The sequence below is a fragment of the Desmodus rotundus genome, chromosome 4 (genome assembly GCF_022682495.2).
Source record: "Desmodus rotundus isolate HL8 chromosome 4, HLdesRot8A.1, whole genome shotgun sequence".
Lineage (NCBI taxonomy): Eukaryota > Metazoa > Chordata > Mammalia > Chiroptera > Phyllostomidae > Desmodus > Desmodus rotundus.
Window position 1 is genome coordinate 30,776,328 of NC_071390.1, and position 127,887 is coordinate 30,904,214.

Consider the following 127,887-nt stretch of genomic DNA (forward strand, 5'->3'; position numbering starts at 1 on the left):
TTTTACTGCTATTTCAAATTACATGCAGGAGCACAGATAAAGGGACATAAAATGGTTAAGAACTTTCTCTTCATGATTACAGTGGGTATAACATGCCTTAGGAAGGGGAGAAGATATGAACTTGGAGGTTCAGCGATCAAGAACGGGACACTGAATGCAGAATTTTTCCCAGAATAAGTCATTTTATCCACATGAATGAACTCAGTTGTTTTCCAGCTTGTTTTCACTGTTCACATACTGCTGATGTCCGCCATTTTCTGTTAGGGCGCAAGAATTTTTTAAAATGCTTGGTGTTCACAAACCCTTTCTTGGACATTTGTATTTCTGGCTCTGCACCAAGGTACTCTGCCTCCCTTTCTGGATGGGCTCTTGCTTCTGATATTGGATTACTGACTTCTGTTCTCGCTCCCATCTCCCACCCCCCACAACTTTTCAGTCTCAATGTGTCCAGCTTCTTGATGTTGGATGTCCTCTTTTGGTTCAATAATATGACGAACAACTTTATGTTGTAATAAATGACTTTTATTTGTTTGTTTTGGTCAGGTTTGAAGCCATTCCTCTTTGTGTATAGAGCACACAGGAAGATCCCTGGACAAGGCCTGCCTTTAAGTGGGCACGGGAATAGATCCCACAGTGGTTCCAGACCCACCGCAAGTCATCTCCAACCCTGTGTGGACAGCTGTCGGGCCATGTGTCAGGCCATGAATCACGTCCATGAGCTGGCTGTCACATGCTAGCATTTATCTCCAGAGAAAACTGGCTCTATGGGGGTGGTACAATCAATGCAAATTTGTCCTCTTGGAAAAAATAAGTCCTAGCACACACTCTACTGAATATAGGTCAGTTCTCTGAGATTTGGGGTTCTTTTGAATTGTTGTTATAGAAATATTAGAGCAAATTATAAGCTCTAAATTACTTTTATGGGCTAAAAAGTTAAGATGCATATAACAGCTCCTCCCCAATATAAGAAAGTAACCTTGAATTTGGAAGAACAGAAGGTCACCTACCTAGATGCCTTCAATGTACTAACTGCTTAGATGTGACTGTAGTATAACTTCAGCATTTATGACCTTCACATCTGCGATTTTCAGCCAGAGACAGTGACTGCCCTTGACATGTAGCAATTAAAGTTTTGTACAGTATCCTGGAGAATCACTCATCTTAGGAGAGTCTGTCCCATTTGACAATCTGAGCAGTTTACGTGTCTAATAGAAGGTAAATTCCCTCGGGACACAAACTGAGTTCATCTTGCTCACAGCTATATCTCTGACACTCAACACAGTGCTTCACAGGGTGTATTTTTGCTGGAAAATATAAAGTGAATAAATCTGACTTTTCTGCTCACTGCTCATCACTATGTAACTCTTGTCAACTAATAAATAATTTATTGTGAAAATGGCCATGGGGTGAGAAATAAAATTTGATAAAAGCAATTAACTTCTGTTGTGAAATTTCTCAGGAAACTGAGGTTTCTCCATGGAAATTTAACACTGTTGAAAATCTACATTTAAAGACTCTATTGAGATTACATTCATGAGTTTGTCATAATTTGTTCAAGAATATTTTTCTCTGGATGCCTCCTCTGTGATCGGTGTTATGCTAGGAAATGGGGAAACAATGGTGAGAGTATTGATGGTCTGCTATATGCTAAAAATCAGCAAGTGGGGGGTTTCTTCTTAGCTTAAGTTTATACACAAAGGTTGTGTTTGTGTGTGTTGGGGTGGGGCTTGGGGAGTGGGGCATGGTTAGAGCTAACCAATGGGAATATCTAGAGCTAACCAATGGGAATATCTAGCCAAATACTGCAGTTACCTGTTCAGGGCCATTAGGTGCCAGATACACAGTGGTTGCCAACGAGATTTAATTCCTAGAGAATCCTGATGAGTACTGCACTTATAAGGAAGCCTTGTGGGAGTCAGTGGAAGAGCTCCTTCCTTCCTTCAGAAAAAGAAGACAGGACAAAGACAAAGAGGAGAAGAGGAAAGGACAGAGAATAGGAGGGGATGGGAAAGAATAAAGAGAAGAAAGAAGAAAACATCAGGGAAGGGAGAAGGGGGAGGGAAAGGGACAACTACTTTATTTTGATAGGCCAAATTCCCACTTTCCTCATTTTGTCACCAATTTTCAAAACCTTCTTTTTATGCTTAATGAATTAACATTACAGTTAACCATTAATCCAGTGCAAAACCAGAAATTCAAGTGAAATAAGATCATTACATGCATATTTTTTCTCAGAATTACTTCTTGTCCTGATTTTTCCCAGTTGAGTGCTCAATGGAGTTCTCCTCAAACTATTGAAGAGCATCACCCAGCAACCTGCATATCCTCATGAAGAGGCATTATTGCTCTTGGCCCTTGCCTCTTCCCTATGTCTGAGGAACAGCCACCTTCCAAGAGTACCTCCACATGAACCCTCTGGTCTCACCAAGTATCCCCTAACTCCTTAGAGCAAATTGAGCCTCCTTCTCTATGCTTTGAACTAAAGACAGAGTTATTTCCTGCTCTCCTTAATTCTTCCTCTTACTCCAAACAGCCAGAAGCAACCCATATTATTTTTTAAATAAATAACAATCTATATAAACAAGATATAACAGTAACTGAAACATCAGCTTCTTAAAACTTAGAGGGCATGACTTGCCATTTTGAGAAATCCACATGACTGGGTCCCTGGGTAACACCAATACAAAAGCAGGCATGAGATATTTAAACCACTGTTTCTGGGGCAAGAGCAAAGGGTCTGTATTTCTGCCCAATTTTAGGTATGACACAAACTCGAAGTTGTCATTTTAACAAAAAGTTAAGACATATATACAAGTCCACACATAACTACTTTGAAATGTGGGTTATAATGGTGGCCAGTTTCATTTTGCAGAGTATGTAGAGGCAGAGTAAATGTTCCTAATGCTTAGCACTGCCTGGAGCTCTGCAGTAGCCAGAGACCAGCTATACAGATGCTTCAGTTGGCATTTGCATGGCTGTGCCATTTGTGGAGGTGTTGAATTATTATTATATTATAGCTCAGGCAGTTATGCTGTCCTGAGCCTGAATCCTATCATCACCTCGCTATCACAACCCCTCCCCAGGACCTTTCTTAGAACCTCCTCATAATCCAATGTCTAAGGACATCTAGGACTGAGTTTTAGCCCTCATAGCTGTGTCAATCTGTTTGTTGCCTGAGCCAGACTGAATGAAAAGTATATTTGAATGTTATACTTGAAAAGTTATTTCAATGCAGATAGCTTAAACAAGCAAATATATACATATATATATTTGCAGATAGCTTAAACAAATACATATTTGCAAATATATATATACATATATATGTATTGCATATATATATTGCATATATATATGCATATATATGCATGTATTGCATATATATATGCAATATATGCATATATTGCATATATATGTATATATATATTTGCAAATATATCTCTTCATATATATATGTATATATATATATCTCTCTCCAGAAAAAGTCCAGCCATTGAGCCACAGTTAATACAAAGAGAATGATTTGCACAACATAGATATAATCTGGCAGCCAAAGACAGTGGACTGGAATGTGCATGTGTGAACAATGATGACTTCATTGTACTAGCCATTGGGGGGCAGTAGATGACATTAGAGTACACATGCCAGTGGAGTGGGCATGTGTGCTGTGTGGCCGTCATATTCAAAATGACTAAGTGAGTAATTTTATGCAAAATGAATCTGCATCAAATTTTGCATTAAGCTTGAACATTCTTCTGGAGAAATGATTTAGATGATTCAGAAGGCTGAAGCTATGGGCAACTGGTGATTGGCAGCTTCATCACAACAACGTACCCGCTCATGCATCACATCTCGTGCAGAGTATTTTGGCAAAACAGCAAATCACCCAGGTCACTCAGTCCCCCTACAGCCCAGATTGGCACTCTGCCACTTCTGGCAATGTGTCTACTTTGAAGGCAGCTGAGGCGTCATTGTCCTGTGTACAACGTTTCTTATATCTTGTATCTTCTTCAATAAATATCTCTATTTTTCATATTACATGGCTAGACAGACCTCATATATATCAATATATCTCCCTATATATGTCTTCTATATAGAGGATCGGAAGAAAAAGAGAAGTAAAATTATTATAGATGAAAATAGGATCATTTCCCCAAATTGTAGTCCTCACAAATTCCAACTCGTGAGGGAACATGGTGAAGCAACTCCAGGGCCAGACTGCGTATTAATTGGAGCCTTTCTTAAAGTAAATGATAATGCTCTAGATATTACCTCAATTTCTAAAACAATTTCCTAATTTTTCTCACTCCAGGTGAATCTGCGCCAGCTTACCACTCAACGCACAGTGCCTAGCACAGGGTCCGGCATATAACAGACGCTTAACAAGCGTTTGTCGAATGAATGACTGATTTTACGTGCATCATTCCAAAGGATGGTCATTCAGTGCTCTTCCTGTTCTAAGGGAATGAGAAGACATTTTGTAATGCAGATGAGATAAGCATTTATTCCGTGATTTATTTAAGAAGCATTTATTGTTTATTTATTGTAGGGTGAGTGCTGAGACTACAGTAATGTGGGGCAATTTCCATTCACCCATTTGACAGATGACTTGTCCAAATTGATATTTCTCGCAAATGAGAAAATAGATCTGGAACCCCAGTCTTTAGTCTTAAAGCCTCTTTTGCAAAATGTCTGTATTTATTGTTTCAGTTGTGCCATGGCTATGTATGTGTGTTATACTTCATTTGCAAAGCAGAGAAGCACTCTTCACATAAGTAAGTGATAGACTTTGAGTGTTTTTTGTTTGTTTGTTTGACTATGGATATTCATGGCTATAGGCAACAGATGTATTTCTGGTAAATAAAATGAACACGTAAATTTTATACATTGAATTACGTTTTTCTTATTAAGAAAAGATGCCCTTTTGGGGAAGGCATTGTGTTTAGTGTATCTTTTGATGCTAAGCATGTGGGAGAGTGCCTAATGTGAAGGTGCTCAGTAAACTAATTAATTAATTAATAGATACATGTTTTCATGAATCAACCAGGGCTTCAAAAGAACCTTCCTTGGCTCCTTCTGACCCCAGTATTAGCGTAGGATTTGCTCAGGTTGTGAGAAGTGGAGGGTGGAGGCGGACATGCTGCTCTGAGCCTTCACAGCCAACATACTGGGAAGCGTCGTGAATTACCATTCAATAACCAGCATTTGAGATTTCAGTGCCCAGTGTATGTCATCAGTTTGGCTTAGATAAATTCTTACAAAAATTCTCAAAAAAGTATTCATGGTAAGAGCACAGAATACAAAGATGACACCTTAGGCAGAGCACAGAATACAAAGATGACATAGATGGGACTCTTCCTTCAAGGAGTTTATATTTAGGTATTTTATACTGACTCAGGTGGTGAAGTGTGAATTAGTGATATAAAAGTTCTCAAAGAAAATCATAGAACTCCACAGTTTTCAACACCTCTGAGACTGTACTTTTTATAAGAACTTTGACTTAGTGTCTCTTCAGGTACAAAAAGCTTCATCCAAGCTGCTTTGGGATGCAGGAAATTGAATAAATATAACCTGAGGGATCCTGAAAGAGGATTTTCTTGTGCATCTTTCTTCCAAACTAAAACCAATAGTTAGGGAGAGAAGGAAATCCCGTGACTCACACAGCCTACTCCTTGTCCCACTCTCACTTCTGCCGTCAGAAACGTGATCAGGGAAAACTTAGTTTTCCTAGCAGCAAGCTGACCGCCTTCCCTGGTCTCTATTCCCCAACCCAGCACTTCTCAGATAGGCTCCGACCTGCAATGTTCTCTCCAGCTCCAAAACTTTGCAATGCCGTGATTCCCAGTCAACTTCTGAAGAACAGAAACTCTGAAGTTTCAACAGGATCCTTTCTGAAATTAAAGAATACTTAGAAATGCCATATAGTCACCCTCACAATTACTCATTCTTCAATTTAAAATCCACACTGCATTTTTAAAGTGAGTCATACTCTGAAGAATAGAGCCCGCTACATGTCATTCATACTCCTCCACTGTGTATTCTGGCCCAGTGTTGCAGAGAGGTCAAGGAATCAATTTGTTCTCTTTCCTTGAAAAATTCACTGACTCATGTCACTTTCTGTTAAGGGTTTGCTAGCACTCTTGTATGATTATCTGAACACCAGCTGTGGCTTCCTTTCCAACTCTCTGTTTAGATGTAACTAGCAAGCATGAGTCCAAATGAAATTACCTTTATCTGCTGTTTCCTGTCCTCAAACCAAATGTTCTGACCACATGTTTAGCTTAGAAGAGATAGGCTGCCATTTGACTTCCTAATGCCTCATTTTTGCTAAACCCATAACAAGTGTTCCCAAGGCCCTGAGTGGCGGGCCAGTTTGCCAGGTGTCATGTGCAGAGCCACTCTTTCCTTTCCAGGAATGTGATGCAAGCGTGGCTCTTGAGTCATGGGTCGTTTTTTGAAACAGTTATTTTAAAACATAGAGAAACAGATAAAAGGCTATATGTTATTTTGGTAAATGCTCTTTTTTATTTTCAGTAGCCAAAAACAATAACTTAGCCTGGGAGTGCCGGGATAAAAGTTTTCCCTGGAAAAAAAGTCATGATATTCTGGCAAGCGCTTAAGGCCCCACGAATCTTGCCTGGCACCCATGCTTAGGAGGCTGCCCCACATTGTACGACTGTGATGATATCTTCAGCAAGGCTCCTTCCTTTCTGAGTCAGACTCATGCTTTGTAACCTCCAAGATGCTCCCCTGACGGCCCTGATCTCTGGACTTAACCTACAGCAAACGGCTGTGTTTTCTCCTGGATGTGAATTTCAACTTTTTTCTCAGTTTCTTGAGTTGAGCTACCCACCTTCTGGGTTCTGTCTCCCTCCCCTGCTCTTTGAATATTGTACAACACTAGCTGTCCTTGCATTTAATGGCAACGGCTACCATTTACTGAACTCTTCTCCAGGAGGAAGTTTGGCCTGAGGTGAAGACAACGGTCCTGGGGTCAGGCTATCACGTTGCGGAGCCTGTGGATGCTGCACATTAACTGGGGGACTCTCACAGGGTTTCTTAACCTCTTTGCCTTAAGTTTCCTCAACCACTAAATGTGGCTGCTAACTGTACTTGTACCTCCCTCACAGCACTGTGTGAAATAGATTGAATATATAAACATATACATATATGTACATACATGTGTGATGTATGTTACTTTTTCCTGGCAGAGAGTAAACCACATTAAATGCTATTTACGTCATGATCCCCATATTCGGGTATTGTGATAGGCAGCCTCTGAAATGGCCCCACTGGTCCCTGGCTCCTCATACTTCTGCCCTTACGTAGTCTCTTCTTCTTGAGTGAGACAGGACCCAGTAGCTCACTTCTAACAAACAGAATGCAGCTAAAGGGATGGGATGTCACTTTTGGGATTATGCTATAAAATGACTGACATCCTGAGCTTTCTCCCTTGCTGCTGCTTGGATTGCTTCCTCTGCGGGAAGCCAGCAGCCACCTTGTAAGACAGCCTTCAGAGAGGCTCACGTAAAAGCTTGGGAGCGGGTCTTCTGAGGCCTGCCAACAACCACCCGAGTGAGGCTGGAAACGGATCCTCCCCAACAGGAGCCTGCGGATGGCATGACTGTGGCTTTGCCTGACAGCTTGATTGCAGCCTGTGAGAGCCCCAGTTTGGCTACTCCAGGACTCCTGACCCGCAGAACTGGTAAAATTATAAATACCCTTGTTTCTAATTGTTATGGTTAGGGGTAATTTGTTACACAGCAGTAGCTACTAATACAAGTGTTTTGCTAATGAGTTCACATAAAATATCTTTTTTATCTTCACAACCACTGAAAAGGGTAGGAAATATCACCCAACTTATAGATGAGGCAATGGGGCATTAAAGAAGTTAAATAATTTGACCACCATAACTAGTATGAGGCAAAGTCAAAATTTCAATACAGATTTTCTTGTCTGCCAGCTCTCCCACTGTGCTCTATTGCTTCTCCTTAGAGGCAAAGTAGTTCTTTCAGTTTTTCATTCATTTATTTAATCAGCTGATCCATCATTCAACAATAATGTGCTGGGCACTGCTCTGAGGATTACAGCAGGGAACAAGATCGCCTTGGTTACTGTTCTCCCAGAGCTCCCAGACCAGTGCCGAGACCCAAGTGAAAGACGTAAGTAATAATTTCACACGATGGTAAGTGTGATAATTGATATAAACAGGGTAGCAGGACAAAGATCAGTGGGGAGGGAGAGTCCCTTGGATTGGAAGGTCAATGAAAGCCTGACATTGAAGGGTGGGATCAAATCAGCCATGGGAAGCCTTCCAGAAAGAACCATCTAAGAAAATGAGCTACTCTCTCTTTCATGTCTTACTCCTTGGTTTTCCACTATATTTTCACTGCTTCTTTAAAGTATGACCCCCAGGTTCAGAACCTCTTCTATCCAGTGTAACTTGGAGCTGCTCACTGGTAGGAGTCACATTACATCCATCTCTGATGAATGCAAATAATTCACATTTGCTTTAGCCCTTCAAGGCTGTTCCATAGCCTCCCTCATAAATTTAAAAATATTTATCCACTTTAAATAGGCCACGATATCCCTCTAAGCTTTGCTTTCTTTTTATATGCGCCAGCCCCCCCGCAACCTTACTTTGGGGCTGTCCCTCCATCACAAGTGTGGTGTGAATTCACTGGCCCGTAATGTGTTCTAGAAGTACTCGTGAATGTTGGTGAATGTACACATGTTTTTTGTAGAGTCATAATAAATGTGCAGTTGAACGGCATGGGAAATTTCAAATATCCATCAAATAATAAGAAATAACAACTCCTGTTGTCACAGGAGCTTACACGTTGGCCAGAGCCCTGGTTCTCATTCTGACTGTGAAGAATAGATAGCGTACCAACGAAAATACATGTTAGCTAGTAATCCACTTCTGGAACCTTGTCCTTCAGAGTGGACAGTTCATAACATAATGTGTTGTTTGAAATACAGATAGATTTTATTTTAATTGACCTGAAAAATGCTATTAAGAAGGACCCATCCCACATACTGAAGATGAGAAAGGTTATGAGAAGCTGGTAGGGGAGACAGCGGGAGAAAAGGATGAGAAAGGAGAGAAAAGATAAAGGGAGCAGTGATCCAAAGGGGTCTTGCCATGAATAACACACTTGTACAACAGCTGCAAAACATGGGTAATTCAGAACAAATTTTCCTATTGGCTCAATAAAGAACTCTTGGCATTTATTTGCAGCTTTTATAGTATTCATGATTTTCATGGACCCTTGGCTACAAAATGCAAACTTAATTTCCACATTTAACATGGTCACTCCTTATGTAGTGTAATTAAAGACTTTTTAGCCTAAATTTGATCTTTCCCTGCAATGGGTTCTGCAGGCTGTGGCACTAAATAAAATGAATGTTGTCTTTATTAGAAATGGAGACCTTAAGATGGTTTATAACTCGAACTGAAATGAAACCACTCTGGGCTGAAAATAACCGTGGTGGCGGCCCAGCTGTCTAAGCAGCAGCGTTAGATGGTGTGTCTACAGCTGGTCCTGTAATTGCTGGAATAAATAAATTAGGTTACTCAACTTCAAAAGTGCTTTGTTAATCTGTTTAATTGTAGCCCAAAGCAGCCTCATACTGACATGGTGGTATTTTTCAGTCTCATTCCGCAAACTTACTGTTCGTGAGCTTACAAATGATAAATCAAATGATGTATTGTTTCCCAAAACGAGGTCCTATATTTGTGCCTCCTAAGAACTCAGACGTGTTTGAAGGGATTTGCTTTGTGTGTGGGCCTGTTAGGATTAATGCCTGGGTGTATCAGTCAGAATCCCTGTGAAAAACAGAACACTGTGTGTGGGTGTGTAGGGGGTAGATTTTAAGGAATTGGCTCATGGAATTGTAGGGCCTGGCAAGTCTGAAATCTATAGGGCTGGCAGAGAGAAAATGAGGCAAAAGTTGAGGTTGGAGTCTTGAACCTGAAATCCATACAGGAGGCTAGCAGTTTGGAAACTCAGGATTTCTGTGCTGCAGTCTTGACGCAGAAGTTCTTCTCCAGAAACCTCAGTTTTTGCTCTTAGAGTCTTCAGTGGATTAGAGGACGCCCATCACCATTATTGAGGGTAATCTCCTTTGTTTAAAGTCAACTGATTATAAATATTAATCACATATACAAAATACCTTCTCAGCAACATCTAGACTAGTGTTTGGCCAATGAACTGGGCACCAAAACCTAGCCAAGTAGACAAGTAAAATGGAGTTTTATCAATAAATTAAAAATGGATCTGCCTTATAAACTAATGATTCCATTCCTAGGGATTTATCCAAAAAAACCCAAAACACAAACATAAAAGAATATATGTACTCCTATGTTAATTGCAGTGTTATTTACAATAGCCAAGATATGGAAGCAACACAAGTGTCCATCAATAGATAAGTGGATAAAAAAGGTGTGATGCATATATACAAGGGAATGTTACTTGGCCATAAAAAAGCATGAAATCTTATCATTTGCAACAGCATGGATGGACCTGGAGACTATTATGCTAAGTGAAACAAGCCAGTTAGAGAAAGACAAATATCATATAATTTCACTTATATGTGGAATCTAAAGAGCAAAATAAATGAACAAACCAAATAGAAACAGACTCATAGATTCAGAGAAAACTGGTAGTTGTCAGAGGAAAAGGGGGATTGGGGCACTGGGTGAAAGAGGTGAAGGGACTAAGAAGCACAAATTGTCAGTAATAGAATAGTCATGGGGAAATAAGTAAAGAATGGGAAATATAGTCAATAATATTATAATAACTGTGTATGGTGCTAGTTGGGGTCCTGGAAATATTCAGGGGGACACCATGTAGAGTATGATTGTCTAACCACTAAGCATTACATCAGAAACCAATACAAAATAAAATTTAAAAAAAATTAACCATCACAGCTGGCCACAAAGACTAAGACCCTAAATAATCAGGAAACAGTTGCTACCTCTAAACTCCAGAGATTAACTGCCAGATAGGAGGAGACTTACTTCCCACAGTGTGAACTTCTAACTGGAAGCACCTGGGCCACTTCCCACTGCTGAATCCCTCATTCCAGTTGTTTCATCAAAACTTGGAAACTTTCCAATTACCATCCTGCTTTTAGAGGGGTTTCTCTTCCTCTTCTTAACCTTCTTCCATGGGCAGCTTCAAAATGCAGCAAATGTCTTAAGGAGAAAGCCAGCAGGTCTCTAAACCTCCCATCTCAATTCATTCCTCGGCCTCCAAGGCCTCTAATTTTGCCAGTCCAGCCTAATGGGTCTGCCCAAAAGTAACATTTTCCTTCAGCTGAACAACAATGTCTGGCGAGAAACACATCGGTTTGTGTTTGATTGGGAATGGATTTGTGCTAATTCACCAGCTTTCTCTCATCTGGAGACCATCTGGCCAAAGTTGAGCACTTCCAAGTTCCAGGCAGGTGTTGCAGCTCCATTCTCTGACCATTTGAAGGAGTTTCTTCTGGTGCAAATTATTTGTCTCTTCTGAGGCTTACATTCAAAGAAGACTTTAGCTACATTATTTCTATTCAATGTCGAGCGTAACCAGTCCACACAGACTATTAATTTTTTCCCCACCTACACAACCGAAAAATGTGTTGTTATTAATCATTTGTAATATTCGTGTTTAATCCTCACAGGCCAGTGGAGCAGGTTTTATAGCCCTTATTTTACAGGACAGGGGACTAGGTTCATGTTGCTTCTAAATGATCAAACTGGAGCCAATCAAAAGACATGCCACCCGGGGTCAAGGCTCTGATTCACCTGGTCCTAAACGTAGGCGGATATTAGGACAAGGGTCGCCTCCCAGACTTCCCGATCTCCTAAGGGGGATTTTCAAATATGTTTACACTTTTAAACCTATTTATTAATTTATTCTTACTTCCTTATTTTATTTTTTTATTCCTTGAATGTAGTCGATTTTGTATATATACCACCTGCCATGCCAGGTTAGTTGTTTCCTTTGTTTTATTTGTCCTATTTGTCCCAAATTGTTAATAATTATTAAATCTTTAACAGATGTCTAACTCTCTTTTTTGACAAGGTCTTGAGTGATATTTCTAACTATGGGTTCGTTTTATCACTTATATTCTTTCATCAGGCTTCGGTACTCGTATTGCCCACGGCTAGTTCTTTGACGTGCTGTTATCAGTTGTATGTGGAGATTTATTTAGTGAAATAGTTTCTCTTTACATTATTCATTCCCTTCGTGGTTTTCCTAAACCAAAGTCGTATCACTCTTAGGCTACATCTTTTCAAAATAAAAACTTCTTTTTTTTAGACTATTCTTTTAGTAATTGCTTCTGAACTTATTGTCTATAAAATAGAAATAAAAATAGTACTTTACCTTATATGGTTCTTATGGCCATTACATTTAATGAGATGGCTTCCATAAAGTGCTTTGTACAGTGCCTAATATAGTTCCTACTTAACAGTATTAACTAGAATCATGTCTGTTAACAATCAATCGATCAATCAATAAAATATATCTTAAGGATGGGTCATGTGCAAGATGTGGTACTAAGGCCTATGGCTACAGAGAAGATTAAAAGAACACTAACGCCCTTCCGGAGCGTAGAGTTCCGAGGTGCTGTCGTATGGAATGCTCTGCAGGGAAGGAGATCACGTATATTCGCGCTGTCCAATGCAACGGGCACTACATGCCTGTAGCTATCGAACGTACGAAATGTGCCTAGCGTGACTAAAGAAGTGAAATTTTAATCTTACTTAAGTTTACTTAATTTAACTTAAACAGCTTCATAGAGCTAGTAGCTGGACCGAGCAAATGTAAGCCATGCAGATGACCTCAGTAAATCAACGCTATGCCAGAGGCATTACAGTAATTGCTATAAAACACAAACGTTGAAGTAGTTATTTCTCCTTGAAAATGAAAAAAAGATTTTATATAAGTGATGACATTTAAATTGGGTGTTAAAGGGAGGGTTCCAAGCAGAAAGGTGGTGGAGAGGGAGGATACGGGGGGCGGGGGGGACAGGGAGGCATTCTGGACACGCAACTTTCGAGGCGGAGCCTAGAAAGAGTCTGGCATACTCAGGGCAATTTGAGTTACGTTTATTTAACACTAAAAGCCCTTACCCATTTCGAAACAAATCTGTGATTTTTCCACCCATTCTCTATAAAGCAGTCTTTCTACATACAGTTTATTTTCAATATGTATGTTTTGCTACAAGAATAAGTCAGTACGTCAATAATCAACAATTCTCCAATCCTGGTTCTTTCCTCCAAAATATTTTATGACCAGATTAAATAAAACTGACCTCAGGTATGATGCTTGTAAGGTTCCAATTCTTATTCTTCTCTTTACTCTTTGTCTCTACAACATTTCCTTGCCCTTTTATAATGTGATTCCATCTTATCTTCAGTTTCCCACATCCAAATTAATGCTATAACCATCTCTAATCATGCAAATCTCACTTTTGTCCCCACTCACCCCCATATTTATCCCATGCTTCCTGAAACATAGCAGCACTGAGATTTTCGTGTGGTTTACCCTATGCCCAGTTCTATGCCTAGATTATCCAGATCATCTCTACCCTTTTCACCACAGCTCTTACCTCAGAGTCAGTGTTACAGGTTCTGTCATGGTACTGCTGAGGACTTTGGCTTAATGATTGTGGAAGGAGATGCTCTCTCTCTTCGGATGTGAACGAGAAAGCTTGTAGTCATGATTCTGCTGGCAGTGGAGAATGGAGAAGGTCATTGCAACAATAATTTCAGAGGAATGGGGTTAGAGCCTGATCAAAACACACCTGAAGCCTGTTATCTACAGGCACTAAATTTCCCTTTGCCAATGGGCATTTTTGAGTTTGATTTTCCATTATTTTCTATAATACATTCTACCAGATACAATTGCTTAGCTACAGTAATTTTTACTTACTTGATTACTTTACTTGATTAACTTCTGTATAAGTTCCCCTAGGATGGGTCTTTATTTGGTGAGGTGGTCTATTTTATCCATGAAATAAGCAAGACGCTCCAAGATTAAAAAGTCAGCAAGCCCAGATATTAAACCACACCTCTTATTCTAAGACTCAATTTGGCTCCATCTCACAGTTAGAAAGTCTCAGAGTTGCAAGAGATCCCAGAATTCATACTGACCAGTATGCTTGACTCAGTAATTCATGATTCTTAACTTCTCCTCCTTTGCACATGGAAAATCTGCCCACATATGATGACAGACCTTAAAGACTGTTGGAAGGTTATCTTAGGTGATAGAGCATAGTTTCATGATATACTATAAAATAATGACAAATATTTATAATACCAACCATGTGTTAGACATTGTTCTAAGCATTTTATATAACTCATTGAACTCACATTTAAGTGTTGTCTTCATGACAACACTTTTAGTAGGTATTATTATTTCCACATTGTATATATGAGGAAACTGGGATGTAGAGAGGACAAGAAACTTGGGCAAGGTCAGAGAGCTAGTAAGTTTAGACCCAGGAGTCAGACCCTAGCAGCCTGGTTCCAGACTCTATGCTTAACTAGTACCCGAACATAGTAAAAGGGATTTTTATATCAAGTATATAGTGATGAATTTTATAGCAGTACCATTGGAAAACAAAAAACCAAGAAATTGGAGTTTCTCTGTTCTCCCTGATGGCTTTGTGGCGGTCCATCCACCCACGTTATTCCCCAGGCCTTGGGAGTAACCAACCTCTATTTACAAGGTTGCTAGCAAACATTAGGTGTGGCACTCCTCAATCGGAAGAGTTTTACTCTATGGAAAGCTAACCAGCTCACTTGTGGCTTCGATTCATCAAAACCTTGGTCTTAAAATCCCCACACTATGTGTCTGTACTTTGTGAAGAATACATAGGAAGCTCATCTCTGTGGAAGTTTGATTCCTAATCCTAAAAAATTACTCCTCTGATAATATTTATTCAAGGCAAAAATAATATATAATTTTTTCTTTATACAAATAACTTTGTGTCAAAATTTACATTTTTTGTATAATAACACTGCACACTCAGAGGAATGGCTAATATAAAAGAAGACTGACAATACCAAGTGTTGATGAGGGTGTGGATCAGTCAGAATTCTCATATACTGTGGGTATGTTTGGGCACAGTCATTTAAGATAACTGTTAAGCATCGTCTATACTACAGCCAGAGATATGTTCATCTAAAAAATTGTAAATACCGTCTCTAGGTCTATAACCAACAGAAATATATACATATGCTCACCAAAAGACAATATTAGAATGCTTATAGCAGCACTATTTGTAAAGGCCAAAAACTGGAAGAAAAAAGCCCCAAATATTCATCTGCACAACAGGTAAACAAATTGTGGTATATTCACCCAATTAAATACTACACTGATAGACAGATACAAGCAGAAACGTGGACCAGGCTTAGGAACATATGTTGAGCTAGAAGCCAGATGAAAAGAGAATACCTTCTGCATGAGTCACTTTATATAACATGTACAAAATGGCAAAACTCACCCCCTATGTTCTCTAGTTACTCTGGGGTAGACAGTGCTGGGGAGGGGGCACTAGGAGGTTTCTGAGATGCTGGTGTTGCTCTGTTTTTTGATTTGGGTGCTTGTTACAGGGGTGTGATCAGGTTGTAAAATTGATTTGAGCTGTATACTTATGATGTATACACTTTTCTGTAGGAATGTTACATGTCAATACATCTGTTCTGAAATGAAGTACGTGCGTGCAGTTTTTGCTGCAGAGCCTCAATGGCACAAATGTTGATAAGAAGGAATAGTATATACTGTCAGTCTGTCAAGAGACTAGGTGGGTTTGATTTTTATAGAGACCGACCCTTGATTCTGATAAAAAAAAAAAATCTGGCCAGATTCCGTAACCCTTAACCAAATAAATCAAATGGACCAAAGTGAACATTTAAAATATAATCAATCTATTTTTTTAGACTTATAAAATGTTTGGATTAAAAATAAACAGAATTTTCAACTAGAAAAATTGTTCTGTTTTAAATTTTATATTAATTTCCTGGATAGTTGATTTTGGAATTTCAAAACTTTCATGTTTCAAACATGTGTTTGAGTTCTGTCATGGTGTTCCTAGCAGCACAGCTTGGAGCCTGTGTTTATTTTGAAAAAATAACATATGCTTAGTTTAGTAAAATTCCAGAGCATTCAGGCTTTTTAAAACCAAGAAAAAAGATATATTGATAAGTAATTCAGGTTGCCCGTTCTTTTGGAGTTTTGTGAATAATACATAATGTCGTGATCAATATTCAAAATGCCAGTTTTCTTAGAAATTCACATTCAATCTCCATTTATTAGAAACTTTTTTTGGCACAAAGTACCATTCTAGATATTTTATATTCCTTATTTAGTATAATTTTTATTGGCACTATGTGACATGGATATTTATCTCCTTTAAACAGATGAGGAAACTGAAGCTATTGAGATGAACTTGTCCAGCTAGACTTCTGACTCCAAAGTTAGGACTTTTCCATCACACTAGTGACCCTCAGGGACCATCTTCTTCTAGAGAACGTCACTGCTGAGAAATCCAGGGGGCAGGGAGCCTCATGCTGTGCTCACTAAGGCACCACCCATGCCCATAAATCAGCAGATGTTAGGCTGGGAGAAGCAGGTATAAAGAAAGTAATATGGGTGTGGGAAGGTTACAGTAAGACAAGGAGAGTTTGCCAAGCATTTCCATTTCTTTCTATGAGGATGAGGTCTAGGCAAACAAAATCCTGTCCAATATTTTTTTTATGAATTACACATGATTTTTGACTACCTTAATACAGGGAAATTCAGTAATCCTTTTTCATCTGCACAAATGTTGATAAGAAGGAATAAACCACAGGGCCCTTTTGTGCTATGATCTTGACCTTGGAATTGCTAAAGAATGTGTTCATATGTCTTTGTCACAAGCTCTGCTGGAACCAAAAAGAGAAGAAATTAGATTCTGTAAACAAAGTTCAGAAAGACGCACTTTGGTTCCAGGAAAGGATTCACTTTGACCCTGCATTCAATCTGGGTTGAGTTGGCAGCTCCAACGTCTTCTCTGGGAAGCCCCTGAGTAGGAGAACTGCTGTTGCATAAAGGGGTAATTGCTGTCATTGGAAACATTAACGTTTGGGTTCTTTGGGTGATATTGTGAGAAGAAAAATATTTATTTAAGATTGGCTTGTATATATGTCAGGCAAAACTAGACCCCAGAGAAAGTAAGAACAACAAAAAGTAGTGACTTCAACACTCCTCCTATTAGGGGAAAAAAATAAAAGGCTCTTGGAATGGCAGAATTTTATTCTCTGTGCCTTTCCCTTAAAAACACAAACAAACTGAAAGGGTGGAATAGGGGGACCACTTAGGTATACATGGAACTTTGCTCTTGGATCTCGCCTTAACTCTTAGAACCTGAGCCTTCACTGCTATTTCTACTTCCAAATATTGTGTGAATTCATTTATTTAACTGTTTGTGATTAATGAGCCTTTTCTCTACCCTTTGTTTCTTTATCTTATATTAGAGTTGAGCAATGGCAAAACTTTGGTGTGGTTTAGAGGCTTTTAATTTCCTCCTAGACTCCACAACTAACCCCTGAGTAACCACCATAAAAGCTGGTGCCAAACGGTTTTCCCAGAGAGGGGTCACAGTTTCTGAATCTTAAGTCCAGGCTTGTCATTTGACCAAAAGCTTTCTTGGTTGGTGTATTTGCTTACATTTGGTTGCCCAATAGAAAATAAGTAATTCCAACCTAACCAAATTGAAGTACATCTGGAAAGCAGCTGCTCAGTAAATGGTCACTGAGTAAAGAAATAAATGAGTTGGCTTACCCACCTAAATCTGGTGCTGTCTCTGAATCTGATAAAAAGTGGCTGACGTTGATTCTTTCTGGCTTGGTCCAACACTCTGCAGCACGAGGATCTCAAGTAGCCCTCTGAAATTGCTCTAAGGGAGGGATGAATTTAACGAGTATGCAATTAATTCATAGGAGAGGTTACCAACTGATGATCCCTGGGCTACATCCAGCCCCAAACACTTTTTATTTGCCTCTCATGGTCTTTTAAGTTTTTTAATTAAAATTTACCAGGCAGAAGATCTTACCTAAAAGCATAGATTCTCTCTCTCATTGCGCTAGGTCTGTACTTCTCCACAGCTCCACACAGCTGGAACAGAGTGTCAGCTGCCTATCGTAGGCAAGGCATGAGCCTTACACTTCACTACAGTACATGCCGCTCTAAGAGGAATTGCCTTTAATGATTTTATTTACACAGTTCCTCTTCATATGCGTAGTAAACACATACCCTCTGCACCACAAGTTTAGACTGAGAGCTGTATAATTTTATTTTTTAAAAGATCTTAATTATTTTATGTGTTTAGAAAGAAGGGAAGGGAGGGAAATAGGGTTAAATGAACATCGACGTGTGAGAGAGACGTGGATTGGCTGCCTCCCGCATGCACTGCAGCCAGGGACTGACCCCTCAACCCAGGCGTGTGCCCTGACCAGCTATTAAACTGGAGAACTTTCGGTCTGCAGTATGGTGCCCAACCAACTGAGACACACTGGAAAGGGCAGGGAGCTGTGCAATTTTAGAAAGATGAAAAAGAGTATATGCTTTTCTTTTAATAAGAAAACACATTGGCACAAAAGTTTAATCATTTTCATTTGTTTAGACCCTTTGGGCATTTGAGTTCACTGCTCTTGCCTTACTGTCGTTCTTCTGTGATGAAGATTCTTTACTTTTTGTTTTTGGTAGCTTTATAAAAAACAGAACAGAGAGAGACAGAGCTATTGTTGTCTGCAAAATAAAGCTTCTTTTAAAAAGATTTGTATTGAATTTATTGGGGTGACATTGGTTAATAAACCTACACAGGTTTCAGGTGTACAATTCTATAATAGAGCATCTCTATATTGTATTGTGTGTTCACCACCCCAAGTCAAGTCTCCTTCCATCACTATTTAACCCCCCTTTACCCTCCTCTATCTCCCCTCACCCCCCTTCCCTCTGATGCTCACCATATGGTCGTCTGTGATTGTGAGTTTTTTACCTTAATCCCTCCAACTTTTTCACCCAGTCTCCCCCAACCCATCTCCCCTCTGACAGCTGTCAGTCAGTCTGTTTTCTATTACCCATGAGTCTGTTTCTGTTTTGTTTGTTTGTTTATTTTGTTCATTACATTCCACATACAAGTGAAATCATATGGTATTTGTCTTTCTCTGACTGGCTTACTTTGCTCAGCATAATGTTCTCCAGGTCCACCCATGCTGTTGCAAAAGGTAGGATTTCATTCTTTTTATGGCTGAGTAGAATTTCACTGTGTAAATGCACCACATCTTTTTTATCTCCTCATCTACTGATGGACACTTGGGCTGCTTCCAGATCTTGGCTATTGTTAATCATGCTGCTATGAGCATACAGGTGCATATATTCTTTTGAATTAGTGTTTCAGGTTTCTTCAAATATTCCCAGAAGTGGAAATGCTGGGTCATAAAGCAGTTCCATTTTAATTGTTTGAGAAAATTCCATACTATTTTCCACGGTGGCTGCACCATTCTGCATTCCTATCAATAGTGCACAAGGGTTCCCTTTCCTCCGCATCCTCACCAACACTTGTTTTTTGTTGATTTATTGATGACAGCCATTCTGACAGGTGTGAGGTGATAGGTCATTGTGGTTTTAATCTGCATTTCTCAGACAATTAGTGACTTGGAACATCTTTTCATATGTTTATTGGTCATTTGTATGTCCTCTTTGGAGAGATGTTTATGTGGGTCCTTTGCCCATTTTTACATTGGATTGTTTGGTTTTTTGGTGTTGAGTTGTATAGGTTATTTATAAGTTTTGGATATTAACTGCTTATCACATGTATCATTGGTGAATATACTCTCCCATTCAGTAGGTTGTTTTTAAATTTTGTTGATGGGTTCTTTAGCTGTGCAAAACCTTTTTGTTTGATGTAGTCCCATTTGTTTACTTTTTCTTTTGTTTCCCTTGCCTGAGGAGACATATAAGAAAAAATACTGCTGTGAGAACTGATAGAAATTTTGCTGCCTTATTTTCTTCTAGGATTTTTATGGTTTTGAGTCTTACATGTAAGTCTTTAATCCATTTTGAGCTTATCCTTCTGTATGGTGTAAGAAGGTGGTCTAATTTTACTTTCTTGCATGTGTCTTTCCAATTTTTTCAACACCATTTATTGAATAGACTATCTTTACCCCACTGTATGTTCTTGTCTCCTTTGTTGAATATTAATTGACCTTAAAGTTGTGGGTTTTTAAAAATATATATTTTATTGATTATGCTATTACAGTTGTCCCATTTCCCCTCCCTTTACTCCCCTCCACCCTGCATACCCCCTCCCTCCCACATTCTCCCCCCTATATAGTTCATGTCCATAGGTCATACATATAAGTTCTTTGGCTTCTATGTTTCCTATACTATTCTTAACTTCCCCCTGTCTATTTTCTACCTACCATTTATGCTTCTTATTCCCTGTACGTTTTCCTGTTTTCTCCCTCTCCTCCTCCCCTGCTGATAACCCTCCATGTGATTTCCATTTTTGTGATTCTGTTCCTGTTCTAGTTGTTTGTGTAGTTTGCTCTTGTTTATTTTTTAGGTTCAGTTGTTGATAGTTGTGAGTTTCTTGCCATTTTACTGTTCATATTTTTGATCTTCCTTTTCTTAGATAAGTCCCTTTAACATTCATATAGTAAGGGCTTGGTGATGATGATCTCCTTTAACTTGACCTTATCTGGGAACCACTTCATCTGCCCTTCCATTCTAAATGATAACTTTGCTGGATAGAGTAATCTTGGATGTAGGTCCTTGCCTATTATGACTTCAAATACTTCTTTATAGCCCCTTCTTGCCTGTAAGGTTTCTCTTGAGAAATCAGCTGATAGTCTAACGGGAACTTCTTTATAGGTAACTGTCTCCTTTTCTCTTGCTGCTTTTAAGATTCTCTCATTTTTAATCTTGGGTAATGTAATTATGATGTGCCTTTGTGTGTGCTTCCTTGGGTCTAACTTCTTTGGGACTCTCTGAGCTTCCTGGACTTCCTGGAAGTCTATTTCCTTTGCCAGATTGGGGAAGTTCTCCTTCATTATTTGTTCAAATAAGTTTTCAATTTCTTGCTCTTCCTGTTCTTTTTCTGGCACCTCTATAATTCAGATGTTGGAACCTTCAAAGTTGTCCCAGAGCTTCCTAAGCCCCTCCTCATTTTTTTGCATCTTGTTTCTTTATTGTGCTCTGGTTGAAAGTTCATTTCTTCCTTTGCTCCATACTGTTGATTTGAGTCCTGGTTTCCTTCCCTTCACTGTTGGTTCCCTGTGTATTTTCCTTTATTTCACTTTTCATAGCCTTCACCTTTTCCTCTATTTTGCAACCATACTCAACTAGTTCTGTGAACATCCTGATTACCAGGGTTTTGAACTCTGCATCTGATATGTTGGCTATCTCTTCATCGCTTAGTTGTATTTTTTGGGGAGCTTTGATCTTTTCTTTCATTTAGGCCTTTTTTTTTGTCTCCCGGGGCCTTTTACGTAGTAAGGGGCGGAGCCTTAGGTGTTCACCAGGGCGGGGTAACCCACGTCACTGTGCTGTGATGCTGTATGTGGGGGAGGGGTCCAAGAGAGAACAGTGCTGCTTGCTCCACTCTCTGCCGGTTTTCAGTCACTTCCCCCACTACCCACAAGCAAATTGGGCCCTTCTGGTGCTGATTCCAGGTGGGTGGGTTTGTGTACATTCTAGGACCCTGTGGGTCTCTCCAATGAACTCTCCTGTGAGGCTGGGAGTTTCTCCCACTGCTGCCTCAACCCCCACAGGTGTTTTCAGTCAGAGGTTGTGAGGCTTTATTTCCCCGCTGGAACTCTGGGTTGTGCAGTCTGTCTTGCTCCCCAATTGTTCCTCCTGGTTTATCTGCACGCAAATGTGGGACCGCCTGCTTGCCAGCCTCTGCCTCCCTCTGTCTGCCAGTACCGCCTTGCCTGCCCTGGTTCTCCAGCTGCCGCTTTGCTGTGAGTCCTCTTCACCTGGCTGCCTGTCTCCACCCCTCCTACTGGTCTGGATGAGTGTTTCTTCTTTTAACTCCTTGGGTGTTGGACTTCCATACACTTTGATTTTCTGTCAGTTCTGGTGGTTTTTTGTTTTTAAATTTGTTATGTCTTTCCTTTGGTTGTGTGAGGAGGCACAGTGTGTCTACCTATGCCTCCATCTGAGCCAGAAGTCTGTGGGTTTACTTTTGGGCTCTCTATTCAGTTTCCTTGATTTATGTATTTGTTCTTATGCCAGTACCATACTCTTTTGATTACTATGTCCTTGTAGTATGATTTGACAACTGGTAGCACGACTCTTCCAACTTTGTTTTTCTTTTTCAAGATTCCTGTGGCTATTTGAGGGCTTTTGTGGTTTTATATACATTTTCGGAATACTTGTTTTAGTTTTGTGAAATATCCCATTGGTATCTTGATAGGAGTTACATTGAATCTATAGATTGCTTTGTGTAGTATGGACATTTTAATGAACACGGTACATACTTCCACTTATTTGTTTCTTCTTCAAATTCTTCCTTCAGTGTCTTACACTTTTCTGAGTACAGGTCTTTACATCCTTGGTTAAATTAATTCCTAGGTATTTTATTTATTTATACTTTGCTGATTATAAATGGGATTATTTTCTTAGTTTCCCTTTCTGATAGTTTCTTATTGGTGTATAAAAATGCAACTTATTTTTAGGGTGGTTTTTTTTTTTTTTTGGTATCCTGCTACTTTACTGAATTCATTTATCAGTTTTAGTAGGCTTGGTTTTTTTTTTTTTGGTGGAATCTTTAGGGTTCTCTATGTACAATATCATGTCATCTGCAAATAATGACAGTCTTACTTCTTGCTTTCCAATTTGGATGTCTTGTATTTCTTCTTCTTGTTTTGATTGCTATGGCGAGGGTTCCCAGTACTATGTTGAACAAGAGTGGTGAAAGCAGACATCCCTGTCTTGTTCCTGAATTTAAGGGAAACACTTTTAGTTTTTGTACATTGAGTATGGTGTTGGCTATGAGTTTGTCTTATGTGGCCTTTACTACATGGTGGTATGTTCCCTCTATTCCCACTTTGCTGAGAGTTGGGGTTTTTTTTTTTTTTTAATTACAAATGGATGCTGGGTTTTATTAAATGCTTTTTCTGCATCTATTCATATGATCATGTGATTTTTATTCTTTATTTTGTTTATATGATGGATCACATTTATTGATTTGCAGATATTGTACCAACCTTGCATCCCTGGAATAAATCCCACTTAATCATGGTGCATGATCTTTTGAATGTATTGCTGGATTTGGTTTGCTAATATTTTGTTGAGGATTTTGGCATCTATGTTCATCAGTGATATTGACCTGTAACTTTCTTTTTTTGTAGTGTCCTTTTCTGGCTTTGGAACTATGATATTGCTGGCCTGGTAAAATGAGCTTAGGAGTTTTGCCTTCTCTTGAATTTTTTGAAATAGTCTGAGAAGGATAAGTGTTAGTTCTTCTTTGAATGTTTGGTAAAATTCACCTGTGAAGCCATTCAGTCCAGGGCTTTTGTTTGTTGGGAACTTTTTGATTACTGCTTCAATTTCATTGGTTGTTAAACTCCTTTAATAATTTTATGTTTCCTACCAAGGTTTATCTGAATAGTGATTTCATCAGCTCAGACTGTAAGCTAATTAGAGACTGCTGATGTGAAGGCAAAAATCAAGGAGATGAAGCCATAGACTGGACGTGAACTAGCTCTGGGATGGGGACCTGAAATCACACACGAGGCTGAGACAAGCTGGAGTCGGGCAGGAAGCTGAGGGCTGGATCTCCAAGAGGAGCTACCGAGAGGAGCCAAATCAAGAATTTACTGTAAAGACCAAGTCAGAGTTCAGGAAACTCAAAGAGGAAAACACGTTTGGAGCCTCTGTCCTGCCTGGGCTTCAGGACTTCAACACACGTAGAAGCTTGAGGACAATTTGGGTTTGTTTGGTGGGGTTTTTTTTTTGCAACTAAGTTTACTTTTTATTTTTTCACTGCAAATTTTTTAATGAATATGAACTGCATTTGTGGTAAAGGACAGTTGTACTCATTAAAGAATTATTTACTTTTTTTCTGTAAGCTGTCATTTAAACTTTATTCTTACTTCTAGAGAAGTAAAAATGATTTATATTTTTCCATAATTTTCTTGTTTCTTATCACTTTTTAAAAATTAATATCATTTGTGGGGGAGAGAGGGGGGTTCGGCTGGGGTGGGGTGGAGGGATGGGGAAAAAAGGCATGCAACTGTAATTAAATAACAATAAAAATTTTTAAAAATTAATATCATTTTTATTGAGGTATATGTTTATCACTTTTCAAAGATACACAAAAGTAGAGACTAGAAGCTCCAAGTATCACTCAGCTTCAGTAATGATCATTTGTCCAGCAAGTCTGATGACATGATTTCTGACAGAATTATCTCTTAAATTCTTTCTGATATAATTACTGCTTCATTCAGAAAATATTTTGGTGTTTCCACATCATTGGTACAATTATTGCCTTATACTAATTAATCATGGCTGATGTAGGGGACATTTGACATACTATCAAATACTATTGTTGAAGTTAGCCCACTATCATACACAAAGTATTTTTGCTTTAGCTGGGAACATGACTTTTATAAGTTATACATGTGGCTTAACTTGGGTTTGAAGATGTATTTGGTATCTATCGGCCCCCTTGGGTTGGTTCGTGTTTGCCACACTGACCTTCTAATATTCATAATTTTTCCATTAACACAGAAACAGAGAAGAAATTTATCTTCTGCATAGATAATCAGAATAGAAAAATAGAAAATTCAACTGCTTAAATAATGACAGTGTGCACAGCAATGTAATTGACAGCTTTCAGTAGTAGGTCTATTCAGAGGGTTATCTGATGCTCATAATCCTACAGGTTTTTCAAAAGATTTTATTTATTTATTTTAGACAGAGGGGAAGGGAGGGAGAAAGAGAGGAAGAGAAACATCAATGTGTCGTTGCCTCTCACCCACCGTCCCACTGGGGACTTGACCTGGCCCACAACCCAGGCATGTGCCCTGCCTGGGAATCGACAGGTGACCCTTTGGTTCACAGGCTGGTGCTCAGTCCACTGAGCCACACCAGCCAGGACACATCCCTTTCTATGACAGAGCAGTATTTCTTTGTATATATGTACCACTTCTTTATCCACTCATCTGTTATGGGCACATTGTTGCTTCCATGTCTTGGCTATTGTAAAGCCGCAATGAACACATGGATACATATATCTTTTAGAAATATATTTTAGAAATACGTTTAGAAATATGTTTTGGATTTCTTTGGATAAATACACAAGAGTGGGATTTTTTTTTCTCTTGTTATAGCCATTGTTTTAAAGTCTATTTTGCCTGGTATAAGTAATGTTACCCTGACTTTTTTTTCATTTCCATTTTCATTAAATATCTTTTTCCATCCCTTTACTTTCAGTCTGTGTATGTCTTGTGATCTGAAGTGAGTCTCTGGTAGGCAGCATATGTAAGAGTCTTGTTTTCTTATCCATTTGGCCACCCTGTGTCTTTAGATTGGAGCACTTAATCCATTTGCATTTAAAGTAATTATTGATAGATATGTATTTATTGCCATTTTATTATTTATATTTTTGATCTTTTTCTTCTTCTTAAAGAAGACCTTTAACATTTCTTATAATACTGGTTTGGTGATGATGAATTCATTAGCTGTTCCTTCTCTGAGAGGCTCTTTGTCTATCCTTCAATTCTATATGATAGCTTTGCTGGATAGAGTAATCTTTCTTGTAGGATCTTGCTTTTTATCACTTTTAATATACGTGCCAATCCCTTCTTGCCTGAAAAGTTTCTGTTGAGAAATCAGCTAATAATTTTATGGAAACTCCCTTAAAGATAACTAACTGCTTTTTTCTTGCTTCTTTTAGGATTCTCTCTTTGTCTTTAAACTTCTAACATTTTAATTTTGATGTGTCTTGGTGTGGGCCTCTTTGGATTTATCTTGTTTGGAAGTCTCTGAACTTTCTGGGCCTGAGTGTCTATTTTCTTCTCCAGATTAAGGAACTTTTCTGTCATTATTACTTCAAATATGTTTTCAATTCCTTGCTCTCTCTCTTCTCCTTCTGGTACCCCTATGATGTAAACTTTGGTAGGCTGTGTTGTCCCAGAGGTTCCTTAAACTATCTCAGTTTAATTTTTTTTATTTTTGCTGTTCATATTGGGTGATTTATGCTACCTTATCTTCCAATTTGATATTTTGATCCTCTGCTTTATATATTCTCCTGTTTATTTCTTCTAGTGTATTTTTTATTTCAGTTATTGTATCCTTCGTTTCTGATGGCTCCTTTTTATGTTCCCTATCATTCTGTTGAAGTTCTCACTGAATTGATCTACTTTTTCCCTAAGTTAGTTAATCATCCTCATAACCATTGTTTTGAACTCAGCATCCGGTAGATTGCTTGGCTCCATTTTGTTTAGTTCTTTTTTTCTGGAGTTTTGTCCTGTCCTTTCATTTGGGACATGTTTCTTTGACTCCCCATTTTGGCAGCCTCCCTGTGTTTGTTTCTATGTACTAGGTGGAGCTGCTTCATTCTCTAATCTTGGCAGAGTGGCCTCATGTAGTAGGTGTCCTGTGGGATTCAGTGATACAGATCCCAGGGCACCTGAGCAGGGTGCTCCAGGTGCTCCTCTCTGTGTAAGTTAAATGCATCCTCCTGCTGTAGGTGAAACTTGATTACTGTTGGCCTATCAATGGGAGGGATTTACTCCCAAACTGCAAGAACCAGCCGAGATCACAGTGGAGGAGCTCCTGTGCAGGAGTTAACCTCACAGAGCAGGACTTGCTTCAGCAGGGCTCTGGTGCTTGCCAAGTCCGTCCCTTGAGTGTATTGTTTGTGGAGGTTCTTGGGTGGTGCTTCAGTGTGGTCTGAAGCTGCACACTGGGTGTGCTGGCTCTGAGCCTCCCAGGAGATTTGGGCCAAGGTCAGCCACTGCCTGTGCCCTGCCCATAACCACCGGACATGAGCTACAAAGTGACCTGCAAATGGTTGCCATTTGGCCTGGGCTTGGAGGTGTCTGAGGGGGGCCAAGCTTCAAACAGAGGCTGGCGGTCTACCACTAGTGCTGGGCCTAGAGCTGCTTAACAAGAGATACAGGGTACTCTGAGACCAGATACTGCTTATCTGGGTGTTTGAACCTTTGAGAGACTCCTATGGGACTCCTAAGTCCATAGCATGAACCAAGACAGGCTGTTTGTATGGAAAAGCCACCAGCAATGGCTTGGGTGAGCCCACAAGTTGGCTGGGGTGGGCTCAGGGAATCACAGGGTAAGGGAGATGGACACAGTGTTAGCTAGGTTATATGGAGGCTCAGATATAACACCTGTCTGTGCCTGCAGGGGGAAGACTCAGTAAAGGAATAGTGGCTTCTGCTAGTACTTCTGTCTGGGAGAATGATGCCTTTCAAGCCCTCACCCCAAAACCAGATAATGAAGTTCTTCCCTATATGTCTCTGGCACCTTTTGAATTGCTGCCCCAGCTCCAGAGCTCAGAGCAAATAAGTCCCTCAATGAGTAGGTCCTTTAAGAGGAATGCTTGGGATTCCAGCAACCCTACATCTCCCTCAGCTATAGTCCCCACTGGTTTTCACAGCCAGAAGTTATGGGTTCTTCTCTTTCCAGCACTGCAACCCTGAACTAAGAACACTGGTGTGGGGCTGGGACCCCACGCTACTTAGGGGATGCCTCCACAACCAAGACAGCTTTCCAGATTAATTGCTACAAGTGGGCCATCTTGTTTTTGTCTCCACCTTTACTACCAGTCTCCACGTGGATTCTTCTGTATATTTTTTAAAATTTAATATTTATTGTACTTTTTTTCCATTACCATTTAGTCCCCTTACATCTCCCTCTCCCCAGCAATCACCACACTGTTGTCCATATCCATGAGTCCTTTCTCCTTTTTGATCAATCCCTCCACCCCCTCCTGCCCCCCACTAGCTGTCTTCCTGCTCTCCATCTTGAGTCTGTACATTCTTCGTTGTAGGACTTCTGTTCATCTAGGTCTGAGGTAGTTCTCAATGATGGTTGTTCTAGCAGTTTAGTTGTGATTTTGATGTGGTCACGAAAGGAGGTAAGTGTAGCAGTTGCCTACTCCTCCATCTTGACTGGAAGCCTAGGTTTACTTTCAATCTTTCTTTTTAATACTATTCTAACTCACTTTTCCATCAGATATCTTAATAAAACATTTAGAAACATTTCTTTAAGTATGTGTTTTACCAAAATGTAACACATATAAAAGTGTACAGCTTAATGATTTTTTTTTACAAATGAATATACCATGTAACCAGCACCCAAATCAAAAAATAAGACATTACTGACACCTTCATGCCCCTTAACGGGAATTACCCTTTTAAGAATATCTGTGTCCTGATATATAACACAGATTACTCTTCTTGTTGTTTAATTTTACATAAGTGGAATAATACAGCATATACTGGCTTTTTTGTTCAATATTATATTTGTGGAAATCATCCACATTGTTGCATATGATTTACTGCTGTTGTATGAAAACATTATAATATATATTTATTCTACTCTTGATGTACATTTGAGTTGGTATTAGTTTCAGGTTATTATACATAATTCTGCTGTGTACATTTTTGTATATATTTTATGATGATTATCTGTATGGGTATATCTTCTGGGTATATTTTCACAAATGAAACTGCTGAGTCATAGAGGATGCTCATGTTCAGTCTTACCAGATACTGCCAAGCAGTGTGCCAAAGTGCTTGCCCCAGCGTGCCCTCCCGCCATGAGCGGGTAGGAGAATGCACCTTGATCTACAGTATCAACAACACTTGCAGTTGCTTATCTCACTTGAGCTATTCGTGTAAGCATGAAAGGGTGTTTACATTGGTTTTAATTGGCATTTCTGTAAAAACCTATAAAGTTAAGCACCTTTTCCTATATTGATTGGACATTTGAATATCTCCTTTTGTAAAGTGTCTTTTCATGTCTTTTGCTCCTTTTTTTTATTGTGTCATCTGATGTTTCCCATTCATTCCTATGATTTTATATTGCCTACAAATGCTTTTGATCTGTTTCTTTTGCAAATATCTTCTCCGGTTCTGTAGCTTGTCTTTTCACTGGCTTAGTGATGTTTTTTCATTACCTGACATTCTCATTTTTTAAGTTAAAAATGTTTCCTTTATTCCATAAAGCCAATAAAGCTTCTCTTACATTCACTGTTCATGCATCTCTCTGATGTTCAGTGTGCTGTGCCTGTGATGCCGGAGACCGCCTCTTCCAAGTGTCATCAGGTGGCGGCTTTCTGTGGGGGTCGGCATTGCCACACCTGCTCCTCACCTGAACTGATATTTTTAATTATAATGTAGTCCAGTGTATCTTTGTCTTTATGGATAGTACTTCTGAGTGTATTTTATTTATATAATCTTTGCCTACTTCAAGGCCATAAAGAAATTCTGTATTTTAACAGAGACGTTTTAATATTTTATCTGTAATAGCATCTGCCCATGTAGGATTAACTTTGTTTACAGTGAGGAGTAGGGGTAAAAGTTCATTTTTATGTGAGCGCCCACTGGAGCCAGCGTGACTTCTCAGGCCCTTTCTCTCCGTTTCCCCATTGCACTGCAGTAATCAAGTGGCCACCTCAGAGCAGGTCTGTTCTGAGCCCTGCTTTCTGTTTCATTACCTATTTGTTTGTTCTTGAGCTAGTCCCACACTGAAACTGCTTAACTTCTCTATAAAAATTCTGGATATTCATTAGTGTAAGACCTTCAGGTTTGCTTTTCTTCTGCAATATGGTTTTAGTTATTCTTGTATTTTTGCATTTCTCACATAAATTATAGAGGTATCTTATGACTTTACACAAACACACTCACACACACAAATTTGCTTGGAATTTATTACATTTGCATTAAATATAAATCAGTCTGGGGAGAAGTCACATTTTTACAATATTGTGTCTTTTTAGCCACTAACATGATTTTAGTTACAATTTTAATAGGCTTCCACTCAAACTTGCTTGTATTTCCAAAAAGGCCATATATATCATCCTTCACAGGAGATTTAAAAGCACATCATTGCTATTTTAATTTTTAATTATCACTATTTTATGATTTTCCTGGTTGCATAAGTAATAATTATTTGATGTACAATTTTTTAACTATAAAAAGAGAAGAAGAAATGAACAAAAACTCATTCATGATACCACCATTTCATGTAATTACCATACATATTTTGGTGTAAATGTCTCCCATCTCTGCCATAAATAGAGCTCATAGTATATGTTCTTCTGCATCTTTCTTTGTCTCTAACCATGTTTCAGAGGTATTTTCTCACTTGAATAAATTTCCACTTAAACATGATTTTTAAAATAGCACTACTCCAAGTACTGGCATCAAATTAAACTATTGAACAAAACCCCTATTGTTGGTAATTTGGGGTTTTTAAAGATTTTTTTTTCTATTCTGAATAATACAGTAGCAAAAATTCTTGTAAATAAATATTTGTTTTATGCTTAACTATCAGGATTCTCTGAAAAGGTTGGGATCCCTCTCTTCAGGCACCATCTGGAGAATAACATCAGCTTTACACCCTACATGGCACCCCCTGACATAACAGCAGGATGCTCAGGGAAGACAGGCTGAGCCACAAGTCCAACTACTTTCTCAGACCGTCCAACTGCTGAATGATTATGCAAAATGCTTCAATGTGGGGGCAGACAATGTAGGCTCCAAGCAGATGGCAGCAGATCCACACGTCCCTTGGAAGGAAGGCTATGCAAGGCCATCGAGGGCATCTAGGAAACAGCCCAACCCCCCTTTTCTCCCATCCTCCACAACACCAAATGGTGATTAAACCACATTTGGTAGTTTTCTCCAGAGATATGCAATGCATTTTCTCAAGGACCTTACAAATTTTAGAAGTGAGATTTACAGTGCCACAGAGAACATTTAGGAGACTTTTTTTTTTTTTTTTGGTATGCTAGTTATCATTTTATTTATTTTTTATTAAATTTTTTTTTATTGTTGTTCTAGTAGAGTTGTCTCCATTTTCTCCTCACCGCTCCACTACCCTAGCCATCCCGACTTCCCACCCTTGATCCTACCCACCTTTGGTTTTGTCCATGTGTCCTTCATACATATTCCTGAAAACACTTCTCCCTTTCTCCCCTCCCCCCCATTATCCCCTCTCACCTTCCCTCTGGTTACTCAGTTTGTTCTTAATTTCAGTGTCTCTGGTTATATTTTGTTTGCTTGTTTGTTTTGTTGATTAAGTTTCACTTATAGGTGAGATCATATGGTATTTGTCTTTCACTGCCTGGCTTATTATACTCTAAGAACCCTGAAACACCAATCCAAAAGAACCTATGCACCCCAATATTCATAGCAGCACAATTTACAATAGCCAAGTGCTAGAAGCAACCTAAGTGCCCATCAGTAAATGAGTAGATCAAAAAACTATGGTACATTCACATGATGGAATACTACACAGCAAAGAGAGAGAAGGAGCTCCTACCCTTCATGACAGCATGGATGGAACTGGAGAGCACTATGCTAAGTTAAAGGAGACATTCTTTACAGTGAGTTTTCCTCCAATGAGTTTCTCATATTGTAGGAAAATTTCTCCCTCTCAGTCTCTTCTTTGGGTCTCTTCTCTTTTCTCTGTGAGGAAAAAGCAATGGGAGAGAGCACGAGCCAGAGATGTAGGGCTGCTAGTTCAAGAGTGCCTGACTTTGCATATGATTTCACTTACATGTGGAATCTAAAGAACAAAGTAAATGAACAAGTCAAACAGAAACAGACTCATAGATATAGAGAACAGACTGATGGTTGTCAAATGGGAGGGGAATTGGGGGTCTGGGTGAAAAAAGTAAAGGGCTTAAGTACAAATTGGTAGTTACAAAATAGTCACAGGGATGTAAAGCACAGGGTAGGTAATACAGTCAATAATATTGTAACAACTATGTATGGTGCCAGACTTATCAAGGGGACCACATTGTAAATTACATAGTTGTCTCACCTCTATGCTATACTCCTGAAATTAATAGAAAATAATATTGTGTCAACTATAATTTTAAAAATTTAAAAAATAAAGTGGTACAGTTAAGCTCTCAAAAAAAAATTTTTTTAAATGTCTGACTTTGTGTAGAACCTGATGCCGTCTCTGTGGGAGTTTGATTCTGGATCCTAAAGTTACTTATTGGATTGCACTTCTTCAGGACCAGGGTGACTAGGTTGATTAGCTGTTCGGGGCTACTCTTCTGGGGGATTTATCATTTATTTATATCCCATTCCAAAAATTTATTCCAGAGAAATTTGCCTGAGATGCCATATAGACTTAATGCATGTGCCAACCCTTCTTGATCAGTAATGGGTGGCTGGAGAACTCTGTGCAGAAACAGAATCTTGGTTTAGATGAAAAGAATGGGAGGTTAGTTGGTCAATATTCATTAGGGATGTGTGTTGGGAGAAGTCTACTTCTGATTCTGGGTCATGTGTTCTTATTGCTTATGGTGTAAAGTTAAGAAAAGTATGGGAGGTTGATGATAATGACCATTAGGGAAGAGCTAGAGGTAAAAATTAGTTGGGAAATATTAGCAGAGATCTCATTGTCACCTTGGCTAGCTGGACCTAATAATGTTCCATGACTAACCCACTTCTAATCCCCTGAGGGGCCTTTCTTCTAGCCTTAAGTATATGTCCTCTAATTACTGGAGGTTTTTTTTTTAATAACTTCATCCTTACTTTAACTCCTACAGCTCTTCTTTCTTCTAAGAAGTTTCTTTACTTGCAATAAGTACATCTGGAGGGAAGAACTGAAATAGCAATGACGTAATTGAATTCAGCACAACTTACTGATTGCTCAGTTCAGTTGAGGTCAACCAAATTCATCAAATTACAAATTTTTAACTTTATAAACTTTCAATGATTCAGTCAGGTACACATACAAGCGAAAGCACAGCAACTCTTTCCACCACTAACACACCCTGCTATTATTCAGTAAACAGTTTAAACTTTGAAGCAAATAGACTTAGATATACAGGCTTTTGAAAGTTCACATGTTCTTAAAAGTAGATACTCTTATGCAAGTGCTTGCCATGTGCTAGATACTGGGAAAGCGGAGATGAATCAGGAGCTGTCACTTACTTCCCTAGAGGGTCTCACAATAGAAGCTGATAATTTCAATATAAGAGATGGATACTACTATGATAAGTGAAGTCATCAGGGAGACCATTTATCAAGAGCTGTGAAGGATCTGAGATTTTACCCTTGTAAACTAACAAATTTATCTAACACAGCTTCATGGAAACTGGCAGAAGATGCCATTCTCCTGGATCAATGACAAAGGACTCTGTTACTCATGACACAACATAAGCACATGTTTGCATCACTTCCTGTTAGCCAGCAATTGTCATGAGGGTGACACGGAGGGAGCCACATGGAGCCTGCACAAGCAGTGGGCGTGCTTCACCGCTGAGGTCCCTATGTTTAGGGAACCTGGCTCTCTCACACCACACAGAAAACAAATCTGCCATGTCCCTCAGAGGGAGGCACTACATTCATCTTCCAAGGCTGTGGTTCCTCTAAACATCCTTGAAAAGACTGCCAGAAACAGAAGGACAGTTCGTGCCTCACTCATAAGACATGCAGAATCACAAGAGCTCTGCCTGGAAATTGAGGAGAGCTTCCTAGAGGACTTGCCTAATTTTAAGAATAAATTGAACACCAGGCAGAGAAGTGGGAGGGAAAATACTTGAGAGAGTGGAAACTGAGTGAATGAGGAAGACATGGAGGTAGAATGAGGAAAAGCACAAGGACAATTTGGAATTACTACAGAATAAAGTGTTTTTTCACACTTCAAAGATTTAACCAACTTCTGATCAGCATTTAAATTTATTTATGCTACTGTTCCTGCCACTGTGGTCAATGATGTTTGTGAGACAAATCGTTGTGTTGAATGCACTCAGTGGGGGGATGCCGGGCAGGGTCCAAGTCTGCAGGGGTGAATATGTTACGTCTTCTGGAGCCACACAGAACGGATGCTCCCCTTCCCTCCCCACTTTATGACAGCTCTGCTGCAGCTCCGTGAGGGTGGGTCCTTTCCCATGGCTTTCAGGCCCTTCTGGTCTTTCAGCCACTCCACACGTGCCTTAGTTTTTACATTCTTCTCCACCTTGATCTTTTCCTGGACTTATCTTGGAACACTGTAAATGTGTGTCATCTAGAGTTAGACAGAATTCGGGGGTCTTAAGCTCATTTTTATTTTATTTTATTTTATTTTATTTTATTTTATTTTATTTTATTTTATTTTATTATTGATGTGATTGTGTTGTTGAGGCATTAGCAGTACTGCCCTCACTACCCTCTCATTGGATGGTCATACAACCCCAAGAAAAGGATGATGAGTTCATCTTTTAAACTGCTGAGTTTTTAAATGACCATATCTATTTATTTATTTCTGGTTCTACTAGACTTCATGTTGCCAAAGCAGTAAGGGCGTCATCCTACCAGTCTAATCAATAGTATATGTGGCTTTGGACTGGCCTGGCTCTGCCAAGAAAGGTGCTGACCCATTTAGAGACAAGAATTCTTGGTAGCCTAACAATCCTTCCAGAATCTGGGCCATAGGATTATCTGCATCAACTTAATGGGAAGGAGGAAAATCGTGACTGTTAAATGTGGATTCCTGGGCACTACCCGTAACAAATTAGTCCCCTAGCAAGTGGGACCTGGGAAATCTGCACCTTTAACAAACTGTCATGATTTTTATACACTCAACTATTAGAAAACTCCTGCTTAAGAAGCCCTTACAAAATAGGACCTTTTGTCCTGAAGGAGTTAATAGACCTCCCTGAGGAGCCAATGCACTTCCCAGCCCATGGGAGGAATTTCCCATCTACTCCTGGCATCGCTCCTCCAACACCCCTCAGAGGAAAGGACGGCTCACTCTCCTAATCTCACCGCTGGTATGGAGTGGGAGCTGAGATTGTTTCCTGTTGTCCTGGGGTGACTAACACAAGTGACTCAGAAGCACAGCCTACACTGATATAGCCAGAGGTTCACAGTTGTGAGTATGAGAAACACAGGGTTCATTCTTGTATTATTATTTATTAATTATTGGGGGGGTTTCATATGAAGAACTGTAAACCTACTTTTGCCCCACCCTGTAGTACAGTGACAAAAGGTACAAATGTGAAAATATAAGTTACAATGTAACTAAAATGTAAGCGCGGTGTACTACCGAAAAGAAAATATGAGTTATTTCCATACTTTCCAAGTGATCTGTATGGGTTAGAAATGTCAATGTCTATGGTCGGGAGGGCTTGAAAGGCTTCTTACAGAAGGATGGGCTTGAGATGGGCTTTTTAAAATTAATAGAATTTGGTGATGGTCTCAAGAATAGAGGCCATTTACTCAGAGTTAACAGGAAATTTAAAAATCCAAACACATCACTAATTATAATACATACATTAAAAATACCTGTTTAGCCCTGGCCAGTGTGGCTCAGTGGATTGAGTGCTGGCCTGCAAACAGGAAGGTTGCTGGTTCGATTCCCTGTCAGGGCACATACCTGGGTTGCGGGCCGGATCCCCAGTTGGGGGTGTGCAAGAGGCAATTGATTGATGTATCTCTCTCACATCAATATTTCTCTCCCCCTTCTTTCTCCCTCCCTTCCCTTCTCTATGAAAATAAACAAAATCTAAAACAAATTTTAAAAGTACCAGTTTATTCAGTCACACCACATATATTCACTGAAGATTTACAGTGTGCATAACTTTTCAATTCACTGAGCTCTGGGGCTCTAAAATCATACTAACACCCAAAGTCTTGTTAAAGGGGTTGCAACCCAGCTGGGGGTATAAGATATGAAATTATAAAGTGATTAGTGGTAAGACTTGACAGCACTATGGAGTTACGTAATAGGCCATTCAACTGTCTAAATCAAGGAATATGATAATAAATGATAAGGTGATGTTTGTTTAGATATATGAGCCAAAGAAATCAGAAACAAAGTGTATTTGGCCTCTCAGTGATTTTGGAAATTCTGAGGAGAAAAAATAGTGAGGTAAGTCCGTGTGTGAGTGTGTGTGCAATTGTCCTGTTCCAGGAAACATAGGCTCGAGGTGTGGCTTAGTCTTTCCACATTTTTTTCAAATAAATTACTTCCTGACGCTATAAGAGGAAATGTGGGATATTTTCCCTCCTCTTAAAAGTACACATTTCTATTAATTTTCTGTTTTTCCATGCTTTGTACTACAGTTCTTATTTTTCTTTCCTTAAGGCTGGGCATATTAACTTCCTACTTGATTCAAGATACAGTGAAACATTCTTAGAATGCAATTTTTTGTGTGAGTATTTTTGTAGTGCTCTTGGGGAGTATATATTTAACAATTTTTCCCTTCTTAAAATATCTGAAACACATATGACAAACTGCTGATATTTGTTACCCTTGGAAGATGAGTATATGAACACTTGCGAGTATATGAATGTTATATTGCCCTGTTGCATTCTATAATGTTGTATTATATTTCTATGTACCAGATATATACAGTATATAATATATATATAATTGTATTATATTTAAAAATTTCAAGTAAAAACAAACTTTTTGCCCAGTCTTAACACTCCAATTCTTGGCACTGGGAACACTATTCACAGTTACAACCCAACACTCACCATCAACATATGATGCAAATTCCAGGATAACTTAAATCCAACCCAGCAAGAATGAGAAAGGAGAAAAAGGTTAGCTTGGGCTGACCAGCTAACCTGTCAGCTTGAAAAACTGGGTTTGCCATAAAAGGGAAGGCAAAGCTCTAACATCAGTATAACATAATCAAATTGCTGTACAGCTAAATGCACCACCCGGAGAAGAAACAGGAGCAGTAGTATAATTCCACACTTTTTGCTGCCCCTCTTTCTAAGGCTTCCAAACACATAAGGCCTACATCCCCATGGAGGCCTTTATTAGCTCAAGCTCAGAAAAGCCTTTAGGAACTCGAGAAATGAAGTGGCTGGCTCGCTGGGGCATGAACTCTGCGGGAGTCACTCCCCAATCACAGCACATAGTTTCTCCTCCTATCTGAGCACTGGGACCCCAACTTTCGTCCGAACAGTTGACGAATTATTTTTTTTGTTTTTGTGTTTGGAAGACAATGAAACCTTTTTTTAAAAAAATTGGATTTTGTTTTTTATTTTATTTTATTTTATTTTATTTTATTTTTATGTTTTTAATCCTTACCTGAGAATATGTATATTGATTTTAAAGAGAGAGGAGAGAGAGAGAGGAAAGAGAATGGGAGAGAGAGAGAAAAAGGGAGAGGGGAGGTAGACAGAGGGGTAGAGAGAGAGAGAGAGAAACATCAACTGGTTGTCTCCTGTATTGAACCCACCAGGGACTGGACCCACAACCTAGGTATGTGCCCTGACTGGGAATCAAACCTGCAATCTCTCGGTGTATGGATGATGCTCCATCCAATTAAGTCACCTGGCCAGGACTAGACTTTGTTTTTTAGAACAATTTACAATTTATAGTTCAACAGAAACATTGAGACAAGGTTAATGAAACAATATTCATACATTATTATTAACTGAAGTCCACATTTTATTCAGATTTCTTTACCTTTGTTACTTAATGTCTTTACTCTGTTCCAGGATTGCATCCAGGATACCACATCCCATTGAGTCACATGTCTCCATGTAACTCGTGAGCCATGACGAGTCACATGGCTCCTCTTGGCTGTGGCAGTTCTTTGTCTTCTGATGAGCTTGACAGTTTTGAGGAGCGCTTGTCAGGTATTTTGTAGGATGCTTCTTAAGAGGGATTTGTCTGAGGTTGTCTCATGATTAAACAGGGATTATGAATTTGGGGAAGGAAGATCACGGAGGTAAAGTGCCATGTTTACCACATAATATCAAGGCTACAGACTATCCATATGCTTAATGGGTGTTCACCTTATCGCCTGGCTCAGAAAGGGTTTGCCCCATTTCTCCGCTGTGAGGCGACTCCTGCCCCCCACTTCCATGTCCTACCCTCTGGAGGAAAGTCACCATGCACAGCTCACACTGATACAAACAAATGATGGAGGAAATCAATAAATAGGGTTGAGGAGACAAGTCTTCTGTGCAGAAAAATAGTTCCAACGAAGGTTGCTGAGATACTCCTCATTCCTGAGTGTGAGTGGGTGTGTGTGTAAGTGACCCTGACATGGAAGGGCGTCCTTCCAGGGTTGGGTCCTGCCTGAGCTTCCAGGAAAGGCTCTGGCTCCCATGACCCTGAGCTGGAATAAGTGGGTTGGAAAATAATTATCTTACTTGGTTTTTATCATTTTCTTTTTTAGTTTTTAAATGTAGAACTGTGTTTATTAACAATCCTTAAGAAGTTACCATTCCTTCAAAAAATTCTTTATGAAAAAAATGCAAAAAAAATTACAATAGTAGCTTATGCCAAACCAAAAATGTACATCTGATGTATAGAAACATTAAAAAGCATAACACAGAACACAGGCAGTGTGGATAAAGATTACCTTTAAAATATTTTCCATGATATAGCTACAACTTAAATTATGGTAAACTAGAAATAAATAATATTACTTAAAGTGTCATATGTATTTCTATGAGATTTTAAAAAATGATGAAACTGTGTCATTGCCTAGCAGTATAAATATTGAAAGGACTACATTATTTTTTTAATTACAGCAAGAACTTTCAGTTGCTATTTATATTTGGACCTGCCTGTATTTTTGAGAATGTGCACTGTCATTTTTGCAAGAAAAAGAAAAACACTAATGAAAAACTCAAAAGAGTTTGCTTACTGAAATCACATCAATCTTCAGCAAAAACAAAAAGCAATTAGGGAGTGTCTTATATTCTTGGCCTTTTAAATTGATAACTAAACTTTAGACTAAGAAGTTTCATTGTACATCACAAAAAGTAGTTTTATACATATATAGATAAACTTAGTTCTATCCCATAAATATACCTTATATTACAAGGCAAAGGAAAGCTTAATAAAAATCAATAGATCTTTTCATACCAGAAAATATTTTATTGACTTTGCAATACCCATGTTACCTTTTTAGATTTTCCTTTCTTACTAAATCATGCGTAGGGGATATGCTCTGTGTAATATCTTTCTAAGACCAGTAATTGGAAATATAAAATTTTAAAAAATGACATGTAGAAATTTAATATATAAATTAACTTAAAGTTAATATTCACTTGTAGTGTATGTAAAAGGAAGTGGAAAACCTAAGTATACTTATTTTCTTCAATATTCCTTTTGATTACCAACTTTAAGTGTCCAAACTCTGAAAGTGTATTTTATCGTATCATATCCTCTGTTTCAGACAAAATCAACATTATCAGACTCAGACATGCAATAAGTGTAGAAAGAAAATGATACTGGAGCATTTATTTAGAGTCATCTACTAAAATTAATTGTGACTGCTATTAGATAATAAAGTTTCAATCCATTGTGGGAATAAAAAATGTTGGAAAGGGAACACTTGTCTAAATCTGCATCTGGCGGCCCGTCCTCATGCGCTCTCACATCTGCTGAGCAGTGGTGCAAAATGCCTTAACATTTTCATAGTTAGCTGCTGAAGTGAGCTCATGCAAACATACTACATAAAACTAATAAACCTAAAAAGTGAAAATCTGCAAAGACTGAACAGGGATGCTACAAAAGAGTTAAAGTAAATGTAATTGATAACACGATAGAACGATTAAACTGTCTTTGAAACAGGGGCAGATGATGAAATTGCACCGAATACTGAAGCAGTTCAGCTGTCCTCTCTAACAGCGCTTACAACATGGTTTCTACCTCCCTAGGAGAAGGCCCACCACAGCTTCTACATTCTAGTTGATTCTTAGCATCCTTCGGTCTTAACTGCTAAGCAGGGTCACCAGATTTTACCCTCTCACTTCTGTTCATTGCCGTCAGGCTGATTCACGCCAGAGCAGATGGTTCTAGTACAGGATTTACAAATCCCGTATTCGGAATCCTCGGAACTGTCACGGCCCATGTCAGCACTCACAAAACCACTCTCCCACCCCAGCCCCTTGGAGTCCGCAGGGGCTGTCACAGGATGACTTCCTGGCAGAGTGTCTTCCTCTGTCTCTGAACACTCTCTCTCATCGGAAGCATTCGATTCAATCCTTCTTCACCTTCCCGCTCGAGATCTAAGGATGTGCTGCCCTCATTTCCACTAGCTGATTTAGTTTTGGTCATTCAATCAGGATTGTTTCTGTATTTGGTGTCAAAACTGTGGTTTGCAGTGAGAGTCTGCTACATAGAAAAACTTCATACTGTGACTTTATATTTATCAAACAAGATTCAAAGTCATCTTCGGGTCCTGAGCTTTGACATTCTGCACCATTGGAGGGTGGGCCAAGCACAGGACTTGGCCTTTCCTCCCAGAGCTTCTGCTGCTTGGCTACCCTGCCTGCTTCATACTGCACAGCCTATAAAGCTTCTTTTAGTCTTCACTTCTCTTCTTGTAGGTCAATTCTTTTCAAATATTCATATCAAGATCTTCCTGGGCCCTGGTCGGGTAGCTCAGTTGGTTAGAACACTATCCAGATGTGCTGAGATTGCGGGTTCCACCCCTGGTCAGAGCACACACAAGATGCAACCAATGAATGCATCCATCAGTGGAACAACAAGTCAGTGTATTTCTCTCTCTGAAAAAAAGATGTTTCTGTTTTTCAGTAATAGAAGCATAATGCCTCTCTCTTAGGTTAATAATTTCTTCCTCAGTAAGAGTCCTGTGACTGCTTCCTGGGCCTTCCCCTTCATCCCTGTCTACCAGGTTCTCAAACTCTCTAGTTAAAATGCTTGCCTCCTGAGTGTGTTCTACAATGGTTGGACCCTCCACCACTGCAGCCACCCCACTTTCCTTTGGAGCCTTCCAGCAGTCCTTCCCCATGGCAGCCACCTGGCACTGCCCCTGAGCCCACTCCAGGCCCCTGGGCAGCCACCTCCACAGGCAACAGGACCCATGGGCGCCAGGACCCAACTGGATAGCCCAGTGGGCTGTGTGGCAGGTGAGGCTGGAACAAAGACAGCAGCTACTTTCCCAGCACCCAGTCTCCGCAGCAGGACAAGGAGCACTGGGCTGTGGACTCTGCATCCTCGGGCCATCGACAGGGTGCTGCATTCGCCTCAGCCTTCAGTCCAGCTGGCTCGTCATCTTTCTTAAATGTCTGTAGAGGTCACATTTATTTCGATGTTTAATACTAATCCTATTTGAGTTTATTTGGAAGTTTGATGTTTTTGTAACCAGAAATATGCTGTAGGAACTTAACTCTTGTTTATGTGAATTAGCCTGTGGTAAATGTGGTTTTGGGAGACATGGTCTTATCTGAACTACCCATGGTTTCCAGGGAACTATCCAGGGTGTTAAGTGAGGACTCACAGTACTTTACTGGTAGAGGCGGGGCAGATGGTCATAGAACGACTTTAACATGAAGACTTTCTTTAAAAGATATTGAGGATGTGTGACCAGAGGAGCAAAATAATCTACCTTATAAGTTTTAGGAAGAGTAATCTGGTTGCCATTTGGAGAATGGATTCAAGTAGGGTGAGACTGGATGCTGGCTGATGGATAGTTCTGAGGATTTTGTCTAGAAGAGTAGTAAGTAGAGTCTGAATAAGCTGATAATGGGACAAAGAGCAAGGTACTGGATAAAAAATATTAATGAGTTCCATGGGACAGCATGGGTGATAGATAGGATCTGGAAAATGAGGGAGAAACAGAAGGTGAGGATGTCTGAGTTTTCTAGCTTAAATGATTCCTCACTGAGATGGAGCAAGCAGCTGGGATGTTTCATGAGTTACCATTTCCTACTTTCCAGAGACCCTCATCTTATGCAAAAGAGGCCTCCAGAAACATATTCGAGGCATGGGTTTTCTTTATTAGTTTACCAACTAATTGCTCAGTGTCTTAAAGGTCTTAATAATTTCTTACCCAATGTCTACACACACAAAAATATCCTTTGACAAAGAAAGGATGTAATGGCAATACAATTTAGGCACGAACTCTGCTGAAATGGGTTTGAGAATTCCTGGCAAAGAAGAACGTGAAGTCATCTGAAATGACTACCTACTACTTCATGACAAGTCGTGAAAAGATACAGAGGGCTGCTCAGCCGGCATATCTACTTGGGTGTTTTTCCATTTGCATGGTAAGGAGAAACTATTCTTGAGAAAAGAGGAAGGAGAGAGGATTTCTCTGTCCAGATTCCTCCCAACTGATGTTTCCCAATGGCCAAATTTCCCCCACGAGGAAATAACACCCCACAATCCTGGGCTGTGTCATCCAGTCCCTTCAGTGACCTCTTGGGATGTTAGAGCTAAAGCCCTGGTACATGGTATTCTGTCTAAAATCAGAAAGAGTGAATAAACCCAGAAACTCCAAGTGTGTAGGTAGCCAGCCAAAGCAGAGATGACATACTCTGGGTGGACTTAGGCAGCAGAATGATAGGATTAAGCAGAGTTTGGGGTACCATATTGACAGGTGGAGTAGTTGGGGTCCTGAGAGATATACGGAGTTGAAGGAATTTAAAGGGGTGCATAAGATCTGTGCCCTATACTTAATCTGTTCTTTGTTTCTATGTCACTGCTGCCCAGCAGGTGGTTGAATCACATCATCTAATCTTCACAATCCCATGTGCATGGTACACGCAAGGCAAGTAAGACTCAGAGAAGTTACATGGGTTGGCCAAGGCCACACTGCTAGGAATGCAGAGAGATTTGGAAGGAACGTGCGGGTCACAGGACTAAATTGGCAGCTTAGAGGAAAGTCTCCACTTGACCAGTGTCACAGAGTAGAGTCTGTCTGCTTTGCTCCCACTCCATCCCTGAAGATAGGCACAGTGCCCGCCTCGTTGTTTGTTTTCAAGCAGTATTGCCTGAATGAATCTGACAAGTAAGACACCCATTACTGGAAAAAATGTTATCAGTGTAATTCGTTCTCCTCGGTTTTTCTACTGTGTGATTATTCAAAATCACAGGACTCTGGGCAACTTTTGAATGCTGAAAAAAATTAGTTTAAAAGAAAAAAGGGACTCTCAATGATATACAACCTGATTTTTCATTGGAAGCAATATTTTTATCATCTACAATACATTACTTGTGAAAAGATACTTACTAAGAGCAAACTCTAATCCCCATCTCAACATTTAAAAGGAAATCATTAAAATTTTAACAATAAACCAGCTGACTTTTTAATACCAAATGTTAGACTCAAGCATGTAACCTTAATTCTTATTCAGTAATCAGTCAGTGAAACGGTATAAAAGCCTTTGAAGTACAACACTTAGTAAGTTTTTAAGCTCCAAAAACTTTATAACCATAATATTGCAGCTATTTTGATGGCTATAATTAGGCTTTCCTTTGGTAAGAATTGAATATGGAATCATTATTCAATAACACAGCATCTTGACTAATATGAATGTCTGCAGTGACATATATTTTGAGTCTAGTAACAAGAAAGAAGAGAAAGAATAAAATGTACTTTACAGTTACATGCAATTGTTTTTGGCAGAAATGGACAAGCTGATCCTAAAGAAATTTATATGGAAATGCAAAGACCACAAAATTGCCAAAGTAATCTTTAAAAAGGAAGAACAAAACTAGAGAGAGGGCTTACATTTTTCTATTTCAAAATAGTCTGTAACGAAGACAGTGTAGTGCTGGCATAAATACAGATATGCTGACAGATGGGACAGAGTTAAGAGTTCGTATGTGGACTTTTACAGTTACCAGCAATTGGTGTTTGATGAGGGTGCTAAGGCAATGCAATGGGGAGAATAATCTCATCAACAAATGGTGCTGGGGCAACTGGATACCCACATACAAACGAATTAAGTCGAATTCTTATCTCATGCCATATACAAAAACTAACTCAAAATAGAACATGGGCTAAATACTAAGTTAAAAACTATGAATTCTTAGAAGAAAACTTAAAATAAATATCTGTGTCCTTGAGTTAAACAATAGGCTATTAGCTATAATACCAAAAGCATGGCAAGAAGAAATAAATAAAGTGAACTACATTAAAATTTAAAACTTTAATGCTGCAAATAATACCATTAAGAAAATGAAAAGAGCCCTGGCTGGTGTGGCTCAGTGGATTGAGTGCTGGCCTGTGAACAAAAGGGTTGCCGGTTCAATTCCCAGTCAGGGCACATGCCTGGGTTGTGGCCAGGTCCCCAGTAGGGGGTGTGCAAGAGGCAACCACACATTGGTGTTTCTCTCCCTCTGTTTTTCCCTCCCTTCCCCTCTGTCTAAAAATAAATAAATAAAATACTTTAAAAAGAAAAAGAAAATGAAAATACAACCCACAAAATAGGAGAAATATTGAAAATCCTATATCTGGTAAGTGACTTGTATCCAGAATACATAAAGAACCCTCACAGTTCAATAAGAAGACAAGTAAGTCAATTAAAATATGAGCACTGGATTTGAATATACATTTCTCCAAAGAAGATGTACAAATTGCCAAAAAGCACATAAAAAGATATTTAGCATCTTTAGTCATTAGGAAGTTACAAATCAAAACCATGTGACCTACTATTTCATACCCACTTAGGATGGTTATAATAAATGAGACAAGTGTTAGGGAGAATGTGGAGAAATTGGAACCTGCACTCGTTGCTGCTGGAAATGTAAAATGATGAGGTCACTTGGCAAAAAATTTGACTGTCCATCAAAATGTGAAACATAGAGTCATATGATCTGGCAATTTTGCTTACTCCTCAGTATATTCCCAAGAAAAATGGAAACACATGTCCACACAAAGACTAGTACACAATCATATCAGTGTTATTCAAGACACCAAGCTGTACAAATGGCCCAAATGTCCATCGACTGACAAATGAAATGTGATACACTTATAGAATGGACTATTACCCACTCACAAAAAGGACTGAAGTACAGTTTATTTTGTTTCAGTGACACTTATCCTTGCTTTAATATTTTTGTCTTTTTCTGCCTTTGAAATGAGCTCTCAATTACAAAATATCAAACTACACTCAAAAATGGCAGCCACCGGCGCAGCACGGAGAAGCCCACCAATAAGGACAGATAGCAGCGGCAGGTGGCAAGAGGCGGGAAGTGACTGAAGCAGTGGTTAACAAACGATCACAGGAAGCTAAAACTATCCAACAGGTTGTGCCCTAATTTAGCACAAGTTACACTAGTCGCTACCTTGGTGGGTGGCCCCAGCGTATTTGGGTTCAGATTCTATATGACAATGTAATTTCTTCCAGTAAGAGTTCTTGGCTTGCACCAATCACAGGGTGGCTGGAGGGCACCGGGCCAGTCTATTTGTTTTTCAAAAAGCTGTCACAGACATAACAGATGTACTGAGAGACTTCAGGAGGTCTACACTTCAGCGACAGCATATAATTGGGGTTTCCAGACTGGATACGTAGCTCAGCCAAGATCCAAATGCCATTGGTGAGCTTTAGGGACTGGTACAGCATGTCCTGCCCTTCCACATTTCTCTTGGCAATAGTATAAATGTTGTTGTTTTGCAACTTGCTGGAAACAGTGTCAGCATTTAAATGACATTCCTTAATCTGGAAATGAAGTTCATTTTCATCGGGAATACCCTTCCACATTGCAGGGAAGACCCGCCACTCCATTTCGCCATCTTCTATAAAAAGCACATTGAGTGGGATGAGGCAGCTGAAGTAAAAGACATCCATATGGTTTTTCGCAGCCACCTGCAGATTATTCAGAGTTTCCATCTTCATGACTGGGCCCAAGGTGTTGAGAAGCAAGGAGACATCAACGTTCTGGTTTGGCATCAGTAGTGTATGAATGGCCAGAGGTGATGCCAAAGCTGTTCTTGTTAAACTGGATTGCAAAGTCTGTCATGAGCTGCAGAGCTTTGCTGGTGAAGTTCATTTCCATATAGATGTGCCCCTGATGATGAGTCAACTTTCCAGAAATCCCCAAACCTTTAACCTTTAACTTTCACTGTAGGCAGCCAGATAGCCTTAGGAGCCACATACTCACCATGTGCCATGCCTACGCCTATAGAGAGCTCAGATAGATCATTCAGACCACTGCTGACCACAGCAGGAGAAGGGGAAGGAGCAAAGGTTGCAGGCACTGATGATGGGGTGAAGGATTGTCCCACTGCCAGACTTCCTCCAATGTTCCCACCAAGGTCACTTCTGAGCAGACTATCTAGTCCTCCTCCCAAGAGATCCACTGCTCTCACCTACATGGAGGATATCTGTGGCACATTGACCGGGTGCCAAGGTCAAGGTTTAAAAGTCACCTTGAGAGGGAATAACCTGAGGCTACTCGAGGTGGATGGCATTGGTGGTGCCACCAGGGCTGACACCAGATCAGAGCTCCCATGATGGAATGGCAAGTGTTTGCGATGGATCCCATGACTTCCGTACACAGAGGCCAAAGAACAAATGTGGCAGATTAACTCGTCCAGCAGAGCTGGCTCAATAAGATCTGTCTCCTCAGAGATCAGTGGCTTCTCAGACAAGACTACATCTTTGGTTGTGACAGGGTCCCTTGAGAGAAGCTGCCGATAAATATAACCCCTATCTCAAAGGTCGGGATTGTCAGAATCCTGTGTTGCCAAACACAAGATCTGCTGTACCAGCTCCTGAGTTTCTGATGGTTTCTTGAGGAACAGCTTCACTATGGAAGTAAGCAGAGTGAGCTGCACCTGGGTGCTTTCATCCTGAAAACCCTCCAGGAAGCTCTCTCGTACTCATCTGCACTGTCAGTTCATTCAGCATCTTCCCCCACAATCCAAACCATAGCTGCTCGAGCATCTGTCTCCTCTAGTGAGTCTAAGTTCTCACACAGAGTAGCAATACTTTCTTAGTTATCGGGGTAGTTATGGAAGATGTCCCTGGTGACAACAGTTGCCTCTGGACCACATAATTCACTCTGGTCCGGATGAGACCCAGCAGTGTACTTACAGATCGTTGTGCAGATTGCTCCGCCTCATGGCACACCGTCCAAAGGTCCACTCAGCTTTGTGAACAAAGTCAACGCCCACCTCTGCGGCACATCCTTCAGTCCAGCCAGAACCTGAGCAATGTTGGCTTGGGATGCTCAAGGGGTTGTGATGCCCAACTTCTCCAGTTTCACACAGATGAGATCATTATACGTCACAAAGACGACTTATTTCCTGCATTAAGATTTCAGGCCTTTTCTGAATAATTAGGTTGATGTTCCTCAGGGTGACATACGGCATCTGTGGCTCCCCAGATGGCAAAGTGACAAGTGGAGGGCCAGCTTATTCAAAAGCATGTTGTAGAGGTCAGAGTCCTTGGGTGACAACTGTAGAAATTTCATTAAGGCCTTTACTGCTGAAAGCACCACTGCTGAGCTGGCATGACACAGCTGGGGAGTCACCCGCTCACGGATGCTCTGAGCCTCTCAATGATCTTTAGGATTATAATTGGACGGACAGTCCGGGATGAAAATCTGGCCCCATTCAGTGCACCCATTCGGGCTGTCAGCAGCTTGTCAATGTTCTGTGGGTTCAGATGGAGTAAGCTGCTGTTTGGGTGAGATTCCCTGATTTCCAGTAACACTGCTACAGCATTAGCCGCCACCATTGGATCTGAATCTGCAATGAGATCCCTCAGAGAACCCAGAAACCCCTGGTCTTCCACCATCTGGGCTTCAATATCATGGAGTTTTGCCACCCAGACGGCTGCTGTGTTCCAGACTAGGCATCTTCATGCTTCACTTTACTGCGCAGGGGCCCACAGAGACACTCTGTAATCTATCCCACCCAGATACACCCATGGTTCTGACTGCCAAGGCCGGAATCAGAGGACTGGGATCTTCACAGTCCTTCACAAAGCTGTTGACAGCCAGGATGGCCATGTCTGGCTGACTCTTGGCATAGTTAATCAGGCGGAGATACACAAGTTTCTTCAGTTCCAGCATGTCAGTCTGCATGTAATTCACTGCTTCAGGAGAGAGAGAGCCAACATCCTCCCACAGTCACAGCAGCGATCACTTTCTTCACAGTCTCCTCTCTCTCTTCTTTCTCTGCATTGTTGAGTGCAGCCTTCAATTCAAAGATTTCTCCCTTTTTGTTGGTTGTGAAGTACTTGGAGTCCGTCAGGGGATTGGCTCTTTAATGTGCCCCGGAGGCGAGGGCGGGGGCAGGAGCAGCAGCCGGAGAGCCCGCCCAGGGGGTGGTGAAACAGTTTCCTGCATGTCTCCTGAAGTACAGGTCCGTGGTGGAACATGAAGGAGCCTTGAGAGCGTGCTAAATGAAAGGGGCCAGCCACAAAAGCAACACACTGCACAACTCTGTAGATTCACGAGGGGCAGAGCTCAGAGACAGAAAGTAGGAAATGAGGCCTCACTGCCGATGGACACAGTGATGACAACGCTGTGAATCTGGTTTACGGTGATGGCTGCACAATTCTGTGAAGATACACTGTACTGTGCCCTTTAAATGGGTGAATTGCATGGGGGTGTTGAAGGAGAGGAGGGACTATTTAATTTCTCTGAGCTTCAGAGTCATCATTTGTAAAAGACTTAGCCCATAGGGTCTTGTCAGAACGACAAGGCACGTAAGGGCCCAGGTGAGGGCCTGACACTCGGGAAGTGCACAGCAACATTTACTGTCCAAGGAGGTGAGTTTTTACCTCTGAGTTCAGAGAAGCTGCTAAACAGAATAGACTGTGTCCTGAACAAATTTACATGCAAGCTCAATTTAATATATGATTTTAGAGGATTCAAGGCTCCTTGAAGACTATTTACAGGTCCTCTAGGTCACTGTTTCCCAAGGGCTTGTCACTGGAATTTATTCCTGGAGAAAGAGGTTAGGAATTCCGATGTCCGCATTGTGCGTGGCATCTCTGGGCATGAGATCAGTCCTCCACACTGACACCTAACCCTGCCAAGTGATTCGTGTGCACTCAGTGCTGCAGAGGTTGACGAACCTGTCAGAGTTCCCTGACTTCCTGGGTTACGCACAGGAATGAGAGGATACAGCCCACATGCAGCAGAGTGCGTGTTTCTGGGCTGGCCCTCTCTTTGCTACTAGCCAGCAAGCTCCCAAGTAGCAGAAGCTCTGCCCAGCCTCTTCCACTGCAGGGGGGCCCTGACCTCAGAGAGGGTACTTCAAAAAGGAGGCTCACTGCCAGTGTTACAGGAAAACTCACCTCCTGTGATGGCTTCCATTAGGGTCCAGCAGGCACGGTCTGCTTCTGAGTTTGTAATGAGTATTTTGCAACCTGTTCCTTGGGAAAATGAAATATCTGAGATTTCCTGAGTCCCTCGGTGAATATGAAGTTACTCTTTATCAAGTCAAAGCTACAACGTCAAAGATACAAAATCAGCAAGGTTCAACCCAAGTATAGCTTTGACTTGGTTTTGTTCAAATCTAACTTTCAAAAAGTGTGTATGTACCTTATCTGCATAGGAAATTCCTTTTAAAAATAACTTTAGCCCTGACTGGTGTGGCTCAGTGGAATGGGCATCCTACCTCAAAGAGTAAGGTCATCAGTTCAATTCCCAGTCAGGGCAGGTGCCTGGGTTTCGGGCCAGGTCCCCGGTCGGGGGCGTGGGAGAGGAAATAGATTGGTGTTTCTCTGGCACATTGATGTTTCTCTCCTTCCCTCCCCCCTCTCTAAAAGTAAATAAATAAAATAAAAATAACTTTAATGGAGATTTTATATATATATGCATGTATATATAACTTTTTGTATATACACATATATATGAAATTCCCACATAATTCCAATGTCCACCATCTGGAGATAATCATGTTTAAGTTTTCATGAGTATCTGTCCACATCTATACAGAGATACATTTAGACATAGATGGATACAGTTTGATGTCGTCTCCCCTGATCTTTTCCCCCTTCTCACTCTGGAATAGATTTCCTTGTTATATCAGTTCATTTCACCTGTGCTTCTTCTTTTTATTTTCTTTGTAAATTTTTTAAATTATATTTTATTGATTATGCTATTACAATTTTCCCAATTTTCCCACTTTATCCGCCCTCCGCCCTGTACCTCTCAACCCTCCAGCATTCTTCCCACTTTGTTCAAGTCCATGGGTTGTACATATAAGTTCTTTGAGTTTTCTGTTTCCTGTACCGTTTTTGACCTCTCCCTGTCTGTTTAATGCCTACCAATTATGCTTCTTCTTCCCTGTACCTTTCTGCCCCATTCCTCCCCTTCTGCTCTCCACTGAAAACCTTCCATATGATGTCCATTTCTCTGATTCTGTTCCTGTTCTAGTTGTTTGATTAGTTTTTGTTTTTATTGTTTTACTTTCTTTTATTTTTTTAGGTTCATTTGCTGCTGGTTGTGAGTTTGTTGTCACTTTACTGTTCATATTTTTGATCTTCCTTTTCTTAGATAAGTCCCTTTAACATTTCATATAATAATGGCTTGGTGATGATGAACTCCTTTAACTTGACCTTATCTGGGAAGCACTTTATCTGCCCTTCCATTCTAAATGATAGCTTTGCTAGATAGAGTAATCTTGGATATAGGTCCTTGGCTTTCATGACTTGGAATACTTCTTTCCAGTCCCTTCTTGCCTGTAAGGTTTCTTTTGAGAAATCAGCTGACAGTCTTATGGGAACTCTTATAGGTAAGTGTCTCCTTTTCTCTTGCTGCTTTTAGGATTCTCTCCTTATCTTTAATCTTGGGTAATGTAATTATGATGTGCCTTGGTGTGTTCCTCTTTGGGTCCAACTTCTTTGGGACTCTCTGAGCTTCCTGGCCTTCCTGAAGGTCTATTTCCTTTGCCAGATTGGGGAAGTTCTCCTTCATTATTTGTTCAAATAAGTTTTCAATTTCTTGCTCTTGTTCTTCTCCTTCTGGCACCCCTATTATTCAGATAGTGGAACATTTCAGGTTGTCCCAGAGATTCCTCAGCCTCTCTTCATTTTTCTGGATTCTTGTTTCTTCATTCTTCTCTGGTTGGATGCTTATTTCTTCCTTTTGTTCCAAATCATTGCTTTGAGTCCTGATTTCCTTCCTGTCCCTGTTGATTCCCTGAATATTTTGCTTTATTTCACTTTGGGTATCCTTCATTTGTTCTTTCATTTTCTGACCAAGCGCAATCAGTTCTGTGAGCATTTTTATTACCAGGACTTTGAACTCTCCACAAGATAGGTTGGCTATTTCCTCATTGTTTAGCTCTCTTGCTGAGGTTTTGCTCTGTTCTTTCATTTGGGCCTCTTTCTTTGTCTTGGAGCACCTGATAGGTTGTAAGGGGGCAGGGCCTTTGGAATTCACTCCGCTTGCTGCGATTCTGTGCTGACTGTGGGAGAGGGGCCAGAGAGGGAACAATTCAGCTCACCTGCTCGTCTCTAGCCCCACTTTTCCATGAACTCTCAGGTGAGACTGGGAGTTTCTCCTACCTTGGCAACCGCGGTAGTCCACAGTCAGCTCTCAGTCTCAGTTTCCCCTTAAGTCAGCCCCTCCCGCACAGCTCTGCTGCCTGGCCACAGCTAGCCCCACCTGCCTGGTCTGCTGTTTCACCAGTCTGGTTGTTCTGTTTGGCTGTTTCTTTAATTCCATGGTTGTCAGAGTTCCATGCAGTTTGACTTTCTGGCACTTCTGGTTATTTATTGATTTTAGATCGGTTGTTTTCCCCCTTTTGGTTGTGCGAGGAAGCCAAGGGTTTCTACCTATGCCTCCATCTTGGCCAGAACTCTGCACTGTTTCTTGATACCCCTTATCAGAAATGAAATTATTTAGTTCATTACTATAGATGTTTTCTGCTATGTATTTCCACCATGAGATAAACTCAGCAAGGCAAGGACACCGTCTATCTTACTCATTGCTCTATCCCCAGCATTTAACTGAGTACAGAAATATAGTCGGATAAATATTCAAACATCTTTCTTGAGGTAACAAAATATAATTTCCATGGTCTGTGCGTGTATATGTTTGTGTGATACCAAAGCCAATTAGCTGGTATGTCAATCATTTTGTCAAATGCAATCACGAAAGAATCAGGTGGAAACAAAGAATGCCACGATAGCTCTCGTTAGGAACCGTTACATTTTGTAAACCTGAAACAGAATAGAGAACTCACACACATACACACAGAGACACTATATGAAGATCAGTATGAGGCATGGAGGGTACCTGGCTGACTTGAGCCTGGGCTGGTCACCTTATCTGGTGCCAACTCAGATCTTTCTCCACGTAGGGGCCGGCACCCCCTCAGTCTACCTCCAGATGTCGTGGCAGACCCATACAGGCTTTCAGTGAGAGTTCACTGGGCATCTAAGGGTGGCGTTATTAAGGGTGCCTGCAAATGTCACTGCTCCCTATTTTAGGAATCTCTCAAGAGTATAAAAACTCAGTCTGAGCTGTCAGTGGAAAGATGTATGAATTTGTACAAAGCTTAATCTTTTTGGAGCCTCAGTTTCATCATCTTTAAAATGGGGGGTAATAATACCTATCTCAAAGTCTGGGAGTAAAGTGCATCGATGAAAATCAAATTAAAGAGGGTTCTTGCATGGACCAATGATAATACTCTGGAAATGAAAAAGTAAGACCACTTCAAACCTCTCCACATCTGAGAACCCCCAGAACCACTGCCTGCAGAAAACCGCCTCTGTAAACTCCTCTAATTCAAACACTGGGCTCATATTGACTAGGAAAAGCAGAAATTGAGGTAAGGCTCTGAGACAATCTATTGAAACTGTAACTATTGTCATCTTATTCTGGATCTTTATCCAAAGCAAACTAGCCCTAGGAAATAGAAGTGCAGCAAGCATCATATGATTTTCTTTCCTCGTATCACCTACAGAAGCCGAAGAAATCAGAGAAGACTTTGATAGTATTTTATTTTCTGCAATAATTAAAATCTGCAGCTTCACTTGAATATTTTTATTAGTGCTAAGAAATGCACTTTTATGAAAGAAGCCAGACACATAACACCACATATTACATGTGGTTTCCATTTATATGAAATATCTAAAAGAGTTAAACCCACAGAGACAGACAGTAGGTTGGTGGTTTCCAGGGGCTGGAGGAGGAGCAGAGTGAGGAGTGACCTCTGATGGATTTCAGGGCTTGCGGAGTGATGAAAATGTTTTGGAACTGGAGGTGGTGATTGTGCAACTTGTAAGTATACCAAACACCACTGAATTGTGCACTTTAGAATGGTTATTTTATGGTATGTAAATTTCATCTTCATTCTAACCAAAAAGGGGGCAGGGGAGAAAGGGACTTTCCAAATTTCAAGTTCTTAAGAAGGTTTATTCTCAGTGAAAGGCTGAGTAAGGTGTGATGCATAGTCCATCACTGGCAAAGCTGTGAGCGGAGGAGGGGAGAGAGTGCCCGCAGGCAGCATGCTCTCTGCACAGGAAGGACTGGGCCCTGCCGGGCATAGAAACCCCTTCCTTTACTGGCTCAGGTTTCAGCTCATTCAACAAGTGGTCTTTGTAGACCCTCCAGAGTGCAATCAAGTCCATTTATTGTTTATTGTCTGTTTCCTGCTGCTAGACTCTCAGGTTCATAAGGGGGGGGGGGTTGGATATTTTATTAACATTTCAGTAAAAAGCCTAGAGTAGTGCCTGGCTCAAAAACAGCAGCTGTCCAGTAAATATTTGCTGAAAGACTAATAATCCTCCAATTCCACGTGAACACCTTCCTTTATAATTACGAAGTTTGAACACAGTGTAAGTGAAGCAAATTTCTACAGCCGTTTCTGAAAACTCCGCTCACCGCCCCGTCTGCTGTTACCTAAGGGGAGAGCAGACCTTCGCGTCCAGGTGCTGAGGTTCCGACCTCCAAGCTGGCACACCCTCCCTGGCACGAGCCCAGGGGCCACACCGCGTATCTCTGCTGCTCCAGTTACCCGCTGAAACAAGCCTTCTCTGCTGGGGAAACAGCCCGTGGGGGCAGCGTCCTCTGAGGGGTGCGGAGGCTGAATCTTTGCTTAGAAACTGTAAAAGTCCTGCCAGTAGTGGTCAAAATAATCCTGGTGGTCTGAGCTAGCCCTAGTGGTGGGGAGATCCTGAGGGCTAACCCTACACAGGAGCCTGTTCGCAGCAGGGTGAGGCCCAGGGTTCGGCCATTGCCAGAAGGCACTGGGTCACTTATTTTGTAGCAAACGTTAGCCGTGCAGGGTACAAAGACAAAGCCAGGACAATTCTGTGGAGCCTGCCAAGTCCTATTCCCAAACACGCACAGATGAGGCGCAACGTCTCCAAACGCTCTGCTCGTCTGACTGCCGCCCCTCTCCGCAGACTTGCTGTGAATGTGACAGAATGGCCAGAGCACAGATTTCCTTCCTCCTCGGGCACTCGGGAGTAGTGGAGATGTAGTAGAAGGTTGTTTTTTTTTTTTTGAGTCCTGGACTAGGAAAAAAAAAACTTTATTGGAAAAATAAAAACTGGTTAAACCTGAATATATTCTGGACTTTAGTTATAATAGTAAGCCAATATGAGTTTCTTTGTTAATTTCAACACATGTGCTTTGGTTTTTTAAATAATTTTAATTTTTTATTGTTATTCAATTACAGTTGTATGCCTTTTCTCCCCATCCCTCCACCCCACCCCAGCTGAACCCCCCTCCCTCCCCCACCTCCACCCTCCTCCTTGATTTTGTCCCTGTCCTTTATAGTAGTTCCTGTAATCCCCTCTCCTCACTGTCCCCTCTCCACTCCCCCCTGACCATTGTTAGATTGTTCTTAACTTCAATGTCTCTGGTTATATTTTGTTTCCTTTTTTCTTCTATCTATTATGTTCCAGTTAAAGGTGAGATCATATGGTATTTGTCCCTCACTGTCTGGCTTATTTCACTTAGCATAATGCTCTCCAGTTCCATCCATGCCATTGCAAAGGGTATAAGCTCCTTCTTTCTCTCTGCTTCGTAGAATTCCATTGTGTAAATACACCATAGTTTTTGGATCCACTCATTTGCTGATGGGTACTTAGGTTGCTTCCAATACTTGGCTATTGTAAATTGTGCTGCTGTTGGTGGGAATGCAGACTGGTGAGGCCACTGTGGAAAACAGCATGGAATTTCCTCAGAAAACTAAAAATGGAACTGCCCTTTGACCCAGCAATTCCGCTGCTGGGATTATACCCTAAGAACCCTGAAACACCAATCCAAAAGAATCTATGCACCCCAATGTTCATAGAAGCACAATTTACAATAGTAGTAGAAGTTTTATTCAGAAAAGAAGAGAATAAATTCCATTATAAGGGAAACTAAGAGTAGCTTCTGCGCCTTCACTCTCTCCTTCCACTAAAATGTATTTGCAGAGCTCAGTTTCTTAAATCATGGTCCAAGGGCCTTCAGCATCACAATTATTAAGGGTGCTTGGTCACATGTGGATTCCAAGGCACAGTGCTGGAATTACTGAAGCATCTTAAGGAACAGGACCTGGGAACATGCATTTAAAAAATGTACACAGTTGGCTCTCACACATTAATGGTTAAAGGACAGTGTCATCGTGTATTATGATTTATTACATTTGCGGAGGTGTTCTTTTTGTGCCTCACTATTATAACAAGGGGCAGGTGCGACGTGTCTTCATTGTGTAGATGGGAAACAAAAACTCAGAGATGTGAAATCCAAGGTCAAACAGTTCAACATTGTAACAGAGTTAGAATTTGAACCAGGATTTGTGTGATTCCAAATGCAGCCCTTGACCTACCCCATATTTTGTTGCTCTTTTGCTAGAAGAAAAAAAGAATCAAACCCTGACCAGTGTGGCTCAACTGGTTAGGTGTCGTCTGGCAAGGCAAAAGGCTCCTGGTTCCATTCCTGGTCAGGGCACATGCCTGGGTTACAGGTTTGGTCGTGGGTTGGGGCACGTACAAGAAGCAACTGATTGATGCTTCTCTCTCACATCAGTGTTTCATTTTCTCTCTTTCTCCTGCCTTTCCCCCCTCTCTAAAAATGAGTAAATAAAACCTTTTTAAAATGAATCAAAATATGGATGTATTTGGCAGGGATATATTTCCATGGGGATAACTGTTCACACAAGCAAGGCCAAGCTAGTACAAGGAGAAACACTGCCATCTTGTGGCCACCTGAGAGCAAAGTCTAGCCCTGTTATTGTTCGGGGTGATTTCCTTTGGCTTCACCTTGGTGCCTCTTTCATTGATGGATTTGCGTTGAGCCATCCTCACTCTCCACTGTTGCACCGGACTGGTCCTTTAGCCTTTGGCCTTTGGTTTTGCAGCTGAGATTTTTTTCCTAGCTGAAGTTAATTTATTCATCGAGGTCAGGGACCACAAGATTAGTGCCATACAATAACCCTGGTGAAATACTTTCTGGAGCCAATATATTCTAGATATCTAGATCCTTAGTCTTTTTTAATTTTAAAAGATTTTTTGTCATGGTTACAAAATCTTCCTGACAGAACCAAGGTGTGATCTCAGTGTTGGGGAGTGGAGTCCCACCCCCCACCTATCTCCTCCCTTCAGCCCCACCACCCAGACCTCTGCGAGCTCACATGGAAACCATCACAGCGGATGTCATGAGGCAGGTGCAGCATACAGACCACAGAACCATCTGGAAACCCCCCCAAAGCCAGTGGTATCTGGTCAGGTAGCCATGAAACAATCAGCCTCCCAGATAACCAAAAGTCTACTTAAACTATCGGAGGCATCTGTGCAAATTGTCATTTGCTGCTCAGTCCACAGTTTCAGAAATCTTCACGTGTGCTTCCCCTGCCTCAAAGGGCAAACTTCGCAAGGTGCTGCACAGTAGAACCACACTTGGCAACCCCTGCCCACCCTCCCAGGGCTCCGGGCCTTTCTCGGTTCCCTTGCTCCACAACACTGCTCCTCCTTCTCTCTCCCCACTCTTGCTCACTCCTGCCATGGGAGCCTTCGGCACGCTATTCCTTCCTTTAGATTTCAGAGCATCAGTCATTTGCCTGACCTGGTGGCAGGGTCAAATCCTCCGATCCTGCCACCCGTCTACCGTCTTTTACCTAATGACATCTGTCAACGCTGTGATTTAGCATTTGTGTGTGTCACTGTCCTGTGATGTCTGCTTCTAGACTGGAGGCTCCAGGAGGAAACTGTGCTGATAGGCCAGAGCCTAGCACAGTGCTTGGCGCAGAGTAGGTGTGCGATAAGCATTTGTTGAATGAATGAATGAGTGAGTGAATGAATGAATGAATGAACGGACAAATAAATGAACAGAGATAGGTGTGAGGGTAATCCCAGTCTCAGCCTAGCTCCCCTCAAATCACATCTCCCAAACTATCTTTGTGAGATTATTTGGTGCAAGTATCTCAAAGTTGCTGCTTAAACCCTATTTATCTAAATCCAAACTTCAGGAAGCGGGGAAGGATAGACACAATTTTAGAGTCCTACCAAGACCTTGAAAGATTACAGTTCTGCTTGAGAGCACCCTGATCATTTTTGAGTACTCTGGCTCTTACTGCTTGTGTGACTTTGGGTGACTTTATTGATCTTATAAACCCCAATTTCCTTCATCTACAAACTGGGGATAACAGAGCCATTGAAGGAGTCACCAGATAACACACATTTAATCCTTCCCCACTAACTATTATGTTAGTCATAGGTTTTTCCCGGGCATTTTCGCCCGGTGAAGGAAGTTCTCTTCTATTCCTACTTTCATGAAAATTTTGTCATGAATAGATGTGGAACATGGTCAAATGTTGTTTCACATAAGCAAACAGCATGGCTGATAGTAAGCACTCAAACAAGTTAGTTCCTCCCTCTCTAACCACCTTTTATTTCCCTCCTCGTTGTCACTTCCTCATTAGCTGGTTGGCCAGCATTGCATAACGTGTTCTTCTGGCCAGCATTGTAAAAAATGTCCTTCTGGCAGCTTTGAACTTGGCTAAGTCTTGTTGTATTGGGGGTTGGGAGTGAACGAGGCCTGAAACATCCATCAGGGCTGGCCGGAATATGTCTACTTAGAAAAGTGCATTTTCAGCACCAACCTGTTCTCCTTCAGACCTTGTCCAGGGCTGCCCCGTTCCTCAACCACCCAGAGGCCCCGTACTTACCTAGGCCGGCTGCCCTAGCAGTGCCCGAGTTCGGAGGCATTGCCTTCTTGCACTTCCCCAGCAAGTCTTCAGTTTAGGGTTAAACAAGTCCAGTAAGAACTAAAGTGTTAATGGCCATGGTGGTTAAATGTCTTCACATTCCTATGTACCATTTATATTTTAATAGAGCATGATACCTCAAATGGTAGAATACTATGCATCCTAAAATGATATTTTATTATAAAGGAATATTAAAAAGAAATTATCTGTACACAGAAAAGCATCCATGACCCATTGTTGAGTAAAAAGCAGATTATACTCATACATGGTGCGATCACTTTTATTTACCCGTGTGTGTATGTGAGTGTGTGTGAGTGTGTGAAATTCATGAGAGCGGTTACCTCTACTCTGTGAGACTGGGTGAATTTGTACTTTGTTCTTTAAACATTTCTGTATTGCCTGAGTTTTCTAAATGACTATGTATTGGCTTCATAATTAGGGAGGTAAGACAATGAATGTATTTGCTGGGTTATGCTTCAGAATTAGAATCACAAAAACACAAGGAGTCCTTTGCTCCTAATGTTGTTTCGGGAATGAGCTAGGAATTGACTGGGTCACTGATTTCTGTGGTTATTTGTGCAGCAAACTTTTCGTGAATGCTTACACATGCAAGATGAGTCAGACGTAACTCCTACCCTCCTGCTTTTAGGGTGATAAAGTTCACATGTTATTAATGGCAATGAGAGTGATAATTATAATACGGTAGCAGATTCCATGTTTGGGTGAACCAGGCACTGACCTAGGTAGGTACTTTGCACAATCATCTGTAACACACACCACAAAAAGTGAAGCAGGCATATGAGCCCTAGTACCCAGGTGGGACCCCAGCTCCACAAATGCTACAGTTACCAAGGTGCCTTTGGCCTGAGATACTAGAGAAGGCTTCATAAGAGAGGTGGCCTTCAGCTTAACCTGGAAAAGGGGATGGCATTTGACCTTTGCAGATGGGGAGAAGAAATTCCATGTCAAAAGTTGTCCAAGGAAAGGTGCAGAGGAGAAGGCAATCATTAATTAGGTCTGGTGGCTGGGCCGTTTGTTAGAATCGTTGGGGAGATTTTCAAATGAGGTGTGCTTGGCGGGGAGCCCACTGAAGAGACAGCTTTGGGTGCCAGAGTTAGGAGACAACTCTAAATTCTTGCAGTCGCTAGTCTGGGCCGCACACTTCAGATAGCGGGTGTGTGGCTGGTGGCAGAAGGACGCCACACGGGAAAAGAAATACTTTCTGGCTACCGTCGTTCCAGTAGCTAGAACGTTTCTTGCACTGATGGCCCTTCCTTTCTCATAACTTCTTCATTATCTGGTTGAGCAGCATTGACTACTGTGCAAACACTTTTGCTCCAGTTGCCACAGCATCACCGAGAAGAGAGTGAAAGGAAAGCGTGAAATGAGGAGTCTTAACCTTTTCCTTGTTACCATTTCATTCGTCAGTCTTTGACTGCCCTCTGGTGGCCATTTCCCTGCATTGTACTGCAGCTAAAGCAGGTGATAAATCTCCAGACAGCTCCAGCTCTTTGTGTGTTCTCCTCAAGCATCCAACTTCATGGATGACCTGCTGGTATCACTCGTGTGCCTGAGGAGTGCTGCAGATTAGCGTAATTGCAGGAAAGCTATATTCAGCACTACCCCAGGTGTAGGTAGGTCGCTCCTTTAACCTCAGAGCAGCACTGCATGGCAACTATTAATATCTATCCCTCTCCCAGAAGTGAGGAAACTGAGACCTAGGGAGGTTAAGTGATATGCCCAAGGTGGGGAAGTCTCAAATCTCATAATGGCAGACCTCCAAATGTACTGTTTTCAGAGCCAGCCCTTGTAACCGCTTCTTTATTGCTCCTTTCCTGCCTTGAAGGACCTTTGTGTATATAAGGGGAACACACACACACACACACACACACGCGCGCGCGACAAGTCAAATAGTGAGAGAACTTGCTGAAATGCCAGGGGAGGTCCTGAAGACAGTCACCGATGACTTCAGAAGAGACTCGAGGCTTTCAGTGAGTTGGCGGTGGCTTCTTGGGGGACCCAGTGGAATGTGGTGGGACTTGGCTACATGGTTTTTTGGCAGGGGAAGCACAGAGTGCACCTAGTCCAGGACAGGATTTGGACTGAGGATAATGGTGTGAGAAAGGAGGAGGGCGGGGCATCAAGGAAGCAGTGGGAAATAGGGCCGGAATGACGGAGAGTGAAGGGAAGCATCTCAAAAGGCCTTGGATACATGTGATAAATTTAATGACATCATCATTTTTTAGGAAAACGATGAGGCTCCCCACGCAGTGAGTGGTCAGCCACTCACCACTAGCTTTCCTACCCAGTCACAAACCACCACACACACTAGTACACACATGTATTCCTTCATTGACTGATTCCCTCAAGACACGCTGATTGCATGAGCACCTACTCTGTGCTAATCATGATTTCTACCCTCAGGTGGCTCGTGGCCTCGCAAGGGACAGCCAAAGAGCTATATACAAGACAGCGTGATACGTGAGCGCATCAGGGGTGTGTGGTTTTGACACCAGGGTGATGTTCCATGGGAAACGGCACTGAAAGCTGAGCCCTGAGGAATAAATTGGAAGTAACAAGGTCAAATGGGAGAAGGAGCAAGAAAGGAAAAACTCAGGGACGAGGAAGAACAGGACAGCAGCGTTGAATAGTTTTCCATGGCTTCAGACTGGGAGAGGGGAAAGTGCTGAGAGAGGATGCTAGAAAGGTACACGCCCCCCAGGGCTCACGGGCCCTCCTTAATCAAGCACGGACTCTGCTCTGAGAGCAATGAGAAACCACAGAGGATGTTCAGCAGGGAAGCAACACAGTGGAGTTTGCCACTTGGAAAGATCATGGGTGGCTGCGGTCTGGAGTATGGGTTGGAGGGCGAGGTGAAGAACGGAGGACCAGTTAGGAACTTCAGACAAGGGGATGTGCTGACGTGGGAACCTGCCTGCTCAGGTGAAGCCATGAGGGAACGAGCCACACCACCAAGTCCCAAGACCTTCTCAACTTCCATCCTCCTCCCAAAGGAACCCCAAATTCCTGATTGAAACTCTCAGCGTGGGTACAGCATGTTCTCTAACTCGACTTCACCCTGCAAAGCAGGACTTCCGCTTCTGGCCGTGAAGAATTGGCAGTGCCCCAGAAAACGGGGCCATGGGGAGCACAGACTGTACCCCTTCAGGGAAGAGAAACTGAGGAGGCAACTGTATGATCACCCAGACTTTCTGCCCACAGGCACTTTCCAGACCTGGCACAAGAGGGGCCCCTCAGCAGAGCATTGTCAGCTTGTTGAGGGAGGAGCAGAGGTTCAAACCGAGGAAACAGAGGCTGACAGACCTTTCAGAGCAGAAGTACTGAAGGAAGCTGTGCAGCAAAAGAGCTCCAGAAATCCGTACAGAGGGTCTCCGGGGCCGTCGGCTGGATACTGTGCGCACGTGCAGAGGTAAGAGGCCAGGAGCCAGGAGGAGAACCACCAGGCACAACAATTCCCAAAGCTAATGTAGGGGTGAGAGGCGCTGGCTGTCCAACCAACCAGAGCGAAGGGACGTCACTGAACAGACCCAGAAATGCGGGGCTTTCACGGCAGGGCTAAGCCAGCCAGCACAGAGTCAAGGCTGCTGCCCCTTTCCTGACAAAGACGCAGACCTGAAGCTTCCAACGCGCGGCAGCCACTGGCCACACGCGGCTACCGAACCTTTGAAAGGTGTCCAGTGCAAACTGAAATGTGCTTTTCAGTATAAATGAAACACAACCAGATCTGGAAGGCTTTAGTATGAGAAAAAGAACGTAAACCATCTCATTAATAGTTTTATATTGATTACCTGTGAAAATAAATGATAATACTTTGGGAGTAGTGGGTTAATCAAATATATTATTAAAATTAAGTGTTTAAAAAGAGAGAGAGTCCAGTGGCCACCAAGCAGCCACAATGGAAAGATTGCAGGAAAGAATATTTCAAAAATCTTGTTTAGCTTTCCTATGAATGTATTTCTTTTGAAATATTTACTTTCTTATCCACATGTCCAGTGCCTGACCTATAATCCTGCTATAATAAATCCTCACAAAATAAATAACAATGTGTTGTTCGGGAGTAGTTTTCTTGGCAGTAATGGCCTATGAAGGTAATTTAACTACTAAGAGGAGTTTCAAAGGGAAATGCCTCCTGAGACCAAAGAAAGCATTGAAGACTCATAAATAGGTTATATTTAGCTGTAGTTAGAGAAAATGCAAACAAACAAACAAAAACCAAACAAAAGGCCCTAACAACAAAAAAGAATAACCAGAAATATCAAAAATGTAATTTTAATTAAATATTTTTACATCTATTTTACATTTCCAAGCATAAGGAGGAAAAATCTTCCATCAATGGAAACTCTTTAGGTAGTTGTAAGTGTCAGTCCCAGTTTATAACTCCCTTCAATTTACATCTATATAAATATAAACAGTATTTATGAAAATTAACACACATTTTGTGAATTCTTGAAAAGTGGAGAGGGGCTTATGTGTCTAAAAAACTGCTGGACATAACAAAAACAAGCCCTAAAGCCCGATGCATGAGCTGCATTTGTAGCAAGAGAAATGTGAGGAGTTATTGATCATTTTGGGGGGGGCAGGGCAAAATAAGAACCTACTTCACCAGCTTTGGTGGTAGAACATGGGCTCGTGACATGCCAAAAAAAAACTACCTCTGGGAGAGCAGTGAGTCTCTCCAACCCAGGCTAGAAGCTTCTAACAGCAGGAATAGATTTCAGTGGCTCTCCGTGTTTCACAGATAATGCTTCCAGGTTTGAGAGGTAGAGGCTTTCAAGATGTACATCCAGGGAAAAAATGGGGAGGTGGTAACGCTCTCGGAACACATCCCTGATCGAAATGTTTTGGCACTTGAGGAAGAAGTCTATTATATTTGTATGCCAGTAAAATATACAAATTTTACAAATACAAAATTGTTTTACAACTATAAATGTATGGCATACAAATATAAAATGTCAAGCATGATCATTGAGTCCGCATTTTCCATGTGAATGCAAAATTAAAATAGTTCACAGTGAAATGCCAATCATCTCTGAAAAAAATCTCTGAAGTAGAACCTGACTGAAATTCCGCACTCAGAGGTACACACCAGTGCTGCCTGACTATGATCAGAGTCGCGAACAAAGCCTACACATACAGTACATCTCCAGCATCACCCCGGCGCTGGGGAGGTAATTCACAGGCAAAGTCGTCTCTCTGGCCATTGCGGCATTGCATCAACAGGTCATCGCTTCTGTTGATTCATGGATGGGATCAGCCTGTAGACGGGTCTTGGTTTTCGTGGACAGTAACTGTATCCATATCTACAGAATATACATTAGATACTAGACCGTGATCCCAGTCTTTTGTCTTTGCAAACACTTCCATTTGTGTACTTAACATGTCCCTGCATTTATTCTTCACCATGTCTGTCTAGATTTGAAACATCCCTGAAGACAGAAACATGAGGTCCTCTAGACCCGTAAATATGTTAGCTGTACACGTCCAATAAGTGAAGAAAAAAATATACCCAGTAAAAAGTCAAGCGATATTTGTAGCCTCTACCTATCAAAAATGTATTTGAATGCTAATTTTTCTTTCTGTTGATTGTTATTCTCAGAACAATCAATAGAAGTTAGTTGTTTTTCACTTTAGACCAAGCTTTGGCTTTCGTTTTCCTTGTTGGAGTTAGCATTTTCATGTTTATCAGTATTGTCCTTTTGGACTATGCCTTGAATTTCCTCTACAAGAGCATGAAGATTAGCTTTCTGGAGACCTTTAATCAAAGTGGAATATGCATCTTTCTTCCCATGAAGTTGATACCAATTACGGAGCAGCTGGACCTTCTGTTCAGCTGTGTCTTGGAGGTTGTTATTTTTGATTTCATCAATTTTGGCTTCGTTGATACCATTCTTCCGAACAAACTCTTTCACTTGATTTATTGTCATTTTTTCAGCAATAATGATAATATAGTCACTCAAGTTAACGTCTGAAAGAAAGAGAATAGCCTCTGAAAATTTGTTCTCTTAAATGAAATTACCATGACTGAAAACCTTGTTTATTTCTCCTCTCATAGTACTTAGGAATCCAGATTATCCTACAGATCGAAAGAGCTGATAGGGAAACACAAAAGCGGAAACAACGTTGCCTTCTAACCTCAACTCCTCCTACATCCCCAGGAATTTGCTGTATGACCTGAGCAAGAAACATAGTATCTCTGTGTCTTCTTTTCTCACCCATGAAAAGGTGGGAAAAGATCACTTCTAACATCCCCTATGGATCTGATGTTCAATGACTTACAAACCTGAGAGGCAGACAAAGAGGTTATGATCATCTTATCTCTGAACCACAGCTCAAAAAAGGGGACTGAGTAGAACCATAAATGTTACAGAGCTGGAATACACCAACAGTAACTGAGTCTATACAATTCAAATGAACCTCTAAGTCAATTTGAGAAGGAGTTCTATAATACACCTAAATGTTTGCAAAAGAAAATTTTCCTACACCTCAGCATTTAGTGTCTTATTGCTACCTGATTTACCTTCAACTAGGAATATGAGTTATAAATTTAAACAAACTGCCTAAAAAGACCCTTGATGGTAGCAGGAAGATCTGTGAACTTAAGGAATAGCAGACCCCACAATATGTCACTGAAATTAGGAACATTTATTTTACTCTCAAATTAGCCTGTCACTCCCTTGGAAGCCACTTCTATGAAATAAAATGATAAAAGCCTTACCTGTTGGATTCATTGGGGTCATTTCCTGGGGAGAAAAAATATGGAGGGGGAGAGAAAAAATGAAAATATACCTAGAATAGTCTAAATGTAATCTTTCAATTCTTCCTTAATACTGAAGTACAATCAATTGCTCGATATATATATATATATAAAACATTAGCTAGAATAAGTGATTAAGAAGGATTCTTTCACTACTCAAATTTTTATTCTGAAAGGTCTCAGCACTGCCAGAAACTAAGGAATATTGGCTTATTTTTTACACACTAAGGAACCCAGGGAATTCATGGGGTGTGATGAGATGGTGTTTCACAGAGACTCGCCAAAACAAACACAATAAACACAATTACTCCAAAACTCTCTTTACTATAACAAGTCTTATTTTTGACATAAGAAAATGGTTTAAATTAAAATTATTTTGTTCTACACAGATTTAAGGAACCTCAACTCCCACTGAGCCCTAGCCCCACATAAGAAACTCATTATTCATAAAGTGAACTGGTTTTTCTTCCCTGTGTAACTTTTGCTATTTGAAATTCTTTGATCCCATGTTGGGAAAAAATATGGCAAGAGCGATGGTAACAAGTGGCTGAAGAAAGGTGAGCTGTACCTTTATAATGGGATTTAAGAACTCTCTCTGTGCCTGGGCTTGGATATCCAGTTCATGCCCTGGGAAAGGATGTCTCTGCAATTTCTCTGCAGGGGTAACACCAGTGTGGACCATGGTGCCTGGCCACATCCCTTTACCAACTCCTCGAGAGCACCCTCCCACTGAAGGCCTTTGGTCACTCTTAGGCTGCGTGCGCTGGCTCCTAAACTGGGCATCACACCTTAACCACGTTTGATGCCCCTAAGCCACATGCACACAAACACAATTAACGCTTATTTTTAAAAAGTAACAAATAAAATGTTGAACTACTACTTTCCCTGTGTTTCTAAGCAAGCTGACGCACATTTCAACACTTACAGTATTTGGAGGTACAGTTTCATCGTGATCATTATTAGTAGTCCGGCGCTGTCTTTTCACCCCTAAACAATCAAAGAAATTTCTATCAGACCCCGACTCAGCCTTGGAGGAAGCACCGCTCCCACACTAGAGAAGTGTGAGAAAGAAGGAGTTCGCTGCAGCTTAGAGTGACCAAACACCCCCGAGAGACAGCACTGTCCTGACTTGGGACAATCCCACCCCACCAGGTCAAGTGTCCTGGAGATAAGTCACATCTTAATTGAGACGTCCAGTCACCTCCCACTGGCCGAGCCTGCAGTTGGCTTTTGACTTATTGTGTGACATCACCATTACCCCTCGCCAACTCTGGGCTGGATGTCACGGCTGCAGCAGGGCATAGAAGCAGAGCACAGGGAAGTTGACATCAACTTGCCATGCAGTGGTATTTAATGCCCAGAAACTCAAGGACACGCACTCACAGACAACTCAAATGTACACACCCAATGATAGTGTCCTGAGGTCACTATGAGCTGGAGGAAGGGAATCTGCAGGTCTGCGAGCACGGTTATGGTGTTGAGACAAAAGAGCGTGTGTTTTTAGCTGAACAGCCTCTAAAGGCCACTCTTTATCTTCAGCTGAGCTGAAGAAACAGAGAAGGGAAACGGAATGCTTCCGAGTGGTTGAACCTGCACCAAACTGTGTGTGATGAATCATTTACAGGGATTTTTCTGGAGGAATTATGATTACATTCAATTTTGGCTTATCTGCTGATTTTATTCAATATTTTACTTGCCTAAAGTGTATTGCACAGTATTTTAAATTATGGTGGAGGAAATATTAAAAAATCATGGAGTTTGAGCAAGGCTGAGGACGCGCTGAGAGGAACAAGTGTATCAAGTGTGCCCTACAGCGCCTCCCCCAGGAGGGCCCTTGCACCTCGTGTGCTCCAGTTCTCGATGAACAGTGGAGGGTGACTGGAGGTTCTTGGACAACTTGGCTGCCGCCTGGAACACAGAGGGACAACGGGAATACCCCCCCAGTGCCCCCAAATGGCTGCTCAAAAACAGCAGCTGAGGGATAATACAATCTATTCATACCAGCTCTCACGGGAGCATTTAGTGTCAGGAATTAAAAATGTAACAGAGCTAGCTACCTACCTGGTAGAAACTTTCTTATAGTTAGGAGACAGAGGAATTCTTTGAACAAGTATTTCCCAAGTTATTTCAAGGTGCAATTTGAACAAAGTGAGAACTTACAAAAATAAATTACTGCAGATATTGGAATCACCAGGAGGAGAAACAGCCACAGTAAGTGGGATCTGGGTCCTGTGGATTGGAACATGGGATATTTTACATGAAAATACGCAGTCTGTAAGATTAAACAAGGTTTTCTCAGATAATCAAAAGGGATTGGGTTTTCTTCATATTTTACTATGGGAATAGGAGAAAAATACTCATAATAATAACCTTCTTTGCATCTGGTGTTGGTGGTTGGTGTGCATTTCTCATCGACTCCATATTCACACCTAGAAAAAATACAGAAGAGATTCAAACAGCCTGGCAGACTGATTCCTTGATCATTTTCAGTGACACACTATAAATAAGGGGCCATTACACTCCCTTCTGCATCTCTGTCAATCACATTCCCTCAAATATTTCTAGAGTAGCCTCTAAAGCTGGTAAAAATTTATACCATAATTTGGATGTTTGAATGAAGAAAGAAAGACTATGTTTTAAAATACCCAGGGTTAAAGGAAGGTAATAAAGAATTGACGAATAAGAAAAAGGCTGAAATAGACCCTAACATAAACTTAAAATTGGCAATAAACTGTGCTCTTAGAATACCAGGAGCCAATCATAAACTACAAAAACAATTTCAAAGAAGTGTCATAGAATAAAAATGGCCAGACAATAGTCAATGCCCACGATGCTACCGAGAGAGCCCCCTCGGCTGGCCCACACAGGTTTCCCCCTTAACACCGAGTGGTGAGTAGGGTGCTCGAGAGGTTCCAGTGGGTTTTCTCCAGACAGTCAAACACTGACAGTTAGATTGTCTGAACGGAAGCTTGGCTCCGCCCACCATCTAACCAGGTGAGTTCGAGCAAGTCACCTAACCAACATGAGCCTGTTTGCTCACCAATAACATGGAGATAATATTACCTGCTCGAAGGGGTTATGGCGAGAAGAAAATTAAGTCAGGATTATGAAATAACTAATATTCTTGTTACTATTGGACTTACATTAGTCCCTCCCCCACCACCAACCCCTACTTATTCTCCTGTCATGTGAAGGCTGTCTGAGACCTGGGCACCAGAAAGGGGAGGCTAGGTTAAGTGCACATACCTTACATTTTTTCTAGTAAATAAGAGACATCAGGCACGATGTCCCTACTTTTCAAGCCCACTAGGTGAACTCCTAAATGTTTCCCAAGATGAATTACAAGTTGAAGGAGAGGCACATTGATGTAATCTTAATTACACTTAAATGTATGCAAAACAATGTCTTAACAAAGCCGAAGCTGTTTTTTATCATACGTTATGCAAACTGATCTTCACAGAAATGGGACTGATAAGACAAGTGGCCATCATGTGTGTCCTAACGAGTGAGGAAACTGACGCTCAGAGGGGCTAGTGATGTGCCCAAACTCACTCAGGCAATCAGAAGAAAAGCGAGGTGCACAAATCAGGCTTTCTAACTTTGGATCAAAACCCAGATCTTTAGCATGAAAGACAAGGCCCTCCATAATCTGGCCCTGGCTGCTTTGCTGTCTTTCCCATAGATACCTGGTACCCCCGTTCTCCAGAGCTTCCTCCGTCTCTTTGCAGCTGCTGTTTCCCTGCCTGAGGTGTCCTTTGGATCCATGTACACTTTCCTTCAAGACTCAGACCTTGTGTCATGTCCTCACTGCATCTACCCCGGGCAGGGTTGAAAGGTTCTATATAACTCCCAACACCATAGGCGCTCCTGATGCTTGCCACATGGCCTTGACTCAATAACCATGCCTTTTTTGGTTCTCTCTACCCCAGCCTGAGAGCTTGGATGCCAGCGATGTGTCTTGCTCACATTGATAGCTTAAGCAGCCAGCAGTTGTCAAGCACACAGGAGGGGTTCAATACCTGTCTGGAGACTGGATGTCTGAATGAACAGATGGGTATCTAGTTGTTTGGAGGCAAAGCAGGCCTAGATCCCAAATTCTTGACTCTCAGCCCATGTTGCTTCCTGCTAGGAAGACACTATCTCTCAAGGTATATCTAGTGTTTTCACCAGAAAAAGATTAAAACTTACGTGCTGCAAGGATCACAGTGTTCGCAAGGAGGAGTGTTACAGAAAAAGTTTGGTCTACATCTGCACTTGGTATTCCGGGTCTTGGTACAGTTTATTTCCACTTCTAGGCCTAGAACGGATTTGCAGACTATTAGACACAGCGGCTAGTTATAAGCGGACTATGAGCACAAGGGGCAGGAGCTGCGCAGACTTCTGAGATCTGCCTCTTACAGGAGCAGTCACACCATCGGGCCTTTACTAATGCAACTGGCGTTTAAATGCAAAACAGGCAACCCCAGGCTGAAATGGTTGAAATCATTTAGCAGAGTCTGAAGTGGATAGACAACCCAGCAACCAAGACAGCCCCACCTTTGCTGTAATAGCTCCCCTGTTCTTCTAGTCTAAAGCCTGGTGACTCAAAGTGTGCCTTGTGGACCAACAGCATGAGCATCACCAGGTAGCTTGTTAGAAATGACGATTGTTGGGTCTCACCCAGGACCTCGTCAAGCAGACCAAGGCCAAAGCTCTCACTTAGAGATTCTGATTTAATTAATCTAAGGTGAGACCTAAACATTGGCATGCTTCATAGCTCCTACGTCATTTTAATGTACAGCCAAGGTTAAGAAATATTGCTTTAGAGCTTGAATAGAGACAAGAAAAACTTATCTTCAAAGATTCCTTAATGTCAAACAGAACCGGGAGTACTTCTGTTATATTTCAATCTGGGGCCCTCAAAATAGATTGGGATATTCATGAAAATTCAGGGCCCCATATGGAATGACCAGGACAACCATATCCCCAAAGAAGGTGAAGGGTCTCACCCACCTCTCGGGACCCTCTGTCCTTGGATTTGAAGGTTTCTGAGCTCTTTCTGGCCATAAACAAGAGCCATTATGTAGGCATAAATCAAGGCAGAAAAGAACGGTTTCTGCAGTTTTGATGGGAGCTAAGGAACTTTGTTCACAGGGTTCGTATTTAGTCAGTCTGCTACATCTGGGAGAATTGCCCAGGCATGGCCCCTCAGTGGTCACCTCAGTCCCTGGTCCTGCTTCACCCCAGTCAGCCCCACCCTGTCCCTCCCTATGTGCCAACATAGCACCAGAGCAGGTCCCCATTTCCAATTGTATTATAAATGATTCTACCTGGAGTATTACATTGGTCTCTTTCTATTGCTTTCTAAGACACTTACCTTGTTCTCCATCACAAGTTTTGCATCGTCTGCACTTGTTAGAATAATGTGTCTTCTCTGTGTACTCCTGCCCTTCTGGGCAGGGCTCACAGACTAGCTTCTCCCCGTCATCCCTGCAGTCACTGCGTTTCCGTTCACCTGCCAAGAACAGAATGGAGCAAGTTTGAATGCCACAGCGTGGGAAGTACATAAGGATGGCCATAGAACTCCGCTAACACAGGGGAAGTCGGCTAATCTATGAAGACAATGGAGGAGACGGTCACTGTAAAAATCATGTCAGGGATGGAAAGTCTCCAAAGACAACAGCTGAAAGAGTGACTGAAGGAAGATGCTCACAGAAATAGGACGATTAACAACAGGAACACGGGACAGGGGAAAAAAGAGGCTAGAATGACCAAATGCACCTGGGGAAAGATGTCTTACCTACTTTTTGGTGGGGAGAGGAGAGGTTGATGGGTATGTATTCATGGTGGTTGTCACTGGCCATGACCTAAAGCTTCCTTGCTCTCGTTCCTCATTTTATTTTCCAAAGTCCACCGATCATGGTGAGACAGCGCAGTGCAGGGGAAAGGGCACTGGAGGTTCTGAGCACCTCAGCCTAGTCTTTAGTGGCCCTGTGATCACTAGCAAAGTGCTTGCTCTCTCTGAGCCTACATTTCTTCATGCATTTGATGGAGATAATGATCCCTCTCTTGCACTGCTGCCAGAACTGCACGGGGCCTGCCTAGCAAAGGCTCACAATCCTTTCTCCCCTTTCTTTCTATTCCTTTGCCAGCAAGGGTCAGAGTGTGTTGTGATGGGCAGGTAGGAACATATAACAAACTCTATCATCAGATTTGTTATCATAATGTACACAATTTCAAATAACATTCATATTTGCTTTCATTTTACTTCAAAAGTAAAACAAGTCATTATATTGCTATTAGTGAGCTTTATACAACAATGCCCCCTCCTGGAAATTCTATTTATTTCACAGCTGTTTATTAAAGGCCTATTGTGTTCCAGGCACTTCCTGGAAGCTGAAGGTCCTACAGGAAATAAACAAAGCCTTAGTCTTCCAGGACTTCATATCCTCAGGGTAGAAGAAGGAACGCACAAATAAATACATGACATCCAGCAGTGACAAGTGCTGTGGGGAAAACTAGATTAGGGCACAAAAACAGAGAACGAGGAAGAAAGAGACAGAAAATAAAAAGGGGAATCAAAGAGAAAAGCATGACTACTGACTCTAATTACTAACGGCATAACTAATTAAGAAGAATAAGCAAAGTCCAATCTACTCTTCTCACGTGTGCGGCCAGAATAACTTATGTCTTTCCTAGGCACACCATTTCTCAACAACCTCAGAGCACTGTTTTTGATAAAACAAAACGTTAATACTTACAACATAATCAAATTAATTTAGACATATATGATATTTTCGTAAACAAAGACAATATTCCATCAATAGAAAAAAAGTAGGCAAACCCTGGAAACCTGGAATCTAATTCATATACAGTGCATTGGGGCTTCATAACATCGCGGCAATACTGAAAAGAAAACCAAGCCACAGAACAATTTTATTTGCTTGCCAGTGGTATTATCCTGGTTTCTGAATGAATTGTCCTCTTCGATGAGCTACTTTTCTTTCTTCCTTTCCTTCTTTCTTTCTTTCTTCCTCTCTCCTTCCTTCCCTCTCTCCCTCCCTCTCTCCCACCTTCCCTCCTCCCTTCCTTTCTTTATTGATAGAAATAAAATTTAAAGATACCAATAATCTATATGAAAGGCTTTCAAGATTTTTATGACTTTTCCATTGATTTTGCTCTCACTTAATTCATCAACTCAGTTTATCAACTTTACTGAAGTTCTCCAAAGCATTCAAACTAGTTTTCACAGAAATATAATTTGTATTTCTTTATATTCATATATCATTGATTATATAGTATTTAATTATAATATATTTGTATCACAACACCAACAATCATAAAGGGATTTGGAAGCAGTTTGAATACTGATAAAGCCTACAATGGAACAAGAGGGAGTTCCATAGAAGTGGAAGGTGTGCTCAGCAGGCGTTGGGTGCTTTCCAGGATGTTTTAGAGATGGAGCAGAGAGAATTAGTTAATTCAGCCAGCAGGTCAGTTAGAAATCCCTTAAGGGAATCTGTGTACATTGAGAATTATATTAGAAATGTAACAGAAAGCGAGACTGTGATTGAACATAATACTCCAGCCTAAGAGTACTCCAAAATTTACTTAGCTGCAATCATTGGGTACCGTAAGGAAATGTCACACGTTCAACATTTTCCTTTATTTTGACTATTTTCCTAAGACATTTTCTTGTTAATCAAGTACCGTATCAGTAGGTAAAAGCTTTTCACATTTTTGACCCACATATCCAAATTTCTTTCTTAAAGGGAGCTGGTGGCATATGAGAGTTCTTATCTTACAAGCAACTCACCAGGGCTGAGAGCACTTCTTAAATGAATGTAAAACAAAGCAAAACAACAACAAAAAAAGCAAACAGGTGAAAATTCTGAACAGTTTTAAATGTAAAGCGTATTATCTTTGTTTTAGTTTGCATTTTATGTTTAAAAAATATGAAAGATTTGAATTCACAGGACAAATTGATTGTGTTTAGCAAGTTATAAAAAGTCAAGAAGCCTTTCTCTCTCTCTCTTTCTTTCTTTCTTCTTGTATTTTTTTCCATTACCATTTACTCCCCTTATACACCCACCCCCTAGCAATCACCTCACTGTTGTCCACATCGAGCGCTTTTTCCTGTTTTACTCCGTCCCTCCACCCCCTAGCTGTCATCCTGCTCTCTATCTATGAGTCTGTCCCATTTTCCTTGTTAGTTCTGTTTATTCATTAGATTTCACATTTTTTATTCCTAGCTGTGGAAGAGTAAATGGGCCTAAGTATAAAAGATTTGGATTATAAGGGAGAGCTTCCATAAGGGTTATTAAAACCTGGACAGGAGGCCAAGGAAGAACAGTAGAATCTTCTTATGAACAGGACCTAGGCTTGTACAGCAGCCTGAGTGCTGAAACCCTGGGAGGCCAACCATGGCCCCTACCACAACCCTTTACAGTTCCAGTAGCCTGGCACACAAACCCGTGTATTGTTTTCCTTTACCTTCCTGTCTCACTTCACAAAGCAGCAAGCAGAGATTCCTATCTGTATGAAACAGCAGCAGATTCACTCCATGTTGAGGAAAGCTTGTGCAATTGCATTTCGTTTAGCTTCCATTTTGCTGATGTTTAAAGGATTTCCGATCTGAAACTGGTTTGCATTTCAAAATACTGATTTTAAAAAACCGTTGGTTTTTGTCTGTTGCTTTCCCAGCTCAGCTAGTTATTAAGCTGCAAAATGCAAATGTAGTTTGCAGGCTTCAGTGTCTTCTAATCGAGGAGAAGTACTGAGACACTTGCTTTCAGACTGTCACAATTATGATATATTCTAATCACTTCTGATGTGACAAGCCTTAATGTCCACAAATGAGTCTCCTTTTGTTGGTGAAAAGTGAAACTAGATAGATAAATCTTCTCATTTCAGACACACATATCATTTGTAAAGTATATTTATTTATACCCATGTCAAACAAGTGTGATAAAGATGAATTGAACTGGTCTCGGGAAAATAATTTCATAGTTGTTTTCCATTTTCTCAGCAATGCTATCATGCAGGAGAGCCAAACACTGTAAAAACATTTTTCGTTATTACCACACGGTATTTTCCACCCCGGTCCCCACTCTGATTGCCGGATGTACGTGCAGCATACCAGGAAGACACGGCCGACAGCAGAATTTGCCCTCGCGCTGTTGGCCTGCTGGGCACTCAGACGCCCTTTTAGTAACATTCTGACTTGATTCCAGCAGCTCAAAGGTAAGTATCTGCAAAAGAAAAGCATGAAGAAAATTTGATTGAGTTCTGAACTGCGCAAGGACCCACTGCCCAAAAGGGCCGTATTGCCGTGGCGCACAGGCAAAGTCAGCGACGGGGGCTCCATCCTCCCACCTCCAAAAAAGGAGCACGTCCATTGAATGACAGTCTAGATCTCGGGTTCTCTAAGCTACCCCAGAATCAGCATCATGAATGGTAGGAGCCCTGGTGACTGTGGGTAAAGTCACTTAAATTCTTTTTTTTAAGTCTATAAAGTAGAAATAATCTCTTCTTCATGGGTTTGTTAATTGAATGGAATAACGCACTTAAAGGTCTTAGCACAATTTCTGGCTCGTAATACACAGGTGCCCAGTAAGCACTATTATTATTGATTATTATCGTTATTATTCTCATACAGTTCCACTGAGAGGCATCATAGTAGGGTAGGGAAAAACATGAAATTTCAAAATGAATGCTGTTTGAATCCCAGCCCTGCCACCAACAGTGTTGCTTTAGGCAAGTTATATAACTTCACTGATCCTCAGTTTCCTGATCTGTACTTCCTGTCTTGAAAGGTAAAAGGTTATTGTGAAGATAAAAAGTGATCATTTCTTCCAAACCTGGTACTTAGTTACAGCGTGTTCTGTTTCTTCCTTTTTCTATACATAGCCATAGAATCAACAGTTTTAATTCATTCTTCCTGGTTACCAAATCATGCAATAAAGCCAACACAATTTTCTTCACTTTTATTCAGGAAAAAAAATGAACTTCGCTTAATAGAAAACCAATTTTAATCAGTTTTTTATTCCTTTCTTCTGAAGACAAACGCACATAAGACTAAGTGACATTTGTGGCAAGTTTATCTCAGGTACAGACTAGAGTTCCTTAGAAAAATAAGCCCCTAAAAATGTTTGGAAGCGCTTGGGAGTGATTTCCAGTTGATTCTTTTCTCAGGTGTCCTAGCACTTATTTTTTATCTCCCCAAACATAAATTCACATAACCACTCATCTTACATGGAATATGAAAATTATATTGCTAAGTACCAAAAAACATCTCTTAGTTCTGGGGATTTTCTTCTCAAGGTTATTTTTCATAGTTTTTATTGCATATATGTTTTTGTACTTTATGGTTCGGTAATAATACTGACATCTTCTGAGTCAAGAGAACTAAATGTTCCACACACATAAGTCACTCCACAGGGGTCCTCACCTCTTCCATTTTAGCCCTTTGCCCTGGGTTACCAAAGCCTGTGTTCCCTTCAGGTTACAGGGTGCCATGGGACTTACAAAGAAGGAGAGATGAAGATGTGGCTGACCACATCTTTTCTTCCTGAGATGAAGGTATTTCAAAATGCATTACTAAAATCCAGTGCCACCAAAACATCAAGAAAATAACTGACTTGTTTGGGGTCACTCATGAGCAAAAGATAAGAGAGCCAGGACTTTTCTGAGTCTCCTAACTCGTATTACAGTGTTGTTACCCCTGCACCCAGGAGGCGGGTGAACTTCCTGTAGAATATAGTGTACTTTCTGTACGTGAACAACTCTATGAAGAGAACAACTGGTACTAAGACAAAGATCTGAGGAATTATGCCAAAATATGCTGGCTATACTCTCAAACCGCTGACTCTTGAATCCAACTGACCTTTCTTAGCACCTACTATGTGCTAGGTTCTGGGACTAAAAACATGGATTGTAACCAAAAATGAGTGTTAAGTTTCCAAAAGCAAATTTGCACATGGGCATGATATGTACAATAGATTAATAACTTGGGAATGTTTTACACAGTACATTTGTGTGACTCATTAAACACATCGGAATCTATGATCTTTTCATACAGCTTTGAACAAAACATTTTATAGCATCTATTTATCTTTTCAGGGTCATAGTTCCCTACTTCTTACTGTCTCTACAAGTCATCCTATCATTCGAACAATGTTAGCGCTTCTTCTAGATCAGAGAATTTATAGCTAATGGATAATAATTAAATTGGTCACTGTAGAAAATAATAATGTGATTGAAGGCATACCAAATGTTTAATTGCTAAAATGAGAAGGGCTTTCAAATGAAAATCATTCCAATTTTTGAGAACCTTTTCCATAACTCATTGTTCTATCTGACAGCCTGAAATTAAACATACTGACCATTTAACATTCTGGACATTGCCAGCACATGAAAATTCTAAAATCACTGTAAAAATCATTCCGTAGCTAGAAGAGGTCTGTGAGTCCGGCTTACAACAGTCAGCGGGAAAGTGACTCTAAGCAACCCAACTGAGTAGGAGCAATTCTCTTCTGTCGTCAGTCACCTCGGTTGCTGTAAAGAGGGAGTTAATAGTGAGACATCGCTTCTCTTTCAATTCTCATTTCTCTCCAGAAACTGGAGAAAATGGCACAGATTTAAACTCTAAGAGATTTATAGGTTTTGAGCTCACCAAAATTGGCAAGTCAAAGGCACCCAGAGTTGACACCCAACAGTGTGTGAGTGTGTGTGTCCTATGGCCAGAGGGTGCTCATTTCATCTACTAGTCACATGACTATGGTATGAGCAGGCCCACAATCCCTGGTTTAAAATGATCAAGTGCTCAGGGGAGTAGCACGTTTTATATGGAGTGTTGCATTAATGCTATTTCTGAAAAACTGTGCATATACTCAGCTTTCTAGGGGCTGTCTAAAAGAAATGTATTTCCAATCATTTTGTTTTACTTTTGAAGGTTTTGATTGGAAATGAAGATCTACTGGCCAAGATACATGCAGAATTTGACGCACGTGAAACCTGGAGCAGAGCAGCGAAGAGCTGCAAATACCCAGACCATGAAGCACAGATACCAACCTCTTCTCATATGTGCTCACACCTGCGTTACAGAGCCAAATTTCTGGAAATATTTTTTATTTAGTTCAGCATCAAAAAATTATGTCAAGAATAAAAAAGAAAGATGGGTCTGAAGAACACGTTGTGACTGCTACATGATAAGATGGAAGCAGCGCTCCGTATAGCTTGTATTTTTAAATATTTTTCACATTAACTCAAGATTGCAGCATGCAAAGATTTAACCCAAACTTTCCAGGCAGAAACTGGGGCATTTTGGGTCACACTCAGAGGAACCTGGTTTGGCCAAAGTGGAGGACTATCTGAGGTCCTCAGCAGGAACATCATTAGCAGCTTGCTATCAAGATAACTGAGCGGTGATGTCTCTGGAACCACACAGGTAATTACCATTTTAACGCTGGACACCGTAGTGGAATCATGGGGCCAACCATAACCATAAATGCTGCAGTCACATAGAATCTTGACATGGCAAAGCAGAAAGGGGCCATAAACATCTGTTCAGCTTCCAGATAGGTTTTTTTAAACGGATTTCCTTGAGTGGTTCATTATCTGCAGGATTTTAATATTTTCTGCAAATCAGAAAATGTATTTCTCTCTCCCCTGAATCATTCATGAAAATAAATGCCAAGAGCACCCGTCCTTGCAGAGGTGTTCACCCATTCTCTCACAACACTGTCCGGCCTTTCACAAAGTCCATCGACACATGTCGCCTCATGGCAGCTACGATAAGCTGCTATGCCTGAGAACCCTAAGTGTCTTACTTTACAGTTGAGAAAGCTGAGCACAGAGTCGATTGACTTGTCCAATAATCCATAATTAGTAGTGGTTATGAGAGGATCTGGCACTTCTAGCCCAAAGCTGGGCTCTGTTGCAGATTCACAATTAGTTTCCTAATTACTTTTCCTACATGTAGGCATGCAAACAACTCAATTTGTTTTTAGACAGTGGTTGGCAAGAAGCCTCAGTGTTAGTATACAAGGAACCTTCAAAGCAAATGCATGTGAGATGTAGGTGCTGGGAGGGGTGGGGCTGGGGTGGTCTGGCAGAAGTCCAGTCCCAAGCCCTCTAGTCTGGGAAAACTGGCAGGACCACCAAAGCTAGGGTTCTGGCTGGCAAGAGGGCAGAACGTCCCAGCCCTGCTCTGCAGTTTGGGAGGAAGCAGAGTTTCCCTCTGACCAATCTGGGTGCTGAATGCTCGAGAACAGCCATGGTGTTCCCGGTGAGTGCAGTTTCTTGCAAGGGTGGGGACCTGAAATGTACAAACATTTAGAGACCGGAAATCCTCCTACACTAGAATCTTTGCATTTTCTCCTTTCGAAACACTTAGAAACAGGGCTACACGAGAGTCTGCAGGTTGTTTTACATGATGAGAAACCGAGAGAACAAATGGACATTCATTAATTATCTGCATCAGTGATGAATCACTTTTCATAGCAAACAAGGTTACTAAGTAGAAGGAATGAAGCAGGAATGGCCAGACCCAGGAACTGACGGCAACCCCTATGCACATCACCCCAGTCTGACAAGCTCTCCACACTTTCCCAGGAGTTGCACACACTCAAGACCTATCATGGCAGTTACAAACACAGTACATCTCAGAGACTGAATTAACAAACCACTTGAAGAAACTGAAACTCCCATTTAGAATTATTCCAAAAAATCAGTGAAGCAGTTGGCCCTGAGAGAGGAGCTAGAAGCCAGGTGGTGAAAGACAAATACCATATGATCTCGCCTATATGTGGAATCTAATGAATAAAACACACAAGTGAGCAAAATAGAACCAGAGACATAGAAATAAGGAACACACTGACAGTGACCAGAGGGGAGAGGGAGAGGGATAACGGGGGGAAGAAGGGGAAGGGTCATCAAGGAACATGTACAAAGGACCCACGGTAATGGCCAAGAAGGTGGGGACTGACTACGGGAGCCAGGGGTGCGGTGGGGGGCAGGGGAGAGCAATGGGGGGAAATTGGGACAATTATAATTGGACAACAATTGAAAGAAAGAAAGTAAAAAAAAATCACCTTTTTTGTTCTTCGTGAAGTTCAAAGCAAACTGGAAAAGAATTTTAAGAAGTAGCCGAGGGTTGGGGGGGCGGGGTGGCAGAAGCCCAGAAGGGGGTTTATTCAATACAGTCACTGTGTTCGGATACTGCAGAGAAGTGCCGTCTGGGTCAGGGAATACGCTGTCAAATGGTCACCCAGAGGGTGCAGTGCTGGAGGTCAGCGATTAGGAAAACAGAAAGAAGGGGGAAAAGAGGAACATTTCATGGAAAAAATGTTTCAGCAAGAAATTATTTTGACACAACAAATGGGTGTTCATTTCTAGTTGGCGAGACTATGAATGAATTATTTTTTTGTGTTTCATGGGGTTATTTTTTTGTTTTGTTTTGTTTTGCTTAACTCATCAGTTTTTTCTATACTGGACATGTGTGAGTTGTATGATGGAAACAATCAAAAGGGACAACTTAAAGTTAGGAGGCAGCAGGACTGTGTTAAGCTTGAAGATCTTTCCTGATTTATCATTTGTGCTGTTCTTTCTCAGTAAGATTAGAAAGTCTGGTAATAACAGTGGTGAGTGTATAGTTGCTGCCTAGAATTTGGAAGGTGGAAAATATGCTGAATCTTTGAATTATTAGCACCTAATCCTTCGTATAAATCTTCTGTCTTTTGCTACTGTAGGTTTCAACAGTAGTACTATAATTTTACTAAATCCGACATCATAAATGTTCACCTTTAACTGGATATACTTCATTAAAGTAGGGTTTACCGCCTTACCAGGGTTACCAGGGTTATTTTATTTCTCTTTGGTCAACTGAAACTAAGTATATCACTGCTTATAATGGCAGAGTTCTTTGATAATGAAGAAAATTTTGCCTTATTTTTTAAGTAAAATTGGACAAAAAGAGGTCTCACATTAAAAGAACTTAATTTTATAATTTATGAAATTGAAAGCTTGGTTATATATCCCCACAAAACGGTGGCCACAGTTTGCAGGAAATACTCTCTCTGATTAAATCTTGGTGTATTTCCTTAAGCAACGCTACCAGGGAAGTGTGCCATATTAAGCACACCCTGATGGATTCTTGTGGTGGGAACGAACATGAGTTGCCGGACTGTCAAAGAGATGATAAACACAAAGACTAACCCAAAGTCACTCATAATTTAGCATCTTGTGCTATTGCTGAATTATGAATAAATAGATATATTTCTCAGAATAATATCAATTTCTACACATCTTGAGAGAACATGGGTTGACTTTCTTGTGTGGCTGATAAACTGACTTAAAAAAATCTAATAATGCAGCCCTGGCTGATGTGGCTCGGTGGAGTGAGCGTGGGCTACGGACCAAAGGGTCCCCAGTTCAATTCCCAGTCAGGGCACATGCCTAGGTTGTGGGCCAGGTCCCCAGTAGGGGTTGTGTGAGAGGCAACCAGACATTGATGTTTCTCTCCTTCTCTTTCTCCCTCCCTTCCCCTCTCTCTAAAAATAAATAATAAAATCTTAAAAAAAAATCTAATAGTGCAGTCCTTGCTTATCCAAAGGGGTATACATTCCAAGTCCCCCCGTGGCTGCCTGAAACTGCAGGCAGCACCGAACCCTATATGTACTCACTTTGCCTACATAAAGTTTAATTTACAAATTAGGCACAGTAAGAGATGGACAATAAAGTAGAACAATTAAAACAATATATGGTAATAAAAACTATGCAAATGTGGTCTTTCTATTTCTCAAAATAACTCTTTGTACTGTCCTCATTGTTCTTCTTGTTACGTGGGGTGACACGTTGCCTGTGTAATGAGATGAATGATGTAGGCATGGTGACACACGCTTGTGCTTTCAGACCGTTGTTAAATAAAACAAGGGGTATTTGAACACAGCGCTGAGATACCTGACAGTCTGAAAACCAAGGCCATTACCTAGTGACTAACAGGCAGGTAGTACACACAGCACAGATATACGTGACAAAGACATGAGTCACATCACAGGGTGGATGAAGTGAGATGGCACAAGATTTCATCACATTACTCAGAACGGTGTTTAATTTAAAAGCTATATATTGCTTACTTCTGGAATGTTCCATTTAACCTTTTCAGACCACAGTTGACTGTGGTAACTGAGGAAAGCAGGGATGTGTAGTCACCCACATAGACTAACTGCTTTGGGGATTGTGGGGCATATTCATTTATGTGTATAAATTCTGGAAAGTTTGTTTTAAAAGACCAGGAGCATTGTTTTATATTTCAATGCATTGTTTTTAAAATTATACCTTATAATACAGGTCTAATACTTATCTTAATGTACAAGTATAATAAAATTCTTGGTCATTTAAAATTGCATCTTAATAGTGACTTAAAAATTAGATATGTCAAATTGAAAGTGGACATTTTAACCCCTCACTTGGAACTTCAAAAAGATTGATGAGAATAGGTGGATGATGGGGTTCTAGGGCAAAGAGCCCCCCTTGCCCATCACGCAGACCCCCTCTCAGAATTCAGCTAGGAGCTAACAGAAGGCAGTGGGTCACTTGGATGGTAGAAACAGAAAGTGAAAAAACATTTTTAAAGTGTTAACACTAGTTGTCTCCAGCTAATTCCTAAGATCTTAGACATATAACCTGAAATTTAATATCTTTGTATTTACAATTTTAGAGCAGAAAGGGTTTTAAAGACGACTCACCCCAAGCACCTCATTTGAGAGAGAAGCTCTGCCCCAAACTAGTGTAGGATTGGCCCACGGCATTCTGCTAACTCGAGGGATTCAGGACTGTCATGGACTGAACTGTGTCTCCCCTGCCTCCAAACTCTTAGGCTGAAGTCCTAATTCCCAGTACCCCAGAATATCACCAGATTTAAAGATCTTTAAAGAGGTAATTAAGAGAAAAATGAAGTTCGCAGGGTATGCTCTAAGTCATATGACTAGTGTCTCTATAAGAAAGAATCTGTTTCAGAAAATTTGGTCACAGACACACAGGGAAGATGGTGTAAGACAGGGAGAAGGGTATTCCCAAGCCACGGAGAGAGGCTTGGAACATGTCCTTTCCTCATGGTCCTTGGAAGGATTCAATCTTGCCCACAGCTCAATCGCAGACTTCTGGCCTCCAGAACTGGGAGAAACTGAGTTTCTGTAGTTTAAGCCACGCAGTCTGTGGTGCTTTGTTAGGCAGTCCTAGAAAACTAATACAAGGACCGACCCACAGCCCTTGATTCACTCGGATTCTGGATTTGAAGGGCGTCACGGTGCATATGCACTTGGGATTCCTCGTAGTGAGCACAAGCTTTTCTTGTCTTGCACCATCACGGATGTAAATAAACAAAAGATTTCAAATGGTTTTTGGAACTGGAATCATCAGGGGCTGACAGGAGCCTGAATTGCTTCTTACCAGCCTCCCAGGCCCCACGAGATGGGTTGAAATCTCATTGTCTTCTGCTGCCGAGAACACAAATGGAAAACTACATGAAGCTCAGCTGATTAATTCTGCTCACCTGCTGTCTAGACTTCTAGTTACTTATCAACACTAGAGGAAAAAGAAGTCCAAAAAATAACATGAATAGTTCACCTTTCCAGTTAAATAATGCATCTCTAACATATTTGTGTAAAAAATGACATTTTATAGTAGGTACATTATTGAAAGACTGAAATAAAAATAAAGAAACTTTTCTACATGAAAGAGATAAGTGAAGATTCCATTTCTTCTCTTTTTCTAAATGTATAAACAACGATACAAGGGAATCTTATCCCAGTAATGTCTTCTTTCCTCCCTAAGGTCGGTTTCTGTGAAGACCAGGAGAAAGATAATTGAGGCGGGGGGGGGGGGGGGGGGGGGGCGGTGCCTGGTTAAACCTCTGTCTGACTCATCAAACAATAAATAAAATAAAATGAGGAAACTTGAAAGTTCCATTGGGGATTAGATTTTCAGTGTAGTGCTAGCTTTTGAAAAGTAGTTCTCAAAATCCTGACAATATCAAAATCAAGTAATGATGCTTTAAAAAAAAATGCTTAGGTCCCACCACAGAGCCAAAGAGTCGGGATGGTTGAGAGTGAGGCCCTCCTTGTGACTACCTTAAACACGTACCCCAGGTACTTTGATGCTCACTGCTGTTGGAGAAAAACTGGGCTCCATTTGGGGAAACAAAGTCAAATATTAGCAGGTTACATTTACACCTGAGGAGATATGAGCTTTACAGATTAACAACATCTGTGTTCTGCACTTGGAAATCGGAATTTGACTTTTCATGGAGAAATAATGACCCTTCCAAAAATAAGCCTACCCACCCCCCCCAAACAAACCCAAGTCATCTTCGGTGGAAGAAAAGGATAATGGAAGGGCTACAGAATCCTAAACTGGTGCCCTAGAGTCCTCATGCCCAGCGGAGCCGCAGTGGTAACACAGGAGTAAAGCACTCAGGTGGAACAGAAAAGAATGAGTAGGAGGGGCTTGTCTAAAAGGAGATGCCCCTGGACGAAAGGGCCCCTGAACCATTTGGTTCAGAGGAGTGGGGGCCACAGAGCATGTGGGCCCAGTCCTTCCATTTTTAAATCACATCTTATATTTTTATGGCCTCCCAGAACATCGAGGTGCATAAATCTATAATACTGCAAGTCTAAATTACAGGGCAGTCTATTGTTAATTAATCCAATGCCAAGTTTATTGTAATTATGCAAATTTATCCCAGTTCACAGCTTAACAAAACCTGCAGTAGGCTTGCTCTCCTGCTGGACTGAATACAGCTACCTGCTGATTGAATGTGCAGTAAGATTTGCAAATTTACAAGATTTCCTTGCTCAAAATGCATAACTTCACACTGAGTTCACTATCATCCCCACTTAGTAGAACGTGTGCCAGTAGTTGTCCAATATCGCTATGACCGCTGATCCTAAACGCCCTAAGAGGCAGTGGCGTGGTTGCACAGAAGTTCATTCCAAATCAGAAAGGGAGCTGTGATCGAACAGGACGCCTGGTTCGCTTCCTTGGGGAGAATGAAGTCACTGATCTTATTGTGATCAACTTCTTTCTAATTTCAGCTACTCCTCCTTCTCTCACTTCAAAGCAAAAAAAGTAAGCAAGTAGGTTGAGTTACTTGTTCCTGTTTAAGACTGAATTAAAGATACTTCATTGGTGGTAGCAGTCCAACCACATAAACAAGTAAGTCACTTTAGTTTTCTTTTTAAAGCAGGGATCTTCCAGAAAATGAAGAGAATTTATTAGAAGGTTGAATACTGTTTTTTCACTTTTGTGAATGGATGCGCACACAGCAAAAAGAAGTCAACACATGCACACTCTGAGCGTCAATACCATGTGGGCTAAGAAGACACCCACTGGGGCAGTGCAGGCCGGCTGCTGAAATCAGGCCTCAACTTGTGCAGACACTCAGGTAAAAGAACAGACCGTGAGGATCAAGAAACTCCTTGTAAGATGCTTACAATATTTCTAAAATAATTTTAGGTACTAATATGCATATATTAATATCTATAAGGTTTTGGTACTGATTATATACACACACACATACACATATATATAAAATCATTATATATATATATATATCTCAGTACATTTAAGAAATTTTTCTTTAGCCCTGGCTGGTGTGGCTGAGTGGATTGAGTGCCTGCCTGCGAACCAAAGGATCACCTTTTTGACTCCCAGTCAGGGCACATGCCTGGGTTGCAGCCTGGGTCCTCAGTAGGGGACACATGAGAGGCAACCACACACTGATGTTTCTCTCCTTCTCTTTCTCCCTCCCTTCCCCTCTCTCTAAAAATAAATAAATAAAATCTTTAAAAAAGTGTTTTTATAATAAATTTTAAGTAATAAAATAATGTGATAAGAATTATAGTGATCTATGTTTATTTAATAAATGTCCTCTTTGTAAGGCATCCAGTAAAAATTCTGAGGTGAAAATTATGTAGAAATAGGAAAAGATTTATATATATATACACACACACACACATACACATATGTACACAAAGTGACAAAGGGCAGACTATAAATAGCAGAGAGTAAACGTGCCATTTTGTACACGTGTACACAAGGCCAGGAGGCTATAAGTAAAACAGAAAGACTTGTATTAGGTGGTGAAGTATCGAGCTTTTTTTTTTTAAGAATTACTTTTTGGCCTGGACCAGTGTGGCTCAGCGGGTTGGGCATCGTGTTGCAAACTAGAGGGCTGCCCATTTGATTCCAGGTTTGGGCACATGCTGGAGCTGCAGGCCAGGTCCACAGTAGGAGGTGCGCAAGAGGTCACCAATCAATGTTTCGCTCACACATCAATATTTCTTTCTCCCTTCCTTCCCCTCTCTTTAAAAATCAATAAATAAAATCTTTAAAAAAAGAAGAAAAAACAATTTTTGTGTCACATCAGATGATTAATGTCTCTATATTTACCTGTTTTAAAAAAAAGAGATGGAGTCACTGTCCTAATGTGGTTTAACTTGCTTTTTATCTTATGAATCAAGGTTTAAATTATGCCATTTTATTATTTTTTATCATAAGTAAATAGTCTTTAGTACCCATTAGAAAACATGTGCTCATTAAGGGACTTTTGGGACCCAAGATAATTTGCCCAAAAAGTATTGAACTCACTAGGGGTTTTCAAGTAGGGGATTTCCTTATTCAGGTTTTAAACCATTTCTTAGAAAACAGTTATTCTCTCCACCTGGCAGTTGTAGTATAGTGAGCTGGCATCCCTAAAGCATTTTAGTAGCCTTCAGAGAGATTCCTTGGAAATACAGACACTTACACTGCAAGACCTATTTAGAGGAAAATTACTTGGCTAGTGTCCCAAAGAAATTTACTCAGAAACAGCATCCAAATCCAGGTCCTCTTTGCCAGAGGGATGTCTCAGCTGCAAAGGTTCCCCCTGAGAAGTACTGGGTCTTCACCTCCAGTCAGGACCCCAAGCCTAGAGCACCAGAGCTGGGAAGAGGCATCCACATAATATCTGGCTGTGAAAATCAGTAGGGATTCTGTTCACCAGGGAGAGATGAGAGTGCTAGAGACGCAGGCGCCCTCTTAAAGGGCCGAAGCACGAAATCTCATTCACAGCCACTCACCCTAGGCTCGGCAGAGGGAGGGCAGAACGGACTAGAGTTGATTGAGGCGGGAATGGGGTTTGTGGCTGTGGAGAGAGAGCTGAAGGGAGAGCCTCCAGGATTCTTATGCTGAGTCATTCCCCCACACTGCAGACATCATCTTTCCTGGGTGGGTCACATCCCTCCATATGACATCAGCCATCCGGAAATGAAATAGCTCTATACTCGGGACTCTCTGTTGCCCCACTCTGAAGAGCTTGTGCCTCCTGAGGAGTCAGCTGCCCGGGTCAGGGTGTACAAGTCTGGGCAGACTCGGGGTGTCTTTGACTAAGTTGTATAGCTTTGTGGCAGGAGCCATTCCACCCATGTTCCCATGAACCTGACTGGTAGTGCTTCCCACCATGAAAGACCCACTAGCCCCACCCTCAGGGCTCCCCACAGCTCTATGTATGCTAAGGACTCTTAATAGCTCTTCCCCATTGATTGCTGGGATCTCTGGGAAGATTCCGGGACAGACTGAGTTGTGTGGTTCAGGGGCAAGGGCCACTTCTCCAACCTTCCCCCAAGCTTGACTGATCCCTCTGCCTCACAGGAGATCCACTGGCCCCATCCTCCTGACTCCTGACAGCCCCGTCCTGCTGAGATCAATCTCCTGACAGAGACTGGAACAGACAAAGTTGTATGTCTCCAGGACAGGTGCCGTTTTCCCCTTGTTCACCCTACCAGTGAACAGCCCTCCCATCACACAGCCAAATCTTCATCTGTTTGGGCCTGATAAACTCTCTGGCCTCACTCTGACAACTGCCTGACATCCCACCCCATCACAAAGGGTGGCAGCCAGACTAGGTAAACACTGGGACATTTGCTGAGTGGCCTCAGACCCAACACTGGCACTGAGTTTGAACCTATATTACTCTGATGAACACCACTTGACCCTATCTGATGACTCACTGAGAACGTACCTCATGCAACTTAAGTACCACTAGAGGCTCAGTGACTGAGCCTAACAGGCAGGTGGTAGGCAGAGGCATGCAGAGGCAGACCTCAGGGAGGTTTGAACCTTTTGCTGAGCTGCCACTGAGCTTGGTGCTAGTGGCAGCTGGACTTGGTGTGCAGCTTTGTCCTTCCTACATATACCAGGGCACAGTTGAGATAGCCAAAAGCTGTACATCACTTTGTAGTTCCAAACACATTGTCCATGGCCAGTCACAGGCATCAGAGTCCCTCCCAAGAAGCCCCAGAACATACACACCCAGAGGATAACTCAGACAGCACCACAGGAGGATTCAATTCACTTCATGAGTAGCACATCCAAAGGAAGATCTTGGCAACCACCATACCCTACTGAGGCGAAACCCACTTCATGTGGTCAGCACCGGCACAACAGCTTGTATACTGTGGTCAAGGTCAATCCTCACAGTCAACCAGCCTGAGGGTCAACACCACACATGGATGGGGAAATGCCAATCAAGGCTCAATTACAACAGGAGAGCCCACATAACCCACACAAGGGACACCTGTCGAGCACCCAGCCCAGATGATCAAGGAGACTGCACCACTGGGTCCCCCAGGACACTACTGAATAAGGCCACCCTACCAATACTGAGAGACGTAACATATCTATCTAATACATAGAAACAAACATAAAGAGGCAGCCAAATGGGGAGACAAAGAAATACGCCCAAATGAATGAACAAGAGATATCTCCACATAAAAAGATAAATGAAATGAAGGCAAGCAATTTACCAGATATAGAGTTCAAAAAATGGTTATAAGGATGCTCAAGAAACTTAGTGAAAACTTCAAAAGCATGAAAGAGGACATAGACACCATAAAACAAAATCAGTCAAAAATTAATAATACAATATCTGAAATGAAGAATGTACTAGAAGAAGTAAACAGTAGATTAGATGAAGCAGAGGAATGAATCTGTGATTTGGAAGACAAGGTAGCAAAAAAATACCCAGTCAGAGCAGCAAAAAGAAAAAAAGAATTTGAGAAAATAAGGATCGTTTAAGGGACCTTTGGGACAACATGAATCATCACAACAGTTGCATCGTAGGAGTATGAGAAAGAGAAGAGAGAGAGCGAGGGCACAGAGAAACAATTTGAGGAAATAATAACTGAAAACTTCCCAAAGCTGGTGAAGGAAAAAGACACACAAGTCCAGAAGCACAGGGAGTCCCAAACAAGATGAATCAAAGAGGCCCACACCAAGACACATCATAATTAAAATGCCAAAAGTTAAAGACAAAAAGAGAATCTTAAAAGCAGGAAAAGAAAAGCAGTTACCTACAAGGAAGCTTACTAAGACTGTCAGTTGATTTCTCAATAGAAACATTTCAGGCTAGGGGGGATTGGCATGAAATATTCAAAGTGATGAAAAGGAAGAACCTACAACCAAGACTACTTTACCCCGCAAGGCTATCATTTAAAATTGAAGGAGAAATAAAGAGCTTCCCAGGCAAGAAAACAAACAAACAAAAAAAAACTAAAGGAGATTGTTACCACCAAGCCAGTATTACAATAAATGCCAAATGGTCTTCTTGAAGAAAAAGAAGACAATAGTAGAAGATAGTTATGAGAATGAAATTGCAATAAATACATATGTATCAATCATCACTTTAAATGTAAATGGCTTAAATGTTCCAATCACAAGACATACGGCAGCCCTGGCAGGTGGGTCAGTTGGTTGGAGTGTCATCCTGAACACCAAAAAGGATGTGGGTTCAATCCCCAGTCAGGGCACATACCTAGGTTGCAGGTTCAATCCTCTGTCAGGGCCTGTACAAGAGTCAACTGATCAATGTTTCTCACACTGATCTCTCTCTCTCTCTCTCTCTCTCTCTCTCAAATCAATAAATATATCCTTGGTTGAGGATTAAAAATAAGACATAGGATAACTGGATGGATAAGAAAACAAGAATCATATTTATGTTGTTACAAAACACACACCTCAGAACAAAAGACACACGCAGACTAAAAGTAAAGGGATAGAAAAAGATATTTCATGTAAATGGAAAGGGAAAAAGCCGTGAGATAGCAAACTTATATTTGACAAAATAGACTTTAAAATCGAGGCTATAGTAAGAGATAAAGAAAGACACTACATAATGATAAAGGGAGCAATCCAACGAAAGGATGTAACCCTCCTAAACATTTATGCACCCAACATAGGAGCATCTGAATATAAATGCATATCTTGATGGACATAACAGGAAAGATCAACAGTAATACAGTCATAGTAGAAAGTTTTAACACCCCATTGATATCAGTGGATAGATCTTCTAGACAGAAAATCAAAGTAGCAGAATATACATTCTTTTCAAGTGCACATGGAACAGTATCTAAGATAGACCACATGTTAGGACACAAAATGAGTCTCAATAAATTTAAGAAGATTGAAATCACATCCAGTATCTTCTCTGACCATAATGGCATGAAATTAGAAATCAATCAAAAGAAAAAAACCTGATAAACACACAAAGACATGGAGACTAAATAACAAGTTACTAAACAATAGTGGGTTAATAAGGAGAGCAAGGAAGAAATCAAAGTATACCTTGAAACAAGTGAAAATGAGAACATAATAAGCCAAAGTCTACGGGACAGTGCATAAGCAGTCTTAACAGGGAAATTCACAGAATTGCAGGCCTACCTCAAGAAACAACAAAAATATCAGACAATCTAACTTCACACTTAAAGGAACTTGGAAAAAGAACAACAAACAAAGCCCAAAGTGAGTAGAAGAAAGGACATAATAAAGATCAGAGCGGAAATAAATGAAATAGAGTATTAAAAAAAAAACAGTACTAAAGATCATGAAACAAAGGGCTGGTTCTTTGAAAAGATAAACAAGATTGACAAAACGTTAACCAGACTAATCAAGAAAAAAAAGAGAGAGGACCCAAACAGAAAAAATCAGAAATTAAAGAGGAGAAGTAACAACTGACATCAAAGAAATACAAAGGACCACGAGAAAACATTATAAACAACTATATGCCAACAAATTGAACAATCTGGAAAAAATGGATAAACATACAATCTTCTAAAGAAGAAACATACAATCTTCCAAAACTACATCAGGAAGAATCAGAAAATATGATTAGACTGATTGCAACTAATGAAATTAAAGCAATAATCAAACAACTCCCAACAAACAAACATTTTGGAACAGATGGCTTCACAGGTGAATTTTACCAAACATTTAAAGAACTGATACCTATCCTTCCTTATCAAACTATTCCAAAAATTCAAGAGGAGGGAACACTTGCGAGCTCATTTTACAAGGCCAGCATTATCCTAATTCCAAAGCCAGGTAGAGACACTACTAAGGAAGAAAATTATAGGCCAATATCCCTGATGAACATAGATGCTAAAATCCTTAACAAAATATTAGCAAACCAGATCCAGCAATACATTCAAAAGATCATACACCATGATCAAGTGGGATTTATTTCAGGGATGCAAGTTTGGTACAATATCTGCAAATCAATAAATGTGATACACTCCACAAACAAAATGAAGGATAAAAATCACATGATCATACCAATAGATACAGAAAAAGCATTTGATTAATTCCAGTGCCCATTTATGATAAAAACTTTCAGCAAAGTGGGAATAGAGGGAACACACCTCAACATAATAAAGGCCAATTATGAACACTGACACCCAGCTTCATACTCAATGGGCAAAAACAATAAGCATTCCCCTTAAGATTGGGAAAAATACAAGGATGTCCACCTTCACCAATCTTATTCAACACAGTACTGGAAGTCCTAGCCACAGCAATCAGACAAGAAGAAGAAATAAAAGGCATCCAAATTGGAAAGGAGGAAGTAAAACTGTCATTATTTGCAGATGACATGATTCTCCTAGTATATGGAGAACCCTAAAGATTTCACCATAAAACTGCTAGAACTGATAAACAAACAGAAAATAAATATCCAGAAATCATTTGTATATAGTTTTTTATATAGTAGTAATGAACTCTCAGAAAGGGAAACTAAGAGAACAATCCCATTTACCATTGCATTAAAATAAAATAAAATAAAATAAAATAAAATAAAATAAAATACCTGGGAATAAATTTAACCAAGGATGTAAAGACCTATACTTGAAAAATTACAACACACTGAAGAAAGAAATAGAAGAAAGTACAAATAACTGGAAGCACATACCATGTTTATGGACTGGAAGAATTAACATCATTAAAATGTCCATACTACCCAAAGCAATCTATGGATTCAATGCAGTTCACTCAGGATACCAATGGTGTATTTCACAGAACTTAAATAGATATTTCAAAAATGTATATGGAACCACAAAAGACCCTGAAAATCCACAACAATGTAAAGAATAACAAAGTGGGAGACATCACACTACCTGATATCAAACTATACACAAGGCCATAGTAATCAAAACAGCACAGTACTGGAATAAAAACAGACATACAGATCAATAGAACAGAGTAGAGAACTGAGAAATAAACCTATGTCTTTATGATTAATTAACTTTTGACAAAGGAGGCAAGAACATACAATGGGGTAAAATATCTACTCAATAATTGGTGCTGAAAAAATTGGACAGATACATGCAAAAAAGTGAAATTAGATCATCTTCTTACACAATACGGAAGAATAAATTCAAAATGGATTAAAGACTTAAATGTAGACTCAAAATCATAAAAATCCTAGAAGAAAACAGTCAGTAAAATCTCAGTTATTTCTCTTAGTAATATTTTTTTCTGATTGTCTCCTCAAGCAAGGGAAACTAAAAAATAAAAAAATAAACAAATAGGACTACATCAAACTAAAAGTTTGTGTACATCAAAGAACCATCAACAAAATGAAAAGACAACCCACTGAATGGGGGAACATATTTGCCAATGATATATGTGATAAGGGGTTAATATCCAAAGTTTATAAAGAACTTAAACAACTCAACACAGAAAAGACAAGCAATTCAATTTAAACATGGTCAAAGGATCTAAATAGGCACTTCTCCAAAGAGGACATGCAGATGGCCAATGACATACAAAAGGATGCTCAGTCACTAATCATCAGAGAAATGCAAGTGAAAACCACAATGAGATATCACCTCACACTTGTCAGGATGGCTGTCATCAACAAATCAACAAACAACTGTTGGCAAGGATGTGGAGAAAGGGGCACCTTCACGCACTGTTGGTGGGAATGCAGATTAGTGCAGCCACTGTGAAAAGGAGCGTGGAGATACCTCAAAAAATTAAAAATGGGCACTGCAGCATTATTAACAATAGCCAAGATCTGGAAACAGCCCAATCGCCCATCAGTAGATGAGTAGATAAAAAAGATGTGTTCATTTACACAACCGTAAAAAAGAAGGAAATTTTACCATTTACAACAGCATGGATGGATCTGGAGAAATAAGCCAGTCAAAGAAAAACAAGTACCATCTTATTTCACTTACATGTGCAACTTAACGAACAATATAAAAAAACAAAATAGAAACAGACTGATAGACACAGAGAACAAACAGACAGCTGTCAGAGGGGATGGGGCTTTGAGGGCTTTGTGAAAAAGGTGAATGTGTTAAGCAAAACCAACCAAACAAACAAATAAACAAAAACTTATAGACACAGACAACAGTATGGTGATCACCAGAGGAAAAGGGGGTTAGGGGGAGGTAGAAGAAGATATGGGGGGATGAATGGTGATGGAAGGAGACTTGAGTTGGGTGGCGAACACACAATACAATATGCAGATGATTATTATAGAATTGTATATCTGAAACCTATATAATTTTATTAATCAATGTTACCCCAATAAATTAATTTTTTAAAAAAGAAACTGCTTTCAAGATAGAGGTGTGATACTGGGCAAGTGGTTGGTGCAAGGCAGGACTCTGTGTAGCTCAATTTGAAGAGTCCATCCGTTTGGAAGGGAGACCTAGAGGCTAGACCACAGAATGTGAACAGTGATTGTCTAGGTGACAGGGTTGTGTCAGATTGCTTTTCTTTTTACCCATCTGCACTTATAAATTTTATTTAATAACCTTAATTTCCTAGGCCATAGGTGACATAAATTATAAACAAATTATATTTAATTCAATAACAAATGCATGTATATATGAATGTACATGAATACATTTTTTTTTAGAAAACCAAGCTTTCCTTTTTGCTTTAAATATGCACCTCTACTAAAGACGCTGTACTATAAAAGTTAAATAAGCACAGCTCTTGGCTTTGAGAATTTTGCTACACATATTAGTATTGCTGCCCCAAGAACTAGGAGAGATTCCAAAGCAAACACCACTGCAATAACTCAGTCGTTAACTACAAGGAAGAGAAGGATGCATGTGTTTTAATTTATTGATGACAGAAAGAGGGAAAGAGAAAGAGAAAGAGAGAGGGAGAGAAAGAGAAAGAAAGAGAGAAAGAGAGAAAGAGAGAAAGAGAGAAAGAGAGAAAGAGAGAAAGAGAGAAAGAGAGAAAGAAAGAAAGAAAGAAAGAAAGAAAGAAAGAAAGAAAGAAAGAAAGAAAGAAAGAAAGAAAGAAAGAAAGAAAGAGAGGGAGGAAGGAAGGGAGGAAGAACGAAAGAAAGAGAGGGAGGAAGAAAGGGAGGAAGAAAGGGAAAAAGAAAGAGGGAGGGGGGGACGGATTTGTTGTCTCTCTCACTCACTCACCCACTCACTGATCGGTTCTTGCCTGTGCCCAGACCACACCTTCCCTATCAGGACCATCCTCTAACCAACTGAACTAGCTGGCCAAGGCAAGAAGTTTGGGATTTGAGATTTTATAAAAGGTGTCTCCATTTTTAGTCTTACATTTTCTCTAAGGAGGTTTCTGAAGGAACCCAAATATAGCACTTTATTTCTGAAGGGACCAGGGAGAATATTTTTTCCATCATAAGACGGTGCCAGACAGTATCGTGTGTGTGTGTGTGTGTGTGTGTGTGTGTATTTTCCTTCCAACCCGGTGTAGTCTGGAATCGAGTGCGATCAGCAAACTGCCTTCGGAATTAAATCTGAGTTAAATCCCAGCCCTGTCACGTACCAGCTGCGTAATCGTACTTGAATGAATTAAACTTTCTGAACCTCGCTTTGCCATCTATAAAATGGAGAAGAGGACCCCTTCCTCGCCACACAGCCGCTGTGAGAATCGACTGAGGTGCCATTGACTGACACTCCTAACACGGTGCCTGGAACTTCGGTGGGACCCAGTGAAAGAAGAATCCGTTGGCTTTCAGCGGCCTGGGAACTAAAGTGACCCTCCCGGGGCCAAGACCCGCCCGTTAGCCACCCTCAAGCTGGCATTTCCGAGACGCGGGGGTGCTGCTCAGGCTTCTCGGCCAAGCACGCACACCAGGGCGCCCGAGCTGTGGGGAGGCCGGGTTCCCAAACTACAGGAGTGCAAGCTTAGAAAGATTCTAAGAAGAAATGAGCAGAAAGAACTTTTTAAACGTTGAGACAGTGACTCACCTACCGTCTTCAAGACAGGGATTCCCGGAAGGGAAACAAAAAGAAACGAGTTTCCCTTTCTGTCGCGGTAAGAGTAAACAGGGCTGCAGAGACTCTCAGCAGCGCCAGGGCAACTCTGCACGAAAGAGACGGTGCGTTCCAAAGCCTCGGGTGTAGCCGCTGCCCCGGGGCGATTTATACCCTAAACCGCACCAGGGCGGGAAAGTGGGCAATGTCAGCTCCTCCGAGCGCAAGTTCTGCCACGTCCTGGCCGCGATCACGCCCACCCGCGCAGAGCGACCTTCAGCTGGACTTGTAAGGACGGGTCCAGAAGCGCCCCTCATCTCTCCAGCCCAGCCGTCCCTCCAGCGACTCTGAACCTCCCGGGTCCCTGCCGCCCCCAGCCGCCAGCTCTCGGCGCGGCTCCCGCCGAAGCACCGTCTACCCCGCGTGCCTGGTACCGCACCCCAAGAAAAGCGAGTTCCCGGGTGTCCCGCGACGGCCCTGGAGGGAAAGCCCTAGCAGCCCCGAGGGGCCGGCCTGTCGGCCGCCGGCAGCCGCGGCCCCCACAGCCCGCACCTCCCCCCCCCCCCCGCGCGCGCATCCCCCGGCCACCAACGGGGGCGCGGCGGCCACCCGCCCTCCAGCTCCCGCCTCGGGCGGAGGACCACTCACCAGAGGCAGGAGAACCCGGATCCCGAGCATGACTTCTTAAATCCCCAGCAGCTCAGGGCAGCTCCACGGGGAGAACGGCAGCCCGGCCGGGTCGCTCCGGGAGCCAGGCCCCGCCCCGGGCGCTGACGCGGGGCGCCGGTCCCTCTTCCCGCTGCAGAAGTAGCTGCGCACCTGCGGGCCGCTCCTCGGAGCCGCCGGGGGCGACCGAACGAGACGCGCCCCGCCCCCGCCCCCCGGGGCCCTGTGTGCGCCGGGGGGGGCAGCTTCGCCGGGGAACTCCCGGTCCGGGAGGGCGCCTTTGATTCAGCCGCGCAGCCGGCCCTGCGGCGGGCGGGGGCGGGGCGGGGGTTGCGGGGAGCCTGGGGCGGAGAGGAGAGTCAGGGTTTATTGCACAAACGGGCATTCCCCGCTCGGGGCGGTTCCGCAGTCGCCGGGTCGGTCGCGTTCAGATGGGGACCCGAGGGCGGCTTGCTGTCCTATCCCAACTCCTCCGTAGTTTCCCCGGGAAGTCTGGGCAGAACTGGAGCTTCCACGTCCTGCCGGGGTGCGAGCGCCTTAGCCCGTGTCCGCGGGCCGTCAGAGGAAGACCTGGCCTTCTGGAGAGGCTCCCAGGAGTCCTGCCTAGCTCGTGAAGTGACAGCTTTCAACGGGGAAGATCATACATTGTGCTATGGGGATTCTGAAAAGAGGAGCCTTTGCCTTTTATTTCTCAGGCGGAGAATAAACCACTTACCACTTAGTGTGAGTTTACCACTGAGGACGAAGCACACACCTCCGGCTGTATTACACGTTCACAATTACTTCCCCTTCTTTGTTGCTCATTATTTCCTGGTAGATTTTCTTTCTTTTTTAAAATACAATTCTTAGGTGCTCTGGGTAACACCGCTGAAAGTCACTATTGTTTTGGAAATGTAAATCTGTCTGTGTGGGTGGTTTTGCAAGAATTTTACAGAAAGGGAAGTCTGGATGATGACTTGGGTTTTGCCCTGCGCTTACCCTGCCCGTCCTGTAGGAGTTGCTGTGCTGTCTCGGCGTCTCGGCCCAGCGGACGGGAGTGAGTGCTGCGAGGAAGACCCCCGCTGGGCCAGCCCTGTCCCTGCAGTCCCCAGTTCGTAACAAACACAAAAAGAAGTGAATGGGGTAAGGCTGATGGTATGTTATCTCTGCAGCTTGACTGTGAATCTGAAGCTATTGTGAAATAAAAAGTTCGCTGAAATTTAAAGAAGACATCTATAAGAAGAACGAAAGAAGGAGGGAAGGAAGTGGGGAGAGAGAGGACAATGAACAAAACCAACATCTCTTGAGAGTGAATTATAAGTCAGCAACTTTGACAGGTGGTTCTTTCTTACTTAATATTTATCATTTTAGCCCAGTGAGTTGAGTGACTATTAAACTCACTTTACAAGTAAAGAATTGTAGCCAAAAAAAGTTTAAGCAACATTGGTTAGTTAATAAATAGCAGAGCCATGAATTAAACTTAGATATTCTTGCTCCTGAGGCCCTGCCCTTTCCAACCACCCCCACTCCACCTAATTACCCTCAAGTTCAATGAGATAGTAATAGGTGCTCTGTGGAGGGAAATATTTCATGGTCAAATTACTTTAGAAAATTTGGAATTAAGTTAATTCAAACAGCTTTCTTAATCCAAAAATTCTCAGAGCTCTTAATATGCTAATATGCATTGTGAATAGCTAAGAAGGGGCTATGATATATACTTCCCCCCAAACTTCTTTGTCTTCTTTATAAGGTCCTTTGAAGAGGACCTATTGAATGATCACTTCTTGAATGCTGGTTTTCTGGGGAAAACAGTTTGGACATCTTTAAAGGTCATTTTAATTTTAACAACACATTCCAAAGGCCTCCAATCCTTCAAGAGCAACAAATACAATTTTAATAATAGAATGTCAGGCCTTCTACCAGATGTGGGAGATATTTTGGACCCAAAACATGCCATATAAGTTAAAGCTTGCTTCTACTCTAAAGATACCCTTTCCACTGAACATCTCATTTTGAGTTACATTTAAACACATATCTGAATATGTAAAAAACTGGGGAGAAAAAAATCTTCAACACCTTTTCACCATCGAGTTTATTTTTATTCCCTTTGCCCATGGACCTAATGTTTTAAATATTTTTGTTAATCAAATTGCTGTAGCAATAAGTTGATTTTATTAATTCCCAACTGTAGTGAGCATGTCCGACTGTTTTTCCCACATCTTTCCCCTTCTTCCTGGTAACAGCACTTCCAAGATGCCTTTGGAAAAATTGCCCCTCTTCCCTCTTATTAACTATTTATTGTGTGTAGCTGAATCACTCAGTTTCAGAAAAACAGGACCAATGGAATAGATATATTGCAGTGTGTACCGAGATCTCTATCCATGCTCTGACAGGTAGACAGATAGATGTATTTTAAGGAATTGGTTTCTGTCATTGTAGAGCCTGGCAAGTCCAAAACTGCAAGGCAGGCTGGTAGGCTGGAGACCCAGGACAGAATACAGTTTGAGTCCAAAGTCCCTCTCTCTCAGGGAAGCTCTTTCGTAAGACATTCAACTCACTGGATGAGGCCCATGCACATTATGAAGGACAACTACTTTACTTACAGCCTACTGATTTAATTGCTAAGCCCAACCAAAAAAATACTGCCACAGAAACATTTAAAGTACGACCAAATATTTGGGTCCTGAGGCCTAGCCGGTCCCCCATCACAGGAGCACAGACACCAATCCCAAGGCTTTTGTTTGCAGGTAGGTGGGTGGACAAGGGGGACAGGGAACTCCATTTGGTTAAAGCAACGAGCACATCACATTCCATTGGAGTAAACTCTGCGGCTTTTGCTGGAAACAGGAGGACGCAACTCCTCCTCCACTGGACTCGGAGTGGGAATATGTGAAGTGTGGGACTGATGTGGTGGTGAAGAAAGGTCGAGAACCTGCCAGCCCTGAAACCCAGGCCACCCCATTCTGAGAGGAGACCTCGCTGAGAGGCAGAGCCTGACAGTGTCACCTGAGTCCCGCTTTCATCGTGAAATCAAACCCTGGGCTCCCCGCAATTACCCGATTCAATCCATTCTCAATTTTTGCTTAAGCCCGATTCTTACAACTAGAATCCTAACTTACATATCATCAGAGTTTATGATCAGCATAAGAAATCCTCTGTTACCAAAATTAGTTGTTACAAGTTATCTATTACAGTTTCAGCCTTAAGTAAGGATATTTGCCTAAAATATATAGGAACATTACTTCTACTAAATTTTTTTTCTATCACTAGAGGGTGCCAGATACCACATCAGCCAAGTGAGGAAGAAAATTGTGTAATTTCTATCAATTATTAGAAATATACTTAGGTTCTTAGGAAAGGGAAGAGAAAGGAGAAAGAGCTTTGATTTAGACAGATAATCTGTGACCCTGCTCACAGAGACATTTTCATCTCCCTGAGAACATATTTCTAACAGAGTTAAAGAAATGATGTATGCAAAGCACCTACCACATTGAAATACAAGCTATTCCTTTTGCATTGCTCGCCCTAAATGAGGTGCCTTCACGGGCCAGTTTGCTAATTGGGGGTTACAGTTCAAATGGAAACCAAGGTAATTCGTTTACAACCCCCTCCTGTACCATCTTCTGCATGAATGTGCTCCTGGGCTGGCGGTGCTACCCACGGCACAGGCTCGGCGTCTGGCCGGCTGACCAGGGCTGCGGAGGTTGGCCACCGAGATGTGGAGCAAGTTATTCAATCTCCCAGTTTCTCCCACTGTCCAATTGGCGCAGCAACCTCCCTCTTGAGCAAGAACCTGAAGAAGACAATAGTTTAAAGAGCCCTCTTAGACTGAAGCAGCCAGGACGCACGCAGAGAGCACTCGGAGCAGCAAGCATTTGGATAAAAGTCTTCCCTATGCACAGGCCCTGGTTTTGTAATCCAATCAGGCACTGCTCCCCCGAGTGCCCTGAAAGCACAAATAGTCTCTGAATCCACACAGAAGAGTGGACCCCCCCCCCCCCCCGCAGGGGTTTAAAACCCATGCATGAAAAGATAGGGACTGCTTTTCAGGAAGTGCTCATCTGAGGCATTGAGATCTAAAGCTTTGCTTAAAGCAATGTTTCTCAAAGCTCAGCCCACCTTTTGCCATTTCTGTGGTCCCCTTGTACTTTCACTTAACTAATATATATGTATGTACACATATACATATAAATTTTTTTTAATCAGCTTACTTTGTTTCTAACCAATGTTCTGTTTAAGATAAAATATCACACTATAACTCTAAATGGAAGATCGGCATTCCTTACCCGAGATAGAAAGTATCCATAAAAACGAATACACAACCATTGAAACAAAACATTTGCCTGCATACTTCTAGATGTTGTTTCCCAAACCGCTGGTGGTAAGGGCACTGTGCTTTCAGAAAGGTTGACTTAAGGCATAGTAGTCTGTTCTGTTTTAGCCTTATTCCCTGCCCCCAAATGACCACCAGAGAAAAGACCAACAAGCTTGGGCCTCAGACCCTCCCCGGGAGACCGGAAGGGAGGTGATGTGTAAGAGCAAGTGAAGTTGTCACTGTCTCTGATGCCCATGTAGTGCTGAAGAGGGAGATTGGGGGGTGGGGATGGCTTCTACTGTGACACCAGCCTTTCCCCATTAAAACAGGCTGCGTGACAGCTTCAGGGAGATGATGTATTGGGAGGAGGAGCATGCTCCTGCAGAGCTAGGAGGAGAATGTGGAGTGGGACGTTGGAGAAAGGATGACAAGGAAGCTGGAGGCTCATTTAGAGGAGAGTCCTTGGATGGAAGGGCGAAGTAGACGGTTTTCTGCAGAAGATGACCTCAGTCAACTAACACAGAATAGTGAGAAGGACAGATACGTGGATTTTAATCCTAGTTCAGTTACTTCCCTCGCTGGGAGAAGCTTTGTGTAATATTCAACCTCCCTCAGACTCAATTTTCTCACCTGGTCAACATTAGGCCCTTTCGGCAATAATGATTTGCCTGTTGGCTGTGCATTTTGTAATCTTATTTTTATCTTACTTTTGCAATTGGCAAATGTCCCTCTCAAGGCTATGTGGCCCATTAACACCTATTGTAAGTGACAATTTAGGTAGGCGTGCCCATGACTACCAACATCAGGGCCTGTTACTTCCTGTGCTGCTTTCCTCCTTCAGCAGGTGATAGAGCATAAACATCGCCTGCACCCCACCATCTTGGCTTCTCCCCAAAGAAAACAGGATTTTAAAAATTTTCTGGAAAAACACTAAAAAGGGATCATTAGATCAAGCTCTTCATTCCCACGATTATCCATTGTCGCCTCTGATCACGTGTAGTCTGAAGGTGAAGAGACCTCTCTCTCTATAAACACACGACTTGGCAATACAGACAGGCCCCATGATCTCACACGTAACTAAATGCGAACTGCATTGTTCTAAACCATAATGAGAAATGCCCCATAAAGGAGGGTGGCACAGATATGCAATTTTTAAAATTGTTTTACGTTTCTAAGCACCCCTTCTTCATATACACACTGCTTTCTAGGACAGATCATTCTCTCTTAGAAGATTCTCCTGTGTCACAGTGGGGACAGAGTGGCTGGGCGTGAAGAGAATGCCCTTGCACGAGAAAGGGGCGGGGGACTTAGGGTGGGAATGCAGATATATGGGGGGGTGCGTGGAAAGGGCTGCAGGCCAAGGCAGGAGCCAGGGAGGTGATATCAGTGTGAGATCAGGAGAAATGACCTGGGGAAAGACTTGTGTGATGGAATTTTTTCCCAAAGAAATGCTCTTTGTTATGCCCTGCTTGAAGGGCCTGCTCTCTGTGGACCATCACAATATACTTGGCTGGACTAGATTCTTGTGGAAGGGTGAAGGGGCCCAGCAGAAGCATGGAGAAAGGGGACAGCAGACCCCAGAGATTTATACACACTTAGAACAAGGCCTGTCACAGCCCAAGAGAGGCCTGGCTCAGAGAACTTGGGCCCAATCTGGCTTCTGAAGTTCTTCTAGTACACTAAATGAGGCCAAACACAAATCAGCACAAACATCAAAATGGGTTGGCAAAAACTGCGGTGTCTTAAGTGTTTCCATTTAGCAATTTGGTGCTTTTCACACTTAAGACTTCAATGCAAAATCTCATGTGGGGCTAGTGTCAAAATCTATATTTAAGGCCCTTCAGGGATGTCAGGCCTGAGCCACTCTCACCCATACCTCATAGCCTCTGACCTACAGCTACAGAAGCCTTGGGTAGGAGACACCTTTGGGACCACCAGCTCAACGCCTCCCACTCTAAACCAGACTGTTCTACGGGCACCAGAAGCCAAGCACCAGCCTTGGCTTGGATCCTTCCAGCACTGGCCGCCTTGCCTTCCAAGATGATTCACTCTGTGAGAGCACTTCCCAGTGGTGAGATGTTCTCCCGGAGGCCATTGCTTCCTGTAGTGTGACAAGCATTTGTTCAATATCCATTCTGCAAAGAACCCTACTTATAAAGAGAACTGGAGGAGCAGGCGATAGTAGTAAATCTCCCCTCAACCCCAGGTTGGAAGGGGCATTTTTCCATCTGAAACCTCCCCATAGTCCTTCACAAACCTGTGTCTTAAGAGGTTTTTTTTTTTAATTCCCGGCAACTAGGATAATGAGTCAGCCTGACTCCTTAATCATAGGAAACTAAGGGGAATTGAGACTTTTCTAGCAGTCTCCACACCAAGGAAAGACACAAAGCAGGCATTCCCCACCTCCCTCTGGCTGTGAAATCCCCTTGGGATTTCAAAATTATCCAAGAATTTATCCCTTCAAAATTCTTTTAAAATGTTCTTCAAATTTATTTTCACCTAAACCATTAAAATATGTTGGGAGCAATCATTTAAGAAGATAGAATTGTTGAGTCAAACACAAATAAAGTATAATTAATAATACTGATATCTAACACTTATATAGTGCTGGGGAAATTTGTGAGTTCTTTGTGTGCCTGTTAACTCATCTAAACCTCTTACCTCCCTCACGAAGTAGGTCCTGTTCCCATCTCACTTGACACTGTAGAAACACGTAGAGGCTTGCCTAAAGTCACGTGGTTACTAGGTGGCAGAAGTGAATTTCTGAAGCCTGGGCTGAATCCACTTCCTCTTCAAAAAAAGTTGCATCAGTGGCCTTATGATTAAGTTGTAAACTCCCTAAGGAAGTACAAATTGTTTTGTTGTTCTGTTGAACACATGCGTTCCTATTATTGATTAAAATCATATTTTTATCAGTTTTCTTAATGCCAGGCTTTATTTCCTAAGATTGCAAATTCACGAGCTGAGGGACCCTTTGTTGCACTGAGTGATTCTGTCTAGCAGGAAGTTTTGTTCTCCTTTCTGACAATCGTGCCTTTGCAGATTGGATTGAGATAAAGACTGCAATAATTAAGATTGTGTGGTCATAACCCCACACTCTAACTCAGTGCTTCCCAGACCTTAATATGCAGAAAAATCACTGGGTGACTTTATTAAAATTCATATTCTGTTTCAGTGGGTCTGAAGGAGAGTGTGAGATGCTGTATTTCTCACCGGATCCCACGTGATGCTGAGGGCACCACCTGGAAAGGACACGTGTCAGTGAGGGTCTCGCCAGCTCAGGGACACCATCCTTCAGTCCGGTTCGATCTCATACAGAGAAAAACTAGCTGACTCCACTTTGAACAGATTGGCCAGTTGTACTGTTATTCAAGGATCTCTTTTGTGGTAGTTGTTAGGAAATGTAGAAAAATCAACACATCAAATCATGTCATAACAAACACAGTTTTATCCACTGTCCATTTAGCCTATTATTTTACTACTTAGGCCCAAGTTTCACTCAGCAGAAGCAAGTCTGCCTTGACTGCATAAATAATTTCTTCCCATCAAGAAAAAAAAAAAAAACTTAGTTCATTTGCAAACACACTGAGCTTTTATTTCCGTGAACAGAAAAAAAAACTGGCTAGAAGCTTGCTGATTCTCTCAGCCAATCAGAAAAATGTGACCATAAATGTCCATGAATTCCCCCCTCAGTGAATCTCTGCCTTCTTTTATTTCTGTCGTGGGGCCGTGTATCTTACAGTTCTGTGCCACATACTCTGCCTTTTATGTCTAAGTGTCCTCTCCTTAAAAAAAAAAAAAAACCTCAGTGGGATCTCTCTAAAAATCCATTGTCTTTTATGTTAAAAGCTGGCAACTTAGTACACATGCAAATTTTGATTACCTTTTAATAATACCAGACACATTTAGAGCACTTAATATGAGCTGGGTATTATTTTAAAGGCTATATAAACAGGATTCCATTTAATGCTCAGACAAATCCTGTGAGGTAGGTCTTCTTATACCCATTACACAGGTGGAATAACTGAGGCTACAGGCAGTTAAGGATCTTGCCTTAGTCATACAGCAAGTGAGTTGCAGAGGTGGGATTTGAACCAAACAATTGCTTCTTTCCTTTAACAATGTGCTACCTTCTTCCTGACCCAGCATGTATGAGCTAATCAAACTTTCACTATATGTTAGATCCTGTCACATGTTATCCCATTTGACTTTCATGCGCACATCTATGAGATAAGAATAACTTTTCTTATTCATGAAAACAGGTACCTTGATCAAGTTCCTGAGGCACGTTAGGGAAGTCAGATCTGCCCGACTCTAAAGCCTGGGATTTTTGCACAATATCCTACCTCCTGCCTTTTTAGGTAGATGAGACAGTTTTCCTGGGGGGGGGGTTCTTTGTTTTTTTAAAATGGAGGGTCAGTCTGAAACCTTTGCATGAACCAGAACACAGCCTGGAACACATCATACAGTCTAAGATAGGGACACTTTCTAGAAGGGTCTAAAACACCTTGCCTAACCTCCTGCCACCCTTTTCCCCATCTCGCCTCTCCCACCTTCTTCCTGTGACACCACGTGTCCCACCCCTGCCCATCTACCTCTTTGTGGCTCTCGGAACACAGTCGACCTTGGATGGAGTTGGAAACTGCCCCTCTCTTGCCTTCCCTGGGGACCCTCCAATGCCCTAAGATCACATCTCTTCATTTTGCTGTTCTTTCCTTGCATACTAATCTGACTCACACCCAAAATAGAATGTCCTTTTTTTCCATTTGTAAATATAGCAAAAGCCCATGGAGCATGATGATAAAGAATAATGTAGTGGCCAGTTCCTTCGAGAAGAGCCGTTCGTCTCGCAGCCCAGTGATGAGCACATGACTAGCATTTACCAAGAGTGTCGCTGCTCCGGGCGAGTGCTTTACCACACACACTCTCATCGGACCCTCGCTGAACCTTTGTATCCCATATTATCCTCGTCTTGTAGATTAAGAACCTTAGGTTTCGTGAATTTAAGTAACTTGCCTGAGATCAAAGACCAGTATAAGAAAGAGCTGGGGTGGAAGACAGGTCTCGCGGCTCCAATTTAACCCTGTGCCAGCTGACCCCTCTCCCTCTTTGGTGGTGTGTCTGTGCCCTTTCTTAGGCTGACTTCCTTGTCATCGGCCTGCACACACCTTGTCCTCACCTTGTCATCCAAACTGCCCCCCAGGAAGGACCCTCACCTCCACTTAAACAACCCCTACTCCCCTTTCATTAAGGCAAAATTGAAAACTCAGAGCCTCCCCTGACTTGCTTCACCCGGTTGCTACCATTCTAAACTTAGAACTTTCTCAGCACTTTGGAGGAGTGACACTAATTTTGTATTTGGAATCTGTGAAAATTATCTCCCTCTTTACGAATTTATACGTCAGCCCTGGGCAGTGTGACTCAGTGGTTGGAGTGTTGTCCAGCAACCAAAGGGTTGTGAGTTCGATTGCTGGTTGGGACACATGCCTGGGTTGTGGGTTCGGTCCCTGGTCTGGGTGCATGTGGAAGGCAACCGATCCATGTTTCTCTCTCTCGCACACATCCATGTTTTTTTCTCACTCCTTCCTCTCTCCTTGCCTCTCTCTCTCTAAAAAAAAAAAAAAAAAAAAGAAAGAAAGAAAGAATAAATGGCCTTAGGTGAGAATTAAAAACAAATTTACACTTCAGATAAACCCCTATCGACTTGGAGTTGAGCTACCCCTCTCTGACTTCTCTCTGTCCTGTCACTGTACTTGACTTTGGGTGGCAGGAGACACATTGCTAATCAGAAAGCAAGTTGCTTGAGAAGAAGGCATTATTTTCCACTGTCTTTGAATGGAGGCTTTGAGCTTAAGTCTGCATTCCAATAATCTTCCTTAATTTAATGCATATTTATGAGTACCTACTTTGTAGCATGGGCTGTAACGGGCCCTGGGAGTAACGGTGAGAAGGACAAGCATGGTCCCTGTCTTCATAGACTTGAAAAACCAGCAGGGACAAGACACCAAAGCAATTAACAATAGTCAGCCCCGCCCTCTCCTTGCCTTGAGAAAGGCTTCCCTTCTTCGATCCGCTAGACACCAGTGTCGTGGACTCCACACTGGTTACAGTCTGCATCCTTCCTTAAGTGCGCCTCTCAGCCCTCTCTTCCCCTCACTTCTTCAAAGATGCCTAAAGCCGTGAGCATTTCCCAGATAACTTTCAAATCTCGGCCTCATGCTCTGACTTCGGCTTACATTTCCAGTGCGCTATTTTTAATTCCTTCTTATTTTTCACTCGTCACCTCCAACTTTTATGCGTCTAAAACTGAGCTCTTTAATTTCCATCCAGAGCAGAAAGTGAGAACATTGGACGCAGTGAACGAAATAAAGGATAAAATTACGTTTTAAGTGGGAAGAAGTCCACTTCGGCCTTTGGGCCCACCTGGCCCTCTTCTGATGCCCCAGACTTCTCAGTGTACTTCGCCTCTTCTGTGTCCGCCAACCCCCTTGATTAGATTGGACGCTCCTGAAAAGTAAGGTGTACTTGCAGCTGTTCCAGATGGCCGGAGTCTACCCCAGGGTCTTACCGGCAATTTGTGCATCCACGAGCAGGTGTGCGATGAGGACACAGACACCGGAAATGGCCTTTGCTGTTTCTGTATGCACTTCCTGGCGTTTGATAGTGGAGTCAGGACTAGATGGCCAGCAAATTATAAGGGCAGGCCCCTTTAACTTTCTCTGACTGAATGGGGTTTGGAGTTTGTTCTGATTTGTGATTGTAAGACCAAAACAATTACATCTACGTTGCTCTTCCTATCTTTCCAGTTCTGCAGACATGCTAAGAATAACAATGAAAATGTCATCTTCAATAATAGAAAGGCAGAGGGGAGAGAGAGAGAGAGAGAGAGAGAGAGAGGATGAGAGCAAGTATGAATCAGCCCTAGCTTGTGACCACGATGTTCTTTCCCCCTTTCTTTTTAGGGTCATTGCTGCACCAGAGTTTAATATCATCCCAAGTTGAGTAGCCACATTTTAAGGGTTCTTGACAATTATTTGGCCAGACTCTCATCTCTCCTGAATGTTGGCATCTTCTCCTCGTGAACATCTCTCTTTGAAGTCAGCAAGAATCTGGGCTGGGGTGAATCACAAGGCCTGGTTTCCTTAGGAGCCAAGGCTGCCAAAGCACCCTCCTGCAGAGCTTGGAAACTTGCTGGCCTCATTTTTCTCTTTTCTTTATCTCAGCTGTCACCTCTCTTCCTCTGCCACACGCGCACACACAGGTGTAGCCCATTAGAACCAGCTTAACAACAGTGGACCATGTTCTTAAACATAAAACAGCATGTCGTTGATGTTTTTCTCACCAATGCCCGTGTTTTATGCACGTTTATTCTTTATTTCTTTGTTCTCCTGCCTTTGGTCATCCTACTTTTCCCTCCAATAACCAGGAAAGCCAAAGGGCCGTGTTTGGTGTGGGTGTAGATCGGACCGTGTGCTTGTGTCTCCTCTGGGAGATCGTCGGGGCCGGCATCCTCTAAGGACTGAACCTTCTGTCTGACGGAGCCACATTTCCCCTCTCTGCCTGCAAGGCTCGCTTGAATTAAAGCACCTTTCTCTACTGCTACCTTATTACAGATGATGGTACAATTCTGGGTATACACAGTAGAGTGGGAAAGTAAAAACAGACTTGGCTTATTAAACAGGATGAGGGAAAAGAGGAACATTCTACTTTGCCATGGTTTGGCTTTCCCTTGGTTTATAACTCTGAAGGTATATGGTGTATGGAGACAACTTTTTCATTCTCAGTTTAGCACCCAAATAGCTCCCATTGCTACTTTATCCCTCAGTGAGGAAGGAACAGCAAGCCAGTCTGTCCTGGACCAGAAGTGAACCTGAAGCACAATTCACTTATGGGCTTTACTCCCAAAAATATTTATTGCATTTTTGACAAGTCGTTGTCTTTGCACTGACGGAAGAAAAGGAAGAGTTAGGATACAGAGGGGAGTGGGATATGGGTCCTGTCCCCTAGGAGAACACAGGGAGGCTACTCTGTAATCTATGGCTAATAGCATGGACTCTGGAAATCAAATCCTGTCTCCACACCCATTAGCTATGTGGGCAGTTACTTAGTTTTTCTGATATTTTAGCTTTCGGATTCGTATGAAGAAGGTGATGACAACAGAATGTACTTTATATGCTTGTTAGGAGGGTGTCTGCAATTCAGGGCAAGGGGGTTGCAGAGGCAAAATTGTTAAGAGAGACAAAAGGATGAAAGGTTGCTTCAAGCTTCAGGTGTCATAGAAGGCTTTATGGAGAAGCTGCCTCTAGAGGTGAACCATTTAGCATGCATTATTGGGAGAGCAGACTCACTTTAACAAATTCCCCCTCTGGGGATGGTCCCCTAGGTTCCCTGGCACTGGGGTGCACAGACTGGGCATGGCTGATGACTAGACCCAGCTCTCAGCATGAGACTGGCTGACGGTCATTTCTTCTCTGCTTTGTGGTTGGGTCCAATAGAACAGATCCTTGTCTCTGTCCCACCACTGGCTGACAGGTCAGAGCAGGCGTGACAGAGGCCCTCCCAGTGTCCAAGAAAACAGGATCGTGCAAGATTTGTACAGTTACTGCAGATGTGCTGACAGTTAGGTTTTCTCAGCTTCAGCTATTTATGTGAAAAGATGAGCAGGGGCCTTTTAAAACGATTTTAAAATAATTCAGCCCACAAAAGTATTACTTCATTAAATGTCAGCTCTGCAGGGATGAAGTTTCCCCTTTGGGATCCATAGCAATACATTTTTCTGTTTATCCAAAGGAATCCGGGGACCTAGGCAACAATCTGTAACCAGAGTTAAGCACCTGAAACAATGTAAACATCCTCCGCAAACGCTGGTATGATAAGGTCTAGTCATGTTTAACAAGAGAAAGAATTATTCAATTTTCAAACCTCAACTTTGTCCAAGTGCCTGGACATTTATATTTGCTTTATTTCATTAAACCTTTTAAGCAATTCTGGGCAACATTTTTTACTATCATAGTCTTTTTAGTTGTAGATTCACAATTTGAAATGTCAATAGAATACAATTGTATTAATTTGAAATTACAATCAATCTCAATATTTACCATATGTTTTTAAAAATATAATATCACTGAATTGTTTCTCATTATATTTAAGATTATTTACACATACGTTAGCCATTTTCAAATCACTGAAGAGGAAGTCGATTTTAGCTATAGAATTACAAAAAATTGAGAGTCCAAAAAAAAACTTGAATTAGATCAGTACAATGGAAAAAATATTTAAATGTGGTTAATTTTCTTTCCATTTTTCATGACTCTCAAAATGAGCCAATATACTGACCTCAACCTTATCAGCCTCTTCATTTGAGACTAAATACTACCCTCCCATCTTTGCTCTGGCATTTTGATAACACCGTTATATTATCTATTAATATATTAATTACATATTATCATTTCCCCTTTGTATAATTAATATAATTATTTATTAATAAAAATTCATAATAATAACCTGTGATAGAGTTCTACTCTAGAAAGGAAGTAAGATGCACTGGCTGGGTGATTCAGCCCCAGCTTCAGGCTTGAGTGGTACCACAGATTTTGGCAACAATCACCCAGAGAACCTAATGAAAAGGAGCTAGAGAAGGCCTCTGTCACAAACACTGATTCTAAATTAAACTCATTGAATTGTAGCTGTATAGCACTGTGGTGTAACACTGTAGCAATAGGACTATAGTATTCTCCACATCCAAGGGGAGAAGACAAGGTCTCGCTCCCCAAACAGTTCAGTATCTCTCAGTTTGCGTCCTTGCTTTTATCCTAGAATATTTATTGAGCGCCCACTGTGTGCCAGCCACTGGTTTATGTCCTGGAGATGCAGGAATGAAAAAAAAATGTCTTACCTCTATAAAGCTTACAGTCCAGGGGGAAAGCAGGCCAGGCCCATGTTTTACAGAGTCCAGAACCCACACATTTGTTCTCTAATGGCTCCACTCTCTCCCTTTCCATGCTGCTTTCTACGTTCTCCCTGCCTTTCCATTTGAGATTCTGGACTTACTGTTACCGAACAAAGTGGGATTTGGCTGCCTGGGCGGAACACAGGCGTTACACAAAGACTGATGCGGAAGGAAAAAGATCTATATTAAAAGGTTGCCTAATTTGGGGCAGTGGGGACTCCCTGGCTTCAGGCCAACCTCTTCCACAAAACGGAGAACTCAGCCACCCCCGGAGCCAGAGTCAGTGTCCAGGCACCCCGCTCATTCTTACCTGTCTTTCTGTGGCCCAAGGCTATTGCGTGAATGGGTCTCTGGCTTCAGGCTCTCTCTACTAGGAGTGCACACTTGCGGGGCTGGCATCGCTATTGCCTTCCCGCAGCTTTCTTCCCCTCCTGCACCCCGGAGCCACTTCTAGACCACTGCAGCCAGTCGCGTAGGGGGTTGCGTTCACGGGACCCCCATCCCAGGCTGCTCGCACTGTAAAAGCTGGCAAGGTCTCCAGCCCATGCATCTGTGTGTTGATCTCAGAGCAAGTGAAGAGGCACAGTCCAGGACCTGCGTGGCAGGAAGCCACAGCATCTCACGGGCCACCACTTGTGAGGCACCGGTCCCCAGGGTGATGCACACGGGACCCTCCCTTGGTGCGAGCCTGCTCCTGACCAGGCAAGCGAGGGGCAGCAGAAGGAAGAGGGCACGAGTGGGGCCGGAGCCCGCCAGGTCACGCGAGTGCTCTGGCACCCTGACCTGGTGAGTGAGGGGAAGGAAAAAAGGGAGCGAGTCTTCACCCGCCCTCTGTTTAAAAGTCTGGGCCCAAAATCCAATGGGCAGCGAAGGGTTCAAATTCCCAGCCCATCCAGGCTAGCGTCCGTCATGCTCATCAGCCTGCACAGCATCTCTGTCCCTTCTCCTGCTACCATGATAACCTCCCGGGTACACGTGTTGTGACCTTTTCAGCCGTGGTACTCTGTGCAAGCTACTTCCTGCTGTGTCAGGAGCCGAGCTCCTTGGTTCATCCTTACGGGGGGCACGGAAATCTATCACACTCTGTAGGCGGCTTCAATCTTACCACCCCGGGAGCTTCCTGACCCACCTCCGGGTTCCCTTCCCTTTACCCAGGGATCTGGCCCCATCCCCCCTGTAACAGTACAATTGTTCAGGGAAACCATGAGAGGACATTTTTTTACGTCTAATCTGTAACAAGAAAAACACAAACACTTGTGATATTACCAGTTTCCTTTTTTAAAAAAATCACAGTACTTTTGTCCTTCTAAACTGTTTTCTCTTCACAGGGCCGGCACCTCACTGAGGTGCAGGTGCTGATGTCCAGGAGACTTATTCTGCCTCTGATTTACCACTTTCTTTTTTATAACTCTTCTTCCTAAATCTTGAAATACCCTAATGTTCAAAGATTTAGAAAATGCACAGGCAATGTTATTGCTTGCTTTTGCCTGAGTCGTCTTTGTTTTTTTAATTGGTGACTTAAAACATTGTTTCACTTTGACTTCACTTGGTGACTTAATGTGATACTAATACAATCCGTAATAATCGTTAAGCGCATGAGCACTAATTACATGGTAGAAAATACACTAAACAATTTGCATTATGTCATCTAATGGCCAAAATCATCTTATTGTTTTCCCCACATTAAAGATGCAGTTCTGAGAGGTGAAGGAAGTTGCTCAGGGCCGCAAAGCCAGCACGCTGCTAATCTGGGGTTTGCAACCAGCTCAGCTAACTCCAAGACTGAAGTCCTTACCAGTGATTTTTAACCTTTTTCATCACATGGCACACATAAACTAATTGTTATAATTCTGCAGCGCACCAACAAATATGTTTTTTGCCAGCCTGACCAAAAATAAGCATAATGTTGATTCATTCCTATCAGACAGCTATTATTGTGTTGGCTGTTGTCATCTTTTTATCTGACAATCTAAGGGAAAAGAGGTCAGTACCCCTGAGTAAATAGTCAGACAGTGCATGCTTTAAAAATTCTGCAGCACACGGGCTGAAAACTGCGGCTCTAGACCCCCTGTCCTTTGTCCCAGAAAGTTGCCTTGCTCCTGCCACTCACAGAATATTATTTAAAAGAGGGGCCACATTCCACATATTTTGACCCTAAAACCATAGACCATTCGTCAGAGTCCCTAAAATGCTTCCTAAACAGAAAGAAAGATGTATATTACCAAACAGAGTCTTAAGTGAGTTATGCAAAGGTCAACCGTCAGGTGGAATTAACAAAAATATGTTTTATTAACTTAGTAACCTTCTGGGTACCAGAGGAATTCATTTTGAAAAAGATCACCCACATTTAGTAAATTACATGCTATGGCAATTTCTTTTCTCGTATATTCAAATTACTTGCATAGGGCTTTAGCTTCAGTCTCACTTTTAATACATAAAACATCCAAGTTGAAGTGCAAATTCTTTGGACATCTATTTTTGGGCAAAATGCCAAGAACATTTTTCTGTTTGCTGCTGCTTTCCTAAATAGGGGCCTTGAGAGCCTGTTTTCTTTAGTAAAGATTCAAGCCACGTGAAAAATCACTTTAGTCATATTTATTCACCTCCATACCTGGTTTAGTCCTAATTTTAACATATAACTATTACACATAATAGTTATACCTATTATACATAATAGTTATATGTAACAAAACAGCTATGCATTCTTCATATAGCAAAATGAATAGCTCTGAAAGTATGTTAATGTAAATGTGAAAAACAAACAGGTAATTATGCATGCATGTATATACAAACTTGTTTATATTTGGCCTGGCAAAAACTTGTTTGCCAAGTAACTTTGGTTCAGCTGCAAAATGAATATAAATTTTATCCAAATGTCTGTAAATTCATACAGATTGGGATTTGTTCCATTAAACACTTTGTACCTGAGGAAAGAATGGCCCATTTTAATGAGGCTTTGGGGGCAAGGGAATGGGGGATAAGCACAGCATTGCATCCCAAACAGGGTATACGGGCTCATTGCCTTATATCCCTGAGTGCTCGATAAATTGACAAATCAGGAAGGAAGACACCATTTCTAAGAGTTTAAAAGTACGGAGAACACTGTTAACTCTATGAAAAGATTTCTTAATTTCCCCCATCAATTGCTGGGACTGCCCTATCGCTCTCTCCATTTGGACATTCCCCTTCCTGTGTCCCTTAAAGCTGTTCAGATGGTGATGATGACCTGAAGGTCCCTGAGGGTAGCAATGCACTAGGTCCAGGCAGGGATCTCCAGGGTCAGTCTCCATGGGCTCTGTCTTAAAGCAGCTCTAGAAATCAGCCCAACAGGAAGGAATTTCTGACTCTATGGGTCACACAGAGGAAAGGAGGAGGGGAACAGAAGGGAAGGTCCAGGCAAAATGAAAATAGAAAAATGAAACTTAGCAAAGTTGCTAGAAACTTACAAAGTTAGCTTTTAAAATAAAACAACCACAAAATCCATATGGGTTCAATCTGCTCTAGTATTGTGCAAGGTTCTTTTCCATAGCTCAGTACACACACACACACACACACACACAGCGTCTTCCTGTCTGCCGTCCAAAGCACCTGGAATGCTACAAAGCTGCTTTTAGGATCCTCAAATAGTTATTAAGGAAACAGGCCAGAAATAGATCAAAAGATAATGGGATACTCACTTGGACAGTGCATATACTAAAATAGAAATAATGAAGAGAATACTAAAGCACAAATTGCACTATTATATGGGATTTACTGTGTACATTGCAAAAAAAAAAGAGGGGGTAAATATACACTTGTCAGGTTTCCATATTTTCCATGAAATGGCACCATAGTAAATCTAAGTTGACTGGAAGTTTAAGGATGTGTATTGTAATCCCCAGAGCAATAATAACAACATCAGTCACTATTAAAAATAACAGTAGCTAATTCCTTTTTTTCCTGCCGCTTGAAGACCAGCCAATAGCTGGATTTAAACTCCTGTTAAGTGTTAGCAATGAACAACTTGGCTTTGTTTCATTAGAAATAGATAATTAATAAGTGGTTCCATTGACAGGAACTTTCTAGTTCTCCAGAAACCTTAGGCTTGCCTTAAATAAACTGTTGGAGAAGCTACAGGTAAGCTCCCCTCATGAATGCCACCCTCTGAACATCCATGCTTGGCTGTTCTCTAGGGGAAAATGGTGCAGCCAGGTCTGGAAGAGAGAGATTGCAAAACTTGCTGAAGGCGTGACATGCTGGCTCCTGTCTGTATTGGAGCCTTGATTTTACAAATGTCTTACTAGTAAAAGCAAACAAACAAACAAACACTCTTCAAGTGGTTAGCATTGTTCCTCCTGCTTCTGGTAAACCCATCAGAAAAAAAATTCAAACCCAAATGGTCCAGAGAGGAAGGCGTTAATCAAATAACAGGATTTGGATCTAAACTTTTAGCAGGTGGGATTTAAGGAAATATGTCTCCCACTCTTCTTAGTTTATTCTGTTGACCCAAACGCTCAGACCCTAACATGAATTGAAATGGGCCAGGTTGACAAAGATTGAGACAGAATTACATGTGTCATTCCATTGTCACGGGTACAAAACATCCTGCACAGGGTTGGCTCATTTTGTGTTTGTGTTTGTACTTAGCTGGACTTATTTCATTGAGTTAATGTAATAATATTTGAGGGTACAAAACAAATATATAATCTATTATCTTACATAGTTGGAAGTGAGATGTCCATTTAAGGGGCTGAAGTTTTCAACTTGAGGAAAAGTGAGGGTAAGAAAAAATGTCTGCCTTCTCCAGCTTCGGTGTTCTGGAAAACCCCTTCCTGCCCGAGCTCACAATTGTCTGGGAAGTGCTTCAAAATCAGACTCCGTTACTCAGAAAGGTCTCTCTTTTATGATGGTTATGCCCTTGAAGGACAAGGCCAAAGAAAGATAAAGTGTGTCTTTATGTTTTATCGTTGGTGGTGAAATCCTAAAGACAGACACAAACTCAGACATATCTGTTTGTCAGATTTTAGATTTGTCAATACCAAGTGAAGACATCTAGAGCTGTTTAGACTGATTTTTAAACTGTCCACACGCAATTTCAATGTTCTGGTATTATGTTCTTCCCACCCCCTAGAACTCCCTGCTGGTCTGGCTGAGCTTAGCTAGAGCTAGATCCACTCACGTGGTCCCAGCATGGCTAACTGAATGCCCCCTGTGACGACCAGGGGTCTGAGCTCCCAGGAAACCTTGGGGTAAAAGGAGTGTTGGAAGTCAAAGGGAACTCAGTGGAGAGGACAAACCTGTCCACAAAACTACTTTGGGGTGTTTCTGGAGAGTGGAATAGGAGGCGAGACTGGAGGGATGCGTTTTGGAGAAATAGATCTACTTGAATGAAGTGGTGACTTTGCCTATGAGTGGAAGAAAAGTCGATAGCATGTTTTTCAAAAAGTGCCTATTTCCTGAATGATTAGAGTCATTTATTCACCATAAAGGCCTAGGCGGAATTTATAATTTACCAACATCCCCACGAGAGCCGTTCACAGAGCACCTCTTATGCCCTCGGCACTGTGGTAGGCTCCGGAGGTGCAATCAGAGCCCTGCCCTAGCTCATGAGAAAGGCGGATAGTGATGAAATAACCACACATAAACACACTATCACACTGATGAGTACTACAAGGGGAAAGTTGAGTGCCATTAAAATTTATAACAAGATCTAGCCCAGAAGGTGTGTGGTAGTCAGGGAAAGCTTCCTTGATCTGAAAAAGCTGAGTAGGAGTAAACCAGCCAAAAAAAAAAAAAAAGATTACAACAGATGAAGCCTAAACTTTGAAAGTCTCCTTTACATGACAGGCAATACAAAACATGCCGTTCTGGGCACGTTTTTCCTTTCAGATAGGGCCATCAAAGGCACACTGAGGCAGAGTGACTTCTCAGGTCGCAACGTGGGTTCAGGCACAGCTGACCCCCCAAACATGCCAGAATGTGGAAATAATGCATTTCTTCCAAAGCAGTTTTCTTTAAGATGGACTATTGACACTAAAGTCAATCAATCTGGGGTGGGGGGAGGGTGGGGGGAGGGGAGCTGAGAGAAGTAGCTGGGCGCACAGAGCCTTAGAAAGATCTGTTTCAATCTGAAGAAAATAGCGTGCTCCAATTTCCCCCACCCCCACCACTTTGCATTGTACTTTTTTGGTTCAACAATCAAGATCTTATCCACAAAGTTGTCTTGAGTGCTATTCAATGTGGGAGGAAAAAATAAAATCCTAATACAACACAGATAATAGCTTTCCAAACCCTTAACACTTTATGTTTTCTGGGAAACTTCTCTTGATTCAGAAGAAATTACTCCGAATCCATCTGTGTGTAGCCTGGGGAAAAAGAAAATAGTGTAATATTTTACCCAAAATACCCAACCTATACAAAGATCTGACTGACTGAAACTTTTCCTTCTCAAAGTCTGGGAATTCTTCCATCCACATGCCCTTTCCAAGAAGACTTTAAAAGGGGTGAATGAGGTGTAGGGACCTTCAGGATCTCCACAACATGTACACTTTGTGTTACTAGAAAAGAAGACAGAAATTCCTAAATCAACAGTTGCCTGAAACATTTTTAGCAGGGCCTCATTCCAGGCTAGCCAGTGAGAATTAAGCAGGAACAGACTTTCTGTGACTCAGAAGCTGCCTTCCCTTATAAAGTCAAGGTTCTCTGGAGTGGTATTTTGACTACTTTTGGAGGAGGGATTGCCTGTATCCAGTTCTCTTAAGACGCCAGAATTCTCTGTTCCTCTCTACCAAAAAAAGTCCTCCGGTCTTCCATGGACAAATATGTGTGCGAAGTGCAGGCCTTGCCGGCATTCTTTCAGGTCCATGGTGTGCCCGGGCTACCAGCATCCCCAGCTGGTTTTTTGGATAGAGTTCTCGTTGTCATGGATTCAGGAAAACAAACATGTTTTCAGTTATTCTGTTAGGAATTTTAAACCCAAGGTGACCAAAGGCCCTGAATATAGCTTTGCTGCTCTTTGTACCCGAAAGGAATAGCCTATATTACATGCAAGACAATTGCTGCAAAATAAGGAAGTTCATGAAGTGCACGGATGTGACCACGCGCAGACATAGGTATTGCGGTTAGTCAGGTATTCTGGGTAAATGCGAGTTGTTAAACTTAACAGAGCTGAGTTAGAAGTTTTCAAAGACTTAAATACAAATGTAATACATAGCATATAAGTCAAATGCAAATAATTATACATAAAAGACACTACTGAATTGAATATTTTACTTCAGAGAAAATGTCAGGACCGTGACACACCTTCAGGTCACAACTGGAAAGCCTCAATTATCATTACACATTACAGCTGGAAAGCAATTGTTATATGGGCCCTATAGGTGTTTGAATTCTGGGTAAAATATAAGCTGTAGTATGATGATATGATGATCACGCCAACAAAGTCTTGAGATGCCATTCATCTAAAAAACTTAAGTTCACGTTTGTTCTAGGTAGTGTCCCAAGGTGGGGGGTGGGGGCGAGAAATCTCTGTCAACCATCTTCCTATTTTTAATTCAGTGATGATTAAATGGGTGCAGCTGTGGGAACCTTCGTTGCTTCTGGACCAGCTGAAGTGATTCACAGAGATTCAGCCTGCTTTTGTTTTTTGATTGGCCTTGAGACACGGCTTGTAGTAAGAAAAGGATGAAACAGTATGTTCTGCTTTATATGTTTAGCTTTCTTCTCTGAAAGTTTAAGAAATAAGGGTTCTTATGTCATTTGCGTTCATTTGAAGGTTACCAGGACGTGCGGCCTGCAGCAGTTTGGGTTCAGGCAACATGTGTTATGATAAAATGCCTGTGAGAATGGAGTGATGCTGAGGAACATAATACTGGAAGTCACCAGACTTAGGCATTCCACTGGCTCTTCTCGCCAGTCCTCACAACCGGAGGATGAAGATGTGACCCCCTTCCCGTTTTACAGATGAGAGAATTGAGGAGCTGAGATGCTGGACGATTTGCCAAATGCCTCGAAATAAGTTGTTGAAAAACTGGTGGTTGAATCCAACCTGGTTCCAAAGCTGACAGTCTTGCTCCTACTTCATAATGCCTTTTATCAGAGAGAAGAAGAGTTTTGGCCTGTACCAACTATCTCAAATTCCAATCAGGTTTGGAAGAAGGGGGAGCTCCTCAGTAGGAAATTACCCTATAGGGTCTCAATTTTGTTGGAAAGGAAGGGAATGCCTCAAATTCCGAGCTGCAGCTATTAGAATTCTTGAAGCATGCAAAGATATCTCACAGGGCCCTTTCTTTTCTAGGGGCTAAAGTATGTCTGATGCTAAAAAGAGTGTTGTGTAAACTCCCGGGCTGATCTTGGCACACGGCCTGCCCTCCCTCAGTTCCGTTCAGGCCACTTCGCTCTTTATGGCATCTTCTCACTCAAGTCTCGGGATCTTCTAATGGAAACGAAGTCACCAGTGCTTCCCACGTCGCCCTGGACGAGAAGCACTTATGCATCTCCCAGACACCTGAGACTCACCTCTCAGGTGACAACTGATAATGTGCCCCTTTGATTGGCACTTTATAGTTTTCAAGACACTGGGGAAGTTTCTGTCTTTCTATAAATCCCATAAGCTCAGGAAGCCTGTGAAGTGGTTGAGCAGGTGTCATCGTGATTTTGCAAAGGAGCAAAGTGAAGTGCAAGTCACCCGCGCGTAGCCTGTCTACGATCAGGTGCGGACGCCTGGGGCAGAACTTCAACCACTGTATCTGAGTCTGACTTTCTTTTTGTGAGAACTATCAATCTCTTTGGCCTCACGACTTCTAGATGCCATCAGGAGAGTTTATATGTTCAAATTTAGTATTTTAATCAGAGATAGAGGTAAAAGGGGCATAAATTCTGTAGGCCCACACACAGATAGCTACAGAGAAAAACCAAGGCCACAGGAGTGAGTGGATGGTTCAAACCACAGAGAAAATTAGTGGCAGAGCCTAAAATAGAACAACAGCCTCTGTTCTTGTTCAATTGCCCTCGCCTTCCTGTGTATCTGCTATTCACTCCGCTCTCTGAGGGTACAGGCTTCGGACCTGTAACCTAACAGAAGACGACGATGATAGTAATGATGGGCCAGACCTCAGTTTTTTTCTACACTTTTGAGAGTTCTGTGTCAGACTATCCTCTCACCCTCTTTTCTAGTGTTTCTGGGTGGCTTTTGTTTAAATGCCATCTCCTGGCCCCCCACGAGAATCTGGCTCAGGTGAGCCCCAGGAATGCACATTGACTAACTGCTCTTGTGAGCCAATGACTGTGGTCCTGTAAGTTTAGGCCACCAGAGTTTTAAGAAACTGCTGTAATTCACTATTTTCAGGGACTGGAGTGGGGAAAACATTGGTTAATTACATTTAAGGAACAATTTACTTTTTGCAAGTCTGTGCCAGAGACCAGCCATAGTGGTGATTGATAATCAATCGATCAGCAGAAAATCAGGCTGAACAGCAGTGTCGTAAGTCAGAGACTCATCCAGTGAGGCTGCTGTTCCTTCAGTAGGTGGCCCCTTCACTCAGAACAGGAAACCACCCAGTCAGAGAAAGACAAATACAATACGATCTCATTTATATGTGGAATCTAATGAACCATTCATTGGCTTTTGGTAGCAGATGTCTATTGACAGGCCTGCTGGTACCTCCCGAGGCCAGATACACTCTGATTAAGGAAAAGAAGGGGAAGCTGTCCTATTGTAATAATCCTGAAATGTGCTAAAGAAAGCCTAGAGCCAGACCACTTTCTTAGCTGGTGTATTTCATGTGTTCTTTTCAAAAAATAGGCTAGGGAAACTTTCTGAAAGTAACAGTGTCTGGGATGGTCACTGCAGCTCCTCTAAAGTTTGGGGGAAATAAGAAGTTGCTAAACTAACAGCTCTCCTGAGTTCCCACTCCATGCGGAAGGGCAGTGTGCCCTAAGGTAATACTGTCACACCAGCTGCCTCCCAACGTTTGCAACCTAAAGGTGAGTGTGGGGTACATATGAACAAAGGCAACACCTTACAACAATGAAATGTGATTTAAAAAACCGCTGGAGGAAAAGAGCTTTCTCCACATGAAAAAAAATAATGTAAGAAGGTTTATCTGAGCAGGATTTTGAAATGAGACAGGAACATGACTTAGCAAAATAAGAAGTGGGGTGGTATCTCAGGCTCTGGAAATGGGATGCATGAGGGTTTATGTGCTGTGGGGAAAAGTTGTGACATTAAAAATGTTTGTGAAGCACAGAGTGAAATTGCAAGGGGGAAGCAAATGAGACGCATGGAAGGGAGCTTCCTTTGAATATTCCGGATTTCCTAACAGTTGAATTGTTCTAGCTACACAGAGGGAAAGAGGCCAGCTGGCACAAACTTTGTAGACATTATATGCAGATGGATGCATAGTCTAGACTTGGAGAGGGCCTACTGTGGAAAACAGATATCAGAAGTGAGATGGCAGAATGAGAAAGAAACTTTAAGTGTAGCTGGACGGTAATCAGAGTCTATAGCATCATAATAAGGTATGAGCATGAAGAAAAGGGAGGCCTTTAAGAAAACCTGCAAAAGTGTATAGCGTCAACAAATTAAAATAAATAAATAAATAAATAAATAAATAAATAAATTTTTAAAAGCTGATAGTAAAGCAGACAGGAAGAGGCATATCTGAAATATCTTTTAATTTTATTTTGTAATTAGTGTTTACAGTCAATATTATTTTGTATTAGTGAAATATTCTTGGCTGAGACTGCTTCTTCCCTGAATTTGTTGCCTTTGTAGCCCCTGTTCCATTATACCATGCAAAGCATTTTTTAAAACTAACTCTTGATGGCATTGTGCTTCCGCTCCCCCTGCTTTATAACGAATGATCCACGGAAATGCTGTGGAGTGGAGAGCCCAGAACCTCTGGAGCTGTGATGGGAGCAGTCATCATTATCATCTGTACATCAGAATTTACACACTGAAGGCCCACAGGAAAGAATTGACTTAGCTTCTTCAGGTTTCCTTTAATGTGCTCATTGCTGCCATTTAAAAATGAGGGGATTGCACATAAAAATTGCAATTTCTGCCTTCTCTTCAAAAGCGGAATACGGAGCAACTGCGAACTAGCACATCAACAACAGTCAGGAGCTGAGTGGTGGCTGGCTCCTTTACGGGATACCTGGATTCCTGCTCATCAGAGGTATCGCTTGGTCTTTTCAGTCATTTCGACTGCTAGAGACACATGGATCTGCAAAACTTGCCCTAGATTTCGGGACACAGTTGACCGACATGTGGCAAAAATGGTACAGCCAGGCTATGCTCATTGAAAGAAATGAAGGGCCAATGAACCCAGCAGTAGTAAGCCTGCCATTTATATTTTCTGGAGCTCCATCAGCAAACCCTAATCTCAAGAACTATGATGTTCACTAAAATCAGGAGATAAAGACTGGTGCTTTTATTATTTTTTAAAAATTACTGTTTACTTTCAATATTATTTTGTATTAGTTTCAAGTGTACAGCAGAGAGGTTAGACAATCATATACTTTATCGGGTGTACTCCCTGATATTTCTAGTACCCATCTGACACCATACATAGTTACTACAGTATTACTGCCTGTATTTCCTATGCTGCACTGTGCATCCCTGTGACTGTTTTGTACCTACCAACCTGTACTTCTTGATCCCTTCACCTTTTTCACTCAGTCTCCCAAGCTCTCGGTACGTCCTCACTGAGATTTAGCAAACACTGTTTGTAAGAGAAGGACCAAGGGAAGAGCACAGAGAACGTCAGAACTAGGAGAAAACCAAGAGGCAAAATAGCTCAGACTTTCATTTTAGAAATAAGTCGGAAAACCAGAGATGTAAAAATCTTGTGCAAGTCACAATAGCTTTTTGCTGGCAGAGTCAGGACTTCAATCCCCGCACCAGAGGTCTTTCTTTGACACTGTGGCAGCTCTCTGTGTGCCCGTACTAAGTTTTCCTCTGATGTGTATAAATCAGCCAGACTGGGCAAGGCATTACATTGTGACAGCTGCATGTTGCATAATTTCAACAGCAAATATTGACCTCTCTCCCTCGGATGGGCAGTAGCATGCATCCAAGGCACAGTACAGTGTCACTCATACAGCATCAAAAGGCTGGAGAGTCAAACAGTTAAAGGGCACTTGAAGGTCTCTTCAAACTTGCCACATAGTACATGAAACCATCCTATCACAGCCCTGAAACCATATTGCTTTCAATTAATTAACCCAATGGACAAGGCACTCTCTATCCCATAAAGCAATTTGCCCTCTGTTGTTGGGTTGTTAGAAGCTTTAACCTAGGTTTCCAGGTGAAGGTGAGCGAAGTTTGTTTCCTTGCAGAGGTAACCCATGGTGCTAGTTACACTTTCACAAGGAACATGAAAGACGCCCACTTTCCTGCCCCTCACACTTCAGGGTGTCGGGTGGCCCTCATGCCTACCCTGGGCCCTTGCCTCTGACTCAGCCTTCTCAGTTACTCAGAGCTGTTCCTGTGTGTGGCCAGGCTTCTGTGCCTCTCACAATCCTGACCACACACCAGTGGCCATTTCCTCGGTTATTTAAAATGTGACATTTTGCTGATCAGTGCCTTAGGAAACCAAGAGGTCAAGTTGCTAACTGCAGCTTTGCTAAAGCCAAACAGGGATCCAGGCTTTCTGTGGCTTATCAATGACAATAAAAAAACATTGTCCTCTTGGAGCTTTGTTACCAGTTCAAGGCTTTCATTAGTGATACAAAAGTTTCTGAATTGTCTTGACACCATGAACTACTTCCACAGTTCAGGTGCCAACCCTCTTGCTGCTGGTTTCATTTTCGGCCTGCCTTTCCTCTATTGTTTCTCTGAGTCAGTGACTTTAGGAAAGGCGCTTCATTGTTCCACCTTCCTGAGTGGGAGCAGGGTTGCTTCTCAAGAGTTTTGGGTGCAGCACATCCTTTGGACACCTCTGGAAATTCCCTCGTCCTCTAAGAATACGGCTGGTTAATCCTTTGCTTTAACATCAGGTTCAAAGTCATACAGACCTGAGTTTGAATCCTAAACCCTTTAGTCAGTAACGGTGTGACCTTGGGTAAGTTACTTAAACTCACCTTCAGTTTCCTAATTGAAAGAAAAGGTACATTAATGGCAAAATTGCTGTCTAATGCCTGCTTACAGATGAATAAATGTTTGTTGTTGCTAGGAATGCTATTGTAGCTCTGAAGTGCCCTATACTGTTCGTGGCCATGTGACCCTCCTCACACAGCCTTCCATATCCCAGGATCCTTTGCTCCACCATAATACCATTTCTCTAGTTGATAAGACAGATATTTTCTCTTCTTTAGCTGACTCTTTGTCTGTGTCCATGACTCTGGTCAAAAGCATTATATATATCCTCCTTGGTACGGCTTTTTTCCTCCTCTGACATGCGGGGTTCCAATTCCAAAACACTCCATGGTGGTAATATCAACAGTTCTATATTTATTCACTGATTTGTGTCTAGAAGATCTGTGGCTTGGTTTCCAGACTAAATAAGTGACTATCAGTCAGTCTCCAAAGAAACCCAGCAAATCCACCCATTCCCCGTGTCGTCCACACTCAGAACCGAGAGTCATCAGGTTGGAAAGAACTCCAGGACTTCATGCGATTCTGCCCCGTTGGCCCAGTGGTCCCCAAATTTCAGTATGGATAAGAATCATGGAGGATCCTATCAGAAATAGATTTCCTTCTGGATCATTTATGTGGATTCTCTGTCCCCAAGGAGATGGAGTATAACTCCTCATTCTTTAACTGTGGACTCTGCATAGTGACTTCCTTCCAGGGAGGAGAGCATGGAGGGGGTAGAGTGAGGAGTAACTTCCGACCAGTACATCTAAAACTGTAAATGTCGTTAGAAGTGGGAAAAGCCTAAGAAGCTGTGACAGCCAAGATGACCCTAAAGAGACATGACAACTAAATGTAATGTGGTGTCCTGGGTGGGGAAAAACCGAAGGAAATCTGAATAAAATATAGACTCTAGTTAATAACAAAGCATCACTATCAGTTCCTTAACTGTGAAAAAGGTACCGCACTAATGTAAGATGTTAATAATAGGGGAAGCTGGGTATGGGGTGTATGGAAACTGTACTATCTTTACAACTTTTCTGGAAACCCAAATCTGTTCTAAAATGAAAAGTTTATTTTAAAAAATTTACCCTGGGATGTTCCCCAGGGATTTTGACTCAGGAGGTGTTTTGGGGGGCGGGCTCAGCTTTGTGCATTATTAACACTCTCTTGTTGACAATCAACTGGCAGATGGTGCTTTGAGAACCCGGGTCTGCTCTGAAGGTGCTCATAGTTGGGTGCACTTTCGATGCCTGTGTCTCATCCCAGAGGCTCAAGTGCAATTGATCTAGAGTGTGGCCTGGGCATTAGAATTTTTAAAATCCCCTTAGGTGATTTGAATAATTTTCTATACCTGTGCTGCCCAATACGGTAGCCACTAGCAACATGGGGCTATATAAATTTAATTAAAATTAAATAACGTAAGAATTTCAATTTCTACCTACATTGCAGTGATCTGTATTCACATGGGACTGGAGGCTACTGTATTGGGCCGTGTAGATACTGAACATTTTCATCACTGCAGAAAGTTCTGTTGGACAAAGCTGGTCTATACCATTGGTGTAGAAGAGATATTTGGGGTCTTCTGCAAGAGGAAGAGTCCCTAAACATTCCCCATAAATAATCCATAGGATGGGCCATTCTTATCATTGGTGAAGAATAACCAACTTACCCTGGTTTGCCCAGTACTTCCTCAGGCACTGGAAGTCTCATATCCCAGGATACCCCTCATCATGGGCAAACTATGCCAGGCACTAGCGATCCAGGCCTTTGTGGGGGAGAGCTCTGACCAGTCAGAAGCTGGGAGGTTTGAGTCTAGTCCGCATAGGAGCGAGGAGCTGATGCTGGGGGTGTTTTCTCTAACTTAAGCCAGCTGGTGCCATCATTGTCTGTGTGCCCAGAATTTCATGAGGCTGGGATACTGAATAGTGAAGTCAGCTGCCTTTGCATGATGGTTTAAGCTCTTACTTCCTGCTAGCTTGGTGAATGCTGACACCCAGGCCACTGCCCACACCTCTGTGTATGTGTTGAACTCAGTCTGGTAGAACTCAGGCATGTCTGGGTCTGAATCCCTGTTCCACCATTTACTAGGTGTAAAACCTTTTGCAAGCCATTAGCTTATCTGAGCCTCTATTTCCTCACCTGTAAAAAAAGAATAATATTGTCCCCTATGGTTGCTGTGAATGTCAAATGAGCTCATGTATGTAGAGAAAATAGCTCATAGTACTATCTGATAAATATGAATTAATATTATTATTATTTACCCTCTCCTCAGAATACCCTTGACCTCTATTGTTTAAAAACCATTTGTTAAGCATCTGTGTTTCATGCAGTTCAGTTCAAGAAACACTTATTGCATGTTCTAGGCCCTAAAATGCAAAGATGAAATCAATTTAGTCTTTGCCCTCCGACACACGGCAGTCTAGACTGGGAGTTAGACTCATTATTATAGAACCACGTAGTAAGTCCTATGAGAGAGATGGACATGGAGTGGTACAGGCAAACAGAGGAGGGCCGCTTATCAAAACTGGGGGTGGAGGTGGACAGGGAAGGCTTACTGGGGGGGTGGTCACACCTAACTGAGTTGAGGATGAGTAGAACATGCCAGAAAACTTGAGTAAGGGGTGGAGTTAGAGAGATGATTGGGAAAGATGGTTCCAGGCAGAGGAACAGCATGGGGAAAGGTCCTAAGCTGTGAGTTAATCTGATTTGTTCGTAGCAAAGTTCACTGTTCAGTATTTTTGGAGAAATGTTGGGACACACTACTTCTCAGGCAAAATGTAAGGGACAGTAAATAGTGTCCTTTTCCTCCAGGAATTTAACTCTGCTTTTAAAGCTCTCTGTTCTTCACGGTTAATCTAACTTCACAAGTTATCTTGGGTGACAACAAGAATGTTAAAAGTCGTTCTGGCTCCCAAATCTAACATGGTGCTCTTCCGCAATTCAGCATGCCTTTTGTTCTTGTACGTAAATAATATAAAATAAGGCACTTGAAGGTGCCCTTTAAATCTTGAAGTACATTACATATTCTAGACGCTCTGAAAGATTAAAGAAGTGGACAAGCTTACTGTGCTTCTCTGTTCGTCCTTTATGAGATCGTGGACGGACGGTTTTAGTTTTCCCATGCCTTTCCTAAGATAGGACTTGTATGCGCTTTCTTAATTGCCTATTAAATGTTAGTAATGTATCTCCTGTCAATGCCAGTGGTGAAAGAATTTTTAACAGAGAAACTGTTATAAATGCCTTGGCATGCAACAGGAAATACATTCGTGTGTGATGGGATGGGTGTGTGTGCTGCACCGAATAATGGCCTGCCTGAAGCCTGTGAATGTGTTATCTGAAACAGATTTTTTTTAAGGAACTTACAGACATGATTAAGTTAATGATCTTAAAATGGAAAGAGTATCCTGATTGCTCAGCGGGTCCGATACACTCACAAGGGTCTTTCTAAGAGGGGGCAGGATGGCCAGACTCAGAAAGAGAGGTTTGAAGATGCTGCACTGCTGGCTATGAAGTCGGAGGAAGGGACCTGAGCCAAGGAATGCAGGTGGCCTCCAGAAAGTAGAAACGACAAGGAAACCTTCTCTCCCAGAGCTTTCAGAAGACAGGACACCATCTTGATTTTAGCCCGGAGAAACCCATTTTGGATTTCTGACCACAAGAACTGCAATATAATAAATTTTTATTTTTTGAAGCCAGTAAGTCTGTTGTAATTTGTTGAAGCAGCAACAGGAAATGAGCACAGGGCGTCACCTTCTCTGGTTAAGTGTTTACCTCTCTGCACACTGGTTGTCTGAGAAAGTGTTTCTCTCACGTCTAGATCTACCTTCCCCTACAGAACACCCCATGATAATAACAGGTAATGATTACGCAGTGCTCCCCAGGGGCTAGGCAGGGATCTAGGTACTTGTTATTCATCAACTCTTCGCATCTCATTACCACCTGTAATAAGGTATAATTATTAACCCTATTTTTTCCTAGAAAGCTAAGGCAGAGAGAGGGCACAGGGCAAGTAAGGGGTAGATCTAGAATCTGAAATCTGGATCAAAATCCTTTGTGTATTGATCCAAACATTTTTGCCTTTATACAGAGACAAGTTCTGAGAGCCAGTGGCCGCTGGCTGCATTGCACCCTTCTGTTGCATTTTCTCTCACTTCAGTATGCCAACTGTCTTGTCCTATGTGGGTTCCTTTGAGTTTTCTCAGATTTTGAAATAAGTGAGAACACTATGAAAATAAACACCATCTACTGAGAATTAGCATATTCCCCAAGTACCGTCCTTACATCCCCACAGGAGGCATCAAATCAAATTTGCCATGAAGCATCTCGGTTACGCTCCAGTGAAGGACAGAACCGAGCCTGGCAAATTGCTGCAAATGTGACGAGAGTTGTCACTGTGCCCGCGTGGGTTTGACGAGTCTGTCGGTGTGGACTGACTTCCTCAGGAGAACTCAGCCTTTGGTTCTGAGGTTTCCAGAAGCTGGAGAATTTCAAGCATGGGAGAAGGAAAGGGTCTTGCTTTCTGTGTGTCTTCTCAGACAAAACGAATTTCATGAGCTGAGCAAACTAGCTAATGAGTGTGACCAGTCTAGAGAAAACAACTCCTACAGCTGAAATTTTCAACAGCAGCGGAAAATCATTCTCCTTACCAGACATCCATATTAGAGAGGTTTGCCAGTATTGCCGTGGCCCAATTTAAATCTATAAGGTACTGGGGATAAAGAGTAACAAATTGTCAGGCAGTTGTTGGGAACTCACTGCTGACTCAGCTCTGGACTAGGCCCCCAAAAGTTTTAAAATTGTCCCAGATCTCAAGGAATTTACAATAAATCATCGCTGTATAATGCTACCAAGATGGTGTATGATGTTTTAAGAACAACTCATCTGGAGACAATTCTTGAGCATGTGCTTACAGTTTAGAATTTACTTTATAGTTTTTCTGAACTCAACCAAGTCATCAGACACTACTGTTTTGCCCAGTAACTCCTTGGATTCAGGGCTGAGAGCCCCAGAGAATACCTGGCCACCAGCCAGATTTCTTTGTACATACACATACTCACCCAGAGCTGCTTTCTTCCACTGAAGGCAGCTGGATGGGGTATAAAAGTTTAAATCTCAAACTCAGGCAATGAGACCATTTAATCACCTGCTCAGAAATTTATTTTCAGAGAGGGGTCAGGGGAGAGAGTAGGGAGGAAAGAAAAAGGAAGGAAGGAAAGATGGGAGGGAGGGGAGGAGAAAGGGAAGAGGGAGAGGGAGAGGGAAGAAAAAGGAAAAAAGCTTGTAAGATGCTTGAGGCATCTTCCGGTATGTTTATGTCATCGTGGTCTGAGTACTGTCAGGGCTGTGGATGTGCATGATATTCAAGGAAGAAAATGAGTAAGAATCGTAAAGGCAAACACCCAAACTCTTGTCTCTGGTGTTTGAAGCAACATTCACTTTGTAAAGTGGTGGACGACTGACTACACACACACTGCTTGAGACAGAGGCGAGGGGAGTGGGACCCCACCTCTACTCAGCTTGTACCTT

At 41.7% G+C, this 127,887-nt stretch overlaps 1 protein-coding gene, 1 long non-coding RNA gene and 2 pseudogenes across 3 annotated transcripts; all 4 read right to left on the minus strand.

The window, feature by feature from the left end:
* Positions 1 to 39,995: 39,995 nt before the first annotated feature.
* Positions 39,996 to 41,189, minus strand: LOC112307360 (AP-1 complex-associated regulatory protein pseudogene; annotated as a pseudogene).
* Positions 41,190 to 45,373: 4,184 nt separating this feature from the next.
* On the minus strand, positions 45,374 to 63,299 carry LOC112307359 (AP-1 complex subunit beta-1 pseudogene; annotated as a pseudogene).
* On the minus strand, positions 62,354 to 95,358 carry FAS (Fas cell surface death receptor). Of its 2 annotated transcripts, none has more exons than XM_053923412.2 (9): positions 95,044 to 95,358; positions 73,971 to 74,082; positions 70,209 to 70,346; positions 69,041 to 69,149; positions 67,223 to 67,281; positions 67,013 to 67,081; positions 65,778 to 65,839; positions 64,814 to 64,838; positions 62,354 to 64,063 (listed from the first exon to the last, which is right to left on the minus strand). In XM_053923412.2, the coding sequence occupies exons 1-9, from the start codon at positions 95,071 to 95,073 to the stop codon at positions 63,726 to 63,728; spliced, it is 942 nt and encodes a 313-aa protein (XP_053779387.1). In that variant the 5' UTR covers positions 95,074 to 95,358; the 3' UTR covers positions 62,354 to 63,725. The 2 variants fall into 2 exon arrangements, with proteins under 2 accessions (XP_053779387.1, XP_045053734.1); XM_045197799.3 differs by lacking the exon at positions 95,044 to 95,358 and adding an exon at positions 76,216 to 76,382.
* A 1,564-nt stretch (positions 95,359 to 96,922) lies between these two features.
* LOC139440882 (uncharacterized) lies at positions 96,923 to 110,105 on the minus strand. The gene is made up of 3 exons (XR_011651170.1): positions 109,615 to 110,105; positions 104,843 to 104,963; positions 96,923 to 98,833 (listed from the first exon to the last, which is right to left on the minus strand). It is a non-coding gene; the product is annotated as an uncharacterized lncRNA (long non-coding RNA).
* Between the last annotated feature and the right edge of the window lie 17,782 nt (positions 110,106 to 127,887).

Excerpts from the sequence above, each read along its gene's own strand:
- FAS (XM_053923412.2), bottom strand. The coding sequence starts at position 95,073 with ATGCTCGGGATCCGGGTTCTCCTGCCTCTG. Across the intron at positions 67,082-67,222 it reads CAACACCAGATGCAAAGAAG|GACCCAGATCCCACTTACTG; the intron begins GTTATTATTATG and ends TCCAATCCACAG. Across the intron at positions 64,839-65,777 it reads AAACTGTACCTCCAAATACT|GAAATGACCCCAATGAATCC; the intron begins GTAAGTGTTGAA and ends TTTTCTCCCCAG.